Below are 140,963 nucleotides of genomic sequence, written 5' to 3'. Positions count from 1 at the left end.
TTTATTCTATGGGACAATTTTGGACCTATCTTACAACTTAACAATCATTTTAATGTTAAATTTTATATTTTAAGATACCCGAAGATTCACAATCAGTTGTGTGAAATAATATTGAGAAATCCATGTACCCTTTACTCAGTTTCCCCCAGTGGTAATGTCTTGCAAAACTATAGTACAATTTCACAGTCAAGATATTGACATTGGTGTGACATTGATACAGTCAACATACAGAACACATCCATCACCGCAAGCATCCTTCATGTTCCCCTTTTATAGCTATGCCCACTTCCATTCTACCCCTACCCTCCTTAACCCCTGGCAACCACTAATTTTTTCTTTTCTATAATTTTGGCATGTAAAGTATGTTACATAACTGGAATAATATAGTATATAATCTTTTGGGATTGACTTTTTTTCACTCAGCATAATCCTTTGGAGATCTATCCAGAATGCTGTATGTATTGATAGTTTGTTACTTTTTATTGCTGAGTAGCATTCCATGGTATAGATTACTATAGTTTGTTTCATTATCCACCAATTGAAGGACATCGGAGTTGTTTCCAATTTGTCTGTTATGAATAAAGCAGCTACAAATATTTGTGTACAGGTTTTGTGTGAGCGTAAGCTTTTATTTCTTTGGGATACATGCCCAGGAGTGCAAGTGGTGTGTCATATAGTAGTTGCATATTTAGTTTTTTAAGAAATTGCCAATTGTTATCTAGAATAGCTATACTATTTTACATTCCCACGAGCAATGTATGAATGATTCAATTTCTCTGCATACTCGCTAGATTTAGGTTGTCACTCTATGTTTTAGCCATTCTGATATGTAGTAGTGATAGCTCATTTAAGTTTTAATTTGCATTTCTCAAATGACTGATGATGTTGAACATTTTTCAGTGTGTTTATTTGTCATCTTTGGATCCTCTTTGGAGAAATACCCCTCCATGTCTACTGCCCATTTTCTAATTGGCCTGTTTATTTTTATAATGTTGAGTTTTGAGAGGTTTTTAAATACGTATGTGTATATATATATATATACACACACATATGTATTTTTTTAGATGCTAGTCTTTTGCTAGATATGTGGTTTGCAAATATTTTTTCCCAGTCTGTAGGCTGTCTTTTTTTAAATGTTTTTTTAATATAAATTTATTTATTTATGGCTGCATTGGGTCTTCGTTGCTTTGCGTGGGCTTTCTCTAGTTGTGGTGAGCGGGAGCTACTCTTTGTTGAGGTGCCTGGGCTTCTCACTGCAATGGCTTCTCTTGTTTTGGAGCACGGGCTCTAGGCATGCGGGCTTCAGTAGTTGCAGCGCGTGGGCTCAGTAGTTGTGGCTCGTGGGCTCTAGAGCGCAGGCTCAGTAGTTGTGAAGCACGGGCTTAGTTGCTCCGCGGCATGTGGGATCTTCCCGGGCCAGGGCTCGAACCCATGTCCTCTGAATTGGCAGGCGGATTCTTAACCACTGCACCACCAGGGAAGTCCCTGTAAGCCGTCTTTCCATCGACTTAACAAGGTTTGTTGAACAGCAAAAATTTTAAATTTTGATGGAGTCAAATTCATTAATTCTTCCTTTTATGAACTGTGCTTTTGATCCGAAGGGCTGAGAACCAGGAGTGCCAGTGTCTAAGGGCAGGAGAAGATCGATGTCCCAGCTCGAGCAAAGACAGCAAATTGGCCCTTCCTCCACCTTTGTGTTCTATTTGGGCGCACAGCAGATTAGATGATACCCGCACACTTTGGTGAGGGTAATCTTTATTTCCCTCCAGCTTCATTAAAATATAATTAACATATAACATTGTGTAAGTTTAAGGTGTACAATGTGATGATTTGATATACATATATAAAAGTGAAATGAGTACCACATAAGGTTAATTAACACAACCCTCACCTCATGTAACTATTTCGTTTTGTAGTAAGAATGTTTAAATCTACTCTCAGCAACTTTCAAGTATATAATATCGCATTGGTAGCTGTAGTCACCGTGCTGTATATTAGATGCCCCACATTTATTCCTATTATAACTGGAAATTTTTACCCTTTGACCAGCATCTCCCCATTTCTCCCACCCCTCGTCACTGGCAACCACCATTCTGATCTCTGTTTCTGTTAGTTCAGCTTTTTGTTTAGAATCCACATATAAGTGAAATCATACAGTATTTATATTTCTTTGACTTACTGCACTTAGCATAATACCATCAAGGTCTGTCCATATTCTCACGAATGGCAGGATTTCCCTATTTTTCATAGCAGTATAGTATTCCATATACATTATACCACATTAATATATATTATATATATAACATATAATTTTATATGTGTGTATATACATATATGTGTGTGTATGTACATATATATATATATATCACAGTTTCTTTATCCATTCATCCATTGATGGACATTTATGTTGTTTCCATATCTCGGCTATTGTGAATAACGCTGCAAAAGGACATTGGGGTGCAGGTATCTCTTTGAGATCCTGATTAACATTTCCTTTGGGTATACACCCAGAAATGGGATTGATAGTTCTATTTTTAATTTTTTGAGGAACCTCCATACTGTTTTCCATAGTGGCTGTACCAATTTGCATTCCCACTAACAGTGTACAAGGGGTCCCTTTTCTTTACATCCTTGCCTCTTGTCCTTTTGGTAACAGCCATTCTAATGGGTGTGAGGTGATATCTCACTGTGGTTTTCATTTTCATTTCCCCAATGCTTACTGATGTAGAGCATCTTCTCATGTACCTGTTGTCCTTTTGTATGAATTCTTTGGGAAAATGTCTATTCCATTCCTCTGCCCATTTTTTAATCAAATTATATATTTCCTTGGTATTAAGCCATATGAGTTCCTTATATATTTGGCATATTAACCCCTATCTGATATATGGCTTGAAAACATTTCACCCATTCTGTAGGTTGTCTTTCCTTTTTTTAAAATAATTAATTAATTAATTAATTTGTTTTTGGCTGCATTGGGTTTTCATTACTGTGCGTGGGCTTTCTCTAGTTGCGACGAGTGGGGACTACTCTTCGTTGTGGTGCACGAGCTTCTCATTGCAGTGGCTTCTTTTGTTGCAGAGCACGGGCTCTAGGCTCCTGGGCTTCAGTAGCTATAGCACGCGGGCTCAGTAGTTGTGGCTCGTGGGCTCTAGAGCACAGGCTCAGTAGCTGTGGCGCATGGGCTTAGTTGCTCCGGGGCATGTGGGATCTTCCCGGACCAGGGCTCGAACCTGTGTCCCCTCATTGGCAGGTGGATTCTTAACCACTGCGCTACCAGGGAAGTCCCTGTTTTTCCATTTTATTGTTTCTGTTGCTGTGCAGAAGCATTTTTGGTTGATACAGTCCCACTTGTTTATTTTTTATTTTGTTGCCTGTGTTTTTGGTGAAATACCCACAAAATCATTGCCGAGACCAATGTTAAGAAGCTTCTAACCTATATTTTCTTCTGGGAGTTTCACTGTTTCAGGTCATACATTTAAATTTTTAATCCATTTTGAGTTGATTTTTGTGTGTGGTGTGAGATAAGGGTCTAAGTTCATTCTTTTGCATGTGGATATCCCATTTGTTGAAGAGACTATCCTTTCCCCATTATGAGTTCTAGGCTCCGTTGTCAACGACCAGTTGACTATATATGTGTGGGTTTATTTCTGTGTTCTCTGTTCTGGCCCATTGGTCTTTATGTCTGTCTCTATGCCAGTATCATACTGGGTTTTTTTTTTTTTTTTTTTAAGATTTTATTTTGTGAGAGCAGTTTTAGTTTTAGGTTCACAGCAAAATGGAAAGGAAAGTACAGAGATTTCCCATTTGTTCCCTGCCCACCACTAGCATAGCCTCCTCCATCCTCAACATCCCCCAGCAGAGGGATATGTTACCACTGATGAGTCTACATGGACACATAATCACCCAAAGTCTGTAGTTTCCAAGGGTTCACTCGTTGTACATTATATGTGTTTGGACAAATGTATAATGACATATATTCGCCAGGGTAGTTTCCCTGTCCCCAAATTCCTCTTTGCTCCACCTCTTAATCCCACCCTCCTCTCCTGAAATCCCTGGCGACCACTGATCTTTTTACCATCTCCATAGTTTTGCCTTTTCCAGAATGTCATATACCTGGAATCATACAGAATGTAGCCTTTTCAGATAGACTTCTTTCACTTAGTAGTATGCATTTAAGGTTTCTCTGTCTTTTTGTGACTTGATAGCTCATTTCTTTTCAGCAGTGAATAATGGTCCATTGACTGGATGTGCCACAGTTTATCTGTTCTCCTGCTGAAGAACATCTTGGTTGCTTCAATGCTTTGGCAATTATGAATAAAGCTGTTATAAATATATGTGTGCAGGTTTTTGTGTGGACATAAGTTTTTAACTCCTTTGAGTAAATACCAAAGAGCACAATTGCTGGATCATGTAGTAAGAGTACGTTTAGTTTTATAAGAAACTGACCAACTGTCTCCCAGAGGGGCTGCGCCATTTTGCATTCCCACCAGCAATGAGTGAGAGTTCCTGCTGCTTCACATCCTCACGAGCATTTGGTGTGGTCGGTGTTCTGGGTTTTGGCAATTCTAATAGGCGTGTATTGGTATCTCAGTGTTGTTTTAATTTGCATTTCCCTAATGACATATGATGTGAAGTATCTTTTCAAATGCTTCTTTCCCATTTGTCTATCTTCTATGGGGAAGTATCTTTTAAGATCTTTGAAACATATTTTAATCAGGTTGTTTGTTTTCTTACTGTTGAGTTGTAAGAGTTCCTTGTGTATTTTGGATAACAGTTCTTTGTTGGATGTGTCTTTTGCAAATATTTGCTCTCAGTGTTTAGCCTGTCTTTTCATCCCATTGACATCATCTTGTACAGAAAAGAAGTTTTAAATTTTAATGAAGTCAAGTTTATCAATTGTTTCTCTCATGTATCATGCCTTTGATGTTTTACCTAAAAAGTCATTGTAAGGTCATAGCCTAGGTCATCTAGGTTTTCTCCTATGTTATCTTCTAGGAGTTTTCTAGTTTTTATTTGATTTTATTTCATTTTAATTTATTTTGTTTTATATTATTATTTTTTAATAGATCTTTATTGGAGTATAATTGCTTCACAATACTGTGTTAGTTTCTGTTGCACAACAAAGCGAATCAGCCATATGCATACACACGTCTCCATATCCCCTCCCTCTTGAGCCTCGCTCCCACCCTCCCCATCGCACCCCTCTAGGTCATCGCAAAGCACCAAACCGATCTCCCTGTGCTATGCTGCTGCTTCCCACCAGCCAACTATTTTACATTCGGTGGTGTATATATGTTGATGCTACTCTCACTTCGCCCTAGCTTTGCCCTCCCACCCCATATCGTCAAGTCCATTCTCTATGCCTACCTCTTTATTCCTGCCCAGCAACTAGGTTCATCAGTACCATTTTTTTTTTTTTTTAGATTCCATATATATGTGTTAGCATACGGTATTTGTTTTTCTCTTTCTGACTTACTTCACTCTGTATGACAGACTCTAGGTCCATCCACCTCACTACAAATAATTCAATTTCATTTCTTTTTATGGCTGAGTAATATTCCATTGTATATATGTGCCACATCTTTATTCATTCATCTGTCGATGGACATTTAGGTTGCTTCCATGTCCTGGCTATTGTAAATAGAGCTGCAATGAACATTGTGGTACATGCCTCTTTTTGAATTATGGTTTACTCAGGGTACGTGCCCAGTAGTGGGATTGCTGGGTCATAAGGTAGTTCTATTTTTATTTTTTTAAGGAACCTCCATACTGTTTTCCATAGTGGTTGTATCAATTTACATTCCCACCAACAGTGCAGGAGGATTCCCTTTTCACCACACCCTTTCCAGAAATTATTGTTTCTAGCTTTTTTGATAATGGCCATTCTGACTGGTGTGAGGTGATACCTCATTGCAGTTTTGATTTGCATTTCTCTAATAATTAGTGATGTTGAGCATCTTTTCATGTGCCTCTTGGCCATCTGTATGTCTTCCTTGGTGAAATGTCTATTTAGGTCTTTCACCCATGTTTTACCTGGATTGTTTGTTTTTTTGATATTGAGCTCCATGAGCCGTTTGTAAATTTTGGAGATTAATCCTTTGTCAGTTGCTTCATTTGCAAATATGTTCTCCCATTCTGAGGGTTGTCTTTTCATCTTGTTTATGGTTTCCTTTGCTATGCAAGAGCTTTTAAGTTTCATTAGGTCCCATTTGTTTATTTTTGTTTTTATTTCCATTTCTCTGGGAGCTGGGTCAGAAAGGATCTTGCTGTGATTTATGTCGAAGAGTGTTCTTCCTATGTTTTCCTCTAAGAGTTTGATAGTGTCTGGCCTTACATTTAGGTCTCTAATCCATTTTGAGTTTATTTTTGTGTATGGTGATAGGGAGTGTTCTAATTTCATTCTTTTACATGTAGCTGTCCAGTTTTTCCAGCATCACTTATTGAAGAGGCTGTCTTTTCTCTATTGTATGTTCTTGCCTCCTTTGTTGTAAATTAGGTGCCCATATGTATGTGGGTTTATCTCTGGGCATTCTATCCTGTACCATTGATCTATATTTCTTGTTTTGTGCCAGTACTATACTGTCTTGATTACTGTAGCTTTGTGGTATAGTTTGAAGTCAGGGAGCCTGATTCCTCCAACTCCATTTTTCTTTCTCAAGATTGCTTTGGCTATTTGGGGTCGTTTGTGTTTTCATATGAATTGTAAGATTTTTTGTTCTAATTCTGTGAAGAATGCCATTGGTAGTTTGATAGGGATTGCATTGAATTTGTAGATTGCTTTGGGTAGTATAGTCATTTTCACAATATTCATTCTTCCAATCCAAGAACATGGTATATTTCTCCTTTTTATGTCATCTTTGATTTCTTTCATCTGTGTTTTATAGTTTTCTGAGTACAAGTCTTTCACCTCCTTAGGCAGGTTTATTCCTAGGTATTTTATTCTTTTTGTTGCAATGGTAAATGTGAGTGTTTCCTTAATCTCTCTTTCTGATTTTTCATTGTTGGTGTTTAGGAATGCCAGAGATTTCTGTGCATTAATGTTGTATCCTGCAGCCTTACCAAATTCATTGATTAGTTCTAGTAGTTTACTGGTGGCATCTTTAGGATTTTCTATGTATAGTATTATGTTATTGGAAAATAGTGACAGTTCTACTTCTTCTTTTCCAATTTGTATTCCTTTTTATTTCTTTTTCTTCTCTGCTGTGGCTAGGACTTCCAAAACTTTGTTGAATAAGAGTGGCAAGAGTGGACATCCTTGTCTTGTTCCTGATTCTAGTGGAAATGCTTTCAGTTTTTCACCACTGAGTATGATGCTTGCTGTGTGTTTGTCATATGTGGCCTTTATTATGTTCAGGTAGGTTCCCTGTATTCCTGTTTTCTGGAGAGTTTTTATCATAAATCGGTGTTGAATTTTGTCAAAAACTTTTTCTGCATCTATTGAGATGATCATATGGTTTTTATTCCCTAATTTGTTAATGTGGTATATCACATTGATTGATTTGCATATATTGAAGAATTCTTGCATCTCTGGGATAAATCCCACTTGATCATGGTGTATGATCCTTTTAATGTGCTGTTGGATTCTGTTTGCTAGTATTTTGTTGAGGATTTTTGCATCTATGTTCATCAGTGATATTGGTCTATAATTTTCTTTTTTTGTGATATCTTTTTCTGGTTTTGATATCAGGGTCATGGTGGCTTTGTAGAATGAATTTGGGAGTTTTTCTCCCTCTGCAATTTTTTGGAAGAGTTTGAGAAGTATCGGTGTTAGCTCTTCTCTAAATGTTTGGTAGAATTCACCTGTGAAGCCATCTGGTCCTGGACTTTTGTTTGTTGGAAGATTTTTCATTACGGTTTCAATTTCATTACTTGTGATAGATCTGTTTATCTTTTCTAATTCTTCCTGGTTCAGTCTTGGAAAATTGTACCTTTCCAAGAATTTGTCAATTTCTTCGTGGTTGTTAATTTTATTGGCATATAGTTGTTTGTAGTAGTCTCTTATAATCCTTGTAATTCTGCAGTGTCCATTGTGATTTCTCCTCTTTCATTTCTAATTTTATTGATTTGCATCCTCTCCCTTTTTTCTTGATGAGTCTGGCTATGGGTTTGTCAATTTTGTTTATCTTCTCAAAGAACCAGCTTTTAGTTTTATTGATCTTTGCTATTGTTTTCTTTGTTTCTATTTCATTTATTTCTGCTCTGATCTTTATGATTTCTTTCTTTCTACTGACTTTAGGTTTTCTTTGTTCTTTTTTCTCTAGTTGTTTTAAGTGTAGGGTTAGATTGTTTATTTGAAATTGTTCTTGTTTCTTGAGGTGAGACTGAATTGCTATAAACTTCCCTCTTAGAACTGATTTTGCTGCATCCCATAGGTTTTGGGTCATTGTGTTTTCGTTGTCATTTGTTTCTATGTATTTTTTAATTTCTTCTTTGATTTCTTCAGTGATCTCTTGGTTATTTAGTAGCACAATGTTTAGCCTCCATGTATTTGTGTTGTTTACAGTTTTTTTCCTGTAATTGATTTCCAGTCTCATAGCATTGTGGTCAGAAAAGATGCTTGATACGATTTCAATTTTCTTAAATTTTCTGAGGCTTGATTTGTCACCCAAGATGTGATCTATCCAGGAGAATGTTCCATGTGCACTTGAGAAGAAAGTGTATTCTGCCACTTTTGGGTGGAATGTTCTATAAATATCAATTAGATCTATCTGGTCTATTGTGTCATTTAAAGCTTGTGTTTCCTTATTTATTTTCTGTTTGGATGATCTGTCCATTGGTGTAAGTGGGGTGCTAAAGTACCCTACTATTATTGTGTTACTCTTGATTTCTCCTTTCATGGTTGTTAGCGTTTGCCTTATGTATTGAGGTATTCCTATGTTGGGTGCGTGAACATTTATAATTGTTATATCTTCTTCTTGGATTGATCCCTTGATAATTATGTAGTGTCCTTCTTTGTCTCTTGTAATTGTCTTTATTTTAAAGTCTATTTTGTCTGGTAATAGAATGCTACTCCAGTTTTCTTTTGGCTTCCACTGGCATGGAATATCTTTTTCCATCCCCTCACTTTCAGTCTGTATGTGTCCCTAGGTCTGAAGTTGGTCTCTTGACAGCATATATATGGGTCTTGTTTTTGTATCCATTCAGCCAGTCTATGTCTTTTGTTTGGGGCATTTAATCCATTTACATTCAAGGTTATTATTGATCTGTATGTTCCTGTTACCATTTTCTTAATTGTTTTGGGTTTGTGTTTGTGTGTCTTTTTCTTCTCTTGTGTTTCCCCCTTAGAGAAGTTTCTTTAGCCTTTGTTGTAAAGCTGGTTTGGTGCTGCTGAATTCTCTTAGCTTTTGTTTGTCTGAAAAGCTTTTGACTTCTCCATCAAATCTGAATGAGATCCTTGCTGGGTAGAGTAATCTTGGTTGTAGGTTTTTCTCTTTCATCACTTTAAGCATATCCTGACACTCCCTTCTGGCCTGCAGAGTTTCCACTGAAAAATCAGCTGATAACCTTATGGGGATTCCTTTGTATGTTATTTTTTGTTTTTCCCTTGCTGCTCTTAATATTTTTTCTTTGAATTTAATTTTTGTTAGTTTGATTAATATGTGTCTTGGTGTGTTTTTCCTAGGGTTTATCCTGTATGGGACTCTCTGTGCTTCCTGGACTTGAGTGACTATTTGCTTTCCCACATTAGGGAAGTTTTCCACTATAATCTCTTCAGATATTTTCTCAGACCCTTTCTTTTTCTCTTCTTCTTCTGGGACCCCTATAATTCAAATATTGGTGTGTATACTGTTGCCCTAGAGGTCTCTGAGATTGTCTTCAATTCTTTTCATTCTTTTTTCTTTATTCTGTTTCTCGGCAGTTATTTCCACCATTTTGTCTTCCAGCTCACTTATTTATTCTTCTGCCTCAGTTATTCTGTTATTGATTCCTTCTAGTGTATTTTTCATTTCAGTTATTGTGTTGTTCATCTCTGTTTGTTTGTTCTTCTAGATCTTTGTTAAACATTTCTTGTATTTTCTCAGTCCATGTTTTTCCATTCTATTTCTGAGATTCTGGATCATCTTTACTATCATTACTCTGAATTTTTTTTTTCAGGTAGATTGCCTATTTCCTCTTCATATATTTAGTCTTGTAGGTTTTACCTTGCTCCTTCATCTGTAACATATTTTTTTGCAGTCTCATTTTTTTTTTTTTTTTTTACGAGTGGTATTGTTTTCCTGTTTTACTGGTTGTTTGGCATGACGCTTCCAACACTGGAGTTTATAGGCTATTGGGTAGAGCTGGGTCTTGGTGCTGAGATGAGGAATTCTGTGAGACCTCACTCCGATGAATATTCCCTGGGGTCTGAGGTTCTCTGTTAGTCCAGTAGTTCAGATTTGGAGCTCCCACCTCAGGAGTGAACCCTAGGCTCACAACTCAAGGTCCCGCAAGCCGCGTGGGGTGGCAGAAAAAGAAAAAGGTAAAAAATAAAATTAGACTACGAAACTAACAGATATGTTAGAAAGAATGTAAAAATAAAAATATAGGTGAATCAACAACTGGAAGGTACATCAGTACCACAGTAGTAAAAAAGAGGAGGGAAAAGGAAAAAAAATAAAAATGGTGGCAGGGGGAAGGCCTTGGCTGTGGAGAGTTGGGCCTAAGCAAGGGCAAGGTTTGGGTGGTGGGCGGGGCCAATGCTCAGGACCCAGTAGGATGGAAAAGGCCCTGGGGGCTGTGGAGGGTGGGGCTTAGGCTCAAGGAACAGAAGGGGCCCAGGCATGCCCCCCACCCCGGGTCTCAGAGGGCAGGGGCCCTCACCTCGGAGCCTAGCAGGCTTCCTGGGCTCAAAGGGGTGGGGCAAAGCCCTCTCCTCCTCTCCTGCTCCTCCAGTCTTGGGTCTGGGAGGCCCCCTCTCTGCCTCTCCTGATCTCCCCGGCCTCCCTACTATGCCTCCAAGACCAGTGCAGCCAGAGCCGGGTGGGGAAGGGGAGGCATTGGAGGGCAGGGAACTGGCGTGGGAGTTCAGCAGGCTCCCGTGCCCGAGTGGGAGGGGCAATCACCCTCTCTGTTCCTCTCCCACTCCTCCCAGAGGGCCCCTCCCGCCTGCCTCTCCTGATCTCCCCGGCCTCAGGGGCCCCGATCTTGTCTGGCCTCCACTTCTCCTCCCCCCTCGGTCCCCCTGCATCCTACTGGTTCACTCTGGGGTTCCTCCCATTTCCTTGGGGGTCAGAGTCTCCCACCAGCGGCCGGCAGGCGCCCTAGTTGTGGGGAGATACTAACTCCACATCTTCCCACACTGCCATCTTAGTTTTATAGTTTTAAGTTCTATATTTGGGTCTGTGATCAATTTGGGGTTAGCTTTTGTGAAGAGTATAAGGTCTACATCTAGATTTTTTTTTTTTTGCCTCTGGATATACACTAGTTCCAACACGATTTGTTGAAAAGACTCTCTACTATACAGCACAGGGAACTCTGCTTAATATTCTATAATAACCTAAATGGGAAAAGAATTTGAAAAAGAACAGATACTTGTATATGTATAACTGAATCACGTTGCTGTACACCTGAAACTAACACAACACTGTTAATCAACTATATTCCAATATAAAATAAAAATTAAAAAAAAGAAAAGAGTCTCTTGCTACATTCTGTTGCCTTTGCTCCTTTGTCAAACATCAATTGACTATATTTATGTGAGTCTATTTCTGGGCTGTTTTCTATTCCATTGATTTGTCTATTCTTTCCCCAATATCACATAGTCTTAATTATTGTATCAGTATAGTAAATCTTGAAATTGAATTGTGTCAATCCTCTAACTTTGTTCTTTTCCTTCAATATCGTGTTGGTGAGTCTTTTGCTTCTCCATATAAATTTAAAATCAGTTTGTCAATCCACAAAATAACTTGCTGGAATTTCAATTGAAATTGCACTGAATCTATGGATCAGTTGGAAAGAAATGACATCTTGACAATATTGAGATTTCCTATCCATGAACAATAAATATTTTTCCATTTATTTAGTTTGATTTTGTTCACAAATTTTTGTAGTTTCCCTCATATAGATCTTATACATATTTTGTTCTATTTATACCTAGGTATTTATTGGGGGGGTACTGATGTAAGTGTTATTGTGTTTTTAATTCCAAATTCCACTTGTCCATTGATAGAGTTCGATGCTGGTTTGATTACTGTAGCTTTGTAATATATTTTGAAATCAGGAAGTATGATGCCTCTAGCTTAGTTGTTCTTTCTCAAGATTACTATGGTATTCTGGGTCTTTTGTAGTTCCATATGAAATTTAGGATTGTTTGTTCTATTTCTGTAAAAAATGTCATTGGAATTTTGATAGAGATTGTATCTAATCTGTAGATTGCAGACTATCATGAGAATAGCCATGTTCATTCCAGGGATGCTGTTTCTAGATGAAGAAAAACATCTAATTCTCAAGGTGCTCTTGAGATTTGTATAAGAGAAGATAGAGTTTTCTTCCCAGCTTTGAGTCACCATTGATTATCTGGACCTTGAAGCAGCAGTGCATGTGCCCAGAGTCTTACAAAGACAAATACTCTTAAAATCACTTGTTTGTTTGCAGATCAGTTACCTGACCTCTTCTGCCATGCTCTGTATCATAAGAATCTAAGTTTCCCAAGGCCCCCTCCTCTGTGAATTCTAGGAAAATTCAGCCAAGAGGAAGAGGGTGGAAGTGGAGATAAAGCCAGGGTATTTATCCTTCTCTGTCTGCTTCAGCTGGCCCTTCAGTGCCACCTGTATCTCCTCTGTGGCTACAGCTCCCCCTGGACAGCTCTGTCTCCTATGGTCCAAGCTTGCTGAGCAGATCCAATATGGCTCCATCTTTGCTGGGTGGCCCCAACTCCAGGTCTCTGGTAACATTCTATCCTTTGTTCCCCCAGCCTTAAGGATTGTAGTAGCTTCTTGATGGTAATTTTGGGGTGGTCTCATTGTCCCCCCACCCGTTCTTCCATCATCTGTGTATCCAATTACATGTATCATATTTCCTCTGTCTGAAATATCTACAGTGGTTTCTGTTTTCCTGGGAGGACTCCAACTCTTAAAGGCTCTCATAAAAATAATGCCACGTTGAACAGTTTGAACAAGGACACCTAGGTCTCTGGGTGAAACAGAAAGCAGTATAGAAATAACATAAGAGATATAAAATCTACTTCCTCTTTTCACATTATGTTAGTTGTTAAGTATAGGGTTGCCCTGTGACACAACCATATGGAAAACCATTCACATTCTAGTCCATGTAATTGGCAGTCCTTAGAGTTGTGCAGTTCACAACATGGTCATCTGTACCTAACAAACTTCGGTGGGTAGATATTGCCCAAAGCTCATTTTTATTGGTTAGTGACATCTAGTTATTTGTAGGACTGGAGTCAACTCTAAGACATAGAAAGAAAGAAAAACAACAACCCACAGTAGCCTAAATAAAACAGTAATTTTCTCACATATAAAAGTCTGTAGGGATGTAGTTCAGGGCTGGTATAGATGCTCATCTCCACAAAGTCCCTAGCCACCTAGACACTGGATTCCTTCTAGCTCACCAATCTGCCATCTCTCAAGTGTGAACCTCATTCTTATTATCCGTGAGACATATGCCTTCCAGACAGCAGAATGGAAGAAAGGGCCAAAAAAAGTAGGGGGAGGGGGCACAGGTAGGCAATGGGAAAATGCCAGATATCCCCTAAGGGAGATTTCAAATAGGTACCACATGGCACTCCTAGTTAGATACCTTTGGCCAGAACTTTCAGAAGTGAGGGTTGGGTGGACCTAGGTTTTTCCTTCTCTGGTCTCTGCTTATCTTTATGGGGGAAACAGAGAAACAGTTCCCATAAGTTGATGCTGATGCTCTGGCCTTAAGTCTAGAGCGACTTCTAAGGCCCCCAGAGAAGGAAGAAATAGAGACTAAATCAGAAACCTAGACTCACAGGCTTTGAGTACTAGATTTTACAGATATGGGACATTAGGTAAAAATCACATAACTAGTTAATGAGAAATGTTGGACTGAAAGCTGGGTCTTCTGATTCCTAGTTCAGTGATCTTTTCATGATATGTCATCTCTTGGGGAAGACTGTTCTTTCTTTTCCCTGTGGCATATTACATAGCTGCAAATTCTTGGCAGTTCCTCTCCTCAGGTGGTGGAGTTTATTTTTCTATTCCTTGAGTCTGGTCTGGCTTTGAGACTTGCATTGATCAAGAGAATATGGCAGAAGTGATGTTGTATGAATTTCAAGCCTAGGCCTCCAGAGATTTTCAGCTTCCACTCTTGCTTTCTTGGAATCCAGTTGCCATTGGAATGAGCCTGAGCTAGCCTCTGGAGGGGCCCCATGAATGAGATGCCCTGGCTAACAATCCCAGCCAACCACCAAACAGGGAGGGAGGCCATCCTGGACTAGGCAGCCCTGAGGTGCCATTTGAAACCAAACATATATAAACGAGTGCAGCTGACTCTCCAACTACCTAATTTGCCAAGCCATAGAATGGAGAGCCAATCCGTTTTTTTTTAAGGCACCAGATTTGGGGGTGGTTTATTATAGAGCAATACTGGTATACTTCCTAACAGGTCAGTCATATTTTTTGTGTTTTTTAAGGGTTTCACAAAGGGAGACCACACAATGTGTTCCATTCTCTTTTTTTCTGTTCTTCCAAATGGGGAAATTACTGTTCACCAATCCTTTATGCAAAACAGAATACTTACTGAACGTTAAACAGGACCAATCCATGCTAAATGTTTTATAACATTAGTATTTTTAAGATAGACTTATTTGAAATAATGCAAAGTATAATTCTCTCAATTTTCACATGATGAGAAAAGTCAAGTTCCTTATCCTTGGTCATGCAGTTAATGCAGTTGGTTAAATAACGGAACTAGACTCAGCAAGGCACGAGCAAAATTGTCTTTATTCTTTCTTACAACTATTCCCACAAAACCTGCTCCAGCAGCTTATTCATCACCACTGGGTGAAATCTTGGGGAAGTCCAGTAGCTTTCCAGTTACTTTAGGTAATAACAGAATCTCCAATCATTTCTAGGTAATAACGAGGGCGGTCTGATCTACCACCAAAACTCTGAATTTTTGTTGCTTTCAAAATTTTTTCCCTTCCCCAGTTTGCACTTGTCTCAGGCTTGACGGCTGCAATAGGAAATGCAGGTCATGGTCAGCATCTCTCCTTCTCCACCGATCTCCTTTCTAACTTGCAACTGCAGTTTTGGTTCCTTCCAGGTTGATGCTTGGGAACGGAGGAGAAGTAAGAGATGGAAAAGGATTCACTTTTAATCTGATTCGGAGCCCTCTAGATGAGGCTGATATCCAAAGTTGTCTGTCTTATGGATTCTGTTATGGGCTCTTCAGAGTTATTCTCACTAGAAACATCTGCCTCAGGACCTCCAAATGGAATTACGCTTCTCCTGGCTTGCCCTTCATAAATTTGCCTTCATTTTTTCTTCCATAGGCATGTGTCCAGCCCCTTCCTTCTGGGTGGCCTCTCTTCCGGTAGGAAGCCCTGCAGCATGAACATTTCACGTCAGCTCCTGGCCAGCTCCTTTCCATGGGATCCACAGAGCACAGATGGTGTACTGAACGCGCGCATCTGTAGCGGTGCATCTTGTGTCTACGGCAGCGTGCTTTGCTGTGCAGGTACCCAGCCACACTCTCTTATCTTTATAATTTTCAGGCATAAGTCATTTGCTACTTCCTGGTATCTCAAGTTCGCCAAATCATTGTCTTGAACCTCCTTATTAGGCTCAAAGTGAGTGGTAAACACGATTCATGGTTAGGTGAGGGAAAGGAAAACCCACACTCTCCCCAAACTCTTTTTAAAGAAGACATTCTCCAGTGTCCTCAACCTCTCAGCAAATTCTTAGCCTTGTCTGATATTCCATCGAGATCTGAGACAAACTAAAAGTAGAAAAACCAGGTTCAGAATCATTTATTCTTTACTGCACAGATGAACTGATACTATTGTATTGCTTTTGGAAACTCTGAAACAATATAAACAAACACATGCAAGTGATGATAGCTATCATTTGTTCTTGGCCTACAATTTGCAAGGCAGTGTACAAAACACGGCTTCCTTTACTAAGTCCTTATGCTAGTCTGTCATAGAAGGTATAATGATTTTGTTTTATAGAAATTAGCGGTACGGGTTCATTAAGAGATTTTCCCCAACATCACATGACTGTATTTGGTAGAACCCAGATTCAAATTAACTCCAGCCTGTCTAGAGCTAAAATGTCTGCTTTATGCTAGATCACATCATTTCTATTGGAAAATATACTGAATATATTTACTGAGGCTATCAGATGAAGAATGGTAGAACCAAGACTGAAAAAGGTGGGTGGAGGAGGTTGGACCACAGGAAAGATGTGGCCCATTGAGATGTCAACCCCACTGATTGCCCTGCTGCTGGGAAGGAAAAAGGGAGAGAAGACCAAAACACTCTGTCTTAATAGTTCCAGGAAAAGGTAGACCTTTGAAAATAAAGGATACAGAAAATTACAATCCAGGAAACGATATTTCTGAGATGATGCTCTATGTGTGTGTATGTGCATGTGTTTAAATAGAAGTAAGCGAATGAATTGAATTTTAGGGGGAAAAAAGGAAAAGAAAGAGTAAATGGAATAGCATCCCAGGTGGAGATATGACTGTGATTCTCAATTCCAATGCAGAGTAAACTTCCCCTGTTGGGTAACAATACAATTAATCAACAGCTAATGAATGATATGGGTAGCAGATGCTCGAACTTAAGAATCAGGGCATCAGGAAAAAAGGTGTGGTATATATGTACACAATTGGGTATTGCTCAGCCATAAAAAAAAGAATGAAATCTTGCCATTTGTGACAATATGGATGGACCTACAGCGTATTATGCTGAGTGAAATAAATTCGATAGAGAAAGACAAATACTGTATGATGTCACCTATATGTGGGATCTAAAAAAAAAACAAATGAACAAACATTATGAAACTGAAACAGAGTTATAGATACAGAGAATAAACAGGTGGTTGCCTGAGGGGAGGGGGATGGGAGGAGGAAAAAGATAGGTGAGGGAGATTAAAACGTACAAACTTCCAGTTGCAAAATAAATGAGTCATGCATATGAAATGTACAGTGTGGGGATATAGTCAATAACTATGTAATGTCTTTGCACAGTGACAGATGGGAACTACACTTATCGTGGTGATCATTTTGAAATGTATAGAAATATTGAATCACTATGTTGTAGAACAGGAACTAACATAGTGTTGTAGGTCAATTATGCTTCAAAAACAAAGTCATTTAAAAAGAGATTGCAGGAGGAGCTTCAAGATGGCAGAAGAGTAAGACACGGAGATCACCTTCCTCCCCACAGATACATCAGAAATACATCTACATGTGGAACAGCTCCTACAGAACACTTACTGAACGCTGGCAGAAGACCTCAGACCTCCCAAAGGGCAAGAAACTCCCCACATACCTGGGTAGGGCAAAAGAAAAAAGAATAAACAGAGACAAAAGAATAGAGACGGGACCTGCACCAGTGGGAGGGAGCTGTGAAGGAGGAAAGGTTTCCACACACTAGAAGCCCCTTCATGGGCAGAGATGGGGGGTGGCGGAGGGGGAAGCTTTGGAGCCACGGAGGAGAGCACAGCCACAGGGGTGTGGAGGGCAAAGTGGAGACATTCCCGCACAGAGGATCGGTGCTGACCAGCACTCACCAGCCTGAGAGGCTTGTCTGCTCACCCGCCGGGGCAGGCAGTTGCTGGGAGCTGAGACTCGGGCTTCGGTCTTAATCTTAAATGTAAATGGATTAAATGCTCCAACCAAAAGACATAGACTGGCTGAATAGATACAAAAACAAGACCCATATATATGCTATCTACAAGAGATCTACTTCAGACCTAGGGACACATACAGACTGAAAGTGAGGGGAAGGAAAAAGAAATTGCATGCAAATGGAAACCAAAAGAAAGCTGGAGTAGCAATTCTCATCAGACAAAAAAGACTTCAAAATAAAAACTATTACAAGAGACAAAGAAGGACACTACATAATGATCAAGGGATCAATACAAGAAGAAAGTATAACAATTTAGATAATTATGCACCCAACATAGGAGCACCTCAGTATAAAAGGCAAATGCTAACAACCATAAAACGGGAGATTAACAGGAACATGATAACAGTGGGGGACTTTAACACCCCACTTTCACAAATGGATAGATTATCCAAAATGAAAATAAATAAGGAAACACAAGCTTTAAATGATACATTAAACAAGATGGGCTTAATTGATATTTATAGGACATTCCATCCACAAACAACAGAATACACTTTCTTCTCAAGTGCTCATGGAACATATCTTGGGTAACAAATCAAGCCTTGGTAAATTTGAGAAAATTGAAATCATATCAAGTATCTTTTCTGACTACAACACTATGACACTAGATATCAATTACAGGAAAATATCTGTAAAAAATACAAACACATGGAAGCTAAACAATACATTACTTAATAACCACGAGATCACTGAAGAAATCCAAGAAGGAATTAAAAAATACATAGAAACAAATGACAGTGAAAACACGACAACCGAAAACCTATGGGATGTGGCAAAAGCAGTTCTAAGCAGGAAGTTTAAAGCAATACAATCCTACCTTAAGAAGCAAGAAACATCTCAAATAAACAAGCTAACCTTACAGCTAAAACAATTAGAGAAGGAAGAACAAAAAACCCCCAAAGTTAGCAGAAGGAAAGAAATCATAAAGATCAGATCAGAAGTAAATGAAAATGAAATGAAGGAAACGATAGCAAAGATCAATAAAACTAAAAGCTTGTTCTTTGAGATGATAAACAAAATTGATAAACCATTAGCCAGACTCATCAAGAAAAAAAGGGAGAAAACTCAAATCAATAGAATTAGAAATGAAAAAAGGAGAAGTAACAACTGGCACTGCAGAAATACAGAGAATCATGAGAGATTACTACAAGCAACTCTGTGCCAATAAAATGGACAACCTGGAAGAAATGGACAAATTCTTAGGAAAGCACAACCTTCCAAGACTAAACCAGGAAGAAATAGAAAATATGAACAGACCAATCACAAGCACTGAACTTAAAACTGTGATTAAAAATCTTCCAACAAACAAAATCCCAGGACCAGCTGGCTTCACAGGTGAATTCTACCAAACATTTAGAGAAGAGATAACACCTATCCTTCTCAAACTCTTCCAGAATATAGCAGAGGGAGGAACACTCCCAAACTCATTCTACAAGGCCACCATCTCCCTCATACCAAAACCAGACAAAGATGTCACAAAAAAACAAAACTACAGACCAATATCTGTGATGAATTTAGATGCAAAAATCCTCAACATAATACTAGCAAACAAAATCCAACAGCAAATTAAAAGAATCATACACCATGATCAAGTGGGGTTTATCCCAGGAATGCAAGGTTTCTTCAGTATATGCAAATCAATCAATGTGATGCACCATATTAACAAATTGAAGGAGAAAAACCATATGATCATCTCAATAGATGCAGAGAAAGCTTTTGACAAAATTCAGCACCAGTTTATGATAAAAAACCCTCCAGAAAGTAGGCATAGAGGGAACTTACCTCAACATAATAAAGGCCATATATGACAAACCCACAGCCAACATCATCCTCAATGGTGAAAAACTGAAACCATTTCCACTAAGATCAGGAAGAAGACAAGGTTGCCCACTCTCACCACTCTTATTCAACATAGTTTTGGAAGTTTTAGCCACAGCAATCAGAGAAGAAAAAGAAATAAAAGGAATCCAAATCGGAAAAGCAGAAGTAAAGCTGTCACTGTTTGCAGATGACATGATACTATACATAGAGAATCCTAAAGATGCTACCAGAAAACTACTAGAGCTAATCAATGAATTTGGTAAAGTAGCAGGATACAAAATTAATGCACAGAAATCTCTTGCATTCCTATACACAAATAATGAAAAATCTGGAAGTGAAATTAAGAAAACACTCCCATTTACCATTGCAGCAAAAAGAATAAAATACCTAGGAATAAACCTACCTAAGGAGACAAAAGACCTGTATGCAGAAAATTATAAGACACTGATGAAAGAAATCAAAGATGATACAAATAGATGGAGAGATATACCATGTTCTTGGATTGGAAGAATCAACATTGTGAAAATGACTCTACTACCCAAAGCAATCTACAGATTCAATGCAATCCCTATCAAACTACCAATGGCATTTTTCACAGAACTAGAACAAAAAATTTCACAATTTGTATGAAAACACAAAAGACCCCTAATAGCCAAAGCAATCTTGAGAAAGAAAAACAGAGCTGGAGGAATCAGGCTCCTGTACTTCAGGCTATACTACAAAGCTACAGTAATGAAGACAGTATGGTACTGGCACGAAACCAGAAATATAAATCAATGGAACAGGATAGAAAGCCCAGAGATAAACCCATGCACATATGGTCACTTTATCTTTGGTAAAGAAGGCAAGAATATACAGTGGAGAAAACACAGCCTCTTCAATAAGTGGTGCTGGGAATACTGGACAGCTACATGTAAAAGAAAGAAATTAGAACACTCCCTAACACCATACACAAAAATAAACTCAAAATGGATTAAAGACCTAAATGTAAGGCCAGACACTATCAAACTCTTAGAGAAAGACATAGGCAAAATACTGTATGACATAAATCACAGCAAGATCCTTTTTGACCCACTTCCTAGAGAAATGGAAATAAAAAAAAAAAACAAATGGGACCTAATGAAACTTAAAAGCTTTTGCACAGCAAAGGAAACCATAAACAAGACCAAAAGACAACCCTCAGAATGGGAGAAAATATTTGCAAATAAAGCAACTGACAAGGGATTAATCTTCAAAATGTACAAGCAGCTCAGGCAGCTCAATATCAAAAAAACAAACAACCCAATCCAAAAATGGGCAGAAGACCTAAATAGACACTTCTCCAAAGGAGAGATACAGATTGCCAACAAGCACATGAAAGAATGCTCAACATCACTAATCATTAGAGAAATGCAAATGAAAACTACACGATATCATCTCACAGCGGTCAGAATGGCCATCATCAAAAAATCTACAAACAGTAAATGCTGGAGAGGGTGTGGAGAAAAGGGAACCCTCGTACACTGTTGGTGGGAATGTAAATTGATACAGCCACTATGGAGAACAGTATGGAGGTTCCTTAAAAAACTAAAAATAGAACTACCATACGACCCAGCAATCCCACTACTGGGCATATACCCTGAGAAAACCATAATTGAAAAAAGTCATGTACCACAATGTTCATTGCAGCTCTACTTACAATAGCCAGGATATGGAAGCAAGCTAATTGTCTATCGACAGATGAATGGATAAGGAAGATGTGGCACATATGTACAATGGAATATTACTCAGCCATAAAAAGAAACGAAATTGAGTTGTTTGCAGTGAGATGGATAGACCTAGAGTCTGTCATACAGTGTGAAGTAAGTCAGAGGAAAACAAATACCGTATGCTAACACATATATATGGAATCTAAAAAATAAAAGGTCATGAAGAACCTATGGGCAAGACGGGAATAAAGACGCAGACCTACTAGACAATGGACTTGAGGACATGGGGAGGGGGAAGGGTAAGCTGGGACAAAGTGAGAGAGTGGCATAGACATATATTCACTACCAAATGTAAAATAGATAGCTAGTAGGAGGCAGTCGCTTAGCACAGGGAGATGAGCTTTGTGCTTTGTGACCACCTAGAGGGGTGGGATAGGGAGGGTGGGAGGGAGACGCAAGAGGGAAGAGATATGAGAATATATGTATATGTATAGCTAATTCACTTTGTTATAAAGCAGAAACTAACACACCATTGTAAAGCAATTATACTCCAATAAAGATGTTAAGAAAAAAAAAAGAGATTGGGTTTGTGGTTACCGGAGGCGGGGGGTGGGGGCGTGGGGGAGGGAAAATTGGAGGAAGGCAGTCAAAAGGTGCAAACTTCCAGTTATAAGATAACTAGGGATGTGATGTACAACACGATAAATATGATTAACACGGTTGTATATTACATAAAATGCAGTATTTGAAAGTTGTTGGGAGAATCAATCCTAACAGTTCTCATCACGAGGAAAAATTTTGTTTCCTTATTTCTTTAATTTTGTATCTATATGAGATACAAAATTAAAGAAATAAGATACTGAACTTACTGTGATAATCGTTTCATGATGTATTTCAGTCAAATCATTACGCCGTACACCCTAAACTTGTATAGTGTTGTATGTCAGTTATATCTCAATAAAACTGGAAGAAAAACGAAAACAAAACTGAATCCGGGCATCAGGCCAGGCAAAGGTGATTCTTTGGACATCAAAGAGAACACACACAGCTAGCTGATCGCTATCTATGCAGATTCCCCAGGCTCTGAAGTTAGATATTCTTTTGTGTTGTCCCAGCCTATCAATAAGTAATGTTGTGGTTGGACCAGCTCTTGTGGTTCTTATTATGATGTAATAATGTTTAGCATCTTTATTGCTAAAGATGGCCTTTAACAATAGCCATCAGGAAGCTCTGAAAAACATAACGTTTTATTACTTACAAGACCTGGAAATTGCACGCACACCCAGGGCCACACAGCAAGGTCGAGGCTAGAGAGAGAGAACGCAAGGCCCTGGGGTTCTGCTTTTATTGGGGTTGAGGGTGAGGACCTAGGGTTTTGTGGCTCGCTCTTTGTTGGTGAATTTAAAACATAAGAGCAGGAATTTAAAGCACGGGAAGAGGAAAAAAACAAGTAGCCCAAATGGTGGGTTACTGAAATCAACCAGGATCTCTAATACAAAGCAGCCTCAGTGGGGGAGGCAGCCTGGCCCTTTATCTATGGCTGGCGATATTTGGCTTTGAAGTGGACGCCTCTTTGAAATGGACACCTAGGCAATCTAAGCTTAAGTCAGGCACCTGCATTACAAAAAAAGAAAAAAAACGAAAAACCACCTGTCAGGGCTTACCTACGGATACTCTTTTCTGGAGCCTAGTTTCCTTGCCAACCCCTGGCGGCTTCATTCTATCTCTGGTTCTTGAACTCAACACATCTTACCAACGACTTAGCCTTGATTTTGGAGTTTTTCTATTCATGGTTTCCAAAAGACTTCCACCACCTGTAATCCCCATGTATGGTCCACCTGGGGTATTATCCAGCCAGTGTTGGAGATTGAGAATAAACTCTGTGGGGTGGAGCTGGATTATAGGACCTTTCCTGATTCTGCAGGGAATTGAAGTTCCAAGGCATGAGTGTAAGCCAGAATCCTCACAGTGTGTACAAACTTAAATCTGCGTAAAGAAGCTCAGGCGTCAGCTGTGAAGGATGTGTCCTAGGCCTAAAAGAGGGGACAGAGCCGAGAGTCAGCAGGAGAACCAGGAAGAAATTAAGTGGTCAAGTTCAATATTAAATTGGTAAGAGTTTTGGAAAAAATGTTTTCTGCAAAACTAGGGTGGTGTTATGACATTTGCATGAGTGGACAGGCTGGTGTAAAGGTTCATAGATGAGGGGATGCCACATCGCCACATGTCCTGAGATGCCCTGCGGCGCCTGAGGGCAGATGAAACAAAGGCCACCATTTGTGTGACGTAAAGATCTGTGGGGTTTCCTCACATAGAAGGCTGAACCATTGGGGTTCCTGCCATTTCTTTTCTGTATAGATTTTTGCTGATCTCACCTAGGGTGCTAATATTTCTGCTACTACACAGGTGAACCAAACCCCTCACACTAGCTGGAGAGCACGTAAGGTTTTCAGTGACGTAGGTGCGATGGTTTGGATTCATTATTTAGCAAATAATCACTACTCTTCCCCTCCTATGAGGAAAGTATTCTTCTCCTTGTCCATTGATGTTGGCTTCGGCCATGTGATTACCTTTGACCGATGGAACACTGGTAAACATGGTTAAAAACTGAGTCTTAATTACTTGCATGGTTTGGCTTCAGTCTTGCGCTCTGGTGATTCTTTATGGGAAAACATGACTTGCTTAGCTTCTGCCCCTTCAGCCTGGGCCCTGGAAGAAACACACATGCGACAGACCTGCAGGAACCTAATGCCTAGATCCAGGCCCACCCAGATGCAGCCCAAAGCACAAACGAACACAGCTTACATCAGTGGAACAGCTGGCGACACACAGATCTTGATCGTGAGAATAAATGCTTGTTTTTGCAACCACTGAGTTTTGAGTGATACGTTACGAGGCGTTATTATGGCATTATTTGACGAAGACAGTAGACTTGGCAAGAGTTTATGCAAATTCTTTCTGAGGACACATACATTGAATTGATACCTGTGTCCATTAGAGTCTCTTGCTTCCAGAGTATTGCCCTGGACACCTGTTGGATTGGGAAGAAGAGAGCGGTGGCTTGAAAAAAAATACTAAGAAAAGTAAAGGACAAGTATCCTCCTTTGGAGACGTGTTGATGTACACATTTGAAACTTCAGTCTTTGGGGCATTACTTTCAAGTTTTTGCCGTATTCAATACCAACCGAACTATTGCTGTTAAATATATTTTTGGTTGATTTACTAATTTATTTGAACAGGGATTGTGTATTTTAGTCTTATATCTATAAAAGAAAAAGTATATATGCACATTAAAATATTAAGAGCATTCCATCACTTGCAGCTGAAACTGTTTCCAAAGTCATAAATTATTCTTTCTCAAGCGTGATCCCCACCTGTCAATAGGGCTTCTTTTGAAAGAGCAGTTAGAATGCCCCCAGACTGACCCAGGAATCTCTTTCTTCCTCATCTTGTCAATCCCCAGCATTGCCTGTGACACCAAGGCCTCCTCTGGCTCATTCCGAACCAGGTTTATTGCCCTTAGGAGGTAGCTTCTTAGTTGTTCCCACCAAAATCAAGTGATCTTAGATGTATACACCTGAGAGTACCACCATATGTAGATAAATGGCCCGTTCTTGAGTTTGATACCTTAACCAGCTGTAGATGGTAGCTGATTGTGGACAGACAACAAAGGCCACATGTTCAAAAGGGGAAATTAGATGTTTGAGTGTTTGGAGAACAACAGCCCCCAAGGCAGTCACAGAACAAGGTCAAGCCATGAAAGATAGTTTAAAGAGTTTAGACAAAGGAAGACTAACTAGGAAGAGACTTCCAGAAACTGAATCTTAATGACCAAGAGGTCCAATCGGTAAGGCTGCGGTTCCATTCCAGCTCTGATCGATACTGACTTTATAACTTTGGGTAGGTTTACTGCACTTCCATGTAGCTCAGTTTTCTCCTCTGTAAACTGGGGAAAATAGATCTTATCTCCTTCATAGAATTACCGTGAAGACTGAATGGAAAAATATAGGTAAACGAAGCGTTTATTGTAGTCCCTGCACCACAGGAAGTAGTCAGTAAACATGTTGTTGTAAATATTGCTCTTATTATTTGGACATCATTATGGTATCAGACAGAAGGTCCTGGGATTAGAATGGACTGGACAGAACAGTGAGAGCAACCAGGAGGCAGTGTCTGCGAAGATAAGTGTGTGTCTGCTCCCTGAGCCTGGGGTTGATTGTGAGCTGAGGCTGCCTCGGGGCTGCGTGGAGGTGCTTGGTGGGACTGGGAATGGCTGCGGTGGTGGAGATGACGCTGCAGACCAGGACGGGGGAGATAAGGGGCCTCCTACTCCAGAGGCAGCAGCCGGAACAGAGGTTACTCTGCCTTTAGGTGGCAGCAGGGTAGGGAGGCGTGGCCTGGCGGCTGTACCTCCACGGTTGGCTCAGAGCCTAAGCCCAGGCCGGGGGGGCTGTTTACAGCTAATGTCCCACAGTGCACTTGTGCCTCAACCTGCCCGTATCCAATCTGAATTGGCCCTGTTATCATTTTCCTAGAGAAACTTCAGCCCAGAGGACTTAGTTGGTGGAAAAGGAGTGGGGAAGGGGAGTGGGTGTGAAGGAAGCTAGAAGTCCATGGGGAGAGGGCTGGACTTTTGGAGAAGGGAATAGAGAAGGTACGATGGATTTGTATCCAAACAGACCGGAAACCTCTAAAATCCTGAATCATCATTTTGCTCTCAGCCCTTAACCAACTGGCATCACTCTTCTCCTGGACATCCAGAAATAAACTCGGAAGCTCATTTGTGGCGGATATACACTGTTATACACCACCCCCCTTCAATCGGTTTCCATGATTTTATTTTCCTCTATAAGTGTTTTCTTTCCATATATTCCCCTCCCTCTGCCCTCACCCTGGGCCAGGCAGCACTTCACCACTCCTGTACCACCGAACCAGCACCGTTTCTCTTGTCTTTTATCTAATCAATCCAGAACCCCAGGACCACACCAGCCTTTTGCAGATATTATTTTCATTATGTCACACTCTTCCTCACATCCTTCAGTCCCTTTTTATTCTAACGTGTGAAGTTGCGCCGTTTCTTCACCGACTGTCATGATGCTTTACTATATGCCGCCCGTCAGCATAGGAACTTTATTCCTCTTCTCCAGCCGCAGAGCCGTCCTTACCCCATCCTGGCAAGTGCACCATAGCACAGTGCTGATGGGGAAATACTGTCAAGGTATCATTAGTGTGACTATCCTAGTAAGCTCCATTTTGCCTGAGATGGGGAAACAAGGGACAGAGGTGAAATACTTTCTTTCAGAAATGTGCTAAGACCCCAGGTGAGGACTCGGTATGATGTGGGAAAGAGAATTTCTGGCTTAGAATGCAATTCATTCCTACAAGTGTTTATGAAACATCTTAGGTAGGTGTGAAGGAAAAAGGGACATTGTCCCTGCTACCAGAGAGTTTGCAGTCAACAGGGAGATGAAGATACAAGCCATCTGAGTAATAGAACTAGAGGATCAGTCATGCCTCTGTCGACTGAAAAAAAATGCATAACCTACAAGTTGAGAATTATGTTTTATTTAATGGACTTAGTGAGGACTTAAGCCCGGGTTACAGCCTCTCAGCTCTCAGGGACTGTTCCAAAGAGGTAAGGGAGGAGCCAGGATATATAGGAGTTTTACTGCTAATTAAAGAAAACCCAGACATCTCAAGTTAATGAGTTTAGTGCCTTTCTATGTACGGAAGATGCAAGAGTCTGGACTTATAGAAATTATTCCTTTCCTATGCACTTTACTCTCTAGGGCCAGGATCCTGGTTTTCCCCATCCTGAGTCCTCTCAGCTGCACCATTGGGGCGGCTACAGCAGCTAAGGGCTTTATGGCTGTAACATCCTTTGTTTACTAAGATGACAGGCAACATTCTTCGTCCACACTTTATTCTTTGTAGAAGGTATGAGACCGTGTGAGATATTCAAAGGCAAATTCCATCCTCATTTTCCAAACGACAAAACTTACCTGCCTGAGAGTTTAAGTGGCTTGTTCATTGTCACAGGGCTAGTCATTAGCAGATCTCCTGGTTTGTTGGGCTTTTTCATGGACTGCTCTGCCTGCAACCAGCAGGGCCCTGACACACCAGGGAAGACATCAGGCATGCCTGGGAGCAGGGGGAATGGGCGTGGAGCAGGGAGACCTCCCAGGGAAGGTGGCATTTGACCTGAGAATTGAAGGACTCAAGAGGGTTCAATCATAGAAGAAAGGAGAGAAGAAAGAATATTTCAGAAATAAAGCAGCTCTGTGAGCAGAGGCACAGAGCAGGGCCAGAAGACTGCCTGGGGAGTGAAGTCTCCCTCCCTCCGTCTCCTCTGAGAGGCTGAGATAAAGGAGGAGGAGAGGCTGAGGTGTCTCCTGACTGATAAACAGGCTCCACCCAGAGGCCAATAGCTTGTGAGTGGGCACAGGGGCGCCAGGTGGCAGAAGCGCCCTTTCTCCAGGAAAAAGGAACTGGGGTGGGGTAGGAGGGAGGCCGTTTCCTGAATCCCCGTCCTCAGACTCAGCACCTAGAGCAGGACCAGGAAGGATTCTGGGAGCCAGAGAAAAGGCCAGACAGACGGCAAGTCCCCTGGAGAAAGCCATTCCCTTTTGCGGTCAGATGCCTCGGGTGGGAGGTGCGGCTGGATGGTGTGTGAGTGCCCGGCCTGCCCCTGGAGAGGAGGGATGTGAGGCTTGGAGGACAGGACCGGTGAAGGAGAGGGAGGTGACGGGCAAGGGAGGGAGGGAGGTTAGGGATACCTTTAGGGGAGAGGTTCCTTCTGAAGCACTTCTGGGAGCACTGCCCTGGCATGCAGATACACAAGTGTGTGTGTGTGTGTGTGTGTGTGTGTGTGTGTGTGTGTGTGTCTGTGTGTGTGTGTGTGTGTGTGCGTGCACGTGCGTGTATGGGGGAGTAGGTGGGCAGGGGGAGGTGTCAAAATGGCCTGATATAACTCTCTTTAATGTCCCCCCTTCCTGAACCAGCTTCTCTGTCCTCCCTCCTCCTCATTCAGTTCAGGAGGGTGGAGACGAGTGGGGGAGAGCCATGGGGTCTGAGCCAGCGAGCGGAGCGGGGACCCGCAGGAGACGGGAGGTAAGTGACCTCTGTGACCTGTGCGGGGCAGATTTATGACAACCCTGCCGGCTCCCAGGGGTCCAAAGAGGGCTGGGTTTGGGATAATGAGGGGTGTTATCTCCATACAAAGGGGCCCAACACTAACTGTCCCTTCTTTCTCCTCTCCCCTCCCTTTCCCCACCCCTCTCCCAATATCCTCTCTCCATCTTGTGGTTTTCACCTCCTGGCTCTCTGCGCAGAGATCTCCAGAAGAGGGGCTGCCCGCTGTACACGGCAGACAGTGGGCGATGGCCAGGCGAGCGCTAATGACAGTCCTGCTTTTCAGTCTAATCCTCGCTGGTTCTCTGCTGCTTTGGGGCTACGTTTTCCAGGGCTGTGGTCCTGGTAAGCGAGATCCTGGGTCTCCCACGACCCACTCAGCCCTCCCTCATTCTTGGACCCCATCCATCCATCCATCATCCTGAGGCTCTGTGTCCATTAACTGACACTCATCCCGACCCTCTGGGGCCCCGGGTTCCCGACCTCTTCCCCCTTGAATCACGCTCCTGGCCGCCAGTCAGACCATTTCCTCCTCACCAGGGCCTCTGTCCCTTTCCCTCACCAGACATTCCTTTGCTTAGCCCCTTGGGGGAGCCCTCATCGCTTTCTCTTTCCCAGCTCTGAGCTTTTCCCCACAGCCCACTGTGAGACGCCTGTGTGTCGGGACCTCCTGAGTCTTTACCTGGCCTCTGGAAACACCAGTGTGGCCCCCTGCACTGATTTCTTTAGCTTTGCCTGTGGAAACACCAACAGGACCACTAGTTCTTTTCAGGCTCTTGCAAAGGAGAACAAGCGCCGACTTCAGAGAATACTGGGTAAGGAAATCAGGGTGGAAGATTCTCTTGTCATGGGTGCCACTGAGCCTAGAATGATCACAACTGTTCCAAGCCTGTGTGCCTGTGGAACACCTGGCTTGCACCATCCTCCACTGGCTCTCAGGGAACTGCTAGGTTTGCTTCTCCATCACCGTACATTTCACCGCAGGTACCACCTCTCTTCCATCTCTTCTTGTCCCTCCTTTCATCTTTTCTTTACCTAATCCCTATCCTCTCTCCTTTCCCATTTATCCACGATTGCTCCATTCTCTCCAAGTTCTCCCTTTCACCAAGTTCCATCTTCTGTGTTACCTCCCTTAAATTTTCAATTTCTACCCGATGCTAGGTGTCTTCCCGCACTGGCATCTCCTCAACGCCTGTTGCACTTTAATCTTTCTCTCCATCACTCTCATTGTCCAGCCCTCAGACCCTTCTTGTCTCCTAACGCGCCCTTGTCAGTGTTATCCTCTCCCTCCCATCGCTTCCCAGACCCCCCTCTTTTCACCATTATCTCCTGTTCTCCCTGAAACCTTGGACCATGGTGTGCAAGTTGAACTGGAAGAAGCTGAACTGGGATGATGGAGATGACTGATTGGAGATGATGGTGGGAGGAAAGAAGTGGCGTAGTGGGTGAGAAGTGATGGAGGGGTCCTTATTGGGTTGTGTGTAAGGGAATGAATATAGATGGGCACAAAAGAGATGCTGGAGGGAGAGGAGGACCAAGTTAAAAAGGCTGGAGGTAAGAAGATTCCTGTAGATGGTGGCTGTGTTGAAAAGAACTGAGAGGAAAACTGTGAGGGAGGAACCAAGGCCACATAGGAAGTAGGAAGTTGGTCCCAGGAAGTTGGTGGATGGTGGCGAGAATTTGGGAGTAAGCATGTAACAAAAGGAATGCATTTCCTGTATATGGGAACCCAGAGAACCTGTTGACGGTATCAATTGGAATCTGGAAGAAATAAATGTATCCCTTTGCCCTCCTTCTTTTGATGGGAAAAAAAGTGGAGGTGGGTATTCCCTGCATGGTAGAGGGGCACGCTTTCACTTACGGTATGGAGATGAAAAGAAAAAATACACTTCGGACAAATTCTGCTGCCCATAATAGAATGAAAGGATGCCAGGGGGACTGAGGGAGAGGTGTTAGATGTTAGAAGGTGGAGGATTCAAATGGGTTTGTGTTTGGGTTATTGTCCTGTGTGTGTGTGTTTGTTTCCTGGGATCAAAGAGAGGGGAGAGTCCAGACTAGGGGAGCCTGCCCCTATTTTTTCTCTTTGCTAAACATTTCCTCATGCACTTTCCTCTCTCCGATCCCTTAGAAGTCCTCTGATTTCCCCAATATTTCTAATTCGTTCATTCATCTCCCTCCTGCCTCTCATTTCTACTTTCTCCTTTTTCCATACTCTACTTATTCCATTTCTTTTTTTCCTCCCGTTTTTTCGTCTTTATTTCCTTTCTCACCTTTCTTCCTTTTTTTTTTTTTTTGGCTGCGCTGCTCAGCTTGTGGGAGGTGGGATCTTAGTTCCCCAACCAGGGATGGAACCCGGGCCCTCGGCAGTGAGAGTGTGGAATCCTAACCACTGGCCCGCCAGGGAATTCCCTCACCTCTCCTTTATCCTCCTCGTTGTCTTGTCCGTGCTCCCGTTCCCAGCCCTTTTTCTTCCATCAAGTTGATCCAGCTCATCCCATCTTCCCAGTTTTCCTCATCCCTCTCTTTCTCCCCTTCCCTCCTTATCCCTGGAAGTCTTCCCTTTCCTATAACCTTTCTGTCTCCCACCTTCCTGGCTGGTGCCCCACTCCTTTAATTCTCCCACACTTCCTTTCTAGAAGCCCCAGGTTCCTGGCGCCTGGACTCTGGGGAGGAGAAAGCCTTCCAGTTCTACAGCTCCTGCATGGACACAGGTGCCATTGAGGGTGCAGGGGCTGGTCCCCTCAGACAAGTTATTGAGGAGGTGAGACCCGGGGCATCAACGTTTCTGGATGCATAACACGCAAGACCAACATATGCTCAAGGCTGCCGTTTTTTCCCCCCTAGAGGATGGGTCTCTTTCCTAGGGATTTGGGAGGGAGATGGAAATGGCAATGGCCTGTGGATGTATTAGGACCTTGGGTGAGGGTAGGGAAAGAGGGATAGAGGTGGAGCCCTAAAGGGGTTAAGGGACTCAGAGTAGAGGCCAGGAAGTAGCAATGGTGGTGGTGGGGTTGGTCTCGGAGACTGTCCCTGTGCTGAGCCCTCTCTCTCTCCTTCCCAGCTTGGAGGCTGGCCAATCTCCGGTGATTGGACTCCCTTAGACTTTAACCGAACTCTGAGCCTTCTGATGAGTCAGTATGGTCACTTCCCATTCTTCAGAGCCTATTTGCGACCTCTTCCCACCCCTCCGTACACGCCGGTCATCCAGGTGAGGGAGGCACTGGCAAAAAATGTAGTAAAGCCTGGGCCTGACTCACGTTTCCTCGGAGAGGAAAGATGTGCGATCCAGGGAAGGGCTTATCTTTAGGGAAATTATTGATGTGAGAACCAGGGACTTCAGGTGAGATTAGGGAAAGGAGCAGCAGGGCAGTTCTGGGAAGACAGTAGTCTTGGTCTTCCTTGTAGCGTCTCGGAATCACCCCCAGGGTCTCTCAACTAGTTCCCCTGCCTCTCGTATTGCCCTCCTACGATTTAGCTTTCATTTTCCCCGGAGGGACCTTTCTAAACCAAGAGCTAATTATGCTGTTGTGTCTGTTTAAATGCCTTAAATGGCTCACTAGGTCAGCAGGATCTGGTTCTTAATCCTTAGCCAAGCCTTGCAAGTATGACCCTTACAAACTCCTGCAGCCTTATCTCCTCCTTATACCCCAAGCCATGCTCCCTCGCTTACAGCTCCAAGGACATTCTTCGGTTCCTTGCATACATGGCTTCCTTTGCCTGCAACGCTACGCCTCAGTTCGCACACTCAGCCTGGAAAACTCATACCTATCTTTCAACTTTTGGTCTTGATCACTATCCCTTCCGGGAGATCTTCACTGAAACCCTGGCTGAGATGTAGGTGAACCCCTCTGTTCTCCCATTTCCTGTCATCTCAGCATTTAGCGCTGTGTTGAAGACTGAGCCTCTCGAGAACAGGCCCACGGTTTATTCAGCTCAGGTCTCTGGGACCTAGCACAGGGCCAGGCATCTAGAGGCCCACACCAGGTGTTTGCTGAGCGGGTAAAAAAAATTAAAGCCTTGAACGCATCGGTATTGTGGTAGGCCACGTGACCCTATATATTGGCCCCTACTCTGCAAAATGCCACGAAATTATATGAGGATGAATATACAAGAACTGACAGTGCACATGAGGCATTCTCAAGTTCAGTTCTAAAGGGTGTGCTGAGGGGTTTAACTGGTGTGGCCTTTGGAAATTGGTTAAGACCTGAAATGGTTAAGGAGAAGCTCAAAGGAGGGAGAGTGTGGGCTGAGTCCTGAAGCCTGGTTGATTCGTACAGCTGACGGTGAAGCTAAAGGGCCTTATAAGGGCTGCGGGGAAGTCCTGAGCTAAGGGAGGAGCCTGGAATGGTGTGACACCTCTGTGGGGTCAGCAAGGAGGCTGGTCTGTTGAACAGAGGATTTGCGGGTAGGGGTGGGGTGCAGTGGAAGGTAAAAGTAACGCTGAAGACATGAAGTTGAGACTGATTATTCCTGGCCTACGACACTGGACTGAGGTGATAACTTTTGACATAATAGAAAAAAATGAGTTACAGAGGCCTTTCAAATATGATGGTTGTACATAGAACCCAAGTACAGTCAGCGGTTTTCAAGGTCAACCTAGAGGTGCTAGGCAGCTAGATGAGCCACGTTGATTCTGAACTAAGATGATTGTGGCAGAAATGGAAAGTGAGGCCAGGCATGAGGATGTAGGCAGCTACCTACATCCTCATCCTAGTGGTGATGGATGGTCCATGGTGATTCGACTGGTGACTGACTGAATATCAATAAGAGAAATGGAGAAACTAGACAATGACCCCACAGTGTTGGTTTGGTGTGGATGGGAGGAGGGTGGTTCCCATCACCTTGAGACTGAATGGTCTCTGAGGGGAAATACAGGTAGAGAGAGTGAACTACAGAGGGAGAGCCCCGATGAGGTGGTGCTGGAGAAGAGTAAGAACGGTCAGGAGGTGGGGGTCACACCAGCTCAGCTGAGCCGCAAAGGACAGGGGAGAGACCAGTTCAGGAGGGAGGGGTTATCTTTGATTCCAGAGACTTCTGGGCTTAGAAAATAAGGAATGAAAAGACACCATTGGAACCTTCTAGACATAGCATCAAAATGGTCATGGAGATGGACTCCGATTTTATGGAGTTAGGAGGAAGGTAAGGAGGTTGAAGCAAAGGCATAGATGACTTTTAGTTCTTTAAAGTTTGGACAGAAAATGTGACAAAGGAGTCAAGTGAAAGCTTTATTCAAGAGAGCAGAAAAGTATATAGCTCCAGGTGGGAGTAGGATATTGAAGTCGGAGAAGTAAAACAAAAAACGTGGGAGCAAAGATCTTCGGGATAGAAACAAGGACACACCGATGTCAGAAGTAGGGTGAAGTACGTGAGGGTAGTGGGCTACTTGCCTGGGGTGCAGAATTTAAGAGGGTACCCAAACTCACTAATCAAGATAAATAGTATTTCAATAAATATTTTTTAAAATGTCAAAATCAATGCAAAAATCCATGACGAACAAAATATCAAATCTTTGTTCATCGTGGATTTTCTTTCTTGAAAAAACAATGGATCAAAACTCTATTGCGGACTTTTGGGGAAACGTCTACAATTCAAAAAAAATGATCAGAAATACATTGTGGATTTTTGGGAAAAATACATGATGAACAAAGTTTTGCTATTTTATTCTGTGGGGATTTTTAGCATTCATTTAGATTTTTAAAATTTCAATTAAGATATTATCGATCTTGATTACTGAGTTTTCAGTACCTCTCAAATTTTGCACTTGAGACGGGTATCTCACTCCCTTTACCCTAGACCTGGCCCTGGTACAGACAATGATTCCCTACAGGACATGGGTTATTATGCTTCTCTCTTGCTGAGCTCCCCCAAACTGGTTGAAGTACCTTCTTTGCACATTTGCACGTCTGTACTCTTCCCCCATGTCCCTCGCCCCCCAGTCCCTGGCTTTCTTTGCTCTCTGGCTCCTCCTCTGTGCCCCCTTTAGTCCATCTCCTGGGGCCATCTTCCTGGTAAATGCCCATCTCCCCACACCTGTCCTCTCCTTCCTCCACATTCCCCACTTCTCTCAGTCTCTCTTGTGTCCAGATAGACCAGCCAGAGTTTGATGTTCCCCTCAAGCAAAAGCAGGAGATGAACTATGCCCAGGTAAGATGGCACTGGGGACCAAGGTCCTGACCTCTTGTGCTAGAGAAAGGCAGGGGCCGACGGTGGCTGTGACTGAGGTTGCCTCTCCCCCAGATCCTGCGGGAATACCTGACTTACCTGAATCGCCTGGGAACCTTGCTGGGAGGAGACCCAAACAAGGTGGGAGAACACGCCTCCTTTTCCATCTCCATTAACTCACAGCTGTACCAGTTTCTGAGGCCCCCGGAGCAGCAGCAGGCACAGGGAAAGCTCTTCCAGATGGTCACGATTGACCAACTGCAGGTACCTTGAACCAGGGACTGGATGAAGATGGGCCTGAGGGTCTCGCTCCCAAACTTTCTTGACCTTCTTGTCTTCTTTCTCCTTATTTCCTTAATTCCATTCCATCCCTAACTTTCCTGGCTCCATCCTTTCCCTCAACCCCCCGCCTCCCCACTCCCTTTCCTACCTGAGGGAGGGGATGCCCCCTCTCCTCCTTTCCTGTCCCCCCAAGCCTCCGTATCCCTCCTTTAAGGAAATGGCCCCTGCCATCGATTGGTTGTCCTGCTTGCAAGCGACATTCGCACCAATGTCCCTGAGCCCCTCTCATCCCGTCGCAGTCCATGACCTGGAGTATTTGAAAAACATGTCGCAACTGGTTGAAAAGCAGCTGTCGAAGCACAGGTTTGCCCCACGTGGGAGGGTGATGGAAAGAGGGTCCGAGGACCGGAGGTCTCAGGGACAAAGAAGACTGGAGAATGCAGGCTACTAAGGGCCTCGCAGAAAGATGGGAGGGATCTGGGGCCATATGGGGGCAGAGAGGGGGTGGGATGGACGGCCCAGGAGGACATGGTGGAAACAGGAAGAGGGGCTCGGGGGGCATGGGGTAGGGAAACACACACGAAATGAGGGATCCAGGTATCTGACAAGACATGGGGTTTGCTGGGAGTAGCACCCAGCCTGTGAAGTAACTCTGAGCTGTGGGAGATGCTCGAAGGCCAGTTGCTGGGGACAGCTGGGCATTTATGTCTTGTCAGCAGCTGAGGGGTGTGGGTGGGAGGAGAAGGTACGTGGGATGAGTAGATGGAGGAGGTGAAGGCTGGGAAGAACCTGGGGGAGAGGCTGTTTCTCATCTGTAGTGAGAGGATTCTGGGGCCCTTGTGGGAACGATCAGGGCGTCGAGGAAGGTGGGAGGAGGGAGGATGAGGCTCTGCGTTGGGCTCACTGCTGTCCCTGATACTGTGTGGCCACCACTTGGAGGCAGTGGCTTCCTTCCAGGGCCTTGGGCTCAAAGCCCATCTTCATAGTAACTCAGTGGCAGCAACGACTAGAAATTCTTTCAGGGAGAAGCAAACAGCCGTTCACGCAGGTGCGATTTGTATCCTATGTAAGGATACAAATCAAACCCGGTGAGAGAGTTGCCAGCCGGGCAGAGAAAGGTCCTGCATCCCAGCTTTGTTGCTCTTAGAAGATGCATCTTAAGATGAGCTGAGGTTTCTTGGTTGTGGAAGTAGCTGAATCTGTTTGGTTGAATCTAAGTCCAGCCTTCATCTAGCCCAGATCCTCCCCCACCCTCGCCCCCGCCGCTGTGACTTGAGAGGTCCTCCTCTTCATCTGGTCCTTTCTTCTATCATTCTCCACCCCAGCCCAACCCACATCAAGAAAAGCTCTTCTTAAAACAGACAAAAGTTTTGAACAGTGGTTGCCAGGGGCTGAAGGGTGGGGAAATAGGGAGAGGTTGGTGAAAGGGTACCAACCTTCAGTTGTAAGGTGAAGAAAGTCTCAGGATCTAATGTACAACATGGTGACTATAGTTGATAACATTTAATTTTGCGTCGCTGTATTCTACTTTGTAGAGATTGTGGTTTTTTACAAGTGAAAGGTTTGGGGCAACCCCGTGTCAAGCAAGTCTGTGGGCACCATTTTTCCAATAGCATTTGCTCACTTCATGTCTCTGGGTCATATCTGGGTGATTCTCGCAACATTTCACCCTTTTTCAGTATTATTTTAATTGTTAAAGTGATCTGTGATCAGTGAACTTTGATGATACTTTAATCGTTTTGGAATTTTTTAGCAATAAAATATTTTTAAACTAGGGTTAAAAAAAAAAGATAGAAAGAAAAGCCCTTCTTTTTTTTATTTTTTGAAAAGTCCTTCTTGACGTGTTCACATGTGAAGCAGTTATTCTCTATTAATACAGAGAAGGGCTTCCCCGAGAGTATCAAGGTGACCTATCCAAGGGGAAGCTTTTCTGGTGTTTTCCCCAGAGCCCGGGGGTATACTGTGGGTCTCTTTTCTCTCCGCAGGGACTTTCTGCAGAGCCACATGATCTTGGGCCTGGTGGGGACCCTTTCTCCAGCCCTGGACAGTAAATTCCAAGAGGCACGTAGATTGCTGAGCCAGAAACTGGGGGAGCTGACAGGGCGACCACCCACGGTGAGGAGGGGCAGGGAGGAATCCTCCCGGATGGGGGGCTAAAGGAGCATCTGTCCTTTGGGGGGATGAACGTGGGCATAGCCCCCTCAGGGAGGGGCATGAAGATAGATGCCCCAGGGTCTGGGCTCTCGTGGAGGCACTCAAGGCTGACACTGAGAGCTGAGGCACCAGGGACCAGACCCTTAGGCACACATCTGGCTACCTCGAGGGCCTTTTGCTGATTGTTAAAGTCTAGATATAAAGCTCTAAAGTGATCAAGGCCTGCTTTTCTTTTGTCATGACCCCTAGACTATTTGCCTGGTTATCCTGAGCGCTGTGATTTGAGGGGCCGGACATACAGCCTAGGGTTCACTGGAGTAAGAGGCAGGGACCTTCCCTTTGTCTCGGTGACTCCAGCGTTCCATGTCCAAAGGTGCTTCACGAGGAGCTCATCTCTGACATCCCGAGGGTTCTGTCGGCCACACCGTGGGCTTCGTGGTGCAGATCCCAACATATCAGAGGAGGGAGCTGTACCAAACGTGCTCTACTAACCAAAGTCTACTCTGTCCATACTCAGTTACTGAGAACTTTGAAATCCTAGGTCGACACATCCAATCCCAAGAGGAGGCGTCTAGAACATAAGATGTCCTCCATCCTCAGGCAAGGCCTCAGGGTAGTCTTGAAAATCACTGGGTTTCTTTTCTTAGTAATTTGTGGACCATTTCTCTGCCTTGGAGAAACTCATGGCTTTGGCAACCTGAAATATCTGTGGAATTCAGAGAAGGGAATTGTAAATGCAGGGACTGGAATGTAGTTATTGCCTATTGAGACTTTCAAACGTGCTGGATAGTTTTCTAAGCCCTTTAGATACATGAGCTGATTTGATCCTCACGACAGTTCCATGAGATGGGCAGACCGTCCTGTCCCTGTTTTATTGATGGGTAAATTGAGACCCAAAGGTTAAGGGGCTTGCTCGGGGTAATATACCTAGTAAGTTGTGAGAGCTGGAATTCGAACTCTGGAAGTCTGGCTCCAGAGTCTGTGTGCTTAATCATTGTTAAAAAAGAAAGAAAGAAAGAAAACCCAAAAGACTTTCTAGAATTTTCACTCAGGTAGGCTAGTCCCCAAGAACCTGTGGCTCAGCCTTTCCCTTGACTCAGATGAGACAGAGCCCCAACCCCTCTTAGTTAGGGTTGCTACAAAATCCCTGGCACCAGACAGCCTCCTGGAAATCCCAGAACCATGGCCTGGTGGTGCTTTTTGAAAGGTGTAAGGATGCCAACGTTGAAATTCACACTTAAAAAACTTAGAAGGCTTATGAATTGCTAAAGTCACCACCCTTTATACACATATATATCCTTTATATACATATTATAAACAGCCTTATATATCTAATAGGATATATAATTGTCCTTGGGCTTAAAAGCTGAATCAAACCCTACCAACAAATAGTTCTGTGACTTGGTGAAGCCCTTTCACCTGTCTGGAACAGTACCAGGTATGACACATATTAATAATAAAAGCTGACATACATGGAGTAGTTACTCTGTGTCAGGCATTGCTTATTTTATTTACTATTCGCGGAACCACTCTGAGGTCCTCAGAAAGGACATGTAAGGTTCCCAAGACCACACAGCTCCTAAGTGGAGCAACACACTCCAAAACAGGTCTGTCTGACCCGGGAGGCCATATTTTTAACCACAAACTGTGCAGGATTGAGAAATAGTGGGTGGTAACAAAAAATGCCTTGGCAAATTCTTTCTATAAAGGTCAAGATAGTAAATATTTTTGGCTTTGTGGTCTATGTGATCTGTGTTGCAACCACTCAACTCTGTCCTTGTAACACAAAAGCAGTCATATGCTAAGTAAATGAATGGGCGTCACTGGGTTCTGAGAAAACTCTGGTTTAGATACTCTTGGAATTCCTAAGAGGGAGAGATGAGGGTGGGTTTAAATGATCAGTGGGATATCTGAACGGGAGGTAGGACGGAAGCAGTGTCTAGGGAGAAGAACGGGTTTTCCGGCGGAGAGAGGGATATCGTTTCATTGCAACAAGGCACGGGGCAGGCTGGCTAAGGCTTGGTACAGTGTGACAGATCCTCCTAGTGGCTTTGGCTGAGCAAAGGTGATGGGACTTGCAGGCAAGGCTGTCCTGCTGCTGCTGGAGCCTGGCCTGGGGGGTTTGAGAATCAGCCTGGGAGCCAGCACACCTGGAACAGAGAAAGCAAATAGGATAAGAGTAGGGAGGAAATCAGAGAGGGGAGGAGGGGATTATCCGGAACCTGGTAGGTCACCGTAAGGACCTGGGTTTCTCTCTGCATGTAACAGGGGCCTATAGAGGGATTTATCTGTTTTATGTTTTAAAAGATCATATTCTGAAGGTAAGCAGCAGTGTTTCCTGACGGATGTGTGGTGTGAGAGTGAAAGTGGAGTCAAAGATACCACCAAGGTTTTGGCCTTGATTTGATCAAAATTTGTATTTCTATCCGATGGTTGTTAATTACAGATGTCTAACCATATTCTTCTGAACGAATTCTAATGCCCTTATTCAGAGGACTGTTAGGTCTCATTATCTGACCATATTTTGTTTGTGACTTTTGAATATATCGTCAATGAACCTGGCTGTTAAGCCAGGTCTTCCTCTTATTAAACGAGAAGCTGAGTTTGGGGAATTAAAAGCAGAACCTCACATTGTTGCCCATTAAATGTGAACTGTTTACACTCAGCCCAACATCCCAATTTATTCAGGTAATTTTAGCCTTTGTTTCAATGATCTGTTATTTCTGCCTTAGGTCATTCATAGTTTTATTTATTGCATCTTCATCTAGATTACTGGTAAAATTCTGCAGAGGGAAGAGTATTGGGTCAGGTTATTGAAGACCTAGCGTAGAGTCGTCAGTTCGTTTATGCACCAAATGTTAATTGAGCCCCTATTATATGCCAGACACTTCTCTAGGCCCTTGGGAATCTTCATGACCAAAATAGACAAAAATCCCTCAAACACTTATATTCTAATGGAGGCAGAATGACAGTAAGCTGAATAAAACATATTGGATGGTATTAAGTGTCATGAAAAAATAAAACAGGAAAGGGAGAGAGGCATACTAGGTGAGGACGTGCTACAATGTCCAGTGGGGTGGTCGGGGAAGCTCGTACTAACTTGGAGTCAGTAATCACTGATGTTCCCTTGTGGACCAGTCAGTCAGAATCCACTCAAGTCACACTGTCATTTAACGTGGATTTCTCCATCGATTTCACAAAGATGTAAGTTTTGGTTTTACCAACTGCTATCTTGAAATCAAAATCATGCCAACAGAGTGGGGTAGAACTTTAGAATTTACAGAGCACGTTCCACGTAGTGTTTCCCCTGCTCTCCCAAGTAGCTTTGTGAGGAAAGCGGAACAGGAAGGCAGAACAGGCATTAGGCTCATTTTTATAGCTGGCGTAACTGAAGTATGAGGGTTTAAGTTAATAATCCACAGTTAGTAAATACTGAATTCTCTGTACAGAGGGAGCACTGCGGTGGTCCTTGAGGCTGAGTCTGGTCCATAGGTGTGTGTTGTTGGCCTTTGAAGCTTTTTATAAACTGTTAGGTGATGGCACAGCAAGACTCAGAGTTCCAGCCTTTTTTGTTGTTGTCAGTGTGAAGCTCTGGCAACACGGAGCTAGCCGTCTCCAGGGGCGACAAATGACTGGGACTGAGTGATGCAGCCAGCAGGGCTGCGTCCCTCTCTCCGGTTTGCCGTACCCCTTCTTGTCCCGGGGTTCTGACGTTGGACTGCTGCTCTCACTTAGGTTACCTCATGGCCCCTGTTTGAGTTTGTGACTCCAGATCTGCTGTTTATCCTAATTTAATGATCCTTTAAAAGTGATGACATTTCAAAAGGATTTTGATATGATTCGTCCTCAGTGGTGCTATGCTGGCCCTCAGGAGTTACACATTATTTTCCAAGTGTCCAAAAATAGTCGGTTTAATGATTCATTCTAGAATTTTGTTTAGAAATTAACGTTAAGGATTCCTGACTCACCTGTAATCTCTAAAATCTACCTTCCCCTTACTGAAAATTGTGCAAAAATTTGCTTCTCTCCAGACTCCTGGAATTTTTCCTGATTTTTATCAAGTCTATCATTACTCATGGTTCTAAGCTTGTATCTGCAACTTTTTTTCTTTCTTTTTTAAAAGATTTTTTTCTTCAAGTATAGTTGATTTAGAGTGTTGTGTTAACTTCTGCTGTGCAGCAAAGCGATTCAGTTATACATATATATCCATTCTTTTTCATATCCTTTTCCATTATGGTTTATCACAGGGTTTGTTGTGTTTTTTTTTTAATTAATTAATTTATTTATTTATTTTTGGCTGTGTTGGGTCTTCGTTTCTGTGCGAGGGCTTTCTCTAGTTGCGGCGAGCGGGGACCACTCTTCATCGCGGTGTGCGGGCCTCTCACTATCGCGGCCTCTCCCGTTGCGGAGCACAGCCTCCAGAAGCGCAGGCTCAGTAGTTGTGGCTCACGGGCCCAGTTGCTCCGCGGCATGTGGGATCCTCCCAGACCAGGGCTCGAACCCGTGTCCCCTGCATTGGCAGGCAGATTCTCAACCACTGCGCCACCAGGGAAGCCCCTATCACAGGGTTTTGAATATAGTTCCCTGCGCTCTACAGTAGGACCTTGTTGTTTATCCATCCTGTATATAATAGTTTGCATCTGCTAATCCCACACTCCCACTCCATCCCTCCCACATTCCCACTCCCGCAACATTTTTCTGTTCCTTAAAATTAATCTTTTGAGCCTCATTATCCTGGGTTTGAAGTATCTCTTCTATCCTGTATATTTTAGCAATGATTTTTTTTCTTTTTCTCTGTTTTCAATCAATGTGGTATACTCCATCACTCCACGTCTTGAGAGACAGCTCAGATACTCATAACCCCCAGCAGATGAATATACAACCTGCCAACCTCCACCCCCGAGACTTACGTTCATTTATAGATTCTGGAAGTTGTTTTCCCGCACATAGAACATATGACTCAGCACAAGTGTGACCAAAAGGATCCCAGAGTGGCATGGGGTGAGCAGTGGGTGGTCCGAGGTGGTGTCCACACTCTCCAGGAACCAGGTCAGGGCCTGCCGTGGCCTGGGCTATGGGCAACAGCATGGAACAGGCAAAGGATTTGGAGAGAAGGGCAGGCACCAGCCAAAGGGATCAGGAAACAACTCGAGAACCAGGAGGTATAGAAAGGGCAGGCAGGTCCACACTACCAAGCTCAAGGCTGATGTGTTTGCTCCTGTCCTGGGTGCAGCCCTCCACCCCCGGCAGCAGTCTGATGAAAGGCAGCCTCAGAGCCGAGCTTGTCATCGGGGACCTGCAGCACCTGCACTGGACCCAGGCGTTGCTATCAGACCGAGGTTGCCTTTCTATTTGTATTTCACATTTGTGAGTTTCAGAGCTCCAAGTAATACACTCTGCAAAGTGTCTGAGTCCCTTCTCCTCAACAGGAGAAGGTTCTTAAAAGGTCTCATGGTGAGGGGACAGACAAGAACGCACAGCTGTGGGCAACCGGGTCTGGAGCAACCTCCAAAATGATGAACATTCTAATAGGCCCAGGAGTGTCTTCGATGACAGAAGTGCTGGCCTTCCTTTCTCTTTCCTCATTTGTCGGAAGCCCCATAAACTCTCTCCAGCCTTAGGACCGGAATGCGGGGTGGCAGCCTAACTGCCTGACCTGCCAGGACGTCTGGGGGAATAAATAAGTTACAGGAATGAAGTCTTATGACTTCAGCCCACTCAGCCCAAATTAGCATGTTAGCCGGTTTTTCCTAAGTCGCAGCTCAGCTTTCCCTTAGGCCAGCTTCCTGAATTTGTTTCTCACCTGCCCTGCGTCATCTCTGGGCCTACGCTTGGTCGTCTCTTCAAAGCCATCCACCCCAACATCTCTCTTTTATGTTTCTTAGTCTTCCCATCCTGCTGTTAACACATTATTTGACCAGGGGATTTTTGCAGAAACTAACGCTTGTGGCAGTCATATGCTCCGGTCAAACGTGTTAAAAAAAACCCCAGTTGCCAAGGCCCTCTTTGAGTTTTTATTTTTTTATTTTTTAATAAATTTATTTATTTATTTTTGGCCACGTGGGGTCTTCGTTGCTGCACGCGGGCTTTCTCTAGTTGCGGTGAGCGGGGGCTACTCTTCGTTGTGGTGTGCGGGCTTCTCGTCGCTGGGGCTTCTCTTGTTGCGGAGCACGGGCTCTAGGTGCGCGGGCTTCAGTAGTTGCGGCACGTGGACTCGGTAGTTGTGGCTCGCGGGCTCTAGAGCACAGGCTCAGTAGTTGTGGTGCACAGGCTTAGTTGCTCCGTGGCATGTGGGATCTTCCCGGACCAGGGCTTGAACCTGTGTCCCCTGCATTGGCAGGCGGATTCTTAACCACTGCGCCACCAGGGAAGTCCCCTCTTTTGATTTTTTGTCTAACCGTTTCTCTGCCTTTGAAGTTGAAGACGTCCATCCTCTCATCCTATATCCTTTTCCCTGATTTGGCAGAAAGTGTCTTAGTGCTCTGAATTCGTATATTTAGTCTTTTCTTTTTTCCTCTTCTCCCACCAAACAATATGGTATCTAAAACCCAATTTTACTCTGATAACTTCCTTCTTTATAAGACAAGGTCTTACCGTATGATCCTCAATAACCATTTGGAGAGTGGGGTAGGAAGGCAGGAGGCAGGGAGACTCTTCCTTCTTCAATTTCTCTTTTAAGTAAAGAAGCTTGGGAGGATGGGAGTCTCCGCCGGGCTCTGTGCGTGGTGGGTGGGGACAGGGTGGCAGGCGTGGTGGGTGGGGACAGGGTGGCAGGCAGACCTGCTAAAGTGAGAGGGTTGGCTCTAGTCCTGTCCTTCCCAGGAGCCTTTCAATCATCCAGAAGGATGCCTCCCAGTGGCCTGGCTTTCAAATTCAATAGGCAATAAACAAGGATAGTTTGCCCAACCCAGGCTCATGAGACTAATCCTGGAGGAGATGTGAGCCCCTCTTTGCTAAGCAGCATGACCCCATGTGTGTCACCAAAAGGGGTTATAGAGTAAAGGGAGACAAACCCAGAAAGTCCAGCAAAGAGAGCATGCTCTGGGGGTGAAGGTCTAGGTGAGACTGGCCTGGGAAAGTGGATGAGGAAGACGCCTTGGCGGGAGCCATTCATTCCAGCTTTGTCTCTGTAGCCCGCCCACCCTCGCTGGATGACGTGTGTGGAGAAGACGGCAGCCTTCTTCAAGCCTACGCTGGCAGCCTTGTTTGTCCGTGAGGCCTTCGGCCCCAGCACCCGAAGTGCTGTACGTGAGGGCCCTTCCCCAGCCCACGTCCTTCCGCCCCTTCCCCGCCAACCCATCCTCTCCTAGTTCTAGCGACTTTGCTCTTCTCGATGGTCTCTGTGGTCAGAGAACCAGCCAGTTAGAGAGAGAACCCAGAGAGGGACACGCTGCATCCCTAGGGTCTGCACAGTTTAGCTCTGAGACACAAAGTCCGCACAACACACACTGACCTGGACAGGTCACCCAGCTTTCCTGCTCATGTGTTTCTTCAACCATAAAATGAGAAAATTGAACTGCATGACCTCTAAGCCTACCCCTTGTTTACCTGTGATTTTTTTTTAACAACACGTGAAATGACATCAGAATGGAATGCTATCATCTTCAGAAGCGCTAATAAATAACTACTGAACACTTTTCAGTGCCTACCATGTGCCTGATACTCTTATAAGCACTTTGCACCAACTACTTTAATTCCTACTATTATTATAATTTTAAAGCAGAGAGAACTGAAGCACAGAGGGGTTAAGAAACTTGCCCAAGATCACACAGCTACCAAATAGCAGAGTTAGGATTTGAACTCAGGCTCCCAGTGTCGTCATCCATTTTCCTCCATCAAGAAAGGAAATGCACACGGTGGTAGATGGCCGAGAAGGCAGTCAGTACACAGTCGGGGTGTGAAGCTGGGCAGGCTTCAGCTCGTTGCGAAGCTGAGGAGCCCTGGAAGTTGGAGAGAGGAAATGCAGGCTGTAAGAAACAGGGTGTGAGGACGAGGGCCCTCGAGAGCAGAGAAGGGGATGGTGGTCCACCTCCTCCCGCCACTTTCTGAGAGGATTGCCCGGCCGAGAGAAAGGACAGTGTCACGGAAAGGAGCTGTCTACCCCGTCAAGGGTCAGGAGTGACCAGTTCCCACCTTCCCCTTCTGTGCTTGGTACCTCCTCCACATCCCCACAGCTCTCCGTACCCTGAGTTTTTGGTCACCTAGTAGGTAGCACTTTGCACTTTCTCTGTCTGAGACCGTCCTCCTTCTGGAAGCCCCTCAGGGTCGAGGCCCCTTCCTAGAGGCCCAGTGGGCAGGGCCCAGCACTGAGGCTGAGTTTGATCCTGTTTCTTTCTCCCTGCCCCGTCCTGCCCACAGGCCATGGAATTATTCACTGCGATCAAGGATGCCCTCATCGCTCGCTTCCAGATGCTTCCTTGGATGGATGAAGAGACCCGGGCAAAGGTCCAGGACAAGGTAAGGCCAGGAGAAGGAGACAGTGTGGGACCGTGTAGTAGGTGTGAACTGAGTGTTGGATCAAGAGATCACAGGGCCTGGAGGAGCGTGCTCAAGGCCAAGGGCACAAGTATAAACACCAATATGCCGCACACACATCCTGGGGGCAGTACCAGAGGAAGGGACAGGGCAGTGAGCAGGAGAGATTCCTTCTGATAAGACTTGGGACAGCTAGGTTCCTTCCACCTTTGTGTCTCTTCCCAGGTCACCCAGCTGCAGGTGAAGATGGGGGCCCCGGAATGGGCCTTGAAGCCAGACCCAGCCAGACAAGAATACAACGATGTGGGTTCCTGCCCTCGCCATTTACTCTTTAACCCTCAACTTCTTCACCCACCCCGATCCACCAGAGTGGCAGACAGTCATTTCCCCTAGTTGATCCTGAGAAACCCTTCCCTGCCCTGGTGCTGCTGGGGCCTGATGGGTGGATAGCCACACTCTGGATCTTGCCAACAGAAGAGTAGAACCTTTGCAGGTCACGTTGAGCGTGTGTGCACACTCGCACCCATGCATTCGTGTGACTTGCCTGAGTATTTGTGTGCTGGTACGTGTGAAGCCCGTTTGTACCACGCAGGCACTGGTGTCATGGCGCTGGTTTTCCACGATTCCGGGGAGGCCCGCGCATCGGGGCTTATCTGTCTGGGTTCAGATGTCCGCGTCAGGGTATGTCAGTGTACATCTACATTTGTCTCCGTGTATTCGAGTTGCCTCCTGCCTCCTCCCAGATACGACTTGGACCCAGCTTCCTGCAGTCCTTCCTGAGCTGTGTCCGATCCCGCCGAGCTAGAATCATCCGGAGTTTCCTGCAGCCTTTCCCCAACCACAGGTACGAGGGCGAGGGAGACACAGACGCCGCATCCCAAAGATAGCCGTCCAAAATGAGCAGGAAAGAAAGCCAGAGGCTCAGGGGAACAGGAACAGTGACAGTATGCGGGAACGACGGCACGTAAATGATAGAGCTGGTATTCATATGTACTCTTTCCACAGGTGGCAGGTGCTCCCCTGGGGCGTAAATGCCTACTATTCAATACCTGACCATGTGGTGGTCTTCCCAGCCGGACTCCTCCAACCCCCGTTTTTCCACCCTGGCTACCCCAGGTATGGGCCATTCTAAGTTTCCCAAGAGCAATGGACCCATGTTATGATGAATGATGGATGCGACTTATGGTTGGAGAATTGGGGCCAAAAACTTGGAAGGATTCTGAGGGTAAGACAAGCCCTTGCCCCCTAGAGCTGTGAACTTTGGCGCCGCCGGCAGCGTTATGGCCCATGAGCTGCTGCACATCTTCTACCAGCTCCGTGAGTAACAGCGGGCCATTGGGAGATGGGGCCATCGGGAACCCAGGTTGAAGGCCCCAAAGGCATCCTAGAGGGGGAGAAGGGAAGCTGTGCGAGGGCTCCGGGGTGGGGTCAGTTCTGAAGCCTTTGCAGTGCTCCTGGGAGCCAGCCCAGTTTGTGGTACCCCCGTGTCTTCACCCCTGCATCATGCCTCACCGTTTCATTCCCTTGCCCCGTTTTCAACAGTATTCCCTGGGGGCTGCCCAGCCTGTGACACCCATGCCCTACAGGGGGCGCTAGTGTGCCTGGAGCGCCACTATGCTGCCTTTCCATTACCCAACGGGACCTTCTTCAATGGCTCCCGCACATTCCTGGAGGATGCTGCAGACACGGGGGGACTGGCCATTGCACTGCAGGTAACTCACATCCCAAGGGCTGCGATCTATTTTTACCAGCAGAATAGAGAGCCTGTCCCCAGTTTTTCCTTCCACCATCCCTCAGGCAAACATAGCAAAACGTTCTGCCCTTCACATCCCCACTGAACAGGTGGCAACTTGAGGACCCCCTCCGACTCCATAGAGCCCTCTTTTCTAGATCCATAGATCTCACGGCAAGTACCTTTTCTCCTGGCTCAGAGCAGTGTGTCGGTGCAGAACTTGGAAAGAAGGACCGTGAACTGGTTTTGGATAGTGCGTGTAGGGCATCAGATTTCCAGATGGCCACGGGTCTAGAGCCTGAGGGCGACTCTCCATCCCACTCCCATATCCAGGCATACAACAAGAGGCTATTATGGTACCGTGGGGAGACCACCCTGCCCAACCTGAACCTCAGCCCCTGGCAGCTCTTCTTCCGAAGCTATGCCCAGGTAGGCAGCCGACACCTCCCACCAGGGCTTAGTCCATGTCAGATAAATGCCCTATCGTTAACACTCAGATATTGTTAAGCATCTTCCCCCCAATGCCACCAAGCCTCTGCTGCACAAATCCCCAATGTCATCCTTTCACACGTGTCCCCTTGGGACCATCCCTTCATCCTGCTATAAATTCTTCTACCAAATTCAGCAGTGCCTTCAGAAAACGGAAAACGACTGTATTCCCAAATCCCTCCTTGAGATGAGCCCAACTTTTATCTTCTCTCATTTCTTCTGGAAACACAGATCCCTTCAAAAAGAGCCTTAACAGACTACCTATAGACCACATTCCTCCTCGGAGACCTCGCCACGCAGTGGGGTCCCCCCGTGACATAACCCCCGCACAGTGTTCTTACAGCAGATCCCTCAGCAGATAGTGCCCCCAATTCCTCAGGATACTTAGAGACCCGCACAGTGTTCTTACAGCAGACCCACCTCTAGGGCACTTGCAAATGGTATGATTGCACAGACCAGCCCTCCCCAGATACCCACTGCCCGATTAAATGACCCACATATGGCAAATACCTTCCTTCCTCCATGTGGCCCTCAGAGCATTGCTATCCCTGCTTTTATCTTTGCTGTCCCTAGTTACCACCTGGTCACCAGGTCTGCCGTGTCCTGCTGACCCTGATACCCTGCTTTTCTCCTTACCCTGTATGGACCTCTCTTTCTCCCCAGGTGATGTGTAGGGACCCCAGCACCCAGGATCCTCAGGACACTCACAGCCCTCCTACCCTTCGAATCCACGGGCCCCTAAGCAACAGCCCAGCCTTCGCCAGACACTTCCACTGTCCCCACGGCACCCTCATGCACCCCTCCAGCCGCTGCCAGCTCTGGTAACCCAGCTGGCTCCCAAAGAGACCTCAGTACAGGTGTATCAGCATCTCCCTGCCCCATCCCTGGAATCAGAACAATACCTCCTCTCCCCTTCTGTTCCAAAAATAAAAGCCGGCCCTTGGCTTCTGCCTGTCTCTTAAGAACACTTTCCTGCTATGTCCGATGCCTAGAAGTCAGAAAAAATCAGAGGAGAAACCGCCAAGCAGAGTTCCAAGGACGTGAGACAAGGAAAGAACCAGTGAATGAGCTAAAGGTCGGTGGAAACCGGTTAGAGACAAGATTAAGCTGCCCCCACTTGTTTCCAGGATTTGATTGTTATTACTCTCATTGTTGCTGCCTCCCTACCCCTAATCTGTTGTCCTGAGCAAAGCCAGGAGAGGCTGGGGGAGAGAGAAGGGCAGGGGTCCGGTGTCTCCGCTCTTGGAGATGGCCCTCAGAGGGTGGGGAGGAAGGTGGGCAGGGGCCATGGGCCGCTGAGAGGCCAGCACGGGGTCTCTCTGATGCTGCGTCCCGAGGGGGAGGGTCATGGGCAAGAGCCAGGAAGCCGCATGTACGTCACCCTCGGGAGGAGCGCTCCGGACCCCCACGGGGAGGCGGTCAGTAAGCTACCATGAAGCGGAGGCAGATGTCCAGGTCCTCATCCAGGAATCAGGCCACCGCCTCCGCCTCCAGGTCCCTCATAGGAAAACCACGGTGCCGGCCAGGTTCAAGCAGAAGGCGAGGTGGAACAGGTGGCCACGGCTTGCCACCGCCTCTGACATCTGCTCGTCCTCTTGCTGGGTCATGTCGACTGCCTGCCACAGCTCGCCCACCGAGGAGGCCACAAAGTGCTCTGCAAACTGTTCTCCATCTTGGTCTGAAACAGGGGACGGGGGACAGCGTGAAAGGACTGTTTCTGATGCCCCCCCCTGCCCCCCGCCCCTGGCCCGCCTTGGAAAGAGGAAGGCATTGGGGAACCTGGGAGCCCAACTGCCCACACCCTTGTTCTTGACCACAGAGGCGATGCTCCATCTGGGGGGTCTCTTCTGGTCTGTGTGCGGCCATAGCCCCAGCTCAAGGGCACACACTCCCCTCTGCCAATTCACACTGCCTCCTCCAAGGTGTTACCTCGTCTGGGGAGTGAGGGACCAACGTGGAGGAGGGTGAACTTCCAAGACCCTCTTCCCGTATTCACAGGGTCCCACGCACATCCGCTGGCCCCGGCACACCCTGAGTACGGCCCTGGTGAGGAACTGCGGCTCTAGGCCCTTTACAGGACACTCACACTGCAGTAGTAGGGCCTGGGGTGACCGCCCGTAACCCAAACCTATCTCAGCTTTCCCTCTGGCCTGACCAGTGATCTGACTCCAAAGAGATCTGGTCCCCGGCTTCAGGCATCGTCCCCCTACTTCACCTACCTGTAGAGGGTGTTTTCTCTTTCTGACTCCTCTCGTCCAGGCCTGGGCTCCCTTTCTGAGGCGTCACCCCCTTGACCCACAGCAGCAGCAGGATGGATGCCAGGAATGCTGCCCTGCAGAGCTGGGAGCCCAGGGAAGTCATGGGCCTTCCCTAGTCCCCAGTGCCCGGCAGGACCCTCTCCTCCCTCCCCTGTCCGTTGTCCCGGCGCTTACCCCTTCCCAGCACCGTTTTCTCCCCTTCCCTTCCATAGGACCTCTGATGTCATGAGCTCTGTGACATCACAGTCGTGGGCCTGACCCTCATCCCGTCCTCTTGGAGAGTTCCGTTGGCAGGCAAGAGCGTGGAGAGTGGCTAGCAGGGGGCAACTGAGGCTTCCAGGATGACCACGGTGGGCCATTCTGTGCAGAGCCACAGCAATGACTTAAGAGTTTGTGAAGTCCTTTCATGTCCATTATATCATTAGATCCACATAGTAACCAGGACTCAAAGTCACGGTATTGCCAAACCCATTATATAGATGAGGAAACTGAGGTTCACAAAAGAAATGATTTGCCCACTGACTGAAGATCACACAGATAATAAGGTGCAGAGCAGGGCTCTTGGCCGATTCTTTAGATTCTAAATATCACACCTTCCCACTCCTCTGTACAGCCTTTCTCAAAGGAAAGCGACTTGCATAAACTGAGACCCAGACCGGATGTCGAAATGGGGATCTTCAAGTCCTGGGCTGTGCATGAAACTCAGCTCCGTCAGAAATGAAGGAGGGGGAGGGCGTGGGTGGAGGAGGGGATGGGTACCTGCTCTGGGTGTGAGAGAGACAGAGAGCAGAGTGCCTTGGACCCAAGTGGAAACCTTTCTCTCATCGTCCTCTCCCGGACTTCCCTCTATCCTAGCCATTGCCCTCTTGTACTGGTAGACTGAACACCGTCTTCCCTCATTCCACATCCTCCTGTACTCAGACACAGAGGAAAAGTTGTTAGAGACCCAGTGTCTAAACTCCATCTCTAAAGGGTGGGAGGAGTTACAGTCTTCAGAGAAAAATCAGTGTGGCAGACAGAGGCAAGGATCCCAAGTAACGGATCTCAAGAGACCTGCTTTCACGTCCCAGTGCCTGCCCCTGCCCATGACCCTGGTGAGCACAGACCTCTTGGTAATGGGCTGTGGCTTACATCTGCTTCCTGGAGCAGAGAGATGGGGAGGCAGGATGAAGCCCCACCCTGAAAAACCAGAGACAGATACTGGCCATGAGCGACAGGAGGGGGTGCCAGGACAGGTGGGAGGGGGGTCTTAGACACGCTGGAACGATCACCACCAGCTCACACCGCTCCTGGCGTCCACGTACCCTGCACCTGAAGGAACCGCCACGTGCAGGGGTGAGGATGTGCGCAGAAACACGTACCCTTCCTGAAAGAGGGGATCGCAGAAATGGAAGGGCCCGTGGAGCTTCCCTCCCACGGATGCTGCCCACACCGTCAGACGGGCTTATCGGGAGACTGTCCCAGACAGCCGACACGGCCTGCTGTTTACTTCCTGGCGATCCAAGCCAGGTGACAGGGTGATTGGGGAGCGGTACAGGAGGTCACTTGATGATGGGAGAGGCAGGATTCAAGTAAGCAGGTGACCCTGTTCACCTGTCCCTTGCACTCATTGACCTGCAGGTTCAGGAAATGATGCTTGAATGGAAAAAAATCACTAACAACCTCCTGGCTATTTGGGGGAGGAGCCTCTTGGTTCAAGGCTAAATGAGAAGCCATCTCCGGCTCTGTGAGTTTGCCTGGGGAGGGTAGTTGGGCGTCGGGGTGTCTTACGAGGGCGGCTGGAGAGGAAAGAACCGGGTGGCACCACTACCACTGCCCCCATTCCCTCACCACCCGCCTGCCTGATGCCCTGTGCTGAGGAGATAAATCCTTGTAGGAAACCAGGGACCCCCTTCCCATTTTTTTCTTATTACAAAAGTATGTTAAAAAATTCTGAAAAACGAAAAAAGGCAAATAATTCCACCATCCAATGACAATTCCTCTTCATGTTTTAAAGGATGGTATTCAAATTCTTCCCCTACGTGGCTGTGGGCAGGTGGGGTGGGAGGGTATGACCTAAACATTGAATTCTGGGTTTATATGTTTTCCTCCTTCTCATCCCATCAGAAAAAGAGATCTGGCTCCCTTGGCACGAAGGGTCTCTGGGATAAGACAGGGAAGTCGGGGCGCTGGACCAGCTCTTACACACTCGTGCTAGACCCCGAGGCATCATCTCTACCTGAGGGAGAGAGCTTGTAGGACTCCTTGCCTGCAGAAAGCTGCCGGAGAATGAGGACGGATGAGAGGAGAGAAGGGAGAAGAGGGTGGCGATGCAGGACGTGACAAAGGGTATGGGGGGACGGGGAGGGAAGCCAGAGGACAGAAGAGGAGAGAACTCCTTAAAGATGAGGAAGGCCATTTCTGAATCTCAATCCTACCAGGTAGGACAGGAGGAACGGCTTGGTCCCCTTCAGGCAGCTTGTTCCTGCCCCTCTCGTTGGAGAGGACAGTGCAGGCAAAGGAGCGCAAGTGGGAGGGGGAGACCCAGAGGTGGAGGCCCACGCATGGAGGGGGCCCCCCTTTCCTCCTCCGGGACCCGAGGACCATGCCCTTGGTGGCCAGCCCTGCACACCTGCTCTGTGCGGCTCTGACCAGGCCCTCCCGCCTCCACTCCCTCCAGGACTAGCATTAGGGCTTGAGTGTTTCCCGGGCAGGTGTTCCTTTCCTCTGCCGGCCTCTTATCAGCACATCTACACCCCCAGCTCACCCTTATCGCTCCCTCCATCTCCTTAGACTGCAAGTCCCAAGGCTTCAGAGGTCATTGCAATCCCACACTACTCCAACCCCCAGCAAAGCAGAAAATGTCCCACAAGGTGACCCCTCCCCCTTCCCAGCCGGCATCTCCCCCCTTCCTGAGGGAGAGCGTGCTTCCTCGTCTCGGGCACCTCATTTCTTATTTTCCTTTCAATTTTCATCCCTCTCCAAAGGTAATTTTGTCCATCCTTCAGTCTCTAGAGACGCGCTCTCTTTCTTACAGCAAAAGAAAGGAGAGGTCCCTGTTCCTGAAGACCTCCGAGGTGGAGGGTCCCCAGCCTGTCTCCACCCAAGCCTCTCATCTTGATAGGCAGAAGGCTCCCAAGAGGCCACGAGGTCTGACGGGTGATTTGGACCTAAGGTTCCACCTTGCACGCCAGCTCCAGCTTTGCCACCAGCCGTGGGTATCACACGCACATCTCCCTGCTCTGTCTTCTCACTTAGGAAACAGAGAACCTTCAGCCTGTTCCCAGGTACCTCGCAGATCTACTGAATGACTGCAATTCAATAACGTGGATATACCTCTTGGGAAACAACAGGAAGAAAAGTGGAAACTGTCGTACCATAAAATAATTGAACACTGTCTTGTCTTTATACGCATACTCCTCCTGTTGACTTACTCCCGGAGAGAGTCCCAAGATTTCCTCCAAGTTCCTGCTGTTCCGCCTCTGCGGGGATGCAGGGCTCTCTGGGGTCTCCTCTGACTGGAAGGGAGGAGCTGGGAGGGAAGAGGGGTCACTGGGCTGAGCCAGGAAACCTCCTTTGAGGCAGGGCTGCAGGGCTGCAGGGTAGAGGGCAGAGGTGACCACAGCTCAGACAAGCAGGTCTGGGGGCTTTTGAGCTCATCTATGGAAGAAGAATCAACTGTCCTTGAGCTGTTATGATTGTGCTTTACAGACACTTCCATGAGAGCACGTAAGTGTTACCCGATTTTCCAGATTAGAAGGTTAGAAGACTGAGGCTCACCTAACTGCTTTGCAAGGACTCAGAGCCAGCATCCAAACCTGGACCTGCCTGATTGTGGGGCTGGAGGGCTTTGCTTCTGTACTCTCTTGCGCCCAAGGTAATTGCTCACCTGGCTCGTGGGACCCACCTTTAGGCTCCCAGTCCAGATTCCTGGGCCACACCCCTCTCCTGTCCCGGTCTCAGCCGCCCTAGCCCACTGATAGGAACAAAGTCCTTCCCCCTCCCCTCCCAGCTCTGGGGCAGGCTCTGTGCCCCAGGGCTCTCTCTCTAGAAAGAGCTCCTCCCCTCCAGGTAAAGCCTCTCTCTCTCCCGGCAGGGCCCCCAGTCCCCTCAGTGCACGTGCACACGTCCCCACAGCCCACAGCGCACACAGGGCACCCTGGAGATACCCCCACTCTCCATCCCAGCCCCTGCCTGCTCGCCCCCACTCCAGCTGCTGCTGAGTCCTAGACCCGCTCCCTTGAACGACATCCCCGTAACTTGCCGGTGCCCGAAAGGAGAAAACATGGGGCCCCCTCCACCCAAGGCCAGGGGACTCTGGATCCAACTCCAGAAACTTCTGACCTCCTGGCTGGCGGGACAGCAAGACTGGGACCAGTATCTGGACGAGGCCTACATGCTGCAACAGAAGAGGTAGGCTGCCCCTCCTCTCCCTGAGCCTCAAACCCTCTGCCCACTTGGGTCTGTCTCCCCGCCAGGGCACTCCAGAGTTCAGTGCCAGGCACCGGGATGGGCCCAGCGCACCTGTCACCAAAGCCCGGCTCCTCTGTCAGTGCCAGCGGGGTGTGTGGCACTGGGCCACAGGCAAGAGGGGGTGGAATGATGCCAGGGCTCTCGCCTGGTGGAGAAGGGGAGCGGGGGACCTAGAGGGACCAGGCAGGAGAAACCAGGAGGTAGGCAGGTGGGTGCGGACTGGTGGGGAGCAGGCTGCTGGGGAAGCGCCGAGATCCTGTGGGTTTTAGGACACTTGTTGGTTGAAGAGAGAGTGCGGAATTACTGCTAACGGGAAGGAGAGGTGATGACATGCGAACAGGGGAGGAGAGCTCTGGTCTGTGTAACACCTGGAGCTGGCCAGCTACCGGGGAAACCCAGGTGACACTGGGGAGGCCCAGAGGGGACTCATAGAGTCCATCCATCTTTTACTGAGTCTCCTGGGTGCAGGGCTGTGCTAGGTCCCGTGGAGACAGATCGAATAAGGCCTGGGCCTGTTCCTAGAGCAGTTCCGGCAGGACTGGTGCCCCGAGGGCCAGAGCATTTCATGGCCAGCCCTGAGGTCCAGATTCTGGATGACCAGCCGGGGCAGGGACCCATCTTGAAGGCAGGCCTCTGCCACGGGGTGTTCGGGGGACTCGTCTCTCGTCGGAGAGTCACTGTTAGCAGATCTGGGGGCAGCCAGGGCTGGACTCACGGGCAGTGGCTTCTCCAGGCCAGAGGCCTGAGCACCAAGGCTGTGAGCAGAGCTCTCAGCACAGGGGTGGACTCTGCAGTCCTGGCCCTGGTCGCTCTGAGCTGGACGCGCTCACACAGAGGGTCTAGGTGAGATGGTGGAGGGAGCTGGCCCTCACTCTGCCGGATCCCCCTGGAGAGCGCTTCCCCGAGGGGCAGAGCTGAGCTCTACCTTGAAATCAAAACTTCTCCTTCCAATAAAAACCTTCTTTCCCCTGGCTCCTGGGACCATTGGAAGAGAGGAACTGGGGGCTGGGGGACATCACAGGAACCACCGGTCAGTCTGTTTTCCTGCCCTTCACCTCTCCCCGCCCGACCCTCTACCTACCATCCTGTGTTCACCTTCAGAGCCAACACGTACTGGCCCAGCAGGAATCACCTTCAGCTTTATCTCTTGTTTGGCTCACCCAGGTGGGGGAGAAACAGAGATTAACCGACAGAGGTACCGCAGGATGGATATCTCCACAGGCTCCTCCCACCCACCCCGAGATGCACATGCTCAGAGAAGCTCACAGCTGCGCCCTTCCTCGGTTACAAGCAGCCTGTTTAGATGCTTGAGTCTAAGGGTAACCGTAGGAGGGATAGATCCTTCAGAGCCCACCTCAAAACTCTCCCTCCCCGCAGCAGGAGTGTGCATCCAAACAGCCCCCAGGAGAGTCAGAGCTTCGGCAGCTCCCAAGCCTCCTAGCTCTAAGAGCTGGCCTGTCTCTCAGCCCCCTTCTGGTCTCTCAAGCTCCCCTTGGCTAAAGAGAGCTGCTCCAGCAGGCCTGGGAGCAGGGATGAAATCGGGCAGAAATTCCCTTTCCCCCACCTGCTCTAGATCCCCAAGTTCCCAAAACGTTTACTCAGCTTAGACGGACTTGGCCAGGCCCACCAGGACCACTCCTTCCGTGGCCCGAGCCCTCCTCCCTCAGGCATGCCACCCCTCTTTCAGCTGAGCCACGAGGCCCCCCACGTGGGAAGAAGTGGCACGATGTGACCACACGGGGACCCTGAGACAGGCTCTTGCCCCAGGCTGACCCTCAGCTAGAGTCCAGGAAGCAACGCTGCAATGGGTCACTGCACACGTTGTGGGACCCGTGTCTGTCCTAGGCACACACTGTCTCTGTTCCTCTCTGCCCTTGACCTCTCTGCCATTCTGTCTCTTCCTGACTCTTGTTCTTCCTCTCCCAGGATTCGAGAGTCTCCTCTGCTTCGGGCAGCCAAGGACAACGACCTGTGTGTCTTGAGGGAACTTCTGCTGGACCGAACCTGTGACTTTCGGCAACGAGGTGGGATGAGAGTTTGATGTGATGGCGATGGGGCAGAAGCCCCTGCCCCACCCCTACCCAGGGCTCTGAGGGCTCCTGCAAAGGGGCCTTGGAGCGTGTCTCTGGGAAGTGTTTGATGCTCGTGTTTCCCTCCACTCTAGGAGCCCTGGGGGAGACGGCGCTGCACGTGGCGGCCCTCTATGACAACCTAGAGGCCGCCATGGTGCTGATGGAGGCCGCCCCGGAGCTGGTCAAGGAGCCCACCATCTGTGAGCCGTTTGTAGGTGAGGAGCCCGAATGGGTTTTCAAGGTGGACACAGGTAGGAGAAAGTCTGAAGTCATCTCTTAAAATGAGCCTCAGAGAGTAGGTCGGGGAAGGAGTGATGGAGGTTCAGGAAGGTCTCCCTTGAGTTGGAAGGAAGGCAAAGGTCCTGGTCTTGGCTTTGGGTATCCGTGACCTTCTTGAGCCATTTATTATTTCCCTTCCTCTCCTTTCATGTTCCCTGAAGGACAGAACTCTCTTTCTTTCATAGCAGCACAGTGATTACCTTTATTTGCCACCCCCAGTAGTCGAGGTGGGGACAGCTAAGTGAACTGCTGGAGGGATGACTTGCTCTCAGTCTCACACCACTCTGCTGAGTCGCGGGCAGAAATCCATGCAAGGATCTGTCGGGGATCTCCTGTAAGCCAGGTGGATGCTGTGTCTCTGAGAGAACCGGGAACAGACCCCGTGACTGAGGGCTCTCTTGTCCAGGTCAGACGGCACTGCACATAGCCGTCATGAACCAGAACGTGAACTTGGTGAAAGCCCTGCTCGCCCACGGGGCCAGCGTCTCTGCAAGGGCGGTAGGCTCAGCCTTCTGCCTCAGTCCCCACAACCTCCTCTACTTTGGTGAGAGCCAGGGCCAGGGCTGGGAGGGTGGGGAGGGGGCCAAGAGCAAAGGGAGGGCAGGCTGCGGGGGCTCCATGCCGGGGAAAGCTGGGAGGGGTCCGCCCTCCTCAGGCTGAAGGCCAGAGCCAGCCCCCCGACGCAGGGCCCCCTGCACCGTCCCCGCCTCTGGTTCTGCTGACAAGCGTCCCCAGGCCCAGAGCTGAGACGTGGGGAGGGAGAGGCAGTCCCCTGGAGAGACTGCCCATCCCAGCCTGCACCCTCAAGCCACGGGGCCCTCTGCACCCCCAGGGGAGCACCCTTTGTCCTTTGCGGCCTGCATGGGCAGCGAGGAGACCGTGAGGCTGCTCATTGAGCACGGCGCTGACATCCGGGCCCAGGACTCCCTGGGTGAGAGCCGGGCTGGAGGGGGAGCTGGGTTGCAGAGGAGGGGCCGGGACAGCCCTCAGGTCCACCGGGCGCGGGTTGGGGGTGGGGGTCATGGGGAGCATCAGGGACTCTAGTCCCGGTGGCCACGTGACAGCCCGTGTCCTCCCCCAGGAAACACAGTGTTGCACATCCTCGTCCTGCAACCCAGCAAAACCTTTGCCTGCCAGATGTACAGCCTGCTGCTGTCCTACGACGGGCGCGGGGACCACCTGCAGTCCCTGGACCTCGTGCCCAATCACCAGGGCCTCACCCCCTTCAAGCTGGCTGGAGTGGAGGGCAACACCACGGTGAGGGACCCGCCCCCAATCCCCCCGTGTCCTTCTCATGACCCTTTTTCCAAAACTCTCCAGAAGGGTGGTGGTCCCTCACCTCCCAGCACCGTCATAAAATCCTCGGCCTCAGAAGTTCCTGACTCAGGAGGATTCGAGAATCTTACTTGAGAGGATCTGCTGCGGGAACCCAGAGTTCTCCTCCCCTCGCCTGTTCTCTTCTTTCAGATCTTCCTAGGGTTTGTGGGAAGGAAAGGGAGCCCAAAAATTAAAAGGTTCATGTCAACAGAGCCTTGTCAGTTCTCACCTGTCCATCAGTCCCAAGGAGTAAGCGACCATGCTGTTGCCCTCGACGTGCTCCTTATACGCTGACCCCCCCACCTCACCCCTCTGTCCACACAGATGTTCCAGCACCTGATGCAGAAGCGGAAGCACATCCAGTGGATGTGCGGGCCGCTGACCTCCACCCTCTACGACCTCACGGAGATCGACTCCTGGGGAGAGGACGTGTCATTTCTAGAGCTTGTGGTCTCCTCCAAGAAGCGAGAGGTATGGAGCTGTCGGGTGTCGGTGCAGAGCCTGTCCGTTTGCTGAGATCCTGGGCTCCAGACACTTCCCTGCCCTGTAATAGATGGAGATGAGGACGGACTCCTGGGACCTTTGGGGGGAAATGCCAATCGACACCCCTTTCCTAACTCCACTCTCCCTCTGCTTAGCTCTGGTTCCTTCCACTTACCTTTCTCATACTAACGTCGCATATGAGGAACTCTCCAAATGGAAATTGCTTCCTATCATTCATTCATTCATTCATCCTTTCGGCATATTGAGCTTCTTGCTGTGTCCCAGCCACTGTACCAGGAATTAAGAATACAGAAATAAATAAAACACAGTTCCTTTCAATCACCTTTGTCAGTTGCCCATCCCCGTCCTCAGTCATTGTAATAGGGTACCACATAGAGCATCATAAGGGTCTGTACTATGCACAGTGGCAGCAGAACGGAGGTTGGTTTATCTTGGCTTGGACAGACCAGAGAAGATGTCACAGAGGATGTGCTTGAGCTGGGGCTTCATGGAGGAGTTGGGAATCACCAGGAAGATGGAGAAAAAGAGAGCTTTCCAGAGAGGGAAAAACACGTAGGTCATGCAGACAGTACTGGATTGAGTGACAGGAGGGAAAGGAAAGTCTGTTGAGGACTCATGTGGGGGAGAAAATCGTTTGTGTTTTCTGGAACCTCCACGATGGTGGCAAAATGTAGTTCCCCTTGTGTATCTGCCGCCTGACAGCTTCCTAGGAACCCTTCTAGAGCCCAACTCAGGGGATCACTGGTACTACTGAGCAGAGGAAAAGGTGAGTGGCTGGTTGGTATGAACTTCCTCAGGGCAGGATTTCTTAGGAATTGGAACCCCAGTCCGTCTGGTGGGTTGTGTCACCACAAATCCTCGGTCTCTGATTCCAGCTGGTTCTCAATGTTCTGCTACAGGTTTTATTCTTGTCTTGGTCAGCTATTCTATTCCCTCAAAATTCCTTTCTAGCCCCTTCTGTATCCCTCACTGCCTTCACCTTCAATTCTATGAGGAGACCCAGATTCGTTCATTATGATGCAAATAGAGGCTCTCTGGCTGGAGCTTCTTCAGCTTCCTGCCTTGTCCTGCCCAACAGATCTGGAAACTGCCCACTGTCTCTCTCCTTCCCTCTAGGCTCCATGGAAAAGGTATTCTTCCTGCTAGTGAATACTCCCGCCAGCTACGCTCTGACTTTGCCTTCTCCTACTTTCTCAGATGTGTCGCGCTGTCCATCATCCTCTCTCAGAGCATCTGTAACATCTCACTGCCTACTTACGTCCGAGCACTAGCCCACCTGGCTGAGATTATGGCCACTCCCCACTCTTTGTGTCCTCTCTTGCTCCTCTCGGGTCCACAATACTTGTAGAGCAAATCTGACTGCCTCCTTGCTTGAACCTTGCAATTGCTTTCCGTTGCATTCAGAAAACAAAGTCCAGCTCCTTACTTTGGCATTCACGAGGTACCGTGATCTGGCCCTTAGCTGCTTCACCCGTGATAACCCCTGCCCACCCCTCCAACAGGTTCTGCCTTGTCCCCAGCCACACCTCATCCGTCAATGTCTTCTCGCACCTTCCTGCCTTGGCACCTGCCGCTCCTTTATGGAATGGCCTTGCCTGACTGTCCCTTCACTCAACCATTTACGGCTCATCCTTCAGAGCCTCTGTGGTGCTCTAGGTCCTGGTGTTTACTTCTGTCATGGTTTATCTCCAGCGCTACCATGAGGCCTAGCATACAGTAGAAGCTGACTGGTTGTCCGTAAAAGAAATGACAGACGAACTGAATGCGTGGTCATGACCCTGCCCATCTGGGACCCAGTGGGAAACCCAGCGCTGCGTCTCGCTACGGTGGTCACCCCCAACTGCACTCTTCTTCCATGGCAGGCTCGCCAGATCCTGGAACAGACCCCAGTGAAACAGCTGGTGAGCTTCAAGTGGAGGAAGTATGGGCGGCCATACTTCTGCATCGTGGGGGCCCTGTACGTGCTCTATATGATCTGTTTCACCATGTGTTGCATCCATCGCCCTCTCAAGCCCTGTAGTGGCAACCGCACAAACTCCCGAGACATCACCATCCTCCAGCAGAGGCTGCTCCAGGTGACTCTTCTCAAGAGGGGATGAAGGGAGCTGGTAGCGTGGGGTGATGGCGCTGGAAACCAGGAAAGATACCACTCACCTGGCTGTGACGGGGGCAGGTTCCTGATCACCCAGGCAGAAATGAGGAGGGAGAGAAGGGGACCAGAGTGGGGGCTCGATGAGTCAGAGTGGGCTTGTCCAGGGAGCGATGGCTTTCTTGTGAACTTTGAAAGAATGCTTGGGACTAAAAGCGTCATACTTTTGTAAAATGCCTTGTCCTTTACAAAGAGGACCAGACGTTTGTAAATGTGACCTTCAGCAGAAACCGTGCTGTTGTAAAGGGAAGAAAACTGTGCTCCAGGTCCATGTCTGAGTCTGTTTCTGGTCTGTTAGGGCAACACAGGCATCTTTCTGGCCTGCATTCTCTTCTGACCACCGTCAGTAGGAGCACACTGGCAACGATGTTATCAGCTGTCTGGCCACCTGTCAGGTGTGCTGCAGAAGGATGCCTGGACTGGGTAGCAGGTGGAAGTACATAGTCTCTAAGGTCCCCTCTGCTCTTGTGGGCTTGCCATTCTGTGGGTCACCCTCAGAGACCTGGGGTGAGGATGACTGAGTAGAGGTGTGGAGTAGATGTCAGGCTCTGCTGTTGGAGAGCAAACCCCTTGGCATGACAGAAAGAGCGGACTCTTGTGCATACTTCTGGGCATATACATTCAGCACTGGGTTCGTTTAACAGGTAACCGAAATTCTTGTCCTAGTGACTGAAAATAGCTGAAAGAGAGTGAAGGCATGTGGGCAGAAAGCAAAAGACAGAGGAGGAAGAATTTTGCCAGGCGAGTAAGAGCTTGATGAGTGGAGACTTATGCCCAATGCAGGATGGGCCAGCCACCGGTATAGCTCAACCTGGACTTGGAAGAGGGGTAGTGTGGGATAGTTAAGGAGCAAAGAACCTGAGTCAAGTTAGACCAAAGAGAGTGGATGCACAGAGAGAGAACAGGGCGAAGAGCCTCACTGAATCCTCCAGTAGGTCGAGACACTCCATGCTTCTGCAATTTCCTCTCGGTAGGTATACAGGGTGCTGTCGTACCCAGAGCCTCTGTCTCTCACAAAGCAGGGTTCGCTGCCTGGAGAAGACAGGCCTGAGTCGGGCGGGGCTGCCTTGTTAGAGGCGGGCAGAGGCGTGCTCAGGGGAGGTTGTGTTCCATGCATCTCAAACTAGACGTGAAGGTTGTCCCTGGTGTGGAGACCACACAACAGGAAATAAGGACATTTAGGAGGTGGCCAGCTGAGACAGGCGAGTGACTAGCAACGGAGGGGATGGGTAAACATGGGGGTGGCTGGACTTTTCCAGCCTTCTTGGTTCTATTTCCTCAGATGCATTCTTTTCCACCCTTCCTTTGTTTCAAACTTACTTGGGGGATTTTCTGGATCTAGAATGTAGATAGCCTTCTAGCCTAAGGGCTGGGTGACGCTGAGCAACTGATTACCACCGAGTCTTCTTCCTGTGTGTCTCTTTCTCTTTGGGGCAGGACTAATTATGTACAGACCTGTTCCTTTGACCCAGATAGTCTAAATTATTATTAGGACATCCCTCCCCTTGCCTCAGGACTAGGTGAAGCATAATTACAGCTAAGTGCACGAACTTTCCTTCTGTTTGCTCTCCTGTTCCTTCCTTGTCCCCTTTGGCATTTTTACCCTTTTGCCTTCCACTTCGATTAAAGCCACTTTGGCCCAAAGAGAAGACTCCTGACTTTCAAATATTCTTTTCTTGCTGGGGGAGTGGACTTAAGAATGCTGCCCTAAGAGGTTTGAATAGCAAAGAACATCAGTGAAGGTCTGTGTCTTTTGACGTTACCCCTTGAGCCTTGGTCCTGAGTTGATGGAACCCCTGAGCTTCTCTTATTCAGTCGGAAGTCAGTCGGGATGAGATCGGGGGCTCCCAAACACATCACCGCGACTTGAAAGATTCTGCTTTCGTGACGTACCACGTTTGTTAAATAATGGGAAATTCTTTTTTTCTACATTTTTATTACTTGAAAGTCTTAGAAAAATGAAAATGTACCAGTCCAGGGTCTTGGCTTGATGAATGCAATTGTCGCCACATTAATTAGCCCATGAAGCTTTTTCTTAGTTAAATGAATACTTTTATATCCCATTATATTAATAAATCTGGACATATGGAACTCTCGGTCACTGTAGGATTTCCTCTTTGGGTCTCGTGGGATCTAGAAAAGTCGCCGGGCTCCATGAGAGTAGCCCAGAACACCATCTCAAGACAGTTGAAATGAAAGAAAATACTCCTTTATTTATATGAGGTGGCACGAGGTACACGAAAGCAGACATACATGAGGGTAAAGTCAGTTTGTCTCTGTGCAGTTTGGAGATAATCTCAGCGTCTTCATTCTAAGATGCCTCATTGTTCAGCCATGAGAGTGGTGCTTTTCAGGGTTTCCCAAGAACTGTATAATTACTTAGAGTTCATTTTCTGTCTCCATTCAGTGTCTGCTCGGTTTAGGCAGGACACCGTGCACTGTGGTCCTGGCTCTCTTAGGTTTCCAGGTGAGCAGAAAGTTCAAAGTCTGGGATTAAGCAGCGTAGGTTTGAGTCCTAACTCTGAAACCAAATAGCTGTGTGACCTTGGGCAGATCCTATCTCTTGCTAGATCAGTAGTTTTTAACCAAGGCTACACATTAGAAACATGGGAGGCTGGTAAAAGTACGGGTTGCTAAGCTGCCCCACACCTGACAGATTAGAAAGACTGAAGCTGAGGTCCAGGCAATGGTACTTTGAAGAAATTCTTTGAGTGATTCTCATTCTTAGCTCGGACTGAGAGCTTCTACTCAGCTTTCCAGTGTGAAGTCGATCCCTCTGAGCATTTAGAGCCCTGATTTGCTGTTCAGCAAGAGGGCGTTGATCTCCCATCATCAGATTTCCTTTTGTGTCTTGAAGATTTCCTTTATCTCTCCGCTGCCCTTTTCCCAAAATCGCTTTGCTAATTCATTCACTACACAAGTAATCACCAAGAGCCTAGTGGGGCCTGAACACGCTGTGGGTGTTGGAAATTCAACCTGGTCTGAGCAAAACGCAAGTAACCTCTGCCCTTTTGGAGCTTACAGACTGGTTGACATTAATTAAATGAATAGATAATTGCAACCTGTGATGGTTACAATGCACATGCTTTTTTCCTATGATGAGAAAACAGACAGGGTGCTGAGAGAGCTCATAACAGGGGCCTGGGCACTCTGGGAGGTCAGAGAAGGCTCCCCTGAGGAAGGTAACTGAGCTGAGATGTGGGTATGAATTAAAGGTGGAAAGTGAGTTCTAGGCAGAGAGGATGCATATACAAAGGCCCTGAGGCAGGAAGACCCTTGCCAGTGTCTAGGAACTGACGGAAGATTGGCTAGGGTAGAGGGAGCTGGGGCAGGGGCCTCCAGATGAGACGGTCCTGGCAGATCTTTCCCCAAACTTTCCCAAATCATACAGGACCTTGCAGGCCCTACTGAGGATTTTACTCTTTACCCTAAAGGTAGTGAAAGGCTCAGAAAGATTTTAAACAGGGGAGATGCTTGATAACACTTTTGTTTCAGAAGAATGTCTCTGTAGGGTGGAAGACAGGTTTGAGGGGGCCAGGGAAGATGTGGGGAGACCAGTTAAGAGACTATTACAGTTCAGCAAGCAAAGATAATGGTAGATTGGGCTCAGGATGTGATGGGGGGACGGAGAGAAGGGGTTGGCATCAGGGGACTTAACAAAGGTAAGATCGTCACTACTGCACAGTGGATGGGATGTAGCTAGGGAGAGGACGTGGCAGGAGTGACTCATGGGTTCCATTTATTTTAAATCCTCCTCTACCTGTCACGGTCAGTGGGTTTGCTTTTTCTACACATCACAATTCCTCATACGCTCTCGACAGTCCAAGGCACTACAGCTATTTGAAAACCCAGTTGATCTCCAACTCTCTACTGCTTTACTCAGGGGTCCTAAGCAACTCACTCTGGAACAAGCACGGCAAAGTAAAGACAAGACAGAGGTGAGGAGAAGCAGGGAGCCTGGTAGATAAAAATAACATCTACTGGGTGTTCGTTTTGCACACTTGATGTGCACTTCCCAGTGCCTCTGAGATCTTATTAAAATGCAGATTCTAAGAATAAGGCTGGCGTGGGCCCTGAGATTCTGCATTTCTGACTCACGGCTGGGTGATGCTGACATTGTGATTCTGTGGACCACATTTCAGATGACAAAGCATTACACCATTTGATCCTCATAGATACCTTAGTAAGTAAATACAATTATTATTACCATTTTAAAGATGGGGACTCTGAGGTCAAGAGAGGTTTAGTACTTCGGTAAAGACACTCAGCTAGTAAGGGCAGCGCTGAGGTAGGGGTTCTGGTCTGCGTAACCTCAGAACCTTTAATACGAAGCCAGGCATTTCTCCCTCCAGAGCGATGTGCTCAGTTCCAGGCTTCTTCTTTGGAGGATTCACTGCACGAGGAACTCATGTCTCCAGGCTTTGAGAGCTAGCCAGGGCCTGGCACACTCACCTGTACCTGGGCACACCTGATAGTTCCCTGCCAAGATAAGGAATGCTGACGAGCAGGGGTGGGGATCCGGATCTGGGATTGTCTCCAACCTCTAGCTCCTGAGCTACTGTCTGGGCTCTAGTTCTGACACTAGGCCACGGTTTTGATGTGATTAACTTTTTGGTGGTTAGGGTGCGTCCTTCTTCTGTGGGAATGGGTAAAGACTCCTCAGGAACGAGCAGACCTTTCCCAAGTTCATCTTCCTGAGACAACACAGGGGCTAGGACATGGAATAAGCCCTTGGAAAGTAGACTTAGATGGAAACCAGGAGGTCTTGCTCTCTTTTGGGCCCAGTGGTTCTCAAGTGGGGGTATGTAGCCAGAAGCATTTACATCTAAAAAAGGAGATGCTGGGTCCCTGCTCCAAACGAATTGAATTAGAGTCCTCAGGGTTGGCATGGACACCTGTGTTGTAACAAAGCTTCCAGCTGATTCTGATGGGTGGCCTGGTTAGGAGCCCCTGCACGGTTTAGAGGATGAGAGTAACTCTTCATGAGGAACCAGCAGGTCTCTTTCTGGGAGCTTAATTCCTCTGTAAGAATCTTGGGGAAAAAAGAGGGTCCAGGATGGGGTTTGACAATTGTTTCCGGTGCGTTCCCCCTTCCTCGTGGTTACACTTGCTTCCCACCCTTCCCCACAGTGGTACCCAGGCTCAGCTAGGCCCACCCCTCTCTGGACATTTCCTTCAAGACAGTTGGTAAGTGAAAACACTCTCTTTTGGCCAATTCTCAGCAAAGTAGGACCTGTCATCCTCCGCAGGGGATCTGGCTGTGGACAGCTCTTAAAATCCTGAGCCATGTAAAGAGGTAAAGGATTCCAGTCATTGTTGAATGACATTTATTTATTTTTTTTTGCGGTACTCGGGCCTCTCACTGTTGTGGCCTCTCCCGTTGCGGAGCACAGGCTCCTGACGCGCAGGCTCAGCGGCCACGGCTCACGGGCCCAGCCGCTCTGCGGCATCTTCCCAGACCGGGGCACGAACCGGCGTCCCCTGCATCGGCAGGCAGACTCTCAACCACTGCGCCACCAGGGAAGCCCTGACATTTATTTTTTAAAGGGGCTGAGGGGAGTATTTTCTCAATGCATTATTAGCTGAGCCTGCTTAGGCAACCTTGAGCTAGGAATCTGGAAATTCCAGACAAGCCCACTTCATTGTCATCCTTTCCGCCATTTGCCTCCTGGCTCCCACCTCCTGATTCCCTTTTACCTCCCTTCTGCAACTCTTAGATCATGCTCAGCGTGCACCTGTCTGTTCACCTGCTCCCTCGTCTCCTTCCTTCTTTCCTTTCTTATGAATGCAGCATCTGCTCTGTGTGCATTGTGGACAAAAAAAGAAGTTAGAGGTCCCTGCTCTCAGGAAGCTCTAAGATTCCTGGTGAGACATGGAATGTCCAGACGACTGCAGTGTGCCGGGGAAGGGCTGTAACCAGAGACCGGCACCGTGATCCTGCAGGGGAGACACCTGACCTGGCCTTGGAGGGGCAGGAAAGGAGACCCAGGAGGAATGCTGTGACCTGGGTCTTGGGGTTGAGGGTGAACCAGAAAAGTGTGGTGGAGGCAGGCATTCTAAGAAAAGGTCACGGTCCACACGAAGACCTGACTTAACAACAATAATTCAACGTGGCCAGAGCTCACACAGAGCACGGGGACCTAGGGCAGGAGCCAGACCAGCAAGGGTTCTGTACGTCATGCCCAGTAGTCTGAGTCTTATTTTTTATTCTTATCTCACAATGCACACTTCTAAGTAAAAGAACACATGTGCAACCAGCAAGGGTTCTGTACATCACGCTTGGTAGTCTGAGTCTTATCTTTTATTCCTATCTCACTATGAGCACTTCGGAGTAAAAGAATACACGCCCCTGATTTAAAAATCAAAGGGCAGGGCAGGTATAATGAGTATCAAGAGTGCGCTGGCTCGCCGGCCTCACCCGTGCCTTGCTTCCTCAAGGCAACCAGTGTTTACATCTTTTAAGTTCTCCACCCCTGTTGTCACCTCTGCACTGCTGAATAATGCACTTCTATCTCTATTCATTAATTACATTTAGACATCAGCTATCGAATTTCTACTCTGATAAGGATTTAGAGAATACCCATCACTCCCATCTCCCCCTCATGTTTATTCCAAAGACATGGTGGAACTAGGAAAGGCATTAAACAGAGAAGCCATGGGGTGATATTTGCATTTGAGAAAGGTTAGTCCAAAAGCAAGGTGAGGGGGGATTGGATGCAGGGCGCTATGAGTTTGCATTAAGGCAGTGGTGCGATGGATTGAGGGCCAGGGCAGCATTTGAAAGAACTGGGAGGCTAAATGAACGGGACCTTGAAAATGAGTGTCTCTGTTCATTCACTTTGTTAAATATACCCTTGATCACGAAACCTTTTCATAAGAACCACAAATCTAGAAAGCTGCAGATCAGTCTCTCCCTGTAGACGGGAAATCTTGAATACAATCCCCAAAGAATAAACTTCTAAAAAATTCAAAGAAAAACTCATTACCGCTTTGAGTTTAGGGTTTAATTCTAGAGGGGCAAGGGTGGTTGATGAAGAGGGCATTCTTATTATCAGTTCAACAGACATTAGAAAGTCATTTGTTAAAATTCAATACCCCTGTCCATTTTAATTTTATTAATTTTATTTTTTTACTATTTTATTTATTTATTTGGCTGCATTGGGTCTTTGTTTCTGTGCACGGGCTTTCTCTAGTTGCGGCGAGCGGGGGCTACTCTTTGTTGCGGTGCATGGGCTTCTCATCACCGTGGCTTCTCGTTGCAGAGCACGGGCTCTAGGCGTGCGGGCTTCCGTAGTTGTAGCACTCTGGTTCAGTAGTTGTGGCTCGCAGGCTTTAGAGTGCAGGCTCAGTAGTTGTGGCGCATGGGCTTAGTTGCTCTGCGGCATGTGGGATCTTCCCGGACCAGGGCTCGAACCCATGTCCCCTGCATTGGCAGGCGGATTCTTAACCACTGCACCACCAGGGAAGCCTGCCCCTGTCCATTTTTAAAACACTAAACTCTTTCTCAACTTTGAAAAGAGTATCTATTCCAAATGAGAGCCAACCTTACATATGAGTGTGAACCGCTAGAATTCCCCTTGAAATCAAAGAAAAGAAAAATGTTTTAAAAGCCCACTACTATCATTATTTTTTCAGCTTTAATGAGGTGTAATTGACAAAAGAAATTGTAAGATGTTTAAAGCGTTCATCGCAGTGATTTGATACACGTATAAATTGTGGAGGGATTCCTATCTAGTTAATTAACACATCCATCACCTCACATATATACCTTTTTTGTTTTTGGTGAGAATAAGTTCTGCTCTCTTAGCAAATTTCAATTGTATAATACCGTGTAATTAACTATAGTCACCTTGTTTTACCATTAGCTCCTCAGACCTTAGTCGTCTTATAGGTGAAATTTTGTACCCTTTTACCAATCTCTCCTTATTTTGTCCATACCCCCGTGCCCTGGCAACCACTTTTCTACCCTCTTTTTCTAGAGTTTGCCTTTTTTTTTTTTGTTTTGATTCCACATGGAAGTGATACCATGAGGTATTTGTCTTAATCTGTTGGGCTTATTTCACTTAGCATAATGCCCTCAAGCTCCATCCGTATTGTTCCAAATGACAGGATTTCCTCTTTTCTCATGGCTGAATAATATTCCGTTTTATATATATGTGTGTGTATATATATGTATATCACATCTTCTTTATCCATAATCCATTGACGAACACTTAGGTTGTTCCCATATCTTTGCTACTGTGACTAATGTTACAACTTACATGGGAATGCAGGTGTCTCTTCCAGATTCTGTTTTCATTTCCTTTGGCTGTATACCCAGAAGTGGAATTGCTGGATCATGTGGTAGTCCCATTTTTAATTTTTTGCGGAACCTCTATTCTGTTTTCTGTAGTGGGTGCACCAATTTACATTCCCACCAGTAGTGTACAGTGATTCCTTTTTCTCTACATCCTTGCCAACACTTGTTATTTCTTGTCTTTTTGATTATAGCCATCCTAATAGGTCTGAGATGATATCTCACTGTGGTTTTGATTTGCGTTTCCCTGATGATTAGTGACATTAAGTACCTTTTCCGTACCTGTCAGCCATTTGTATGTCTTCTTTGGAAAAATGTCTATATTCAGGTCCTCTGCCCATTTTTGAATCGGATTGTTTGGGGGTTTTTGCTGCTGAATTGTATGAACTACCATTATTTTCACTGCAACTTTTGCACATGTATATTACCTTTTGTTTTCCAGAGAGCAATTAAAAAAAAATAAAACCATACTAAAGGGTCTGTGTCTTGGAGAGCAGCAAGGAAGGGGGCTCGCAAGAGACTGTGGCGCTCGGCATTTTGCTTTTAAATAGAGGACCTTTGGGGACAGAGTGGCAGAGGCAGCTAGCTACTTTAGGGCAGTCAGATCCCAGGTGGAGCAGAGGCAAAAACCTGGGGTCTCTGGACACCTCTGTTACTCACTGGTGAACTTGAGCAGGGCAACTCCTACTCGCAAAGGAACACGTTGAACAAACAAAGGGGTGCTGGTGAGGGGCAGCCCCAGAAGGAGATTACGGTAACCAAAACTGTCCCCAATATTCTCCATTAGGATTTTGCCTTTTCGTCTCCTGAGGGAGAAAGCTGATGCCACTCTCTCGCTTTCCTCTAGGGGGCACTGTGGTTCCCACAACTCTCCTGGCCAACTAGTGCAGTCCTTTTCTTCTTAGTTGAAACAAGGAAAAAGGTTGGTAGCAGTTTTCCAGACGTATGCAACCAAGGTCCAAAGCTTTTTTAAAGTTTAAAAATTTTGTACAGACACATATATGGCACAGATGCCGTTATTTTATTTCTATATTTAATGTTATTTTGTTCCTATAGTTAATGAACTTATTATTTATACTACTACCTGATTCTCAAAAGGAGTTGGCCTGTTTTACAATGAAAGACGATGCTCTAGGAACATTAAGATCACCAGACCCATGATCTGAATTTTAGGATGGAGGAGAGGGGATGCAAAGATAGTTGTTTGAGCTGGGGATAAAAAAAAAAGAGAGAGAGAGAGAGAGAACACTGAGCTTCCTTGGAAGCAAGGCAAAAGGGAAACGTCCCACTATATGATAAAATAAAATGTGCCACTTTCTCAAGAGAGATAAACGTCAGAGAAGTTTACAGAACATCAGTTCTTTAAACAACAACAACAAAGGAATTGATATCTAGTCACAGGTTGTTAGATCATATTGTTTACTAGATACGTAGTCACCCACTCCTTTTCTGGTCTTCCCTGGTCCCATATGATCTACCTGAAACATTTCCACCACCTGTTGGTAAGTCTGGTCCTGTTCTTCCCTAAAGACTATATCCTTGGCTTCTTCTGAGCTGACACACACCCTCTGAGAGGCCACAGGATGCTTCGTGGGTGCCTTCTTTATACCATAGATCACCTCCCGCTACATAGCATCTCTTCCTGTTTCAAAAGCTATGCCTCTCACTGGACCAGGGTGTACACTGCTGAAGTAGCCTGCAGAAGGATGCCGAGCGGTTCCAGTTTATCGGCAGGACAGAGATGATCAGCATTTCTCATGCTTAATGAGGGATCACGTCCTTCCCAGCTTAGATCATCCTCAGGGACTCTCAACTCCTGTCTTCGGTGCACAATTCAGAGATGTGACCGTGGAGAATAGAGTTCCCAAAAGTCTAAGGGGTACTCGAATGGGTTGAAATTGTTTGTATAGTTTCACGTGAGAATTACGTATATATGAGCGCAGTTTTCTGGAAAGAGGATCTGTGGTCTTTATGATATTCTCAGATGGGCTCATAACTTCAAAAAAGTTAAGGAGCATTATTGTAGAATTCTATTGCTGTTTCTGGGTAATATTGCAAGCCTTTTCCTGTGAAGTAACATGTGCAGAGGAGGGTGGTTTTTATTCCATCTTGACCTTAGGACTGTACCTTCTACTCCTACTGTCCCGGATAAGGCAGGGCCCTTCCTCAGAACTGAAATCCATATATTGTCTTTAACCCTTTGCTATATTGCCCAATCATAATAAGACTACAATGAATATATCTATGGCACTCTGTGGTTTATAAAATACATCCAAATACATCTCATTTGGTCTTCACGATAACCCTGGGAGGTAAGCATTATAGTTTCCCTTTTACAGATGAGAAACCCCAAGCTCAGGGAGTTTAGTGACTGATTCAAGGTTTCACTGGAGCTAACAGGTGCTGGGTCCATACGGGAACCTGAATTCTGTGATGTGTTTATATTCTACTTGCTGGCAACCGCAACGAGATTGGAAAAGCTGGCCTTTCAGCATAGCTGAAATCAGCCCAAACCACTAATACCTCTTCCTGTTGGTTTAGCCTTCTTAACTTGATGCTGTGAAATGTGACCTCAGCCCCTCAGTACACACATCATCATAAATAACTGCTCACAACATACATATAAGAGGTGACTTCCTAGGCGGTTCCTCAAGTTGTTAGCATATGGAACATATGCATATGAAGCCTTGGTTACTTAATGCCCTGGTCACAGACTGAGCCACAATGGCAGGGCGGGTGTTGATGGTGTTGGTAAGGGGAGCTTTTCTTCACCTTGGGTAGAGTTGAGCTGCGTTAGACCACTTACTCAAAAGGACTTGACTCTCAGACCATCGGAAAGCACTTCTTTTTTTTTTTTTTTTTTTTTTTTTTTTTTTTGCGGTACGCGGGCCTCTCACTTTGTGGCCTCTCCCGTTGCGGAGGGACGCGCAGGCTCAGCGGCCACGGCTCACGGGCCCAGCCGCTCCGCGGCATGTGGGAGCTTCCTGGACCGTGGCACGAACCCGTGTCCCCTGAATCGGCAGACGGACCCTCAACCACTGCGCCGCCAGGGCAGCCCCAGAAAGCACTTCTTATCCTGAATTTCTCACCACAGGAGGCCTATGTGACTCAGCAGGATAAAATCCGGCTGGCGGGGGAGCTGATGACGGTCTTCGGGGCTGTGATCATCCTGTTCCTAGAGGTGAGGTGCAGCTGTGCTCAGGCGGAGGCCACCCACCTGAGGCCTCAGACTGAACTAAAGTCTATATCGATCATTGTTTTGTTTTGTTTTGTTTTCCTGGCCTTTTCCCAGATCCCGGATATCTTCAGGGTTGGTTTCTCTCGCTATTTTGGACAGACTGTCCTCGGGGGGCCGTTCCATGTCATCACGTGAGTGTCCTTCCTTCCAGCCCCCTGCCTTCCCTTGCCAGAAATGTCCCAGGTCTCCCAGTCCCTCTCTGGGACCCTCACTTCCAGGGATTTTTCTCTAGTGGGCTTGTGTGTGTGATGGTGTATGTGTTTAGGTATGAAGACTGAGCCTGAGTGTTTGGGTCCCATGTAAGTCAGTGCCATGCTGAAGGGGACCTAGCGTATTTCCAGCCCTCCTCTCACTTCCCCCCTCTCTGCTCTCCCCCCAGCATCACCTATGCCTCGCTGGTGCTGGTGACCATGGTGATGCGGCTTTCCAACACCAACGGGGAGGTGGTGCCTATGTCGTTCGCCCTGGTGCTGGGCTGGTGCAGTGTTATGTACTTTGCTCGAGGATTCCAGATGCTGGGTCCCTTCACCATCATGATCCAGAAGGTCAGTGCTTTCCCCAGAGTTTCCTCTGGCTTCAGACATTGGACGTTTCCCAGACAGAGGGAGGGAGTGGGAGCAAAAAGGAAAATGCTGCTCGGAGTGGACGTGGTGGAACTCCGGTGACTTCCAGTCTATCAGCAGTAGCTGCAGAGAGGCAGGTGGAGAAAGGATCCCTCCACCCTCCCTCCCCTCTCTGTTTTCTGTAGATGATTTTCGGAGACCTGTTGCGTTTCTGCTGGCTGATGGCTGTGGTTATTGTGGGATTTGCCTCAGGTAAGAGCATCACTCTCTCCTCCATCAGATCATCGGATTCAGTTCTCCAGAAAGTTCTCTCTTACTCTTGCTCTCAGTTATTTCTCCTTTGCAATCCCTTTTTCTTTTTTCCCCCTGGTGGAAGGTGAATCAAAAAACACACTTGCACTCTTTGGATCTGGGTCACTCAGGTTGGCCTAGAGAGCAGACTCATGGGCTCTGAATTTCTGGGCCAGTAGCATTCATGTTGACTAACTGCCCTGCAAGATCTTTAAAGGAGAGATAGAAAAAGGGCTTTGGAGAGAGAAGAATATTAAACAAGAAAGACTGGCCAGTCGTGAAAGGTGCCGTAGGCAAAAAGTCTGGTATTTAACTCTACTATGTTTACACTTCAGAAGAAGAAACGAAAAGCATTCACTAACACGTACGGTGCCCTTTTTTCCCCTATGTGTGGTCAGAGTTGAAAGAAAAGAAAGGAATTTGAAAAAGGAGGTACAGAAAAAGGGTTTGGAGATTGTGAAGAATGAGAAAGGAAAGCAGAAGAGCTGTGAAGAGAGGCTGGGAGAAGAATGCCCAGTGGGGACCCAGTCACGGACCAAGACACAGGGGGAGGGTGCCAGAGAGAGGAGGAGAGGAAACATCCAGAACAGAGCAGACGGAGCAGAGGGAGGGAGAGCACAAACGAATGAGTGGAAGACAGTTCTTAGGGAAAGGAAGGAAGAGGAAGGAAGAACAGAAGGCAGCAAGGCTCACCCAGTCCTCCATGTCTGCAGCTGAACCTCCAGAAGGCAGGTGGATGCACCTGAGGACACGTGAAGACCTACAACCCTAAGGACAATGACTTTCAGTACAGAGGACGCCATGCCTGTCCTAGGCATTCCCCTGCTTCATGGGGGTTCCCACGAAACAGTACACTGAAAAACTACACCAAGATCTGAACTCTGAGAGGGTCAAACTTTGATAGGCTCCCTGTTTGGAGGGTTCCTCATGCACCCTTCCTCCCCACCCTCTACTCCACCTGCAGCTACACTTATGCACAATGAGCAACTATAACAGAGTCGTTTTCTGTAGATCTCCTAAACCATCTCTTCTTCGTTGTTGCAAAGCCATGCTTTGTCATAGACCCTAGTTCTGCTCTTGGGGTCACCTTATTTATAGTTCCATTCCCCACACAGAGATGGGTCTTTTAGAGGTTCTGACGCTGTAGTGAGTTTCCAGGATGCCCAGTGCCATCCAGTAGGCTACACACTGAGCAGGGAAAACTTTTTTATGATGGTCCAAGCTCACCCAGGGAATCTCAGAGTAATGGGTGGTTATCTAGAGGATACTGAGATTGTTTTTAAAGGTGCTTTTCTTTTAGCCCTTTCATGTGCTCAGTTCTTTAAAATTGTTGGAGACTCCATGCATTCTTGTAACAACTTGCCTTTTAAATATTTGGTTCTAAAATGTAAAACCCAGTTAGGTGACATATACTATACTGATAGATCGATCAAGAGATAGATATTTGCTAAATTCTGAGTATTACTGGTATGATAAACTTGGTCATAGGACATCTGAGGGTTAGCCAGGTCCACAGGGAAAATGGGACTTATATGTGTAATTCTACATTTATGTGCCTGTGTGCATATATGTGCTTGTGTGTAAATGTATGGAGATATATACTGGAGGTAGAATGAATGCTGACCAGGCCCGTGCTTATTATGATAACTCTCCATGCCCTCTTTGTGGGCGGAGCAGCGTTCTTTATCATTTTCCAGACAGAGGACCCATCCAACCTGGGGCAATTCTATGACTATCCCATGGCGCTGTTCAGCACCTTTGAGCTTTTCCTCACCATCATCGACGGGCCTGCCAACTACGACGTGAACTTGCCCTACATGTTCAGCATCATCTACTTTGCCTTTGCCATCATCGCCACACTGCTCATGCTCAACCTGTTCGTTGCCATGATGGGCGACACACACTGGCGGGTGGCCCATGAACAGGACGAGCTCTGGAGGGCCCAGGTGAGTTCATTAGGGTTAGTCTTTTTTTTTTTTTTTTAATTTTATTGGAGTATAGTTGATTTACGATGTTGTATCAGCTTCAGGTGTACAGCATATCGAATCAGTTATACTTGTATATCCACTCTTTTTTAGATTCTTTTCCCATATAGGCCATTACAGAGTATCGAGTAGAGTTCCCTGTGCTATACAGTAGGTCCTTATTAGTTATCTATTTTATATATAGTAGTGTATTTATGTCAATCCCATACTTACAATTTATCCCTCCCCCCCCTTGTCCCCTGGTAACCATAAGTTTGTTTTCTACATCTGTAACTCTATTTCTGTTTTGTAGATAAGTTCATTTGTACCCTTTTTTTAGATTCCACATATAAGTGATATCATATGATATTTGTCTTTCTGTGTCTGACTTACTTCACTCAGTATGACAATCTCTAGGTCCATCCATGTTGCTGCAAATGCCATTATTTTGTTCTTTTTATGGCTGAGTAATATTCCATTGTATATATGTACCACATCTTCTTTATCCATTCCTCTGTTGATGGACATTGAGGTTGCTTCCATGGCCTGGCTATTGTTATCGGTGTTAGTCTTTCTAAGGGGCAGGGGATGGAGAGAAAACTCAAAGTGGAATATGCCACGGTAGATGACTCTTAGGAGAGTCACGGAACAACCCCGTGGGGCTGTCACCTCAACAGAGGTACTTTTGGATAGATGGAGGGGACTTTTAACCAAAAGTCTTTTTCTATCTAAAAGAGTGTAGGATGGTAGGATAGGGTCAGGATCAACACCCAAGAGCACAGACGAAGGGTAGATGCAGGAGCCAACCTTGAATCCAGTGGGAACTAGAAACTGTTTTGTTCTTATATGTTCTAGTTTTTAACTTGGACCTTATCTTCTGTTTGCTTCTATAACTGTTTCTCCATAATCTTTTCCTTATATCATCATAGGCTCATAAACTCTTAGAGTTGGAAGTGCCTTTAGTGGTCCCCTAGTTGAGCTCCTACCCAACATATACTCTTTTATTGGTCAGAGGATCATTCAGTGTCTTCTTTAATGCCGATGAGAATCTTATTATCATGTGGATTTGGGTAGAGGTTGGAAGGAGAGAGCTTTTTTATATTTCAAAAGTTTTTGTTATTAGAAAATTCCATATTGCATTGAGCTGAAACCTATCTTTCTGTAATTCCACTCTTTGGCCCAAGTTTTTTCTTCTTGTATAATGCAGAATACACTCTCCCATAGGAGCACCATTCAGATATTTGAAGACAGTCATCATGTATGCCCTCAGACTTTCCATTCATTAGCAGTAATTTTTTAGAGCCTGTTTTGTGTTGGAAAATGTCTAGGATCTGGGGACGCAGGCATGATGATGTAGTCTGTGCCCTCATGGAGCTCACCATCTGGCTGGGCAGACAAACATTAAATGAATGACTTCACAGAAAACTGTACAATTAGAATAGCAAACGTGTCATAGAGACGTGAAGATGCTAAAAACAGGAGGCAACAGAGGAGTTTGACTGGAAAGTTAGGAAATGCTTTCCTGATGGAGTGACATTTAAGATGAGCCCCTAAACATGGGTAATAATTAGTCAATTAAGAAGAATGAGGGGAAGGGATGGAGGTTAGGATTTGCATCCATTGGGACTCTTGGCTACGGGGACAGAAAACCAAACTCAAATAGACTTAAAAAAAATTGGACAGTGGGAAGAGGGTGTGTTGAGCCTCATAACTGGAAAGTTTAAGGAATTACATCAGCTTTAGACATGGCTGGCCAGAGTCTGGATCTCCATTTTATACTTCAGCTTCTGTTCTCTCTTTTGTCCTCTTTTAAGTCAGTCTCTTGCATCATGTTGGTGAGAGAGCTTAGAGAAGCTCTAAACTTACAAAGGAATGAGCAGGTGCACTGTGTTCCAAATTCCAAGGGCCCATTCTTATTGTATTCTGTGTGCCTACAGATAAAAGCTGTATCTGTAGCTTTTAAAAGAGCATCTTCTCCCCCTGCCGCCCGAACCCATCTCATTGCAACAAGTTTGATCATAGGCGCAGGTGGTGGTGGTGGTGGTGGTGGTGGAGTTTGGGGGAGAACAGACTAATTAACCAGGGCTGTGTGAAGTCCAGTCTACTCTAACTGATGGACTCAGAGTAGAGAAGGAGTGATTCTCTAAATGAAAACTGGGTTCTCTTACCAGAAGGTGGCGGGGGGTGCTGAATGATGGCACAAGAAGAACAATAAATATCCTTTTCAAGATAAAGAAAAAGCGCTGTGCAGGGAAAGGGAATAGAATGATTGAAAATCCTGAGGTTGGGGACTTGCCTGGTGGCACAGTGGTTAGGAATCGTCCTGCCAATGCAGGGGACGCGGGTTCGAGCCCTGGTCCGAGAAGATCCCACATGCCGCGGAGCAACTAAGCCCGTGCGCCACAACTACTGAGCCTGTGCTTTAGAGCCCGCGAGCCACAACTACTGAGCCCGCGTGCCCAGAGCCCGTGCTCCACAACAAGAGAAGCCACCGCAATGAGAAGCCCACGCACCGCAACAAAGGGTAGCCCCCGCTCGCCGCAACTAGAGAAAGCCCGCGCGCAGCAACGAAGACCCAATGCAGCCAAAAATAAATAAATTAATTAAATAAATTCCTATATTAAAAATAAAGAAGTCATATCTTTAAAAAAGAAAAGAAAAGAGAAAATCCTGAGGTTGGAGGGAACTCAGCGCAGCTAAGAAACAGAGAGAAGGCCAAGAGAAGTGTGGAGTACCGAGAAAGATGGGGCGGAAGAAGACAAAGTGGAGAATTGAGCTGCTTTAAGGATTCCTAGTTCTTTCAATTAATCAAGTTTCCTGAGCCCAGTCCATCCTGACTGACCCTCTGTTCAGACCTCCTATATCCTGGGCCTTTCAAAGCTAGAATGGTCCTGATATGATTGGAGGAATGCAGCATGAAGAGGGGTCATGCCTGTCCTTGCTTTGGACACTATACTATAAATAGCACCTAAAATGGCGGCAGGTCTTTTGGAAAATATGCAATGGGTTCTTACTAGGCTTATGGTCAACTAGAACCCCCGCATCTTTGTTACATGACTGACTTAGCTAAGTTCCTTTATCGTTTTTCCTGTACTTAACACAGACATTTTAGTCTTTTTTAAAAAAATTTTTATTGGAGTATAGTTGATTTACAATGTTGTCAGCTTCAGATGTACAGCAAAGTGAATCAGCTATACATATACATATATCCGTCCTTTTTCTTTTTAGATTCTTTTCCCATATAGGCCATTCCAGAGCATTGAGTAGAGTTCCCTGTGCTATACGGCAGGTTCTTATTAGTCATCTATTTTTATACACAGTAGTGTGTATATGTCAATCCCAATCTCCCTCCCTGCCTTATCCGCTTATCCCCACAAGTTTGTTTTCTACATCCATGACTCTACTTCTGTTATGTAAATAAGTTCATTTGTACCCCTTTTTTTAGATTCCACTTATGAGCGATATCATGTGATATTTGTCTTTCTCTGTCTGACTTACTTCACTCAGTATGACAATCTCTTGGTCCATCCATGTTGCTGCAAATGGCGTTATTTTGTTCTTTTTTATGCCTGAGTAATATTCCATTGTATATATGTACCACATCTTCTTTATCCATTCCTCTGTTGACGGGCATTTAGGTTGCTTCCATGTCCTGGCTTTTGTAAATAGTGCTGCAATGAACATCGGGGTGCATGTGTCTTTTCGAATGATACTTTAGTCTTATACATAAATGTAGGACCTTACATTTGATTTACTTAAATTTCATGTTAGTGGTCTTTGACCAGCATTCCAGTCTGGTGAGATCATTTTTATATTGCTTTGTCATCTTGTATATTACGTATCCCTCCCAGTTTTGTGTCTCAGACATATTTGATAAGCTTGTCTTCTATGTTTCACCTAGGTAATTAATGAGGGCTGGGCAAAGGACAGAACATGTGACATGCCACTAGAATTTTCCCTGCCCAGTTTGGAGTCATTCACGTACCCTTTTCCTTCTTAGCATGTGGGTATTTATTGAATTTGCTGCAAATTCCCTGAACATCAGCAGCAGCATTTCATCCCCAAGATCATAGAGATTCTGTTTAATCATATTATTTAAATCAAGATAATTGGTTTATGGCTTTCATATGAAAAAGGAAATGAGATTAGTTTGGAGTGACTGATTTTCCAAGAATCTGAATAGTAAAGCAGGGGTCACTGTTTTATTCAAAGCACTCATAAAATATCCTCTGCTTTGATAGCGGGTGATGAGTAAGGCAGGTAGCGTGATACCTCCCACAGGCTAGGGGATGGGTAGGTGGCTGTCACCTCCACTGATCTCTGGTGTCCTCATCCCACAGGTTCCTTTTGGTTCCCTCTGTCAGTAGCCTCAGGGTTCTCTGAAGCTCATGGCTCTTTCTGAGTTCTTCCTCTATCTCTTGGTTCCTCCTAGGTCGTGGCCACCACGATGATGCTGGAGAGGAAGATGCCTCGCACCCTGTGGCCTCGCTCCGGCATCTGTGGGTACAAGTACGGGCTGGGGGACCGCTGGTTCCTGCGGTGAGTGACAATGTAGACGTGTGAACTGTCAACCAGTGTGAGGCCGTGGGAACAAGGGTGACCGGTTCCACATTTATGACCCTCCTCTCCATTCTTGAGATCCCAAATTGGACCCAAAGGAGGTGTCATCACTCCGTAAAGCGAGACTGCGTTAGCCTGTTTGGGGGAGGCGGGTGGAGCTGAAGTGGAGGGGTGCAAAGAATGCTGGGAGCTGATGCCAGGCTATGAGTACATAAGGGCAGTAATGTGAATGGCTAAGAATATGAGTCCGTGCTCGAATGTGGGCATGGGTTACCCAACTTGGTCTAGTCTTGCTTCCACCTGACGCCCACTTCTAGTACCTTCTTGAAGCTTCCAGTCTAGCCTTGAAACTAACCTGCTCCTTCGTACTCTACCTTCATCTCCTGACCTGGCTCTCCTCTCTCATTTATTTCCTGAATGGCATCTTCTCATCCTGACGACACGCTTATCTTTTAATTGGCTCTTTCTCTTTCATACTCACCCACATTCCCCCCACCATCACATGCCCGCACAAGCCCTACTACCCTCCAGATCCTGAATGCACAGCCTTTCGGGTCTCTCTCCTAGTTATCCTCCATCTCCCTCTGCTTCCCTTCATTTGATCCTAGAGGGTCTTCTGGCTTCAACGCTGCTAACTTCCTCCCCCTTTCCTCTCACTCCTGTTTCCCGGCTGTGCCCCGCTCACTTCTGCTTCTCCCCATGGCCCATCTCTCCCCAGCTCAGCTGAGTCCTCTCCCCTTTCCCCTCCTCAGAGTGGAGACCAACCAAGACCAGAATGCTTTGCGAGTACGTCGCTATGTGGAAGCCTTCAAGGGCTCAGACAAGGAGGAAGAACATGAGCATCTTTCTGAGAAACAGTCCTCTGTGGTTGAAAGTGGGATTCTCGCCAGGGCCTCCCTGGCCCTCCCGACTCCCTCCCTGTCCCGGACCACATCTCGAAACAGCAGCAGTCACCGAGGCTGGGAGATCATTCGTCGCAACACCCTGGGACACTTGAATCTGGGACTGGACCTTGGGGAGGGGGATGGAGAGGAAAGTGTCTATCACATATGATTAGGACCCCTGTTACTCTCCTCCCGACTCCAGGTAGGCCTGGGGTGGGGGGCGGGCAGAGAGAGAGACACTGCCTATGCAAGCATCTGACTGACCTTCATGCCCATTAATCCTGGGAGGGTGGACAGAATAATTCTTAAAGGCCATCCATGCCTTGCCCTTCACATCAGCATCTAGGGATGAGCAAAGGGCCCCACATATCTTCTGTCTTCCTGGAAGTCCCACATCTTGGGAAAAGGGGGTATCTTTTCAAGCAGAGTTAGACTTGGCAACTGAAGACATGAGGTAGGGGCGCTAGGCCAATGACTGGGTCATCTTCCTTTCCACCCCATGAGGGCCTAGATTGTAAGCTGTGAATCCTCCCTGGTTCCACAGGGCTTCATGTGGGAAGAGCCAGGCATGGCATTGAGGCTGTAGCCTCTCGCCTCTTCTCGTACCCCGTAGGACTCTCTCCCCACCTACCAACCAAACCCCAACGAGAAAACTGCAAGAAAAAAGGCTCTTTATCCTTCCTTTATTTTAAAAAAATGCACTGTGATATACATAACATAAAATTTCCTATTTTAACTATTTTTAGGTGTACCATTCAGTGGCACTAAGTACATCCACATTGTTGGGCAACCATCACCACTGTTCATCCAGGGAGTTTTTTAAACTGAAACTCTTGTACCCATTAAACATTAACACCCCATTATCCCCTCCCCATGGTGCCTGAGAACCAATATTCTACTTTCTGTCTATGAAGTTAACTACTCTAGTTACCTTGTATATAAGTGGAATCCTCCAATATTCGTCCTACTGTACCTGGCTTATTTGATGTAGCATAATGTTTTCAAGGTTCATCCATGCTGTAGCGTGAGTCAGAATTTCATTCCTTTTAAAGGTCAAATAACATTTCATTGTATGTATATTCCATGTTGTGTTTGTCCATTCATCCACTGATGGACGATTGGGTTGCTTCCACCTTTGGCTGTTGTAATGCTGCTATGAACATTGGTATACAATTATCTGTTCAAGTTCCTGCTTTCAGTTTCTTTGGGTATATGACTAGAAGCAGATGGCTAGATCTTATGGCAAGTCTACGTTTAATTTTTTTGAGGAGCTGCCATACTGTTTCCCACAGCAGTTGTACTGTTGTATGTTTCCTCAGGCAAGGCACAGGGTTCCGGTTTCTCCACATCTTCACCAACACGTTACTTTCTGTTTCTTTGATAATAACCATCCTTTTGGTTAGGAAGTGGTATCGCATTGTGGTTTTAATTTGCATTTCCCTGGCGACTAACAACATTGAACATCTTTTCATGTGCCTATTGGCCATTTGCGTATCTTCTTTCTTGGAGAAATGTCTATTGTCCTTTGCCCATTTTTGAATTGTTTTGGGGGTTTTTTGGTTGTTATTTTTGGGTTGTCTTATCCTTGTTTTTTGAGACTTGGAGTCTGAAGTGTTTGTATCTCATTTGCATCCTGGTATGTTTTTAAATATGTGAGGTAAATTATTCCTTTCCATGCTTGGATGGCCCCATCATTTGTTTTACGAGACCATCCCTGGCCTGTGCCTCTGGTTGTCTGTCAGCAGCTGTTCATCCTTGCCTCTGGAGGTAACAGGCTCCCAACCATGTTTCCTGCAACAGCCATCCTCCACCCCCATCTCGTTTGTCCCTGTGCTGACCTGTGGGGTAGACAGCAATAATAGAGCCTGGGCCAACGCGTTCCAGGAAGGAAATTGGAAACTAGGTGTCCAGGGTATCCATTACAGCCTCGCTTTGGCCTCCAGCCCTTCTTGTCCCAGCCCTGTCATCACCCTGACCACAATGCCGTAACAACTCTTAAGAGGACTGCGGTCTGGAACAGCAAAAAGGTAAGTGGGATTTGCAACACCACAGACAGGTTCATCCAGACACTCATGCAAGGCACAAATGAGTGCAGAACGGTGAGGGATCACACACACACAGGCACACACACGCATGCACGCACACACTCAACACACGCACACACACACGCGCACACTCACATACACGCGCACACATACACACGCACACACAGACGCACACACAGACGCACACATACATATGCACACACATACGCGCACACACATACACACACACACATACGCACACACACAGGTTGTATGGTTTCTAAGCGTGCTCAGCATGACTCCTCTGATCTTCTTTCACAGTGGAAATTCTCCTTCTCCTGTATAAAGCTAAACTCCCATCTGTGCTCCAGACGCAGTTTTCTTTCTGCTCTTCAGGCAGCTCTGTCTGTCACTGTGTCCTGTAACTCCTCTCATTCTCGTGTCTTCAGCCTCTCTCTCGCTCCCCTAGCGATGCTAGTCAGCAAATAACCATGCTCTGCTCTTTCCCACCTGCAAAGACATTGTAATCGCCCTCCCTCAACTCCCGTTTCTCGTTTCAGGTCCTGCCCTATCTTTTTACTCCCTCTTCGGGGCCAAACTTCTTAAGAGAAGAGTCTATTGTCTGCTGACCTCACACTGAGTCCTCACCGCATTGTGATCTGACCTTGCCTCTCCGGCTAGCGATCTCGTCAAGGTAATCTACCTGTAGCTAACCCCACTGAGCAATCCGAGTCCTGCGCAAACTCTGTAGCGTTCAGATGTTAGTGGACCACTCACCCCTTCCCAGCACATGCCTAGTGCCACGTACGCCTCCTACTTTGCCTGCTTCTCTCCTATCCAGCCCTTAAATATTTTTGGTCCACAAGGCTCTCTGTTTTCCTCACCACCTGGGAAGTTCCAGCTGCCTCCGTAGATGGTATTGACACACACACGTTCATGATTCCTGACTTCATACCTTCACTTTAGATCTGTCTCCTGAGCTCCAGGCATGAACAGCTTGGATGCCGATCTATTAGACAACTCTACCTGGATAGTCTACAGACACCTGGAACTCAGCATGTCCCAAACTGAGCAGCTTTTCTTCCTCACCAAACCCACTCCTCCACCAGTGTTTCCAACCAAACAAGTAGGCAAGATTGCCTGAGCTCAAATCTTAGCTGTCCTCAACACACCTGTCTCAACCCTCATATGCAGTTAATCTCAAGTCTCATAGATTCTATAAAACATCTCCCTTGAAAAAGAATAACTTTTGAGCGGATGATACACCACATGGTACAAAATTCAAAGAGCACACAAGATACACAGAGAAAAAAGCATTCCTACCTCTGTTCCAGCCCCTCATGTACCCTCGCCAGGGACTCTCACAAACAAAAGTTTGTTATCTATTCTTCTAAAAATACTCTATGCATATCTGAGCATACCTATGTATATATTCCTCTAAAAACACATATAATATAGTACAATGTATTAGAAAAACACTTCTTGCTTTTTTCATTTAATATGCTTTGAAGACTGTTTCATTTGTCTCTACCTCTCCAGACCCTATCGCTGTTCTTCCAGAACGAGCACCCATCATGTCCCACCTTAAGTCCAGGAGTGGGTTCCTCTCTGTGCTGTCTGCATGCAGTCTTGGTTTTCTCCAATCTATCAGTCACACTAGAGCCACATTGATCTTTGTAAGATGCAACTCCTGCCTCAACCTGTGATCGACTGGAAGCCCTTCCATGAGCTGACATCCGGCAACCTCTCCTGGCCTTCTGTTTCACCAAGATGAATTTTTCATTCCTCCTCTATTTTCCTTCCTTTTGGCCTTCACAGTTTCTGGACCTTTCTACCTCTCTGCACCATCCTCCCTTCCATCTTTGTAACTTCTATTCATCCTGTTAGTCTCAGCTTAACAATCGTATATCGTGTTTGTGTGTGTTTTGGGGGGTGGGGGGCCCTGACCCATAGGCTAGGTTGGAGTCTGCCTCTTCTGTTTCCAGGCCACCCATAATTTCTTCTTCTTATACACCCTGCACTTTATTGTACTTACTTGTTTAAATGTCTGTTTTCCTTAACAGACTGTAAGCTCCACAAAGGAGAATGTAATGCCCATCTTATTCATCTTTGTGTTCCCAGTGCTTGGCGTGATTCCTGGTACAATGCAGTGGGTAATAAATATTCATTAACCGAATCTATGAATGATTGACCTGTTTTTATTCTAATTCTCCTACTGGACATAGTTCAGATTGTTTTCCCTTTGTCAAAGGTGGTTAAAAAAAATTACCAGCCTTTGTGTAGGGTTGTAATAATTACAGACATAATAGGGGTGGAAACACATTGCAAAGGATAAAAAACAATGCAAACATCAGTAATCGTTGAGAAATGTTCTCAGCTTATATATACTTCCGTGTGTGCAAGAGACAGAGAAAAAGAGAAAGCGAATAGGGGGAAAGGAGAGCTTGTGGAATATTATGAAGAAGGAAAAAAAGAGGGAAGGATCCCAGCAGCAGAGCTCACGAAACCGGCCGGCACGTGGTACCCGCCGAAAGATGCACTCAAGGCAACCTACAAGATTCTACATCTGCCCACAGGAGCCCAAGTGAGAAATGAAAGAAAGACACCCAGGCATCGCTGTGCGGCACGACAGATGCGGTAAGTGAACTGGGCGCTGAAGTGTTAAGCTGATAGATGTTTTTGTCCCAGTGACTACAGGGTGGCTGCCACGCTCATTGGATGGGGCTGCAGAGACTGGGACACGCAAACAGAGTAACAGAAATACTGCGGTTCCTGCGCCTGGAAGTCTTCAGGTATCCCCAACGCTTACCATTCTCCCCTGTCTCCCCCTTCCCTGGTTTCTTCAGAATAGAGAAGCAGAACATTCTGGTTCCCATGCACCTCACCAGCCAGAGGCAAGGAGCTGATGAGAGGTTGTGTTCTTACAGGTATCTCTGGACTTTAAAAATGGGTCACCTCCCAGCTACTTGCAAAGTGTTTGACGGACAAGGTTCTGAGTTCTGGTGACAGTGGTGGTACAGCCTCTGGAGAAGAGCTCTGCCTGCAGCCAAGGGAAGGAAGGGCAGGGCCAGTGTCGTCCCCCCACCCCCACCCCCCAACCCCCCCCAACCCCCCTCCCCCGGTGCTGGCTGGAGAAAGGCCAGCTGAGGTCTGGGGCGCTGCAGCTGAGGGAGGGAGAGAGGCTAAGTGGAGGCCGGGAGCCTCTGTGGGCCCCGAGAGCACAGACGGGGCGGCACATGGGGGCTGGCAAGGCCCCTCCAGCAGCCGAGATCACTCGATGAAAACAGAGAAAGTGCCCTGACTTTGACGTAGGAGCCAGGATCACTGACTTCTCTGGGTTGGGCCCACCTGTTTCTTAAGGCTAATGAGGAAAAAATGAGAAATATGCCAGGAGAGAAACTACTCTGACACACAGAGTGGTGTCACACCGACAGGGAGGTTGGATCAAAGGGCCCCTCTCTCCGCCCTGGGAGGGCAGCCAGGCGGGAGCCACCTGGGTGGGACTGGACACACCTGTTTCCCATCGCCTGCATTGCTTCTTTGTCGGTCGTGGCATTGAGGAGGTGGCAGTTACGGCCACGGGGCCAGAGCGGGGACTGTGCCAGGCCAGGCTGCGACCAGGGGGTCCCCACTCACCTGTGCGGTAGCAGGCGTCTGTGGGAGGGGTCCGCCGTGTGAGCACAGGTGCCAGTGGTTTGCTTTGCTTCCTCCGGCGGGTTGCTTGCCGGACTCCTTCCCGATAAAGCTGTGGGGTCGACTGAGGGGGGCTGGCACAGTTTCCCGCAGACACCATCGCTGCCACCCTCCCCGCTGCCACCACCTCCGAATTCATTGGCCAGGGGCTGCCTTGGGTGCTGGGCTAACGTGAGGGCCACTCTGCTGCCCTCTGCCCACTTCTTCATCCCCAGGAGCAGACCCACTGGACAGCCAGGGCCCTTCGGGGGTGATGGATACAGGTCAAAACCCAGTGTCCGGTTCCTGCTCTGCGACGGGATTAGCTGATGACTTCTGACTTGGCTACCTGCTGTGACTGTGATCATGAAACAGCAGCACACACAGGAAAGCACGCGAGCTGCCAGCATTTCAGTGACGGAAAGACGTGTCACTGCAATACCTTTGCCTTCTCCTACTTTTCCCCTTTCAGGCCTTCGCCACTCATCTCTCTCCGGGCCAGGCCTTCAGATCCAGAGATAAGAAGGTAAGGGAGACAGACAGATAGATCAGATTCTGGCTCCATGAAGGTCACTGACCTCTGACCCAGGCCTTGGAGACTGTCTCCTGCCCCTGGGTCAGAGCATGTTACCCCACATGGCTGGCTAGTCTCTCCTCCCAGGGGTCCTCAGGCCCCAGCCCGCCCCAGCCTCACAGGTCTAGAGGAAACATCTGCCAATTCTTCCTCCTTTTTCCGGAAGCCTCCACTTCTCATCTCCTCTCTCCCTCTGCGAGTAACCTGGTAGGCAAGAAGGGGACGGCTCTCAGGCCCCATGGCTTCGGGCTTCCGTCAGTGATCACGCCCCACCCCACCCCGGAGTCCCAGGCCAGCCAGGAGTGGGGGCTCAGGACCAGCAGCTGGGATGGAGAGAGTGACTGCAGGCACGGGGCCTCTGCTGCACGCAGGCCGCACCCTCCCTCCATCCCAACTGCTGGTCCCTGCCCGCCTTCCGCAGGCCCATTCCCCTTTCAGGGGCAGAAGCCATTCTCTCTGTGTGTGGCTGGGGATTGATGTACACCACCCCCGTACACGTAATCCCCTGCCACCTTCCCTTGTTCCTCTGTCACCTCTGGGCCCCTCCCTTAGCCTTTGGGGCCTAGGAAAGGACAGGCACCCACCAAATATTGGGTTGGCCAAAGAGTTCGTTTGGGTGTCCTGTAAGGTGTTATGGAAGAACCCAAACGAACTTTTTGGCCAGACCAGTAGCTTGCAATTTCCTCGGTACAGATCGCTCTCTATAAAACACAGTTCACCGTGTGCTCTGTGCCAGGTTCTCAGACGGGGAGAGAGAAGAACACGGTGTGATTTGGCTTCTTCCTCTGAGGCTCTGCAAGTAAGAGGCGGAAGACAGCCAGGTCAAGGGACAGCGTTAATGTGGTGCAGCATAGAGGCTATTACTGTGCGTTTGCCACGGGCCAGGCGCCTGCCGCACCTGCCTCATCTGAGTCCCGTAACAGGCCCGCACGTTAGCTACAGACAGTTACTAAAGCCCAGAGAGGGTGAGTTCCTTGCCGAAGGTCAGGTGTGTACGACTGCTCATTTCGTAGATGGGAAACTGAGGCTCAGAGCGGGGGACCTTAACTGTGCAAGATCGCTCAGCTAGTAATTAGCAGAGTTTGAATCCAGAGGTATCAGGTACCACGAGATTCAGGGCCCAGAGACAAGACGGCTCTGACATCTGAAAGTTACTTCCTGGATGTGTTCAATTTCAAACACTCCCGCCCAAGCAAAGATGGCAAAGCAAATGACTCTCAGTCATTCATAAGACGCTGTTCGGTATAGAGAATGTTTAATGTTCTTTATCTTCTTTAATCCTAACAAGAGCCCTACAGAATAAATCCTGCAGCGGGATTATTATCTGCATGTTACAGGCAAGCAGGCTGATTCTCAGAGAGATTCTGTGATTGAGGTCGCAGAGCTCACCACGGCAGAGCAGGACACCAACCCATGGCTTCTGGGCTCCTGGAGAGACCTAGCCCCATGATGGTTCCCTTGCCCATCTGTATGGACAGATGGAAAATCTAGACCTGGTGGGTAGAGGGCTACCCTCTGCACCAAGTCTGCAGCAAGAAGAACTGCAGGGACGTCTTAGCTCGATATTACAGGCACTCATGTACCTCTGACAGTAAACATTTTAGTCCATCCATCTGCCACCTTCGATGATGGGCACAGCCTTGGCCGCAGAATCACACACCGGCACCTCCAACGTACACTCCAGCGGACAGCCGAGGGTTCTGAGGTTTCCTGCACTCTGGTCAGTGCACAGAGATTTTAGGCCTAGCCCCAACCGCATACCGGTTTCTGGACTTCCCTGTAGCTTGGGTACACATCAAAGTCAGGTCTTGGAGTTGGGAGTCAGCATGTCCTGGAGAAGGGGGAGGGGTCAGGGAAGGGAGCCAGTGGCCTGAGAACTGCCCCTAGGGCAGAGCCTGTGGATGCTGGACTGATCCCTCCTGGCCTGTGAGCCAATCTTATCAGGAGCTCACTGCATACCCCGCCAGGGCCCCCATGCAGGTCCCAGCGCACCTGTGCAGAAGCAGAGCCCGCGGCCACACCCCAGGTGCACGGGGGTCTTACACCCGGGAGGGCACTGGGTCCCGGAAGCCTAGGCAGTGGAGCAGGGGGGTGAGAGAAGCTGCAGAATGGCTAAGGTCGCTTTCTCTGTTTCCTTGTGCTTGCCGTTGCGGTGGCTGACCGGGGACCTGCCTACATGGGGCCGGAACTGATCAGGAGCCAGCTATCTGGAGAACGTAGCGTTTGGCTTCTGTCCCTCCGTTGTTCCCAGCCCGGACGCCACCTCACGGCCCCCTGGTCTGGCCTCTCGCCCCTCGTCTCAGCCTCCCACCAACGCCGTCCCCCTCAGGTATCTGCCTTAGAATCTGCCCAGCCCCTCGAGCCCCAGCCTGGCACTGCCCCGCAGTCCAAAGGGAGACCCACCCCCTCTGCCGGCTGCCTCCCCGTCGAGGGCTGAGGAGAAGGCAGAGAGCTCCCCTCAGGCCAGGTCTGCCTCTTGGGGGGGGTCTTCAGGCGGTGGCCCCCAGCGCACCCCCCACCCCTGGGCCGCTCTGACCCCGCTCCCCGACGCTCAGACCCAGCGCGCCTGCCTCCTGCTCCCACTGTCCCTCCCCACCTTCAGCTACTGCCACTGCTTGTATAACAGGTCTGGCACTTCGCTTGGTTTTTATGACAGACGTGGTGGAGTGTTTGGGTGAGCGCCTGGGCTAAATAAATAGAATCTGAGTATTCTTATCATCACCCCGTTTGCTGTTTCACTGAGATTGTTTGCGGGGGGAGAGAAAGAGACTAAAAAGTACAGGTGGGGACAAACTGGGGGGAGATTGCCAATAAAACCTGCCACTGCAGGGCTGCTAGAAAGGCTGTGGTTTGCACACCTGCTTTTGGAAAGGGGTTTTCCTTTGGGCTTGGGGTTTTTAGTTGTTGTTGTTTTGTCTTGTTTTTGAATTTTTGTTGGAGTAGAGCTGATTTACACTGTTGTGTTAGTTTCTGCTGTACAGCAAAGTGAGTCAGTTATACATATACATATATCCACTCTTGTTTAGATTCTTTTCCCATATAGGTCATTACAGAGTGTTGAGTGGACTTCCCTGTGCTATACAGTAGGTCCTTATTAGTTATCTATTTCGTGTATAGTACTGTGTATATGTCAGTGCCAATCTCCCATGGGCTTGGATTTTTAATAGCAGTGATCCGATTCGAGATAATGGCTAGATCCTGTCTCTTGAACACCAAACCGTGGGTGTTTCCCTGAGGCTTAGTGGCCTCAAGACCCCCTCCCCACACGCCCCAAGCCCAGTGTCCAGGGACATTGCCCAGAGCGGAGTGGAGTCGAGGGGAGAGCCAGCCACACTTGCCTGGTCCCCAGCTCTGGCTGGCTGTCCGGAGCCCTGGGGGTCCCCATAGCGGGGGAGCTTCACCCTCTCCCCGCTCAGGACCTGCCACGTCTAAGGCTAGAGGATGATTAGAAGCCATGTGTGCCCGTGTTCTCCCTCCCTCCCCTCTCTCCTCTCTGCTGGGTGGAGCATCTGCCCCTGTGATTCAGAGTCAGACAGATCTCACCTGAGGGATAAGAGCCCTTTCTGATACGGGGTCCCTTCGGACCTCCATCCTCTCTGCATGTGGAAGCTGAGGGGGGCCGCCTGGGGGAGCAGAGAGTGTTGAAAGGAACAGGAAATCTTAAAACTTAAGCGTCCTTATTTTTGCAGATCAGGACACTAAAAGGTGATGGGGCCGAGGTCCCACCGTGATTTCTGGCGAAGATGGAGCTGGAACGCAGCTGTTCTGATTACGCATCAGTTGCTCCCTCTATGCCTCTTCCAGAAGCCAGGCTCCCTTGGGCACATTTGGAAATTCCTTTGGGAGCTGTGCACGCTTCAGCAACTGCATTCCTGGGTGACTTCCGCGTCTGCAAGCAGAGTGCCTCTGATCAGGTAAGGTGGGTAAACGCCCATCGAGGGAGACGGCAGAGCAGAGGGGTCTGGCTGTGGAAGGGAGAGGCCTTGGGGTCTGACCAGGAAGAGAGGGAGGAAAAAGGCTCTAGGAAGCCTGGCCAGCAGGACCAGAGGCTCTGTCCTGGGAAGGCTCTGGACACCCTTCTGCGCCCTGCCGTGTCTCCAGAGGGGCTACGCTGGGACTACGAGTCCTGACCCCAGCCTGCAGAGACCTGGAGAGAGAGTTAGGGTCGGGTCAGAGCTCCGCGGGGCTCCCTCTAAAACGTCAAGCCTCTCACAAACCAGGGGAGCCAGTACCTGCTTCTCCCCAAACCAGCACCCACCCCCTTCCCTGTCACCTCCTGGATGGCTGATTTAGGAAACAAGATGTTCATAATCATTGAGGGGTGGGAGGAGGTTGGAAACCAAGCGAGAGCTCTCAAGGCTGATCAGTCTTTCTGCAGAGGTGGGGAGGGAGGGGGAGAACTGACCGGCGGTGGAGAGAAATAGACCGGGGGGAGCGGGGGATGCTCACATCGATATGGCCATCTGTGCCCTTTTGGCACCTTGTGCAACGGGGTAGAGGTCTAGGAGGGCCAATGCCTGTGAATTTTAAAATCTACAGACAATTACAAGGATGCTAGGAAACAGACACATGCAAACACAACCAACCCTTCTAAAACATTGCTGTGACATATTGATTCAGTTGACATAAAACATGCCCCGCGGAAACATGTGTCAGGTAACGTGCACGTACGTATCTGGGGAGGCAGGAGTAGCTGCAAGGCCTTCCCCAGCTCTCTTCAAGAAAGCGGAGAGTCAGCAGCTGCTACACAACGTCCCCCATGGTGCGAGCGGCTCAAGGATGAGGATGGAGAGGTTGTAAGAAAGGGGGGCAAAGGGATGGAGCTACAGTTAGCAATTGGAATGAAAAGAGGGGATCGGGGACGAAGGTCACGTAGCGGGGAAAAGTGCACGAGGCCTCTGCCACAATTCAGACCTCCAGACCTGTGCAGGCCCAGGTGACTGTGTGTACACGTGCAACCCCACGTGACTCATGTTTCTTCAGAATCAGGATGTTTGAGTTGAAAAGGACCTTGGAGGGTTTTTAGCACAAACTACCATCCAGGCGGCCAGAAATCCAGCTCTAGAGCCCGGCTTACCTGGCTCCCGGGAATTTAGACACGGAAGCAGAACACCATCCTGGCTGAGCCCCTGGGCGGAGCTTGTGACGTGCGTGCGTGTGTGTGTGTGTGTGTGTGTGTGTGTGTGTGTTCACCCGCCGACCTGTCATCTGCTGCCGTGCAGGCTTTCTGAGCTGGCACACAAGGGCTTGTGAACCCAGTGACTGGACCAAACTCCAGGCTGAGTGAGAGGTGGCTTTAACCTCATTGCCCCAGCCTGGCTCCATCCTTGCAGCCTCTTGGCCTGCCCAGCCGGCGCTGCACTTGACAACCCAGCTAAGGAGAGACCCCGCAAGAGGACGCAGGGAGCAGGGATGGGGGGACACAGTAAGCCGGACAGGGAAACAAACACAGGGGTGGAGGTCAAGACAAAGAAACCCAGGGTTCCACAGAGAGAGCACTGAGTCATGGCCACAGACACACACACCCCATAGCACACACACATGCACACACACCCCACACTCCATCACAGACACCAAGGGAACAGATACAATTGCAGAGAGACAGAAGCAGTGAGAGGAAAACCAGAGGGAAACACAGAAAGACGTGGAACAAACCCAGAGGGACAAAATCAGAAAAAAATTATATGTAAACACTTTTGGGCCCTAAATCCGTTGTTCTCAAGGGAGAGTACTTTGCTCCCTGGGGGACCTCAGGCAATGCCTAAAGCCACTTTTGATGGTCACAGCTGAGCGGAGGGGCAGGGGTGCTGCCGTCACCTGGTGAGCGGCGGCTAAACATCCTGCGATGTGCAGGACCGCCCCATGCTACAGAATTACTTGTTCCAAAGTATCAGTCTGGAGACTTCCCCGGTGGTCCAGTGGGTAAGACTCCACGCTCCCAATGCAGGGGGCCCGGGTTCGATCCCTGGTCGGGGAACTAGATCCCGCGTGCCGCAAGTAAGACCTGGCACAGCCAAATAAACAAGCAAACAGATAGATATTAAAAACAAACAAGCTAGATCAGCTGTGCCCAGGTGGAGGAACCATGCCCCCAAGGGAGAACTCAGCATCCGGCAGTTCCGATGCTCCCAGTCGGGGCTGGGCTGCAGCCCTCCACACCCATTTTGAGTCTGTTTTCGATTTCCCATCTGCCCTGGTGACCCTGCAAAGGTGGAGAGAGGTGAGAGAGGAAAGGAAAGCTGGCAGTGGCCGCCGGGTCCTCCTGGAGGTCCCCTCCCTGCCATGAGGAATACCTCGGGGCCTTATCCTGAATGGGGGTCTTTGCCTGGAGCCCAGCAGGACAGAGAAGGTGGGTGGGTCGGCAGGCAGACACACGCCAGCTTAATGGGCACAAAGGTCCTGGGTTCAAGGTTTGGGTTCCAGCGTCTTCCCCCCACCCAGCCTGAACCCACTGACCCCTGGGTGGGTGCGGAAAGCAGCTAATCTATGGCACTGTTTGCTCAGGCTCCGTGGCCTGGGCTTGGGCCCAACAGCAGGAACAGAAGTGCTGCTGTCTCTTCAGATTTGAGGGTGGCCCTCCTCCCCCCGCCCACAGAGACACCCCACCCCTGCACCTAAGCTTCCCTTCCCCCGTCCACACAGTGCACGGGCGCACACACAGGCACAGACCACACACACGCGCGCGCACACTCCTTGCTGTACCCTCCAGCTCTCTGAATCAGAGACGGGTAGGAAAAAACACGCTCTGAAGCCTGCGAGTGACCCACACATACCTGTCACTCTCCAGGCCCAGGCCATCGGGTCCCTGGCTCGCGCGTGGGCTGGGCAGAAGCCAGGGCCTCCGTTCCTTTCCAGGGGGAAGAGGGATCTTCTTAGGCCTCCCAGCTTGCTCTCATCAGAGTCCTGTGCTGTGGGACCAGGATGGGCTGTGCATCCTGTCATCACTCTTCAGTATGACTGTGCAGGTCCCTTCGTTCCGGAACGCTCTTTGCCAGTTGGAATGAGGGAATGCGGTAGGGCAGAAAGATGGGGGTTTAGGCATCAGGGGAGGGGCTGAACCTGGCCTTTGCTCCAATTGGCTCTATGACGTTGGGTGACGGCTCTATGACCTTTACCACCGCGAGCTTCATTGTTTTTCTTCCATTGGAAAAATGCTGATAATAATACCTGCCTCACAGGTTCGATGTGAGTTGACGTGGGAAGACTTAGTTAAGGGTCCGGCAGGCAGTGCTGGGTGAATAAACGCTGTCTCCACTGCAGGTTGCCAGAGAAAACATTTGCAATATTTGGGGCGTATTTATACTAAAAAGTTCTTTGTTGTTTATCTGAAATTCAAATTGAATCGAGTGTCCTGTATGTTAGTAGGCAGCCCACTCCTTATATGTTGTGTTGGGGACAGTCTCTAGAATTCCGGAGTAGGGGTCCGCGAACTCTGTCCAGGAGGCCACATCCTGCCCACAGCGTCATTTTTTTGCCCTAATTCGTGAGCTCAGAATGGATTTTACGTCCTTTAAGGGCTATAAAAACAAAGAGGAATGTGTGTCAGATTCCGTATGCCTGTATGCAGCTTGCAAGACCTAGAATATTCACTGTCTGGCCCTTTACAGGACAAGTTGGTGAGGGGAGTGAGAGTTTTCAGTATTTATGTCCCTATGCTGGGCCAGGCGAGAGATTAAGCAAAGCTACGTCTCCAGGACGGGAGGCCCAAAGACCCTGTGAGGAAGGTGTGTTCACTGGGGACCGCGGGCCCCTCAAACCCAGTGCCCTGCCTGATTCCCTCATCCTCCCTCACTGACTCAAGTCTCTCAGGCTAGACTGACCTGTCCAGGCCTATCTATAAAAGGTCACCGGGTGTCCCAAAGTCCAAGGAGGCCCCTCCGTTCTCTCAGCAGGCCTCCCCTCCCTGCACTGGCTGGGGGCAGTGGGAGTGACCCAGGTGGAGAGGGAGTTTAGCCAGGCCCCTCACAGCAGGCAGACCTGGTGGCCTGTCTCTTTAAATCTCAGGTAATTTGGGAGGAGTGAGGGAGTGTCTGCAGGGCTTCTGCTACTCCCAGGAGGAGCTCCTGCCGGAGAAGCCCCAGTGGCGGGAGACCCAGCTCTGTAACTCGGAGGCCTCTGTATCCGGCTGGTGCACCTGGGAGGCCCTAGACGGGACCTCTAGGGGAGAAGGCGGGCCGGCCCTAGGGGCTGCTGATGTGGCCCCAGGGCTGAGTCCAGGCGGGCTCTGGCCTTGGCCCCAGGCCCCCGAAGGAGCCGGCCCTACACTCCATGGGGTTGCCGCTGCCCAGGGAGAAGGGGCACATTCTCTGCCTGTGGAGAAAGTTCCGTAGGTGGTTCCAGAGACAGGAGTCATGGGCTCAGAGGCGAGACGAGCAGAACCTGCTCCAGCAGAAGAGGTAAGCCTCAAAGGGATCCTCCTACACCCCCAGACTTGCCCCTCCCCCCATCCCTCTTCTCCCCCCATCCCTCTTTCCCCCCCCCCACCCCCGGCCCCAAGCCCTTTTTGGCACCTCTGTCTGGGCAGACTTCCTCCAGGCCTGACTCCTTGGGAGCATTTGGTCTCAGGGGTCTTGGCCTGTGGGGCTAGCTCCCCAGGACGCCAGGTGGAAGGGGAGGGGGCTGGCAGGGGTGACACAGGTGTTTGCTAGGTGTTGACACAGGTGTTTACGATCCAATCAATTAGGGAAGCCTCTCGTGAGTACTTCCCGGAAGGCCAGGCACCTTGCTGGGCCTGGGAAGGATTATGGCATCATAGACCTGCAGCCTGGAGGTGCTGTATCTCTCTACCCCCTGCCCCTAGAACAGTCTCTCGGACAGAAACACATAGCACGTATATGTACACATGTGGGAATGAATGAATGAATGAATGAATGAATGGAGCAGAGAGGGAACTGCAGGTACTAGTAACCACAAAAGAAGACAGAATTTGCTAATCATCATTCCTCTGCATTTAGTGCGTCAGCCGTTGACCCAGGCCCTTCTCTGGGTCAGACTCTTGGGGCAGGTAGAGGGGGGTTGGTATGGAGACAGCAAAGCTGGGACCCAGCCCTGAAATTTATTACCCTCTGCTGGGGGAGAGGGGCATGGGTAACGGGCCAAATTCCAGATGTGCTCAGAGCTCACTGTCAAATGCAGGTTGAGGAATTTGAGAGGCTCTAGAGTTGGAGCCCGAAGGAAATCTCACTTGTCACTTCCAGCCCCTGGAAACTGCCCTAAACTCATCTGACGGTCCTCCCCACTCCATGGCAGCCTAGAGTTGGGAACTGGAGAGGAGGGGCAGCGAGAAAGCTTGAGGCCGTGCCAGTGTGTGGTTTCTTCTGCAGAGTCTCTGTGCTCTCCCCACCCGGGGGCTGGCAGGCTAGAAGGAAGTCCTCCTCTTGGGACTTCCCTGGGCTCCTGAGAAGACAGATATTATGTCTATTTAAAGGGGAAGGTCCAAAGTGTTTGTGTCTGGGAGTCTTTCTCCACCTCCAAGTGCAGGGGTCTGCCTGAGCCTGATGGGGAGGCTGGGGGCTATCTGGAGGCCCTGCGGTTTTCTTTCTTTTGCTCAAGGATTCAGGGTTGGAGATGTGCCCCTTTTTTGAGTTTTGGCTTCCCAGCTCTCACACCAGCTGCCCGCCTCTCTCCCCCCAGGCCTGGGAGAGTGGGGGCTGAGCACATGTTTGGCGGATGACATCTTGAGGCAACAGAATGGTATTGTTGTCGGAGACCGGGCCATCACCGGTTCCATTCATCCCTTTCCCACTCTCGGGACCTCGGGGCCTGGGGGAGCCCGGCGGGAGCCCACAAAGGCCTGGGGGCTTGGAAGTGGTGGCAGAGGCTCCCTGTGTGCCTATGTGGGGCAAAGACAGAGTGAAGGACCCGGGCGGAGCCCGCGGCTGCTTTCCTTGTCTTTTCTGCCCCTGTTCCTTAGGGACTTCTGGTGGGCTTTCCTCTGGCAGGCCTGGGCTAGGAAGGCCTGATGTCACCACTGGGAGGGATTCTCCCCCTTTCCTGATCTCCCGTCTGATTCCACAGTTTTTTGACCCCCCCCCCCCTTCCCGGACACCAGGATCCTGGTATATTGATTCCCCTCTGGGTGGATACTGCCCAGAAGGACCTGAAAGTGCCAGGAAGGGGAGTGTCGAAGGCTGTACCATCAGCCAGCCTAAGGGAAGATTTGTGGGCAGCTAGACACACGTGAGCTGCCCATGTGAGTGAGGACAGCGCGGCCAGGTGAGAAGGGCCTGTTACCATCCCCCCACCCCCTGGGAATGAGGCAGACCCAGAGTGAGCAGAGGGGGGCTCTGGGTGGGGTTGGGGGTGGAGCATGGTCCAGCGAGAAGGGAGCCATTCAGGTCTCTCCAGGAATATGGGGAACCCAGCATCCCTCTTTCTCTGGTAGACTCTTGGGTCTTCGTCGCCGCTCCCTCTGCTTAAATGGACATCGTTGGGATCCAGGTGGAACCGTCACTTTCTCTCATTCCCTCTGCATCATCTCTCTCAGCTTTGCATCGTCGTATCTCCTGAGACGCAATGTACTAGACATGGAGTGTAAAACTCCCAGCTAGGTTTGCAGAAATGAACATGACACATTCTCTGCCCTCAAGAAGCTCACGTTCTCATGGGCAAAACGCACCAGTAGGTATCGACTTGGGTTAACATTGAGCTTAGCGAGTGTTCTAAGAAGGCTGTGAACAAGCATCATGGGACCCTTGAGGAGGACAGTGCAGGCTCTGATTTTGGTTGGTGTGGGGTGTGCTGAGCAGCTTCCAGGGTCTGTCTACCTAACCTGACCCTCCCCCGACCCCCTCGCTGGCATGGTCACCCTCCCACTAGTTGGCAAAAGGCAGGGAACGCTGGGGGTTCTTTTCTGTTTAGATAGATCCCTGTATTATCTGTGAACTGGCGTGTCTGTCAGAAGTAAGTGCTGGGACGCTGCAGCATGTTAGGACTCTCTGCCTCAGCAGGGAGCGTGCACCTACCACATGCAGGATGCGGTTTTGGCAACTAGAAAGGCGGCCAAATCTGGAATTAGCCACTTTCCCGAGCTTCGGCTTCGTCATCCCGTCGCCCAGAACCTGAGCTGGAGGGAGGTCGCCCCAAGTGGCCAGGGCACGCCTCCTCCCCACTCAGGGCTGCTCTTTGCTTCACCTGTGGTCACTGCACCAGCTGCTCCCCCAACTCACCCGCACCGCCAGCAGAATTGGGAAGAGCCATAAAACTAGAAGAACCACATAATTGAGTGGTGAGAGCCTGAGGCTAGGTTGCCGGCCAAGCGTTCTGCCTTAAACTCTGTTTGATCTTCTGGCAAGGATTTGGCATGGCTGCCTCGGTTTCCTTTGCGTAAAAATGAGAGAATGATTCAGCCTGTGTCACGGGGCTGTAAAGAGCAAACGGGATAGTAAGTGAGATGCTGCTTTGGAAGCTAAAAAGCACATTTAACCCATGGCACTGTTGTGATTAAAAAGGACATAAGGGGGCTTCCCTGGTGGCGCAGTGGTTGAGAGTCCACCTGCCGATGCAGGGGACGCGGGTTCGTGCCCCGGTCCGGGAGGATCCCACATGCCGCGGAGCGGCTGGGCCCGTGAGCCATGGCCGCTGAGCCTGCGCGTCCGGAGCCTGTGCTCCGCAGCAGGAGAGGCCACAACGGTGAGAGGCTCGCGTACCGCAAAAAAAAAAAAGACATAAGGAAAGTCAAAAGGCAAGTCCCAGTGACGGCAGGAGTTAGAGGGGTTGTGAGCTTCCGCCCATCAGAGCTGGATCCACCCAGGGAACCAGAGTCAGGGCTTCTAGATGGTGTGACCCTCCCCTGCCCAGCTGGCACGCTTCTCCAGGAGGGGCTGGTGGAGAAACCAGTGGGACCCACACATGTGGCTCCTGTGCCCCCCGTACCTGCTCTGACCCCTCTTCGGATCCTGATTAACACAGAGAATAGGGACAGAGAAATGGCCATCGGGAGTCCCAGCGCTGCCTCTGACTTGTTTGGACAAATCACCTCGGGACTTCAGGCTTCTTTCTCCATCGATTACATGAACAGATTAGACTAGGTTTCTAAGGACTTTCTAGCTCGAAAATGCAGATTTGAATTCTTCTCTAGACACTCTTGATCCTGCCTTGTTTCCCAGCAACCAAATACAAAACTTCATTCGTGCCTACGGCACCCACGTGTGCAGGTCCACATGTGAGTGCACACACAGACGTGTACATATCCACAAGAATGGAGGCAGAGAGGACGGACTGAGGGGACAGAGAGAAAAGGCGAGTGGCAGATCCTTGGGGCCCAGAGGGAGCCCTGAGGGAAGATCAATGATTTATTTACTCTATAGAAAGTGTGCTAGGTTTTATGCCAGAAATCCTATAGTAGCATTTCTACCAGTCCATTACTGAACCATACCGTTCAATTTTATAACTGTCAAGCAAAATAAGACATTCTAAATTCCAGAAACACCTTTCATATCATTATAATTTCAGATCTGCTCTCTAATTTCTTTTATTAAGTCTTTTATTAAATACTTAATCAGTGGGTGCTTGAAAGGCTTCACCTTTTGTTTCTTAGTTGAGTATTTAATGATTTATAAGAAAACACACAGAGGGAATTTCTTACTCTATTTAATGTGAAAAATACTTTCCTAAAAAGGTTATGAATAATTATACCTCAAGGTCAGGGTTTCGCTACCTTGGCACTTTTGACGTGTTGGGCAGATGATTTTCTGTTACGGGAGCTTGCCTTGTGTAAGAATCTTAGCAGCATCCCCGCCCTCTGCCCGCTAGATGCCAGTAGCACCCCTCCCTGCAGTCATGACAACCAAAGATGTCTCCAGACATTGCCCAGTTCCTTGGGAGGCGGCAGGGGACCACCGCTGGTTAAGGACCACTGCTCTAAATCACTGTTTGTAAGTAAGAGATTCTGGTAGTAGTGTTAAGCATTCTACTAAATAAAGTGAAACTCTCCCCTGGGAGGGAGGGAGTATAATTTAACCGTTAAAATCAGAAGACATTTTGGCAATATCGCCTCTTCTTCCTGCCGTAGGGAGGTGTCTGGTGAAGATGTGTAGATTTTGCTCCAGATCTAAACGTCTGTGCTGGGTTGCTTTGGAAGAAGCTAATTTCCCAGGGACAAGAATCTTTGGATGCGTCCGCTCTTGTGCCTTTCTTATGGGGCACAAGGGTAGGCAGGTGGTTGGAGTGGGGCGGGATCTGCCTTATTGCCAAGAATGCGAGCAAGGGCTTTCTCGGCTGCCCCCTTGTGGCCCTGTGATGCTATTGCAAATCATGCCTCTGCCTGCTTCCCTGGGAACCATTCAGACACCACTGCCCTCCGTTTTTGCTGGATTCTGGAGTTTGCCACCCAAAGGAGGCCGGGTCTCCATAAACCTGATTGGGGTTCCCAGATAAAATACAAGACAGAGTTGAATTTGAATTTCAGATAAACAACAAATAAGTTGTTAGTATATGTGTGGCCCACATATTGCATGAGACATATTAAAAACTTATTTTCTGTGTATCTAAAATTCAGCTCTAACCGAGCATCCTCGTGTTTTTACTTGGTAAATCTGGCAAGCCCCATTCGAGCAATATCTCCCTGCCCTTCCCAGGCCAGTAGGGCAGTCAGCAGAGGCCAGAAACAGAACGCGTATGGACTGGAGGTTTGGGAGAGACATTTATGGGCATCAGAGGTGTGTCAGGACCAAGGGGGACATCTTTGGGGCTGCCACTGACTAGCCTCCTTCCTCACGTCTTAGGAAGCAGGGAGGAGACTCTGCGCTTGGGTCAGAAGCCCCCTTGGACTTATTCCTAGCTTTGCCATTAACCTTCAGTCAAAATGGGGCACGAAACTAGAAGCTAATTGGAGGGGGGCAGAGAAAGTTTACAGAGATGAGAAAGTGGCTGATCTCTGACCTCAAGGGCCCCTAGTGTAGAGGAGGAGACAGATGCTAATCACAGAACACAGTGAAAATGCTAAAATGAAAGTAAGGCCAGAGGAGAGGGTGGAAAACTTCCTGCTGTGTTGTGTGTGTGTGTGTGTGTGTGTGTGTTTTGGGGAATACTGCTTGCTTTACAACATCCATAAAGGGGGGCTTTGGGCAAATTGTTGGGAAAGGTAGTGGTGATGGTAGTGCTGATGGGGGTGGGGGGGTGGAAGGTGTAACAAACTTGTTTTGCAGCTGTGTGCGCATACCAAGCATACTATTTTTTACTTAGATTATACGTTTGCCTAAGGTTGGCTTAGGGGGCGGCCTGATGGAGATAATAAGGAAGGACAGTAAAGCCAAACCACCTTCTGGCATTGCTACAATTCACTCCTTCTACAGATAGTGGCAATGAGTGTCTGCCGTACGCTGGGCACATTCCCAGGCACGGCGAGCAGGGAACAGAGTGATTAGGGCGGGGTGGGGGATTAGAGTCCAGGTGGAAGGAGAGTTGAGTTACAGCACAGGAATGGGGAGGATGGTGTGCCCTGGGGTGGCGAGGCTGAAATGCCGGGTGGAGGGCCAATGAGAGGAAGAGAGCATGGAAAAGGAGTTGCACAAAGGCTCTAGAGGGTTTCTGAGATTCTTCTCCTGGGTGTTTAAGGAGCCATCAGACTTCTGTGAACTGTGGCTGCATCTGCCGTTTAGAGAGAGTATCTTGGTGGCATCCCGAAGAATGGATTGAGGAAAACAGGGGTGCAGGGAAAGAGGATATTTTGCTAATCCTGGCCTAGAGAATGAGGACGTGCATCAGCAGGAATGAGAGGGCAGGGACTGAACGGAGAGGGATGTTGAATTGGCAGGTGGCTGCCTGCGTGGCCTGACGCAGGGAGCTGGGGCCAGCATTCAGGGAGGTGGACGTGTCGTGCTCTTTCCTCCTCTCCTGAGCACCCGCTCACCCCCAGCTCGTGGAGTCGATTTCCTGCTACTATGGGTTCTTCGGTGTATGAGCTCCTGTTCACATAACTGGCCATCTGTGGGTAAATAACATTATTTCATTCACTCCTGTAGAAAGACCAAGTAGTTCTGGGCCAGGAGAGAAAATTAAATAAAAGGGACCCCGTGTGTCTTAGTTGGGCTAAGTTTTGATATTACAAAAGGTTTTTTAGTTCGTTGTAGGTGTAAGACTGGAAAGTCAAAGAAGATGATTCTTTGCCTAAAACAAGCGAGAAGCAGATAGAAAGTAGGGAGAGACTGTAATGTGATATCGGGGCCAAAAGGAAAAAAAGGACCCACGGTTGCTTCTCGATTGACCCCCAGATATGCCGTTGTAGGAAGGAAAGTGCCAGAATCAAAGGGCTTTGCCGAGGTCTAAAGAGGCGAGCATCCAGGGCTGAGAGTCCGCCTGCCGACGCGAGGGACGCGGGTTCGTGCCCCGGTCCGGGAGGATCCCACATGCCGCGGAGCGGCTGGGCCCATGAGCCATGGCCGCTGCGCCTGCGCGTCCGAAGGCTTTGCTCCGCAACGGGAGAGGCCGCAACAGTGAGAGGCCCGCGTACCGCAAAAAAAAAAAAAAGCGAGCATCACACAACAGGAGGAAAATCTGCCAGCTTCTACGTGTCAGCCTCCTCCGCAAATATGAGGAAGGAATTCCTTGTACCCTTAGTCCATGAAAACAAAGCTTATCTTGGAGAGTAATCGCAAGGCTTTGGGTGAAGCTCAAACAGGGTCCCTCCAGAGGTCAATAGGTCAGGAGGTGAATGAGCATTTTAACTGAAACTCCTCCCTCTATAAGCCAGGTGCACAGATCACACACACACCCTGGTCACAGCACCCAGGGGAAAGGAAGGCAGTTCCTGACATTCTCCCACGCAAGCTAAAGGGGGAAGAAGTTGCTTTGGGTTAACTAACGGGTCAGAGAAAGAGAGATCAGGCGGCGCTTCCCCCCCTCCCCCGACGGCCCCACCTCTCTGGATGAGGACCCTTGGAATTCGTTGCCACCGAGGGGTATGACAGACCTGGCTCCACAAGCGGACCTGCTCCCCTCCCTTGTAGGATCTGGGAGTCTCCTCTCCTCACAGCTGCCAAAGAGAACGATATCCAGGCTCTCGTCAAGCTGCTCAAATATGAAGCCTGCGATGTCCACCAGAAAGGTACGGCGCCTCTCCCCCCGGGTCAGCCCTGTGCACGCGCTCGCCCTCCACCAGCCTCCTGCCAGTACAGCCCCGGGACCTTCTGCCGTGGGCCCCCAAGTCTCTCCAGTCCCCATTCCCCTGCTCCAGCAAAGCCATGTGACTCTTTCTGTCAACGTCAGGAGCCCTGGGGGAGACGGCGCTGCACGTGGCGGCCCTCTATGACCACCTGGAGGCCGCCATCGTGCTGATGGAGGCCGCCCCGGAGCTGGTCGACGAGCCCATTACCTCTGAGCTGTATGAAGGTGAGAGGCCAAGGGGCTCAGGGCGGAGGGAGGAGCGACCAGCTCACTGTTTCAGGGCAGTCCTGGTGGTGGATAATTTGGGGAAACCAAGAGGGAACGTGAGCCCCCCTCCTCTGTACCCCCCTCTTCATGTCCCTTCTTCCTCAGCATCCTCAGTGCAGCTCATTCGAGCACCCCCCGAGATGGAAAGGCCTAGAGTGGGAAGAGGCAGGCGGCAGCTGGGTCCCCTGGGAACCCCCACCCCATCCTCCCCGCTAAAGGCTGCCCTGGTGAAGAGGACCCTGTGGAGATTCGGGAGGGACCCCCTGCAGGATCCTGGAGACACACCCCATGACAAGAGCTCTCTTGTCCAGGTCAGACGGCACTGCACATGGCCATCATGAACCAGAACGTGAACTTGGTGAAAGCCCTGCTCGCCCACGGGGCCAGCGTCTCTGCAAGGGCGGTAGGCTCAGCCTTCTGCCTCAGTCCCCACAACCTCCTCTACTTTGGTGAGAGCCAGAGCCAGGGCCAGGGCTGGGAGGGTGGGGAGGGGGCCAAGAGCAAAGGGAGGGCAGGCTGCGGGGGCTCCATGCCGGGGGAAGCTGGGAGGGGTCCGCCCTCCTCAGGCTGAAGGTCAGAGCCAGCCCCCCGACGCAGGGCCCCCTGCACCGTCCCCGCCTCTGGTTCTGCTGACAAGCGTCCCCAGGCCCAGAGCTGAGACGTGGGGAGGGAGAGGCAGTCCCCTGGAGAGACTGCCCATCCCAGCCTGCACCCTCAAGCCACGGGGCCCTCTGCACCCCCAGGGGAGCACCCTTTGTCCTTTGCGGCCTGCATGGGCAGCGAGGAGACCGTGAGGCTGCTCATTGAGCACGGCGCTGACATCCGGGCCCAGGACTCCCTGGGTGAGAGCCGGGCTGGAGGGGGAGCTGAGCTGGGTGGCAGAGGAGGGGCCGGGACAGCCCTCAGGTCCCCCCGGGCGCGGGTTGGGGGGGGGTCATGGGGAGCATCAGGGACTCTAGTCCCGGTGGCCATGTGACAGCCCGTGTCCTCCCCCAGGAAACACAGTGTTGCACATCCTCGTCCTGCAGCCCAGCAAAACCTTTGCCTGCCAGATGTACAACCTGCTGCTGTCCTACGACGGGCACCGGGACCACCTGCAGTCCCTGGACCTCGTGCCCAATCACCAGGGCCTCACCCCCTTCAAGCTGGCTGGAGTGGAGGGCAACACCACGGTGAGGGACCCGCCCCCAGTCCCCCCGTGTTCTTCTCCTGACCTTCATCTTACGTTTCTGGCCCTTTGAGGAAATAGATCTGTCACCAGTTATCCCTGATGCTGAGGTCCCGTTTTCAGCTTCAGTTGGAATTTCTTCTGCAGCCCCTGTCTCTCTTGCCCACTTTCTCTCCCCTGAGTTGTTGGGGACTTACAGGGTCTAGATCCCACCCTGGAGTGGTCTGAAATGCCCACGTTCTCTTGTCCTTCCAGCCCACAAGCAGCAGCCCTGCATCCTCTCACCTCTTGTTTCCAAGCTCTAGAGGGAGTTACGGGGGAAGAGGAGGAACTCGGAGCCTGGCATGAAGATGGGTTCTTTCGCCCGCAAGGCTGTGGTCTTTGAGTAAACAGCGAGCACCCTTTCAGGGGTGCTGTGCTCTGGGCAAGCTTCCCAGCCACACCCTGTGACCGTCCCCTTTGCTTGCTCCTGCACCCCCAACCTTAGATGTTCCAGCACCTGATGCAGAAGCGGAAGCACATCCAGTGGACGTGCGGGCCGCTGACCTCCACTCTCTACGACCTCACAGAGATCGACTCCTCAGGGGAGGAGCAGTCCCTGCTGGAGCTGATCGTCACCTCCAAGAAGCGGGAGGTGCGCGGTACGGGGAGGGGGGAGGAGGGGGTGTGGTCTTCAGGGTAGGGAGCAGCGGGGGAGGGGAGTCAGGGTCTCCGAGCTGCTCGCTGTCCTCTTGTTCTGCTGCAGGCTCGCCAGATCCTGGACCAGACGCCAGTGAAGGAGCTGGTGAACCTCAAGTGGAAGAGATATGGGTGGCCATACTTCTGCGTGCTGGCTGCCATATACCTGCTGTACCTGGTCTGCTTTACCACGTGCTGTGTCTACCGCCCCCTCAATCCCAGGACCCACAACCAAACTGACCCCCGGGACAATACCGTCCTACAGCAGAAGCTACTTCAGGTGACACCCTAGGAGGAGCAGAGCTTCAGGCGGGATCCAGCTCTCTGCCCTTTCTTCCACGTGAATCACGTTCCCGTCTTACCACCCACGTTTCTCCCTTGCTTAAGTCTCAAATACACAGGCACAAATTCAAAATACATGCACACAGAAACATACCGATGCTCTAAGAGCAGAGTTTGAGAGCGCCAACCTTAACAGGTTAAAAAGACTGGTTTGTGACCCTAGACAAGGACGCTGACTTGTACCTAGGGGCAGGCTGGGAAGCCCCGAGTCCTCTGACCACGTCTCTCCCCTCAGGAGGCCTATGTGACCCCCGAGGATCACCTCCGACTGGTGGGGGAGCTGGTGTCCGTCTTCGGAGCTGTGATCATTCTGCTCATAGAGGTGTGTGGTGGTCGGGATCCGGGGGTGAGGCTGTCTGCCGTGGGGATCCAGCCCGAGCCTCAGTCTCCAAGGGCCTTCGTGTCTTCCTGGTCTCTCTCCAGATTCCAGACATCTTCCGCGTGGGGGTCACTCGCTTCTTTGGACAGACCATCCTTGGAGGACCGTTCCACGTGCTCTTGTGAGCCTCCTTCCTCTCACCCCCGTCCCTTTCCTCACCAAGGCTGTAGTTTTACTCCCCGGATCCCTAACCTCTGGAGAACGCCAGTTCCAGAGGCCCCTCTCTGATGTGTGTGTGACCCTGTGTATCGAGCTTACAGAGGTTGAACCTGAGTGTGTGGGCACCATTTCCATCACCCCCTTGCTCTTGGACCCCCAGGGTCATCCCAGTCTCGCTCTCATCACCCCCCCTCTGCTCTCCCCCCAGCATCACCTATGCCTGCATGGTGCTGGTAACCATGGTGATGAGGCTCACCAACACCAACGGGGAGGTGGTACCCATGTCCTTCGCCCTGGTGCTGGGCTGGTGCAACGTCATGTACTTTGCCCGAGGATTCCAGATGCTGGGCCCCTTCACCGTCATGATCCAGAAGGTCTGTGCTGCCTCCTGAGCTTTCTAGAGAAAGGTCCTAGAGCAGGGGCTGCAAACATTTCTGTAAAGGGTCAGACAACAGAGGTCTCAGGCTCGGAGAGCCACATATAATCTGTTTGATTTTCTTTTTTCTCTTCTTCCTTTAAAATGTTTTTCAATCCTTCAAACATGTAAAATTCTTGTTCAAGGGCCAACCGCAACTGACCAAGTAGATGTGGCCAGCAGGCCAGTTTGCCAACCCTATGGGAGAGGGGTGGAGCTGTTAGACGTCTCAGGGTTAGACCTCTTAGAGGCTGGGAGGGGCATTTGCTCAAGGGATTGATGCGCAGCTGTCCTCCCTTCCCTCCCCTCCGTCTAGATGATTTTTGGCGATCTGATGAGGTTCTGCTGGCTGATGGCTGTGGTCATCCTGGGCTTTGCCTCAGGTACGTCGTCTCCGATGGGAGCCCTGGGCTGGAGGAAACTAGATAGCACAGAATACCTCTGGATAGACTTGGTGGGGGGCGGGGGAGGGGGAGGTGGGAAGGCAGGCAGAGGTAAGAGGAGGCCGTAGGATCTAAGGATGGGCTGTCCCTCAGGAGTGTTAGGGGGCGGTGGCTCTCGGGATCAGGAGGGTGAGCCATATGGAAACTAAGGGAATGAAAGAACCCAAAGCGCGGAGTGAGGCAGGGCTGGGATGGTGGTGGTGGAGAGGAAGGGAAAACAGCACTGAAATGGGCAGCAAAGAGCTGGCTACGGTTTATTCACATGTAACTCTCACCCCCTGGGGTGGAGCAGCCTTCTTTATCATCTTCCAGACAGAGGACCCTAACGAGCTGGGCCATTTCTACAGTTACCCCATGGCGCTGTTCAGCACCTTCGAGCTGTTCCTCACCATCATTGATGGCCCTGCCAACTACACCGTGGATCTGCCCTTCATGTACAGCGTCACCTACGCTGCCTTCGCCATCATTGCCGCCCTTCTCATGCTCAACCTCCTCATCGCTATGATGGGTGACACTCACTGGCGCGTGGCCCACGAGCGGGACGAGCTCTGGAGGGCCCAGGTGAGCGCCCCCTGGTGGCTGGGAGGGTTAGTGCAAGTCATTCCCTTCCTGCCAAGGACGGGGGGTGGGGGGGGGGCCAAACTCAGAGGCCGGATATTTTGACCCCCAACATAGGTTTGGACGGTTAGCGCACAGTACAGATTATGCAAAGTGCACAGAACTGGATTAGCAATACGACTGAGCAATACTGGAATAGCTGAAAAGAATTCCTCACCGTTTTCTCAAAAAGTCAAATCTGTCTTTTCTAGAATCATCAAGAAATGACGCTTAGTAGTGGCTACTACAGCATTCAGTAAATTTTGTTATTGAATAAAAAAGCTGGAGTATCACATCTTTCTGGCAATAGTTAAGTCTTCAAAATCTGACCCAGAAAAATTGGACCTGTTAAAAGTAATGCCACACAAACTCCCTATATAGCAGAAACTATCTTCAGTCAGGTAATTGTGATGGGGACAAAAGAACGAATTGGATCAAATCATCATTTAAAAATACAAAATAATTTATCTCAACAAAAATAATTTCAGCAAAATAAATGGAAGTCCCTCAAATTGGATGGCACCTAACTGTGTTGTGTAGAAAATGGAGTTAAAAAAAAGCGTAAGCTGGCTAAACAGGGTTTGCTGATGAAAATATTTTTTTCCATGCGAATGTATTGATATGAGATTTCTCTGCAAGATGTTTGTGTTTCTAAGTGGCCTTTACACCTGTAGGGCCAAAATATTCTGCAGCCCTGCAGACCCTTTCTCTTTGCTCTGCCCTCCTTCCTGTCTCCTTGGAGCAAGGTCTCCCCACCTGCTGCAGGACCAGCCCGGCCCGGATGTCAGGTCACGGGTGAAGTGCTGTAGGGCTCAAGGCCCATCCACTCTCGCCCGCAGAAGAGAGCTGACAAAGCTGCCACTGCCGTCCCCACCTCAGGGGTGTTGGCACCTCTGAGAAACCATGAGTTTCCCAGATGTTGCTCAACTGTTTTCCCTCTGCCTGGCGTCCTCTCCGCTCCTGGTCTGCACCCAGCCTCTGATTTCGTCCTCTTTTGTCCCCACACGCAGGTCGTGGCCACCACAGTGATGCTGGAAAAGAAGCTGCCTCGCTGCCTGTGGCCTCGCTCCGGGATCTGCGGGCGCAAGTTCGGGCTGGGGGACCGTTGGTTCCTGCGGTGAGTGACAGCAGGGGCTGGCATCCCTCTGCTCAACCTCCTGCCCCCAGGGACCCTGTGCAGGCCTGTGTGCTCCCTAGGCTTCAGGCCTCGCTGGGAGAAAGGGGCCTGCTAGGTTCCTGGGCCCTGAAAGCATCCCCAGAGCTGCTGGACTCAACTCTGTGCTGCTTCCCGAGGCCTGGCACCCCCTGTGCCCACTCGGGCTGCAGACAAGGGAAAAGGGCACCAGCAGTAGGGTTGGGCGGGGCCAGGAGACAAGGGCTGGTCCAAGGTCAGCCTCTCCAACTCTTCCTTCCCCGCCGCCAGGGTGGAAGACAGACAGGATCTCAACCGGCAGCGCGTCCGGCGCTATGCGCAGGCCTTCTGCAACCCAGGCTCCGAAGATGACATGGAAGGACGGGGACGGGGTGGCCCCCACCTGTCCCTTCCTGCCCCCTCAGTGTCTCGAAGTACTTCCCGCAGCAGCACGAACTGGGAGAGGCTGCGGGAAGCGACCCGGAGAGAGCGGAGGGGGACGATGACCATGGCTCTGGAGGACGGGCAGTGCTGGGAGTACCAGATCTGAGTGCTCCGCCCAGCAGCATCAAGAAGCAAAGCCTAGACCTCTCATCTGCCAGGTCCAGCGGGTAGAACACAATAAAGGGAAACCAAGGAGCAGGCCCACGCCTCATGGGAAGCACAGGGCCCAGCGCGAATAAGGACTCAGCTTCAACCACCCTGGCGGCTGCACTCTCTGAGCCAAGCACTTTAAGAAAGGCTTGCTGCCTCGGGCACTGGTCTCCACCCCGGTGTCACAGCTGCAGACAGTGGAGGAGGCTGGGGAAAGGTGTAATGAGGGAATGGGTACCGCCTGGTGGGGAAGCCACCTCCTACCTTCCAATAAAGTCCTTCCTGCTGTCCTTGTGCACCCTCCTCTGCGGTGTGGTCTTCCTGGCCCTGCCTCTCTGCTCCAAGGCCTTCCCACCCCTTCCCTGCAGACCGAGGCCTCACCACACCTCCAACTTGCAAAAAATCCCTTCTTTCCCTTTAATGTGGGGGAGGGCGGTGGAGGGGCAGAGGACCAGGGAGTGAGGCGTCCCCAGGCTCGGGGTTAGCGTGGCAGGCGGGCGCTTCTCACGGTGGCCACATCTCCCATGTCCTCCTTGGACCTGCGTCCAGGACTGGGCCACGGGCGTTCTCAGTTCACAGCTCTCTGCCCGGGGCTCAGACCTCCACAGAGCCCGGCGGCCTCAGGTGCTGCTGTAGGAGCTGAATGTGGTGTAGCAGCTTCTTCTGGTGGCCGGCCAGGGTGATGCCCAGGGTTGGCAGGTCTCTGGTGGGGAAGGAGTGGATTAAATCGGGGCCAGTGTCTCCAAGATCCCAGGCGCCACCCCTGCCCTGGGGCCTGGGCTCCCCTCCCCCACTTCTCCCTGCTTACTCCAGGCTGAGCTGAGCCACGTCACTGAAGGTGTGGAGGCCAGACTGGGAGAAGCTGTCCTGGTAGCACTCCAGGCCGATGGCCGAGAGCCAGGCCTGGGGGGAGTCCAGAGAGGGAAAGTCCAGGGCCACGGGGTTCAGAAGGGCCTGGGAAGGTCTGAGGGGGAGGGGCAGGCAGGTCACTGTCCCCTCTTCATCCTAGGCCCCTTCACCTCAGTTTTCTTTTTGGTTTGCCTCATCCCTCCCTGGCTTTCCCATGCTTTAGTCCCAAGCTCCAGACCTGTCCCTGGGGCTCCCGCCGGAGTGCTCTGCTCCCTGCAGAGTGTCTGGCTTGCGGATCATCTTGTCAAACGCAGCCACCAGCTGGTCAAAGTGAGGTCGCTGGGTACGATCCTTCTGCCAAGTGTCCAGCATAAGCAGGTGTAGTCCAGGCGGACAGCCTGGAGGCGGGGGCAGCCGGAACTCCTGCTCTATTGCATTTAGTACCTGGGGGTTAGAGGAAGCACATGGTGCTCGGAGGCTATCGCTAGTGGAAAGGAATGTATTGTCAGGTAACCATGAGGTTGGAAAGGAACTTAAAAGATATGGAAAATGAGAGCCACGAATGGAGGGCTTCGAATGTGTGAGTCTGTGAAGGCTGGTGGGCTGGAGGGATAGCGGTGGGGAATCGGCAGTGTCTAGGTCAAGAGCTCACCTCCTGGTCACGCATGTCCCAGTAGGGCCGTTCTCCGTAACTCATCACTTCCCACATCACTATCCCAAAGCTCCAGACGTCGCTGGATGTTGTATGTTTCCCGTGTGCAATGACCTCTGGGGCTGCCCAGCGAAGCATACAGCTTGGGCCCTGAGGGGTGGGGTTGAAAGTAACAACAGCAATAATCAGAGCGGTGGTCCTGGCTATTGATCAGCTACTACCTGCTCAGATATGCGTCAGGGGTTTCACATCAAGCCTCTCGTTTAATCCCACAACAACCCTGGAGCATAGACGCCGTTATCTTCATTTTGCAGATGCAAAGCCTGAAGCATCCAGAAGTACAAACTTGTGCAAAGTCACAGAGCTCGAGGGTGGCGTGTTCACGACCTGTACCCAGCGGCTCTGACACTCGTCAGCGTTAGGGAAGGGCAGGAGGTGGTTCTAGGACTCCCACCCTCCCAGTCCCCTTTCTTCCCCAGTGTCCTCAGTCCCTGAAATCCCTCCATCCCACAGGTGAGCTCTGCCCCTTCAGACACTAAGATACACCACCTGAGGCATCCACCGCCCCAGTTCCAGCTCAGCCTCCGGCCCCCCCTGAGGGATGCGGGGCCCCAAGGCTGTGCTCTCACCTGAGGACTGTGGCCAAGACGAGCCACTTTGCACACTAGGTGGCTGTTCACCAGCACACTGTGGGCAGAGAGTGCACGGTGGACGAAGGCGAAGCTGGACAGGTAGTGCATGGCGGCGGCCACGCCCCGCTGCATGGCCACCAGCTGCAGGCTGCTGAACTGGCCCTCCCGCTGCTGTGGGATGGGGGGGCAGAGGTCAGCCAAGGGGTGGGGGACCTCGGCACATCACGCAGAGACACTGGCACCAAAAGGCAAAGGGACCTGGGGATCAGCGAACGGTCTGGGAATGAAGGACGGAGACCCTGGAGGTGGGGCAGCAGGGAGTGAACACATAGACAGGGCTCTGCCTCCCGGACAGTTGAGAACTGCCCACCTTCCCGGCCCGAGCCGCCCCCCACACCTTGCCACCAGCCTGACTGACCCTCAGGAAGCTGTCCAGGGGGCCCAGCTCCATGAGCTCCGTCACCACCATGAGGGGCCGGCTCTTGGTGACCACGCCCTCCAGCCGCAGGATATTGGGGTGCTGAAACTGGCCCAGCACTGCGGCCTGGCCTAGGAAGGCCATCTGCAGGCTCTCGGCGCCTCCGCTCCACAGGGCCTGGATGGCCACGGCCTGCTCCCGCCGTCCCCGGGGCTGCAGGCGGCCCCGGCGCACCTCCCCGAAGGAGCCTGGGAGAGCAGGTGTAGGCTGGGGGGTCTCCAGGCAGGACTCAGTGTCCTGCCCTGTTTAGGAGGGACCCTGCTGGGACCCCTTCCGTGCCCTCCCTCTGCCATACCTGCTCCAATGACCTCCTCGATCTTCATGTACGTGGGATCGACCTCCCGTGCGAATTCTCGGATGGCCTGGCAGGGGTCCTCGTAGGTGGAGGGGTCGACGTAGTACTTCACCCCGAGCCCTGCAGGCACACGGGGTCCATTACGAGGAGGTGTGCAGGCGGGCGGCCCACGCACCCCAGGCACGCTCTCTCACTGCCGAAGACGGTGCCCAGGAGCTGCCCTCAACCCTGGGGGGCCCAGCCTTGCCTGGTGCCCTCCCAGCCCCCATCCCATCCCATCCCATCCCAGCCACACCCACACCTGGGCTGCTGTACTGCTGCAGCTGCTCCGTGTAGCCAGTTCCACGCCGCTTCCTGGGGGACAAACCAGAGTCCTGCAATCACACTCCCTTCTCCCGTTTCCTCCCCAGTCTGCCCATGAAGGCCAAGGTCCTGCCAGGGATCAGTGGCTCAAAGGAGCTGGGCCCCAGGGCGGGGGCTGGGTGATGGCGGAGGACACTCCTGGGCGCTTCTGCAGGGAACCTCGGGGCCATCAGGGCTTGGGACCGAGCTTTGGAGAGTACAGTGCTGGGCCATGGCGGGGAGAGACTCACCTCTGGAAGACGAGAGCCAGCACGGTGATGGCCGCCAGCAGGAGGAAGGCCAGCGCCCCCAGGATGGACCCAACCACCAAGGATAGTCTCTCAGGAAGCTGGGCGGACAGCTCACCTGGAGAACCAGCCACCCAGAGTCACAGGTGTGAGAGATCTCACACACCGCCCCGCGAGCACCCACTTCCCCACACAGCCCCGAAGGTCCGTGGGCAGCCACTCTCCCGGCCTGGAGGGTTTGGGGTGAAGGTTCAAGGCCTGGATGGTTCCTGGACCCCTCCTCACTATGCCTTGGGCCGCCCCCGCCCCATCCAGACCTCCTCTCACCTTGAGGCAGCGTCTGGAAGTAGACCTTGCCCCCGTACGGGCCGTGGCCTGCGGCCGTCCGTGCCCGCACCTGGAAGCCATAGATGTGGCCAGGGCTCAGCTGGGTCACGGTGGCCGTGTTGGTCTCGCTGGTCAGGATGAAGGAGTGGGATTCATCTTCTGCCTGGGGGTGACAGCCGCTCACTCCCTGCCAGCTGTGGGGGCCCCTCGCCCCCTGCTCCTACCCACGCCCCTCGCAGCCCCTGCGGCAGGGCTCCGAGGCGCCTCCCGTCTCCCCACCTCCAGCCCCGCTGCGGAGCACTTCCGGCTCCCACCACCCCCGCCGGGCGCCCCTCTGCTCCCCACCTGGTCATAGTAGCGGAGCTGATAGTCCAGGATGTTCCCGTTGGTCTGGTCGGGCTGTGGCCAGGACACGGTGATGCTGCTGGAGGCCCGGCTCACCTGGTGCACAGCAGGGACTGCGGAGGGAACTGGAGTGGGGGGTTAGCGGCGGCCTCCAGGGTCGGGAGAGCGGGAGAGGCTTCTAGGGAGGTGACTGGCAGCTCAGGGGAGGGCGAGGCTCACCTGCGTAGCTGGTGCTGACATTGATGGCTGCAGCCTGGGGAGGGTCGGGGCTGAGCTCCGACACCCCGTTGACGGCCTGCACCTCCAAGATGTAGGGCACGTGTGCCCGGAGCCCCCCAACGAGCACGCGGCTCTCAGTCAGGCCCCTCTGGCGGGGGTCGAAATGCACCTCATCCCTGCAGCGGCGACAAGCGCCCTTGCCGCCCGCTCCGCACTCCTTGCACACGACGTTGAAGAGCAGGTCCCCGCGTCCCCCCAGCTCCTGAGGCAGGCGCCAGTGCAGCATGAGCGCAGAGCCCTGCACCTCAAACCACAGCTCCTGAGGGGCCGACGGGGGCGCTGGGGAGGGCGCGTGCAGGGCAGGGAAGGGCCCGGAAGACGGGAGTCGTGGGGCGGGGGTGATTGGGGAAGGAAGGAGGCAGGGGAGGGAGGACGGCCCGGAGGGAGGAGACAGAAAGCAGGGGAAAGCAGAGAAGGCAGATGGGGCGAGAGAGGAAGGAGGTGGGCGAGGTGGGGGAAGGAGGCGGGGAAGGAGGCGGGGAAGAAAAGCAAGGACACAGGAGAAAGAAGTCACTGCAAATGCAAACCAGCTGCCCCTCGTTGCCCTCCAGGCTCAACCCCTGCTGCCCCGCGTTGCCCTCCAGGCTCAACCCCAGCTGCCCCGTGTTGCCCTCCAGGCTCTCCCTCTCCTGGTCCCACTCCCATCCCACGCCCATCCCTGGGGCCGGGGTCGGGGGAGGAGTGGGGGAACTCACCAGTGCAGGGGGCCTCTGGGGGGTCGGAGCTGGCCCGGTAGAAGCCCTCCAGGCAGGGGCACGCAGGGGCCGCAGGGTCAGGGGCGAGGCTGCGGGCAGGGCACGGTGAGCAGGGGGCATTCCCAGCCGAGGCCTTGTAGGACCCCCTGGGGCAGGCTGAGGGGCAGAGGAGGGTAGAGGCCTCAGGCCCCCCCGTCCATCCCCTCCTGAGCCCCCCACACCCGCACACAGCCATCCTCCCAGCCTTCCGAGATCTATCTCCCCGTCACCCTCTCTCCCCTCTCTCCCTCCCTCAGCCAGACGTTACTTCTGCCTTTTTGCTGGCACGGGATCACGTTTCCATTGACGGAAAGAGTGAGGTGTGGTCGGGGCTACAGCAGAGCAGGCGCCAGATGCAGCCGCCTGGCTCGACCGCATATCCTCCCTCTGCCGCAGAATCATCCTTTACAGCTGTATCCACGGCCTTGTACCTGCCTCCTGGTCACCTGGCCCTGGGGTGAACCACCCCCAGCTAGCTGGCAAATGCGGACAAAGGACCCCATTCCAAGACAGCCTAGGAGCTTAAGTCCTTTCATCTCCATCCCTTCTTAGGCCTGCAGCCGTAGGACCCCCAGCAATCGCTGTGGAAGGCTCAGATGGGCTGCTGAGAGCAAGGCTGTGCGCTTTAGGAAATAAATCTGGAGAAAACAGGCGTCCTTTCCTAAGATAACTTATTCCGGGCCTTCTGGGGACAAAATGAAGTGTGGGCTCGTTCAGGAGAGGATCCCAAAGGTGGGGGGCGAGTGCAAGGGCGCGGGGTCTCACCTTGGCAGGCCTTGTCTCCGCGAGCCGGCTCGTGCCCGGGCTGGCAGCGGCAGCCCCCGACGGCTACCATCCACTTGCCCTCCCCGTTACAGTGCAGCCTGGGAGGGCTGCCTCCTGCCTGGGCCCCTCCTCCATCCTCCTCGGGCTCTGCGTGCGCCACACAGGTGCCCACGGCCGCCACCAGGGAGGCCCCCCCGGCCCCACTGGCCTGCGTCTCAGGAAAGGTGGCGAAGGCGCGGACCATGGAGGGGCAGGCGTAGGAGAAGAGCCTGACCGCCACGAGGGCCAGGCAGGCCCCGGTGTCCTGGAAGGCCACGTAGAAGCCCCGCTGGGTCAAGGGCCCGAAGCTCCGCTCCTTAACGTTCAGCTGGAGCCCCGCCCGCTGCCCCGCCCCGCGCGGGCCGACCGCCCACGCTGAGGAGGCGGGGAAACTCTCATCCGCCGCGATCGTGTCCACCTTGGTCCAGCGTTTGAGGTGCCAGGAGGAGATGCTGTCGGAGCTGTCGGGCTCCTCGGCCTGGCGGTAGTAAAGCGTGAAGGTCTCCCGGCAGGTGCCCCCCGCCACGCCCAGGCTGGAGCAGGCCCGCACGGAGAAGTGCAGCCGGATGTGCGCTCTCTGGGCCCCTCGCCGCTCCACAAAGTGTGTCTGTAGCCAGTTGTCCTGCCCGGGGCCGGGAGGGGCCCCGGCCACGTGGCATGCCTCGAAGGTCCGAGTCAGGCGTTGCTGGTCATCCAGAACACTCACTTCGTCCCACTGCAGGGAGGACCACAAAGGGCATTAGCTGCTCCAGGCTGGAAAGGCGCAGGGAGGCGGGGGCATATCCCTCCAGGTGAAACTTAGCATTAACGACATGCAAAGCAGCTGAGGATACCCGGAAGTCCTGCTCCTCTGGCGGGCAGGCATCTTGTCAACACGATGGGGGGGGGGGGGGCGTTGGGTTCACAATGAAAGTGTGACACTCACCCCACCTGGTGGGTAGGTGAGCCAGCCAATCTCAGATGTCTCTCCAGTGGTGTCCAGCAATACCTCTGCCCAGTGATAAGAAGGGGCACGCGGTTAGCAGGCCTTCAGCCAGCAGGTCTCACCCCACCCCATTCCCATTAGGAAAAAGAGAACTGCCCGGCTCCTTGAATTCACTAAGGAGCACAGCTGTCTGTCGGGAGCCTTTCTCTGAAACCCGCCCCCTTCCCTTCCCCCTTCAGGTGTCTTCATCCTTTCCTGCCTCTTCTGAATCTTTCCCACTTCCCATCAGTGCTGGCTCTCCCCTGGCAGGTCGGGGTGGGGGGGTTCTCCCGTCTCCCCTCCCCCTTACCTTCCAGAGCCAGGACTGAGGATACCAGCACCAGGACCCACAGGCCACACAGCATGCCCGCCGCCCTGCTCCCTGACGGGGCAGCCCGCTCAGCAGCCATGAGGCATCTTCAGGGCTCCCACCATTGCTCTGGCCGCCACCCCGCTCCCAGGTGGGGCTGCTGCTTCGTAGACTGGGGTCTGCAGCCAAGCTGGCTTCCTAGGGAGACACAAAGGACCAGAGGAGGCCGGTGGGAGGGAATCGCATCGCTTCAGAGCTGGCCCTGGGTCTCCCCCTGTAGCCCGCAAAGTGCCCCGGCACCAAGCATGGGTGAGGGCCGGCAGGAGGCTGACTCTCTCCTGACCTGTGTCAAGTCCACCATCTTAGAGGACCATGTGCCCGGTCACCCACTCCGCTCCACAGGTGACCCACCTCTGAGCATCTGTTTCTCGTGGCCCTCCCCTTTAGAGCACCGGGTAGTTCTGGGCCAGTCTTACCCCTTTGCTTCTGGAAGGAGCTCTTCAAGTTCTTTCTCTTCATGTACTCTCCTCCCTTCCTCCTACGGCCACCCTGCATAGAAAATCAGAAGATTCTTCTCATTAAAAGCAGGCGAGTTAGAAGCTACTCCTTCCCTGGGGACACACGGTTCCCCCTGCCCAACACCTCCCAACCCCCATCAGACTCGGATACTCTAGACATTTCAGAGAGGCAGTGAAGCGAGAGGGACTGAAGAAGGAGAGCTGAGGGGTATGACGGGAGGGAGGGTGTGAGAGCAGATGCAGAAAAGAACATAGGCGGAAAGATTCCATCTGATAAAGGAGCCAGGACAGAGAAGGGATAGAGCTATGTAGGTCTGGCATACCTACATTTTATGAACCAAGGTCCTCTCTCCACAAGGGGCACATTTTTCCTCTGGCTTTCGGAAAACTAAATGTATGCCTCACGTATATGAAAAGACAGACGCTCCCTAGTTTGCTCACAGCGAAAGGGAGGCATGTTGAAACAACAGTGCAATGCCATTTTGTTCTATGAGATTAACAATGCCTGGGTGGGGAAGGTATGAGAAATAGGCTCTCTCGCGTTCATTGCGCATACAGGCTCAGGTTGGTGTATCCTCTTAGAAGGACAGTTGGTGCTGTCTATCCAGCAGCTTCACTTCTAAGAATCTGTCCTTCAGGTATCGTCTACTTGGATCCTTTTGCACAGATGTTCGAACAAGAATATTTACTGCAGCCTTGCTTGTAAGGGAAAAGACTGTAAAGTAACTGTTCAGCAATAGGAAGATGGTTAAAAAGTTATGGCATAATATTCAGAAGGAATAAGGGCTAGTGTTCATACACTGATATGAAAATAATTTCCAAGTGAAAGTACATAGTCCGTTGCAGAGCCATATACGGTATGCTCCCGACTGATGGGTAACTTAAGAAGGACCTGCATATACATATGTATGTAAGGATCTTTAAGAAAGGTAGACAAAACCTGGGAAGAAGGGGAGAGGGAGAGGATGGGGGCTAGTGCAAGAGACACTTACATATCCCCTTAAATTTTTATATATTAAAAATCTTGCATACATATTATTTTTCAATGAAATCATTAAAATTTCATTCAAATCCATAAATAATAACTGTTTAATAAAATGAATCAAAATAGTGTTCATGCTCTCCAAATGATTTCACGCTTTTATGTAAAACATTCCCGAGCCTTAAGAAGCGCAGCGCTGCGGCTCACAAGCACGTGCCCAGGAGCCCTGGCTGCCTCCAGGGTCACGGTGAAGACGAGCAGGCTCAGACCTTTCTTTGCTGGTTGGTCTAGGGTTAGTGGTGAGCTACGTCTCTCCTTGTGACTGAGTCTCAAAAGTCTGTGAGTTGCATGGACAGTAGACGTCATTTATTTCTCTTGAGAAGAAAACAAGAGGCATGCTTCTCAAAAGACACGAGTTTGAGAGTAAAAAAAAAAAGTCAATCGGAAGTTGGAACCTAAAAATTACACATTTCACACTGAAGCTGAAACTAAGCAATTAAACTGCATTTAATTTTGATAAATATGAGAATCATGATTTGATTTCTGTTCATCTAATTTTTTCAGTGTAGGCTGGCTATGCTGTAAGCTGAAGCCATCAGCGTTATCTCCAGGTGGTTTTCATGAAAAGACACCATTTCTGCATCTGCAAGGGCAGACATGGATGTCTGCCAAGTAGCCACTGAAATTTACCTTTCATGCCTCTAGAACCCTATATGAGAAACAGAGAGTTCAATTTATAGCCTACGGAGGCAAGGAAGGAGCATTTGCCAAATCTTCACGTTGTACATCTTACACAATTGTAAGTTGTAACCTTACACAATATTATATGTCAATTGTATCTCAGTAAAGCTGGGGGGAAAAAGAAGCATTTCCATAGGGCAAATTATTCCTAAGAAACAGAGGTTCTTTGCAAATCCTGTCCCAAATGCTACTAGAATCATTCACATATAAAATAAATGTTTCAAGAAGAACCAGGAGATGGGAAAATAAAAAGCACTGTCCCATCATCAACGGCTGTTTAAAGACTACCCTAAAGTAATTCATGTTGTAGACATACACCCCGCCCCAACTCTCAGTGACTTAATTTGGAGGCATGCTTGACACACCAGACAGACCAGATTCTGTCTGAAGAAACTTATTTATAACCTTCGGTCTTCTGGATCCGAACCAAAAAGAGGTCCTCATCAAACAGCAGAAGTACACTTCTGGGTACTTGAAGGTCCTCAACCATTTCTCTGACAAATGGTCACAGAGTCTTTAGGAAGGCTGTTATCAAGAACTGAAAATGCCAGCAGAACGTCTTTAAACAATGAAGGCTATAACACCATTTGCCCAGCAGACAGTCTTTAAAATAGCCTCTTTCAGTTAGAACATGGATGGATTCTGGAATCTGTACAAAGAAGAAACTATAAGTACCATGTCTTCTTAAACTTATAACTAGACAAATCATCATGGAGAAGGAATAATGAACACTTTGGAATAGCCCAGTGAATTGTTTTTGAGAGACAGCAAAACATGAGAGAAAAGGATGCCCTGCAGATCATATCAGCTGTGCAGTATGGAACAGTCTAGAAGATGAATGGCCAAGCATTTGCTTTGAGGACCCACAATACAAGTAACACGGTGGCTTGTGGCTACAATAGGGCGTGTGCGCATAGCCTTAGTATGCATCTTGATGACAACATGAAGCTAGCCTCTCTCCAGAAGATCCAGAGAAGAGCAGAAGCAATGATAAAACACGCTAAATCCATTCAGTTTCTGTCGTCAAAAGGAATCAGGAAGAAAAGAATAAAGTGGAGACATCACATGTAGATTGCCACAAGTCATTTTTTGAAATTTTACAAACAACAAAGACATTCATTAAAAAGAAATGGTTGAGGACCTTCAAGTACCCAGAAGTGTACTTTTGCTGTTTGATGAGGACCTCTTTTAGATCCAGATCCAGAAGACTGAAGGTTAAAAATAAGTTTCCTCAGAAAAAAACTGTTGCTGAGTGAGACTAGGAAGTTAGGTCAGTTCTTACGTATCAAACAAAGTAGATAAGTCCAAGTCTTTTATTTTTTAATGTATAAAAAGAAACTGAGTGTACCTCTATGGTAAGGATAAAAATAAGGATAGAGGGAACTTTATTAAGACACGGAAGAAATTTTTGTCAACTAATTCCTGCCACTGCAGATTCTTTTGAAACAAGATTCAAAGGCAGAAATATAAGTGACAACACGCAGCTCCATCCCATGCCTAGAATACGAAACAAGCAGGACTCAGAACCTGATTTTCAAAGGTGCCTTCAACTGAGGCTGAGGACGAGGAGATCTTTCCGCGTTTGGTCCAGGAGTGCGCCCTGGGAGCAGCCAATCACATCCCTGCTGCCACACAGACAGAGACAGGCCTCCGTAAGGCCAGGCCCCTCACCCTCTTCCCTGTGGCCTGCTTGAGATTCCTCTATCTCCTCCAGCTCATGAAAGGAATCGGTCACGGTTTAGAAATCCTCTAACCCTTGAAAAAGCAGAAAACTGATCTCCATCAGGAAAACATTCACATTTCAGATGTGTATTGGTTTTAAAAATATAAAACACCAGGAGCAGCAGAAATGTGGATGTAAAATGATAGCTCAGAAAATGAGACTGATGAGACAAAGTTTCTTGTGATAAAAATTGCATTCTATGACCAGATTGTTTTTTTTCTCAGTTCCTCTTCTGGTTATACCATTTTATATCTTTTTGATACAGTAGGGACACGAGAGCCACAAGCCTGCTACATTTCTTTAGTTTACAAAAACATGACAGTTTCATAGGCATCAGGATTACATTTTGTTTTCACAAAATGGCAAAGATTAAAGATGTGTAGAATTTTAGCTTCTAAATCATAGCTTATGAGTTCTGTTGTCTATAAAAGTGAAAGATTTAAAAATAAATGAGTAAATCTGTAAGAATTTAAAAAGTTTACTGCGCTCAAATTAAAATGCTAAATATGATAATTTATGAACAAACCAAGCTGACTTAAATATAATTTATGCACCTCGATCCATAAAGCGAATTTTTAAAAATTAAATAATCTAAGCCCAGTGAGCTTGGACGAAGGTTATGGCAAAAGATATATTGGGCCAGTAAAATTGGTTACTGTAGGAGCATGGGGGAGCAGTTATTAACTGTCTCTTATACATACTTGAATTGTTTTTCTTGTTACAATGAGCATATCTTATTTTTATAATGAAAATCTCATAATTAGAATCTAGACAAAAAAGGAAAATATTTATAAAACTTAGACTAGTATAGCATGTTTACAATTTATCCTCCCTGCCCTGTGCCCTCTAAGTTTCAAAACATGTAGAAATTTTCATCTGTAAGAAGAAAGCAGAGAGGGAGAGGCAGCAGGACCTGGCAATGAATGAGTGAAATAATGTCAACAATAAAAGCAAAATAACTTCTATCCCTGGATAGCCTTTAAGCTTATCTCCCAAGAAGTTCAAACTGTCCCACTGATCATGCCATGCTTTTCTTACAGGATGTCACGCATCCTGTAAGCAAAGGCCTGCAACTTCAAAGAGAAAGAGGGGGACCGAGAGGTCTATACACTCGGAACGCACATGGGGCATCACCGCAAAGTGAGCCCCGACAGGGAAGCAGAGCAGCCTGCAAGGGCCAGCAGGGCGAGGGAAGGTCCCAAGGGCAAAGAGGCCAATGGTTTTAAGTGGCTGGTGTGTCTCACACCTGTTAGCTGCAGGGTCAGCGTGGGAGGGGTCAGCACCACAGGCCCTGTCGTCTGTCCTGTTCTGCAGCTGTTAAATGCCCAGGAAATTCCAGTATAATCCTTGCTCAGCTTAATGCTGCTGCCTCTACCCCTTAATCTCTACCTTGGTCTCGGTAGGTCTCTTTGAGATCTGGCCACCCGCCCTGAAAAGGATCCCAGAGGCCTTTAAGGAGGCATCCAGAGCAGACAGTGAGAGGTAGCTTTCCTCCGGCGCTTCTAGCCCCTGCTGCCCTGGCTGGAGAAGCCAACGTGCGGATTGGCTAGGACACACTGGCTAGCACACTGTCCCAGCAGAGGACGGTGCTATGTCCCTGGAGGCCTCCAGCCCCGAAGAATGTCCCCCAGAGCACGCAGAGGCAGACAAATGTGCCTCCCACTCCCCGGCTGGCTGTGGAGCTGGGGGAGGCTTTTAAGATGCAGGCGGTGTCTGGGTCTAGCCAGACAGCCACTTAGAACGAGCCACTCTGGCTGTGCATGATGGGGGGACATGCATGGTCCTGGTAAAGGGCCTCAGGGAGGGTGTTGGAGCAGTTGCTGCATATACAGGAGAGATGAGTAAGTGGAAGATTGTGGAAGAAAGCCCATGAGTGCCAGGACCGGTGCCCGTGAGAGCAAGTGTGAGAGTGTGTAAGGGAGAGTGTATATAAGGTGACATGGGAGGGGAGCAGGAGAGTATGCGCTGGGGGTGTGTGTGTGTGTGTGTGTGTGTGTGTGTTGTGTGTATGTGTGTGTGTGTGTGTGTGTGTGTGTGTGTGGCAGCAGGCACATCCCTGCACATCCCCAGTGGTCCTCACGCTGCTGGCATATGCCCATGAGCCCTTCCCCCTCACCCTGGGTCTGTCCCTACTCCACCCCTAGTTGTCAACCTCTCTCTGCCCCGGGAGTTGTTCCTGTGGAAACACCTGGGCTGGGAGAGGAAGGTACGCAGGGAAGTAGAGAAAGGGAAACCTCAGGCTCAAAGCCCCCCAAACCCAAGCATCTCCATTCCACCTGGTGGGGACACAAGGCCAAGGGCCCAGCTCTGGAGATGGTGATCCGCTGGGAGAGCATCTGGCCCTGCCCGGAGGAGGGATGGTCCTGCCGGTCCTCTGCTCAGCCCATCACTGCCTGTTGCTCCCTGGCATTCTGATGACAGAGAGGCCCTTGCCTGCCATCTTCTCGTGCCCTGAAGGAACCGACAGACTCTAAAGGAGTCCTCTTCCCCAGGTCACTAGGCAGGTACGTACATAGGAGCCCGCACCCTAATCTTCCTGCAATAAAAAATGTGCATTGCCCTGAAAGAGCCAAGCGGCCCCTCTGAACAGCACCTGGCAAGTCTCAGAGCCCCAGTGCCCATCACTTGGGCAGTTTCCCTGGACTGCCAGCTTCCCACAGCTCCTTTCCCACTAAACGGGCATCTCTCCTTCTAGAGCCTGAGTCAAGTTCCCTGGGCGGGCACAGGGCCCGGGGTTAACTGACTGGGAACAGGCCCAACCACTTCTCTCCCTGGGCACTGCCAGGGACATTACAACATCGGCTATGCTGGGCCCCTGCCAGCTCCCCCAGGGATGGGAGGAGAGAGGGGGCCAGACAGCCAAGACTGGTGGGTCGGGGTGTCGGGCAGGCAGGGCCACGCACCCACATGTAAAGCGAGCGGGTGGAGCTGGGGCAGCAGCAAGCAATAGACTTTGGCTGTAATTTGGGCGTCAGGGCTGCGGACCATGGAACCAAGCCTTCCCTCCACTCCAGGGCTTCTGGGTGGTGATGGGGCCGCGGGAGCAGGATAGGCTGTGGGGAGCTGAGGGCAGGAGTGCGGTCCACCTCCTTGCCCCTCCCAGCTCCGCCGGGATTGGAGACATGCCCCTGGAGTCGGAGGGGTGGGCAATCCCCTTCATGAGGCTGGGAGCCCGGCCTCTTCCAGGACCCCTAGATCAGGAACCCCTATATCCGAGCCAACCGAGTGTCTCTGGAAACACCGTGGGGGATCGCAGCAGCAGGCTTATCGGGGTGTCACTGACGGCTCGTTACAGGCGGGGGTGGGGTGGGAGCCAGGCTGGCCGGGTCCGCACCCCTCCCGAAGCCCGCTCTCGCTTTGGGGACGGAGACTCAGCACTCCCCCACGAGGACCCCCGGCTCTGCAGAGGCCCTGTCTGGAGGGCCCCTTTACTTCTGCAAACCCGAATTCCTGTCCCCAGGCACGCAGGCCCCCGGCCCCCCACGCCGCCTGCGACCCCCGGGCTCACCTTCGCGCCGGCCGCAGGCTCAGCAGGTCTGCACCCCTCGAGGCCCCGCGCTGGAGCCGGGGCTCCGGGCGCTCACCGGGGCCGCCCGCCTCTCCGCTCGGGTGCAGGGACCAACCTTCTCCGCGGCGCGGGTCCGCGCGGCGGCAGGGGCTGCTCCGGAGGCGGGGCGCCGGGGACCGTGAGGGGCCCGCGTCGCGCTCGCCGGCGCCGCGCTGGGTCGCGGGTCCCGCCGCCCGCTGCTCTGCTCCCGAGCGGCGGCCGAAGCGAGCGCAGCCCGGCCCGCCCCCTCCGCGTCCCTCCCCGCCCGGCCCGCCCCCTCTCCGGCCCCTTCGGCCGCCCTCCCTCTCCCCTCTTCCGGGGAACCCAGCCCGCCCTCTCGGCCTCGGCGGCGAGTACGCGGCGCCCGCTCCGCGGCCCCGGCGCGCGGGGCTCGCCCGGGGCCTGCCCGTCCGCCGGGCCAGGGGACGTGGGCGCGGAGGATGGCGTGCGGGCCGGGCTGGGGGAGGCGGCCCGCCGGGCGGCCGGGAGCTCCGTTTAAAGCCCCCGGGGCGGGTGCGGGCTCCGGCGCTTGGAGAGCTGCGCCACTGGTACCCAGGGCAGGGCAGGGGCACCCGCGCCCCCTCGCCTCCCCTGCTTTTCTGCTTCAACTCCAGGAACTAAACCCGCTGTTTTAGTTCCCACTCAGATTTGAACTAAGGTGGGCGTGAGCTGAGAAAAAGAGAAAAGAAGGAGAAGGGGGTGGAGGGAAAGACAAACTGAGAATTTAGAGGGTGCGGAGGTGGGCTGGGGGTGGATAGGCAGTCAGGGTACGAAAGGGGCTCGGATCTAGCCTTCAGCTGTGCTCCGCGTTGGAGACGCTGGATCTTGCTCAGCTGGGGCTTCTGACTCCACCCGCCCTCCCTCCCTCCTCTCCGAAGGGCAGGGAAGCCTGGGTCTCAAAGGGGAAGCCCCGAGGTCGGTGCCAGGAACTTACACTGCCGGGCAAGTCGCTGGACCTCTGGGAGCCTCTTGCCTCGCCCGCTCCCCAGAGAGAAATTCCCCACACGGATGAGAGGCGGTGGAAGGTACTCGCAGCGGGTGCCTGGAAGGGTTGAGGAACGGAGGGGGCGCCGCGAGGAAAAAAGGTTTCTGCCCACCCGTAGCCTCCTCTCAAACCCGGGACAGGATTGGGGTTCTATTGTTCCGGTCCTAACAGCACTGAGCTGAGGCCTTGCTGCGAAGTGTTGCTACCACCTGCTGGCTCTTTCAAAGAACACAAGTATCGGGGGAGTCTGGCTTATTCCCTGACCCCCAGCTCCCCATATTACCCTGTCCCACATCCTTCTACGTTCTTCATTTATTCCCGACACCTTTATTAAAGTACTAGCTGCAAATGGGCTGGTCAAAACTGGTACTTAAGGAGCATTCAGAAATCCTGGAAAATTGTGAAAGAGGTCTATGAGCCAACAAGCACAATAAACAGAACAATGAAACTCATTAGCAGAAACAGGCTTTAATGAATTGGCTGAATGAGTGATATAAAGACAGACAAAGGCGACTGAACTAGTCCCCACTGGGCAAGGGGCTTGTTTACTCTCAATATCTGAGTCAATTAATAAGCCTAATGCTGTTGAGGGATTCTGCGTTTGGACATCCAAATAATAAGTCCACTCACATTGGTGAGTTTATCTGTTTCTTCTCTTTGCTCTGAAACTCAGTGGTAGAGAATTGCCTTCATTTCCAAATCAGTTCTCCCCAAGACCTTGAAAGACTTTTGTGGAGAAACCTGGCTTTATATGCAATATTATATAACTCATGATCCTAGATATAGTAATAATTTGATTGTCAGAAAGCTATGGGTATATTGGAAACTTTTTAAAAAAGCGTATGATTAAATTATGTTAAAAATAAAAGTATCAATCAAACCAAAACATAGAAGTAACTTTATAAAACCCAGAAGTTCTAATAGAAATTTGCAATTCATCATATATTGACATTATAGCAAAAAAAATCTCTATTCCTTTCTATTGTCTGACATAGCTCATTTTTTATACCACCCATTAGGTGCCTATAATATGAAATTAAGTTTTTGTTGTCTGAGGCTTATGTAATTAGTTTTTCTTCGTTAATATTTGAGAGGGATCTGGTCTTCAAAGAAAGCTCCCTTGTACCCTGGAGGCAAAGGTGTTTAAATTTGTGATGACAATTTGCCCTGTATCGTAATCTCCTATGTTATCAAACTAAATTTTAACAGCAGGTGGATAGCACAGAATGCATTGTTAAGTGATGCTGCCATCTGCAGCTATTAGAAAACAAAGTAATAAGATCCTTCTTAAAGTTGGACATAAATCCTTTCTAAAATTTGTTCAGTGCCTGGCACACATTAGGTGCTTAGAAGTGTTTTAGAATAAGTGAATAAAAAATCATAGTATTTAAATTTGCTCTGTGCTGAAGGGCAGGACCTAACAAAGTCTGTAGCTCACAGAAGTCATTATGTTGGGACACAACCATCTACAATGTAAATTTGGAGCCAAAGAGAGTGGCATGGACATATATACACTACCAAACGTAAAATAGAGAGCTAGTGGGAAGCAGCCGCATAGCACAGGGAGATCAGCTCAGTGCTTTGTGACCACCTAGAGGGGTGGGATAGGGAGGATGGGAGGGAGGGAGACGCAAGAAGGAAGAGATATGGGAACATATGTATATGTATAACTGATTCACTTTGTTATAAAGCAGAAACTAACACACCATTGTAAAGCAATTATACTCCAATAAAGATGTTAAAAAAAAAAAGATCCTGAGTAGAAAACTCCAGGTGATTTGAGATGGCTTTTTAACTGGTTCTGGTTTTCTTTTGTTTTGTTTTTCTGTTTTTGCCTCCTTCTTGGGTTTTTCTCTCTCCAACATCTGTCACTCCCCAACGATGTGCAATTTTCTTCTTTTTTATTTCCCTTTAGAATGGCTAATGCAAGCTAATGTTATTATAAACAAAGAGCTTTATAAGTAATTTCAGTGATAAGAATTCTAGTAAAAAGCAAAAAAGCAACTTGCTGAGCCCCCAGATCTCTTATTCCAAGACATGAGTTATAGCTCCAGATGCACAAGCTCACAGGGTCCCTGGCATGTCCCTGAACTGTCTCCAGGCTCCGTGGCCTCTAGGGGCAGTCTTCCCAAAAGCTGGAGTGTGGTCTCCAAACATTTTGGCCTATAAAAGTGTCAAATGCCCAATTTTTTTTTTTTTCTGTTTAGAAACTTCTAGAGTAAACCTACAGGACTGGTTTGTTTGAAAGACAAACCTAGTTTGCAACTGATTTGTACACCAGTGGTGACTGATAACCCGAATGCTCATTGGATGTGAGTGATCTTCAAAGTTTACCCAACAGAGTCTCACACTTTTGCATTACTTTAACCGAACGATAATAAAAAGACATTCAGAGGTATTAGTGCACAGAGAGAAAGAGAAAGGCTCTTCTCTCCTGATAGGATGTTTAATCAGTTAGAGATTGATGTCAGCTGTATGTAAGGGCCAAATCGAGGAATTCAGGGATGCTGTGGCAGCCCCAGGTCAACAAGACTTAGGTTTCTGCCCCTCCACCTCTAGCGTGAAGCCTTGTTCTCAGGTTGTCGGCCCATCAGCCAGGGCTCCAATTATAAGGTCTATTAGTTTCAGTCAAGAAATAGAAGATGGGCACAGGATACAGGGCATAGTTTCAGCAGAGTTAAGACTCTTTGAAGATCCTTCCTGGGGACTTTACCCAGTGACTTCTCCTTGTATGTTATTGGCCAGAGAATACACGTGCACCAAATAAAATTAAAGATCTGTTAGTGAGAGAGGAGAAGGGAAAGAATGTTAGACAAGCAACCAGCAGCCTCCGCCGCAAATGAGCTGAGATGATCACAATTACCTACTTTTCCTGCAATCTATGAAGACGGAGGCTTTTCATAAGACATCCTTGCAGCCCAGCCCTCCAGGCCATCATCTTTAATACATATTTTTAAAGTTCAAAGATGATTCCTAGGAAGTTAATGGAGTGAATGGAATGCTAGGTGCCTCCTTTTACTAGAATAATTATGACACCATCTCAATAGAAAAATCCTCTGCAGTTACTCATATAAACCAGAAGAGTTGAAAACATTCCAGATTTTAATAAGAGTTTGGGCAATATCCACGTGCGGGACAGGGTTGACAAGTGTGCCACACCACTCTGCCCCTTCCCTTTGTCTATGCTGTGTCTTCTCCCTTTGGATCCAGACAGGGTGCGATGATCTACAACATGGAGCAGATGATCCCATGGTCCGCTCTCCCAGTCACATGCAGTCTTGTCCTCTAGCTCTGATCCCAGACCGTGTTCTCTGAAAACATCCACATTCCCCCCCGCCCCCGCACCAAAAAATAGGAAGGGTGACCTGCATTGCTGCACGCTCTGCCACTAGCTCTAGATGTGGCTGGAGCATTTCCTCGTTCTCAGGCTGCTGGATGTTCCCTCGTCTTAGACAATAGTTCTCCCTCTCCATTCATATGGGATTCTGGAGTCTATCCCACCAGACCTTTAATCACCAGTAACAAAAGGAGCAAGTCGGTATTAATAATTAGTAAACGACAACAAAACTTGAGATCTTTTAAAAATCTGAGGCCAAGTGAAAAAGGAGTAATGATGTAAGAGTTTAAAGAAAAGGTTTTCACTTTATATTCTTAGTGAGTTAAAAGCAGATACGGAAACTATTTTTAAAGGTTGGGATGAAAAGGGAGTGTGAAAAAAAAAAAAAGAAAAGCACAATAGCCAAAATAAAATCTCAGTCATGCAGAAAGAAAAAAATTGACTTAAGACTCCAGGAAAAACAAACCAGTGAAATATAACATGAACCTGGGAAGACATTCCACGTGAGACGTAAATAGATTATTTTTTAAATAACAGAGAAGATAAAACATCTGAAAAATACAAAAGGGGAATTCTAACCTTAAAATGACAGTAATATCAGAATGAGAAGACAGATTAAAAACACAAGAGAGGGCTTCCCTGGTGGCGCAGTGGTTGAGAGTCCGCCTGCCGATGCAGGGTACGCGGGTTCGTGCCCCGGTCCGGGAAGATCCCACGTGCCACAGAGCGGCTGGGCCCGTGAGCCATGGCCGCTGAGCCTGCACGTCCAGAGCCTGTGCTCCGCAACGGGAGAGGCCACAGCAGTGAGAGGCCCGCGTACTGCAAAAAAAAAAAAAAAAAAAAAAAAAAAAAACACACAAGAGAAGAAAAATAAAAAATTAACGAAATTTATTTCAGTATCTGGCACAGGCTAAATACTTTTTTTTTAATAAATTAATTCATTTTATTTTTGCCTGCGTTGGGTCTTCGTTGCTGTGCGCGGGCTTTTCTCTGGTTGTGGCGAGCAGGGGCTACTCTTCATTGCAGTGTGCGGGCTTCTCATTGCGGTGTCTTCACTTGTTGTGGAGCATGGGCTCTAGGTGTGCGGGCTTCAGTATTTATAGCACGTGGGCTCATTTATTGTGTCTCTCAGGCTCTAGAGCACAGGCTCAGTAGCTGCTCCGCAGCATGTGGGATTTTCCTGGACCAGGGCTCGAACACGTGTCCCCTGCACTGGCAGGCAGATTCTTAACCACTGCAGTGCCAGGGACATCCACATGCTAAGTACTTAATGAATATTTATTACATGGTTGAATTAACTTTAAAAAAAACTCATGAAACTGACAATTTAGCAAAACTGAGGCAGAAATCAATACCAAGATATATTCTGGTAAAAGTTTTCCAGTGAGTACCTTATAAATTTATACACACACACACAGTTCATTTTTAACAAAGAGTCAAAGTCAAGATGTGTTCATATTTCTTTTCTGGGGCATTGATTAATGAGAAGGTCCATAGCTGTAGAATAATACCTTCAGAGTGCTCAGAAGAAAAGGATAAAACACAATTGATCAGCTTCTAAAAAGCCATTCCCAACTCTTCTCGTTAGCTACCTGAAATGTTGAGGCTGAGAAGCTTAAATAATTGCCCTCCTAGTCTTTCTTACAGTTAGGAGCGGATACCCAAACCTAATTCTGCTTCATGAAAAGGAAATAGAATTCTGCTTGGGGCACTTCTGAGAAAGCTTTTGGATTTCTGATAAAAGGGCACAGATTTGGCTGATGTGGCCCTTTCTTGTCTGTCTTGCTTTGAAATCATCCCTTGGACATTGTACTGGTTTCCTACCAAATGCCACAAAAAACTTAGCAGCTAAAAACAACACAAAGGTATTATTTTACAGTTCTGGAGGTCAGAAGTCTGAAATAGGTCTAGCTGGGCTAAAAAAAAAAAAAGAAAAAAAAATCAAGACGTAAGGCAGGTCTGTGTTCCCTCTGGAGGCACTGTTTCCTTGACGTCTCTAGTGCAACGTCCAGAGGCCACTGCATTCCTTAACTCATGAATTTCTCTATCTTTAAAGCCAGCAATGTTGGGCTGAGTTCTTCTCACTGACTCTCTTCTCTCTCCCTTTTCTACTTATAATCACTTGTGTGATTATATTGGATCCACCCAGATAATCCAGGATAATTCTCTCCATCTCCAGGTTAAGTAATTAGCAACCTTAATTCTATATGCAATCTTAATTCCCCACTGCCATGTGCACTCATATAATAGATTTCAAGGATTAGGATGTGGATATCTTTGGGGACCATTATTCTGGTACCACAGACACGGTGGCTGGAGCTGCAGCAGCCATACTGGCAGCTGAGCCAAAGCCAGCAACCACATATACTGCTTGTTATATGGAAAAAAAACCCCCAAACCTGTAATTGTGATTTTTGTTACCTGCAGCTTCATACTTCTCTATTGAATATAGACTTAAATACTATATTCCCAGCTCAGGACCTATTCTTTTCAAGAGGCAAGATAAGGTCATTCTCAGATCTGCAAATTCTTGGAACATTTACTACTCAAGTCTGTTTTCCAGCAAGACACACTGCAAACGTACTCTGAACAATTAAGAGATGAATAAGCAACTTCATTCTTCATTATGAAAGCTGTGATTGAGAAAAAGTGGTTATAATCACTGAAACTAAAGTTGTAGGATAAATAAAATACAAAACAAAATACAAACCTGCAAATCACTAGGCAATAAAAAGAGGAACATTAAGTAATTGAGAGTAATTATGGGAACAAAAGTAAAATATTCGATGTAAATATAAAAGAAAGTTTCTTTGAAAGGAGATTTTAAACTCCAGATTAGTATAATCAAAGTATGAAAGGGAAATAGCAAAGATGGGGATGTCATCGGTGTTAACTTCCTTGACATCATCAAAGGAAGTCCATCGTTACTGTTGGCATAATTAGGTAAAAAGACTTCTAAATAGATAATCATGTAAGATTATCTTTAAAATAGGGTGTTAACCTTACAAACCATAGATAAAAGATAAAAGTAAATGGATATAGTTCATTCATGCAAAGGCAAAATATACAAAAGATAACAAGGAAGCATTAAAATGTGGAAAACATAATTAAAGTGACAGATGTCAAACCAAGTACACTGTCCTAATAAGCATAATATTCTAGAACAATTTCCATGGTAAGTCAGTGGAATAAGTATGTTGTGAGATTTCTTCAGGTAGCAAGTAACAAAAAGTCTCTTTCACATTTTGTAATATACTTAAATAATGAATTGCTGTCTTTTGCATTTCTGGAAATATTTCTATAAATGAGATGGTATTAGGGGGCACTTGACCCTTTAATTTCTCAAATAAAAATGGAACCATCAGTAACAGTACAAAATAATACTGTTAAAATTAAACATATAGTTTTGAAATATTTAAACCATGGAGTTTAAATACACTCTCTCTCTCTCTCTCTCTCTCTCTCTCTCTCTCACACACACACCCAGGGAAGGAGAACATTGCTATCCTTCCCACTGCCCACCTCTCCTCTTCTACCCCTCTCTTTCCCTGCACCTTCACAGCCCAAGGAGAGATGCGAAAAGATGCTAATTTGTTTGCAAAATTGATTAGGCTCTTACAAGCAGTAATTTCAAAAGCTTCATCTGAGTCTTTGTGTAGCTAAAGCAGCAATCATGAAAAAGGGTAAAGTTTAGAACTGAACTCACTTTTTATTTATTATAAACCCAACAGGATGCAGTGTGAAAGGGGGAAATGATTAAAAAAAATCATGGGATAGTCACATTCAAATTCAACAAAAATATAGGCTTAAAGACTTTAACCACTTTAAATGAAAACATGAAATTGTTTATTTCCATGTTGGAAAATAGAGTACATTTCTTAACTGGATTATGTTTATTCATCTCATTCAAAATAGATTAATGAAGTAGAGACATTTGACAGATAATGCAGAATGTTAAATAAAACTAGTGGAAATTACAGAAATTTCCCATGTTAACGCTCATAAAATCCCTACAACAGGGGCTTCCCTGGTGGCGCACTGGTTGAGAGTCCGCCTGCCGATGCAGGGGATGCGGGTTCGTGCCCCGGTCTGGGAAGATCCCACATGCCGCGGAGCGGCTGGGCCCGTGAGCCATGGCCGCTGAGCCAGTGCGTCCGGAGCCTGTGCTCCACAACGCGATAGGCCACAACAGTGAGAGACCTGCGTACCGCAAAAAAAAAACAAAAAAACAAACCAAAAAAAACCCTACAACAACACCGACTTCCCCTTTCTTCCCTCCAACAAATTTTTTAATTGCCTAGAAGGAGCTTTTCTAACACTGCTGTTCATAATAATGTAATTACTAATTTTATTATGGGCAAGGTGGGCTTTACTAATTGTTAGATAATTAGGTTTTTTTCTTCTTATAATTTTGTCCTGTACTTTTTATGAGAATTAATGTTTTGTCTTCTGAGTTGTGCTTTTCTGAACCACCACTCCCTGTCGGATACTAGAAGAAAAAAAAAGTGGCATATTTATTTATCACTTTGGTTACAAGATGAAGAAGGAGAGTAGATTTAGTGCTACCCTGTATTATCCTGCTGGAGACTCCCCCAGAGTAAAGTAAATAACTCAAAGTATACCCCCGAAGAGATGTTAGAAAACCAGATTACTTTAATGCAGTATGTGTAAGAGGAATAGAAAAACGAGATATCAATGCTACATTCCTTGAAAAGAAAGGCAATACTTACTGTTGCTCAAACTAATTGTTCTACTTAGCGGGATTTTTCTCTCTTTTGTCATCTAGGTAACTCCTATTTATTCTTAAAAATCTCAGCTGAAAGCCCAGAAATAAACCCTCACATATATGGTCAATTGATTTTTGAGGAGTGCGCTAAGATCCTTGAAAGAGGAAAGGACAATCTGTTCAACAAATGGCACTGGGAAAACTGGCCAAAGACTGAAGTTGGACCCTTACCTTACATTATATATGAAAATTAAAATGAATCAAAGAACTAAACTTAAGAGCTAAAACTATAAAACTCTTAGAAGAAAACATTGGGGAAAATCTTTGTGACTTTGGATTTGGTAACGATTTCATGGACATGACACCAAAAGCCAGGCTCACACACACAAAGATAAATTGGACTGCATCAAAATTAAGAACTTTTGTATGTCAAGGGATAATATCAAGAAACCAAAATGATAATGTAAAGAATGGAAGAAAATATTTGCAGATTAAATATCTGGTATGCGTTTAATATCCAGAATATGTAAAGGACTCCTAAGACTCAACAACAAAAAAACCCCAACAGCCCAATTCAAAAATGGGCAAAGGACTTGAATAGACGTTTATCCAAAGAATATATACAAATGTCCAATAAGCACGTGAAAAGACACTCAACATCATTCATCATCAGGAAAATGCAAATCAGAATCACGAGATACCACTTAATATTCACTAAGATGGCTATAATTTAAAAAATGGAAAATAAGTGTTGGTGAGGATGTGGAGAAATTGGACCTCTTGTGTACCTGCTGGTGGGAATGTAAAATGATGCAGCAGCAGCTATGGAAAACAGTTTGGCGGTTTTCTAAAAAGTTACACGTAGAACTACCACACGACCCAGCAATTTCATTCCTATGTATATACACAAAAGGATTGAGGGCTTCCCTGGTGGCGCAGTGGTTGAGAGTCCGCCTGCCGATGCAGGGGACACGGGTTCGTGACCCGGTCCGAGAGGATCCCACATGCCGCGGAGCGGCTGGGTCCGTGAGCCGTGGCCGCTGAGCCTGCGCGTCCGGAGCCTGTGCTCCGCAACGGGAGAGGCCACAACAGTGAGAGGCCCGCGTACGGCAAAAAAAAAAAAAAAAAGGATTGAAAGCAGGAACTAGAACAGATGTTCACAGCAGCATTATTCACAATAGCCAAAAGGTAGGAACAAGCCAAGTGAACAGATGAACAGATAAACAAAAGGTAGTATATGCATATGATGAAATATTATTCACCCAGAAAAGGGAATGACACTGTGACATATGCTACCAGGATGGACCTTGAAAATACTACGCTTAGGGAAATAAGCCAGATATAGAAGGACAAATATTGTACAATTCCAGTTTTATGAGGTATCTAGAGGTGGCAAATCCACAGAGACAGAAAACAGAATAAAGGCTGGCAGGGGCTGGGAGGGAGGGAGGAAGAATTATTGCTTAATAGGTACAGATTTTTGTTGGGGAAGATGAAAACTTTTGGATATAGATAGTGCCGATGGTTACACAGCATGGTGAATGTATTTGATGCCACTGAATTGTGGTTAAAATGATAAATGTGAAGTTATGTATATTTTATAACAATAAAAGAATCTCAGCTCACAGATGGCTGTTTCAGGGAAAACTTCTGAAATCCTATTATACTCACAGAAGACTATGCTTTTTCTTTCATCACTTTTATCCTACTTTGTAAATATGTATTTATTTGTGTAGTTTTTGAGGAATGTCTTTCTCTTCTCCAGGACTGTGTGATCCATAATGATTTCCATGTCAGGTTTGCTCACTTATCTCCCAGCAGTGTCTAGCCCATTGAACTAATTTGGTATAAACGTTTTTATTGAATTAATTTTTCCAGTATTAAGGAAGGAAACTAAAATACAATCTTGAGTACCACCTGCATCGCAATTACCTGAACCTTTCCTAGCCATGACATTTACAGAGCTGACTAATTTTTTTTTTTTTTTTTTGCGGTACGCGGGCCTCTCACTGTTGGGGCCTCTCCCGCTGCGGAGCAGAGGCTCCGAACGCGCAGGCTCAGCGGCCATGGCTCACGGGCCCAGCCGCTCCACGGCATGTGGGATCTTCCTGGACCGGGGCACGAACCCGTGTGCCCTGCATCGGCAAGCGAACGCTCAACCACTGCGCCACCAGGGAAGCCCAGAGCTGACTAATTTTAATAGGTCATTTAAAAATATAATTTAGCAAATGTGGCATGACTATGCCACACACAAATGCAGAGAGAGAAGTCTAATTATTCTATTGTTACATCACATAATTATCCATGATCAAATTGTTGTCGAAGGGATAATTATTCCTAATGGTCTCCAAGAGCCATCATTTTCTTTAACCGGAATTTGGTAGGGATTAAGTGATTCGGAAGGGACACAGCAGCACATTCTGAGTTTAGGTGATTCATCTGAAGACTGATAATCATGGTAAGCAAACAAAGTTTCCTCTGAGAATCTACATGTCTTGTAACAGTCTTCAAATAAATTAACAGAGTGAGAAATATGATGGACTTACATGCCTAATAATTGGCAATACATTTTCTTGCAATTATTAATAGTTCAAGGGATGAACAACAAAAAAGTGAGGTTTGCTCCTGTTTTTACTTTTCTTTTCTCATTTGACTAGAAAGTTTAAGATTTTAGAATAGCTTCTTTGGTGAATGATTTAGATTCTGAATACCTGGCAGAATATTGACAAAATGTATTCTGTAAGCGTATTTAAAAACCAATTCTCCTAGTCAAAAGCGTTTTCTTCTTTTAGTAGTAATGATAGCGGTGGTGAGGCTGGTAGATTCAGCGCTACTTACAATGGGCAATTTCTCTAGTTCACGTTAACTATATTGAAGTTATTTTACTATGTGCCTATTCCTTCCTAATCTGCTTTGTTATTAATAAGTGTATTCTCCAGTCGTGTAGCTTAGTCTATCTTTCCAAATAGAAACAAGTTCATGTCTTTGTAAATAAATGATTAAGACTGTTTTTGTTGGGACTCCGATAAGTTTGTGTATGCTTCTGATGTGTCTTTCTCTGTGATCTAGGGTTTTTCCATCTGTTAAATGCCATTGAATAGTTTCCAAAAAAGGCTGCTAAGAAATTGGTTGGCAGACAACAACATTCAAGCAGTAGAAGTTAGTATAACATGACAGAGAATGTTTGGGTTTTTTTTCTTCTTAGCAGCTGGTTTGAAAATCCTCCTTAGGGAAAGCTGTTCTGTTGTGCTGTGTTTGGAGGAAACGTATTGCTAAGCTCTCTGGGGTAAGAGCAATTGCAACACGCCATGCTCAAATACAGCAGGTTGCTCCCAAGCTGCCCCCTATATCCAGGGCTTAAATCAGGTGGGCTGTCACTGCTGTCACTTTTTTTTTCTTTTTGGCTATTATCTGCACATGTAAATTTGAGTATAGAGACATGGGCAGGGCTGAATTGCTTTACATAATAAAGGGGTGAGTGTTTAGGGGTTTGTATTTAATTATTTTTAAAATAGCAATTAGATGTCAATTTCAGGATACCAAAGGAAAAAAGAGAGCTGTAGAAGGAAATCATGCTTTCTTCTCAATAAATTGTACTGGTCAAAGATGCAGCTGTCAGCAACACTACTTCCTGTCTCTGGCTTCATCACGGAGGGTGGGGTGGGTCATGACAACAGGGGTGTTGGTGGTGGCCTCACAGCTGGATCTCCACAGGCTCCTATTCTACCAAAAGGAGGGTACATCATGGTCATAAATGTTACTCTGCCTCGGGCAGGACACTTATGTTTGTTTCCCAGGAGTCTTATGGGAAAATCCATTAAGGATTTAAAAAAAATTTTTTGGGCTGCTCCACGGGCATGTAGGATCTTAGTTCCCTGACCAGGGATTGAACCAGTGCCCCCTGCATTGGAAGCGCGGAGTCTTAACCACTGGACCACCAGGGAAGTCCCAACGATTATTTTTGTCTTATTTAAAATGTTAAAGGATAACTTTCTTTCTAATCTACTAATGAAGCAAAATTGTAAGCAAACCAGATCCCTGAAGAAACTATTGGCGGATGAGGGCGTGTATCTTTAATAAAAGGATGCAAAGAACCTGAGTTACCGTTCTTTAGATCACGGTCATAGGCTGTTAGTACCTGTGTTCCTTTTTGTAAAATGTAAAAATCACCATAGAGCTTTGCCTGGCGGGCCACTTGAAGATTTTCACGTGCACTCTGAGATAGAAGGAGAAGGATCTGGGGAAATAAAAAAGACACGGTAACGCCGAAGGGAGAGAATTCAGCGAGGAGGAGTCGGGTGATGAGTTCTGCCTCAACATCTGCAACTAGATGTAACCTGTGTCACCTCCTGGTCAAGAAGCTTAATAGGCAGATGTACTTCATCTATGATCTCTTTTCTTTTTACTGACTTGATATAAATGAGTAGAAGGATCTTGGAAATCACACTTTTTAAAAGGCAGATGAGAAAAATAACAACTCCATGGTCTCTGAAATATTCCTGCGAGAGGTGATTGCCATCAACCAGGAATACCCATTTAGGACTTTAATGGGTATTAGAGTTTGCTTGTTACAGCCATGAAGGTTACCCTGGTATCCTCTGGCAGTTTATGAAATCAGAGATTGTTCATGTGGATGCAATAGTTCAAGGATCAGAGAAGGCAGCTATCTGATTTTTAGCAGACAGAACAGTGGTTTGAGTGGGACATACTTGAAAACTAACATGTGAGCCACTGTTCCAGGGTTCTTCCCATTATGTGTATGTCGCAGGGAAGGCAGGAAAAGAAAGCATTGAATAACCCAAAACATGGCTGCCTCGGTCCTTGCTTCCATCGCTGGTCATGAAGTCTAAATGAACAGTCATTGCACCCTTCTTATACGCACCCCATCCTGCACCAGATTCCACTTTCCCTTTACCCTCCACCAGCATCTTAGCAAGACAGAGTTCTTTTTTGTTGGATGAATCACACCTTCATTCCCAGAGGATCTGAGCCTGTGGGGTCCTGGCTTCACTGGGATGCTACAGTTTTCATTATCTAGGAATACTGGACAGAGGAACACTACAAGGCATCCCAGGGGATGCTCTGGGTTCTAGGCATAGCCTTGCTTGACACCATTATGCAACAGCTCCCAGACTTCCCTTCGGTCACAGGGATCATTCACTCAAGTTAACATAGGGACAACTTTATGAATATATGTCAAAAACATGTACCCTTTATTGCTAAACTTTTCCCCACATGCTTTTTATCTTTTTTATGTGTTTGATTTTTTTGGGGGGGGTCTAATTTTTGCAGCTTTTCTCCTGAAATTTTCATTTAAGTAATAGTTTTTTACTTCCAGTGACTCTCTCGTTGATTTTTTCATTTTATCCTTTTGTTAATCAGTGAGTACAACATATCCTCAAACTTTTCTGAAAAGAAAAAAGAGACTTAGAATTCAGTTAAGGTCCCTGTCTTTGCCCTTGATGGAAGAAATGTTCACATATTAAGGTACGGGGAAGTCATTCTGGCTTACACATAATTTGGCTTGAACATCATGCTAACTAAAACAGCCTGTCTTATGGCCTGTCAAACATACATCGTACATCTGCTTTAACCATTAAAGGAAAGAGTGTCGCTCATCCAGTTATGCAGAGCGTTAAGTTGCAGTTCACTGCAGTCACCCACGACAGTGTGCCTTGAGGGGCATTCAGGCTGGGAAGAACAGAACGGAGCGTCTATTATTTGGATTTACAGGCTCTGGCTCCTACAAAGTTAAGATGCATATCTAAGGAAGAATCTCAGTGACCTCTGATTCTTGCATCTTCCCATACAAAGAAAAACACTAAAAATCATTAACTTGAGACCTTTGTGATCATCAGTAATCTTTCACAGAGATGTATGCTTGACTACGGGTATTTCCCAGCTGAAAGAATTCAAGTGTATACTGGCTCTTCTCCTACCTCTTTGGAACCGTCCCCTCAAAGCTACTGAGAGGCTGTTTCCCAGACTATAGTCCTCAGTTTAGACTGAATAAAACTCTCTTTTATTCTTATTATAGATTGTTTATTTGTGTCAACAGCCTGAACTATCTCTGTTTCCTCTGGAGTCAATATTCCGTTTTATTTGGTCTTTTCCTTTATATTACTACATAAGGAAGAGTAATTAATAATACCTGTTATAACAATCCCCCAATTCTTAGTGCTTTAACCCTGCAGGAGTTGTGGGTTGTTTGTCTTGCTTAGTTTTCTCTTCACCTAAAGGCCAGTGCGTATCTTTCTGGCCAGGAGGCTCACCTGTACAGCTATTCTATGAGGGGTGACCCTGAGATCCAGGACATGGCTAACCAAAGCTTCTCACCGTTGCCACAACAGGTGAGGTGGAAGAGCACACGTGGGAGATCCTGCGTGTGGGGCCAAGCCTGGAAACGGCGTATGTTTCTATTCACATTCCACTATTCAGAACTAGCTGTCTGGCTGCATCTAGATGCAAGGGGTGTGTGAAATGTAATTTTCCTGGACTCCCAAGAGGTTACTAAAATGGTTTGATGAATCTGTAGCATTGTCTTTGCCACAGCTGTTTTTCTTGAAAAACCAAATGTCTACTGATACTCAGTGGTCCAATCATGTTCATGAAATAAACATAAATTGCCTATAACTGACTACATTTCCTCTGATAGTGTGGCCTCTCTCCTGTATGAGAAGACTGCACACGCTCTGTGTGGGTGTGGTGTGTGGACTGCCAGGCTTTAAGGTAAGCGAGCTGGCAACCTCTTCTAGAAGCCATTGCCCCTCGTAGGTTGACAGTTTAATTCTTCTGAAAGGTATTTTTCCAGCTTCACGTTATAGGCATTTTCCTTAAACACATTCATACGTGCAGAGGTCAGAAAGGAGAGGCTCTGACTCAGCAGGCATTGAACATGTAGTTCTTAAACCCATTGTCTTGCATTAAGTTCTTTCTCACGCTCTGACTACATGCCTGTGGGTGTAAGGAACTCTGTCCACAGCTGCTGTAGCCCTGCCTCAGCTGCTGCTTTCTCCTTGAGCGGTGCTGAGCCGTGTCTCTACTCACTCTCATTCATATATCAATTTGGCTGGAGCCATCTTTGATCTTTCAGAAACTCATAAAATCTTGCTTTGCTAGTATTTTCCTTCCAGTGTTCAGCAATCATACTAATTTCTTCACCTTTATGCTCTTTACCAAAACTTATATTTCAATAGTTTGTTGCCTTTTTTGGGGGGACCAAAGGGAGATAAATGATTTTCTTCAAACTATCATCTTGAACTAAAAGCTCTGTGTTTTTCACTTTGCAATAAATGATTTTTCCATGCCTATATAACTATTTTCTGTATCATTAGTCTCCTAAAACAAGTTATGATATGTGAAAAATATTTCATTTTATAGAATACTTTATAGTATACAGGGATCCTTCCTGTGAATTGTATCCCTCCCCTTTGAAGTCCCAAACAACTTTCTCTGGTCGAATATTTAACTTATTTCAGTATTGTTTTTGACAATTATAAACAACCCTGCAATTGACATTCTTGTACCTGGGATGTTAAATGTCTGATGATTTTCTTAGATCAAATTCCTTGAAGTGGACTCACTGACCCAAAGATCTTTTGCTTTTTGATGACTTTATGTATGTATACCAAATTGCCCTACTGAAATACCATACTGTCTTATAAGCCCATCAGCAGTAGGTCTTATCATTTAAAAAAATATTTGCCAATTTATTTTTACCACTAGCACTTACTAACTGGGTGCCTTCATTTCCTCAACTGTAAGATATGGTCTAGGTATTAGAGTCTTGTGAAGGTTAAACAGATACTTCATACATGCCTATCACAATCTAAATATGCAGTAAATTTTGTTTAAAAAATAATGAATTATTAAGAAAATAAAAGAATCAGCTGCCTGCCTCTCAAAATCCTTATGAGGATTAAATGAGATAATATACGTAAAAATACACAGAAGTCACTGAGGGGGAGTGGATAATGTGACCCCCCAATATGCCACTTTGCCACGTGGATTGTTTTGGGCTG

General features: G+C 48.5%; 5 protein-coding genes across 7 annotated transcripts; 3 read left to right on the top strand and 2 right to left on the bottom strand.

Annotated features, from left to right (window-relative positions):
* The first annotated feature begins 28,386 nt into the window (after nt 1-28,386).
* On the top strand, nt 28,387-48,574 carry KEL (Kell metallo-endopeptidase (Kell blood group)). Its single transcript, XM_060020035.1, has 18 exons — nt 28,387-28,434; nt 28,656-28,800; nt 29,094-29,270; nt 31,092-31,216; nt 31,517-31,663; nt 34,540-34,599; nt 34,693-34,881; nt 35,114-35,262; nt 36,885-37,014; nt 44,187-44,297; nt 45,412-45,510; nt 45,754-45,831; nt 46,272-46,372; nt 46,534-46,644; nt 46,778-46,845; nt 47,071-47,240; nt 47,594-47,689; nt 48,413-48,574. The coding sequence occupies exons 1-18, from the start codon at nt 28,387-28,389 to the stop codon at nt 48,572-48,574; spliced, it is 2,166 nt and encodes a 721-aa protein (XP_059876018.1).
* A 674-nt stretch (nt 48,575-49,248) lies between these two features.
* Nucleotides 49,249-50,110, bottom strand: LLCFC1 (LLLL and CFNLAS motif containing 1). The gene is made up of 2 exons (XM_060019808.1): nt 49,969-50,110; nt 49,249-49,427 (listed from the first exon to the last, which is right to left on the bottom strand). The coding sequence occupies exons 1-2, from the start codon at nt 50,108-50,110 to the stop codon at nt 49,249-49,251; spliced, it is 321 nt and encodes a 106-aa protein (XP_059875791.1).
* A 4,161-nt stretch (nt 50,111-54,271) lies between these two features.
* Nucleotides 54,272-80,745, top strand: TRPV5 (transient receptor potential cation channel subfamily V member 5). The gene is made up of 15 exons (XM_060020034.1): nt 54,272-54,399; nt 56,386-56,483; nt 56,624-56,746; nt 57,217-57,354; nt 57,643-57,741; nt 57,892-58,067; nt 58,452-58,598; nt 60,494-60,706; nt 72,171-72,257; nt 72,369-72,445; nt 72,694-72,859; nt 73,063-73,129; nt 74,846-75,114; nt 79,565-79,671; nt 80,445-80,745. Exons 1-15 carry the CDS (start codon nt 54,272-54,274, stop codon nt 80,743-80,745), a joined length of 2,196 nt encoding a protein of 731 aa, XP_059876017.1.
* A 14,369-nt stretch (nt 80,746-95,114) lies between these two features.
* On the top strand, nt 95,115-109,094 carry TRPV6 (transient receptor potential cation channel subfamily V member 6). The gene is made up of 15 exons (XM_060021031.2): nt 95,115-95,242; nt 102,794-102,891; nt 103,053-103,175; nt 103,529-103,666; nt 103,961-104,059; nt 104,214-104,389; nt 104,873-105,019; nt 105,131-105,343; nt 105,641-105,727; nt 105,829-105,905; nt 106,152-106,317; nt 106,675-106,741; nt 107,094-107,362; nt 108,409-108,515; nt 108,822-109,094. Exons 1-15 carry the CDS (start codon nt 95,115-95,117, stop codon nt 109,078-109,080), a joined length of 2,154 nt encoding a protein of 717 aa, XP_059877014.1. The 3' UTR covers nt 109,081-109,094.
* A 5-nt stretch (nt 109,095-109,099) lies between these two features.
* EPHB6 (EPH receptor B6) lies at nt 109,100-124,107 on the bottom strand. Of its 3 annotated transcripts, none has more exons than XM_060021028.1 (18): nt 123,856-124,107; nt 116,860-116,932; nt 116,384-116,581; nt 116,035-116,099; nt 115,071-115,824; nt 114,267-114,422; nt 113,512-113,850; nt 113,293-113,417; nt 112,948-113,110; nt 112,624-112,738; nt 112,332-112,384; nt 112,031-112,150; nt 111,676-111,923; nt 111,255-111,428; nt 110,626-110,775; nt 110,212-110,417; nt 109,933-110,027; nt 109,100-109,827 (listed from the first exon to the last, which is right to left on the bottom strand). In XM_060021028.1, the coding sequence occupies exons 3-18, from the start codon at nt 116,481-116,483 to the stop codon at nt 109,745-109,747; spliced, it is 2,946 nt and encodes a 981-aa protein (XP_059877011.1). In that variant the 5' UTR covers nt 116,484-116,581; nt 116,860-116,932; nt 123,856-124,107; the 3' UTR covers nt 109,100-109,744. The 3 variants fall into 3 exon arrangements, with proteins under 3 accessions (XP_059877011.1, XP_059877013.1, XP_059877010.1); XM_060021027.1 differs by having other exon boundaries at nt 109,293-109,827; nt 109,933-110,088; nt 123,856-124,105; XM_060021030.1 differs by lacking the exon at nt 109,933-110,027.
* Nucleotides 124,108-140,963: the final 16,856 nt, after the last annotated feature.

This window comes from Delphinus delphis, chromosome 9 (assembly GCF_949987515.2).
Source record: "Delphinus delphis chromosome 9, mDelDel1.2, whole genome shotgun sequence".
NCBI lineage: Eukaryota > Metazoa > Chordata > Mammalia > Artiodactyla > Delphinidae > Delphinus > Delphinus delphis.
This window is presented reverse-complemented; position numbering and strand designations above follow the sequence as displayed.

Bases quoted from the DNA above. Each gene is read 5' to 3' on its own strand.
- LLCFC1 (XM_060019808.1), bottom strand. From the start codon at position 50,110: ATGACTTCCCTGGGCTCCCAGCTCTGCAGGGCAGCATTCCTGGCATCC. The intron at 49,428-49,968 runs GTAGGTGAAGTA...CCCCTGTTTCAG, and splicing joins AGAGAAAACACCCTCTACAG to ACCAAGATGGAGAACAGTTT.
- KEL (XM_060020035.1), top strand. From the start codon at position 28,387: ATGGGGTCTGAGCCAGCGAGCGGAGCGGGGACCCGCAGGAGACGGGAG. The intron at 31,217-31,516 runs GTGAGACCCGGG...TCTCCTTCCCAG, and splicing joins TCAGACAAGTTATTGAGGAG to CTTGGAGGCTGGCCAATCTC. The intron at 34,600-34,692 runs GTAAGATGGCAC...CCTCTCCCCCAG, and splicing joins AGGAGATGAACTATGCCCAG to ATCCTGCGGGAATACCTGAC.
- TRPV6 (XM_060021031.2), top strand. From the start codon at position 95,115: ATGGGGTTGCCGCTGCCCAGGGAGAAGGGGCACATTCTCTGCCTGTGG. The intron at 103,176-103,528 runs GTGAGAGGCCAA...TCTCTTGTCCAG, and splicing joins TACCTCTGAGCTGTATGAAG to GTCAGACGGCACTGCACATG. The intron at 105,344-105,640 runs GTGACACCCTAG...CTCTCCCCTCAG, and splicing joins TACAGCAGAAGCTACTTCAG to GAGGCCTATGTGACCCCCGA.
- TRPV5 (XM_060020034.1), top strand. From the start codon at position 54,272: ATGGGGCCCCCTCCACCCAAGGCCAGGGGACTCTGGATCCAACTCCAG. The intron at 72,446-72,693 runs GTGAGTGTCCTT...CTCTCCCCCCAG, and splicing joins GGGCCGTTCCATGTCATCAC to CATCACCTATGCCTCGCTGG. The intron at 75,115-79,564 runs GTGAGTTCATTA...GGTTCCTCCTAG, and splicing joins ACGAGCTCTGGAGGGCCCAG to GTCGTGGCCACCACGATGAT.
- EPHB6 (XM_060021027.1), bottom strand. From the start codon at position 116,483: ATGGCTGCTGAGCGGGCTGCCCCGTCAGGGAGCAGGGCGGCGGGCATG. The intron at 113,418-113,511 runs GTGAGCCTCGCC...CCCCCACTCCAG, and splicing joins TGTCAGCACCAGCTACGCAG to TTCCCTCCGCAGTCCCTGCT. The intron at 111,429-111,675 runs GTCAGTCAGGCT...CCCATCCCACAG, and splicing joins CCCTGGACAGCTTCCTGAGG to CAGCGGGAGGGCCAGTTCAG.